Here is a 143,216-nt window from a genome sequence, read left to right as displayed (position 1 = left end):
CAGAAATCTATTTACCTTATCTCACTAAACGGTGTAACGGTTTAGACTTAAACCTAGAAAGGAATAAGGATGAGTAAGGATTGGTTGCTGGCAGAGCTTAAATGAAATAACACAAACCAGTTTGAGAATATTTTAAATGCGTACATTTTAATAAAAACTATACTCTGAAGTATATGTTAATGAAAGCTGTAGTGGCAGGATATTATTGCTATTATAACTATTAAGTCAACACCTGGTAGAAATTCCAGAAAGTGTCCTGCCTTTTGAGAAACAGTAGGCATATAAACTAAGGGGAGTAAAACCTATCTTGTGGAGCCCAGAGCGGATTTCTTTAAAAAGTGTTCTGGAAATCTCGGGGCACCCGGCACCAATACTCTTCTTCAATACCTCGGTCTTTTCTGAAAACCAGAATGAACCCCGTCCAGCCCGGGAGTCTGTGACAGAGTAGGTCAGGATGCATTTGGCCAAATTGCCTTCCCCTTTCCGTACTCCACTTGTAATGAACACTGCACTTCTTCTTCACGGCATTTCTGCTGTTTTAAATGGCTTCCTGATAGCTCAGTTGGTTAAGAATCCGCCTGCAATGCAGGAGACCCTGGCTCGAGTCCTGTGTCGGGAAGATCCATGGAGAAGGGATAGGCTATCCACTCCAGTATCCAGTACTCTTGGGCTTCCCTTGTGGCCTCGCTGGTAAAGAATCCGCCCGCAATGCGGGAGACGTGGGTTCAATCCCTGGGTTGGAAGATCCCCTGGGAACGGGAAAGGCTACCCACTCCAGTACTCTGGCCTGGAAAATTCCATGAACTCTACAGTCCATAGGATCGCAAAGAGTCGGATACGACTGAGCCACTTTCACATCAGCGTTAAGACCGCATCTTTCCGCCTGCAATCTACCTACCACCCTGCTTTTCTGTCGCCGAAGGGTGAGGAGGACGGCACCGGAAGTCAGGCTGCGCTGAGCGTGGCTCCTTGCCATACCTCATTTCCGGCGGGCTGGCCTGGCACAGTCCCGCCCCCAGCCGGAAGTGTGTTCGGCTCCGGTTCCGCCTTTGCGCCGTCCCGCAGCCTTTGCCCTCGTTGGGGAGGGACTTCCTGTCTCGTGTGTCCAAGTTCCTCCAAAGTTAGGCTTGGCACCGAGGGCCTATGTGTCAAGCGGTGTGTAGGCGGATATGGCCGCAAATTAACTCGGGGCTAGTGTAAAGATACTCGCCCATTCCTTCTTGCAGTTACCCTCGCTCATCCCCTACCGCACCTCCGTGAGGCCTTGGCCTCCTAAGCGCCCAAGCGAGTGTCTGTCGACAGGTTCGGAGAGGGTCATGGAAGCGCGGCCGCCGGCCCCACGGAGCTTCCTCTGCAGGACGCTGAGTCCTTTTCCTCGGGTCTTTGCTGCCGAAGCTGTGGCCGCCGATCCCAAGGCTCTTGTAGAGGACCAGGAACTGTCTTCCTTCGTCTCAGAACCCCAATACCCGGAATCCGGATGGGACCGCCTCCGGGAGCTGTTTGTCAAAGAGTAAAAGTGCCTACGGTCTGTGGGGAGGGGCTACGAAGGAGGTGACCTGCAGCCTGGGTCATCTGGGGCGAAGGACCCCAGGGTGGTGTGATTTATTTTTGTGGGATTTGGAGTTTAATGTAATGTACTCCAAGCTTTTATCCTAACATTGCTATTTGGTAGTTCTATTGATTGACAGGCCGGTTTTCAGATGGAGAGGGTGAGACTAACTGAAAGTAAAAACTTTTAGGAATGTTTAGGGACTCTAAACATAGTGTTTAATATAATCCCCTGACTTTACAAATTAAAAGAATTAGAGCAAGCTACTTAGTGACCCTAGAACCAACATCTGGAGGACTCCAGTATTCTTTCTCGTGTATCACTTGATCCCAGATTCTGATGCTTCTTGAACACTAGCCCTCCTCCCCGCCACAAAAATGGAGGTTGGAGAGAGAACACAGTTGTTAAAATTTTTATTCTGCCAAATAAGGAATGTATTAAAAAAAACAGTAGCAACGGTTGTTGCAAAGATATTAGCTGGATTCACAAGTAAAGCGGTGTCAGAATAAATGATAAATAACCCTTTAAATTGAATTAACTTTAATGGAAAACTCAGGATAATTAATTTCATCATTTTTATTCCTCACCGGTGAAAAGTTTTCCCTTTTTATGAAGTACTTTACCATATACTATACTGTAATATCAACTGGTTAAATTAACATTGAAGCTTTATTATGTTGCTGAAATAGAGCAGGGGAGCGAGTGGAATCGTATTTAATTACTTTCTTTAGATTTCATCATCTTATTTTAAAGATAATGAGGCCGCCTTTCCATTGGTCATTCCAGATTTATTGGAGATATTTGTGAACGATCCTATGTAGTACACAACAGAAAAGGTTTATTTTTGTTTATTTATTTATTTTTAATTGGAGATAGTTGCTTTACAATGTTGTGTTAGTTTCTGCCGTACAGCAACATGAAACAGCCATAGGTTCCCTTCCTCTTGAACCTCTCCTCCCAGCCTCACACCCCATCCCACACAAGTAAGTTGTCACAGAGCACCAGGTTGGGCTCCCTGTTGTTACACAGCAGCTTCCCATTAGCTGTCTGTTCACTTTACATATGGTAATGTATATATTTCAGTGGTACTGTCTCGATTCTTCCCGCCCTTGCCTGCCCCTGCTTTGTCTATAAGTCTGTTCTCTATGTCTGAATCTCTATTCCTGCCCTACAAATAGGTTCATCGGTACCATTTTTCTAGATTCCATGTATATGCATTAATATATGATACTCATTTTTCTGACTTAACTTCACTCTGTATAACAGGCTCTAAGTTCATCCACCTCACTAGAACTGACTCAAATTCATTTGAAAAAGGTTATTTTGATCAGCTTTATAAACCACAGAATGTTGGAGCTGAAGGAAATTTGAAAGATAATTTAATATAACTTTCATTGTCCCCTCCATGTCATGGGTGAGGAAACCAAGGTTCAGAATGATTGTGTCTACCTGTAGGTCACTTAGCAATGGATGACAGAACCAGAACTACAACCCCATTGTTGCTATTTATAGTCTAGGTCTTTTCCACCACTTTTCCCTGTTTGTTTACCATTCCTTAGTTCTTAGGCCCAAGCATGTAACTTCATAGAGTGTCTGCTGATAATATGGAGAAAAAATATCGCTATGTCATGGAATTTTTCAGAGGATGAAAAAGAGGATATCCTATGCATTTCCTGGCTTGTTAAATCTTCAGCTCTTTTTTCATTTTCTCTTTTCTGAGTTCTCCCACTTTTTATGTAAATGTTTTTGGTTTTATTCATTATACAGGATAAAAATATAAAGTTAAGATTATAGCAGTTTTTCCTATTGATATAAGAATTCGTTTGTCAAGAAATTTTATTTAGGTTTCTCTCTTGTATATGTGGGAACTATAAGAACTCACTGATTCTGATTTCAGAAATGTGGTTGTTAGAATTAGATAAATTAGATAGAATTAGAATGAGATACACACTTATACAGTCTCAGAAGAAAGCAAGTTAGTAGTTTGTAAAAAATTAATATTCAGTAGTTTACTTATGTAGGAAGGCCATTACTTCTAGTAACTAAACACTTACAAACTTAGCTGTTTGTTAGAGCAATTTCCAGAGGACATCTTGGAAGCTGCAATATAGCTTCTAGTTTCTAATGCTTTTGAGAGTAATAGATTGAATGAGATGGTAGCTTTCCCCGTTTATTTTAGGTTGGTCTGTGCTGCCCACTGCATCATGAGCTTTCTCATTCAGTGGTCTTTAATAGTACAGGCCCATCTGAGCATGACATAAAAATTAAATATTCAGAAAGATAAAATTTTGGGTTTTTTTTATGTATAGATATTCATTCTTGCATACATTGTCCTAAAATCCCATAAGTTTTTATAATTTCCAAAAGTTATCTAAAAATTCAAAAAGGGAATTGTTAATTTCTGCATCCAGTTTATAAATTCTTTCTGTTTCCAGGGATATAGTAGAGCTGTAATAGTCATCAAATAAAATAACCCTTTAAAAAACCTTTTTATTGCAGTATAAATAAAATATGCGCCTAGAAAAATGTACATAGGTATACCTGTCAGTGACTTTTCACTAAACCTAACTCTGTATCCAGCCCTAAGAGACTGTTAGTGTCCCAGAAGCTCCCCCTTGTGCCCCTTCTCTGTCACTACCTTCCCAAGAATGACTACTAACCTAACTTCTGAAAGCATAGATTAGTTTTGATTGAGATTTGAGCTACTTGTAATATAATTATTTAATTCATCAGAAGGTTTAATTGGTTCTGCCCATCATGAAAAATTTAAGTCCTGTTTAGCATTTGGGATAATTCTGATCATACTGTCTTTTGGAGAGCAGTATCCATAAACTAATCCCAAACAACATTGTCTTTTTGATGTTTTAGTGAACAGCAGAGAACTTCAAAAGAACTTCAGGATATTTACAAGGCAGCAGTTTCAGCAGGCATCATCGGCTGGGCATATGGGGGAATACCAGCATTTATTCATGCTAAACAGCGCTACATTGAGCAGAGCCAAGCAGAAGTTTACCGCAACCAGCTTGATGCTGTGGTATGTACTGGTGTTCTTATAGTATTTGCGGACATGCCAGTTTTAGCTGTTCACTTTATACTTAATCATCTAGTTAGATAGTAGGGTTGAGAAGATTTAGGAAACAAAGTCTGTACTCAGCAACAATGGAAGTGCTAATGCTATAGTGCATACTCAAACTTTGTCAGACCACTTTTCTTACTAGAATTGATCATGACCATGGCTCTACTTTCTGAAATATATTTCTAATCTCCTGCTGAATCATCAAGGCTCAGCTGTAGTGTATTTATGCTATTCAGAAAGCCTGTGTGCAGTCCACTAGCTCACACTAAAATAATCAGTAACATTTAGAGCTTTACAGTTTGTTGAGTGCTGACTCATTTGTTGTATCTTAAATCTGTACGTCAGTTCTATTGTCCTAGTGAGGAAGTTATGGCTCAGAATTTTTTGTTTTTTAAAATTTGTGGTGTTTTTTTTAATTGTGTCAAGTTTTAAAAGTTGCAAAAGTAGTGCCAGTGTCCTGTAATGTCCATGAGGGATTGATTCCAGGACTCCTGTGGATACCAAAATCCACAAATGCTCGAGTCTTTTATTTTAAAAAAACCATAGTACCATATGTCCCCCATATCCGTGGTTCCACTTCCTCAGGTTCCAAATCTGGGGATACTGAGGGCTGACTGTACAAAGAACTCCTGTACACCTTTCAGTCAGATTCTCCAAATGTTAACATTTTACCACGTTTGCTTTCTTATTCTCTCTGTATAAGGCATGCTGTTATTTTTTTGTGAACTGCTTGGGAGTATGTTTTAGACATGGTGAATGCTTCAGCATACATTTCCTAAAAAACAAAGACATTTTCTTACACAACTACAATATTATCATGCAGTTCAGGACATTAATACTGATAGTGTACTATTATCTTATCAATGGACTTTATGTAAATTTTGCTTATTGTCCCACTAACATTATTTTTAAAGTAAACAAGTTATTAAAATTTTTTTCTGGTCCAGGATCTAGTACTGGATCAGATGTTGAATTTGCCTGTTGTGCCTCTCTAGTCAGTCTCCTTTAATTTGGAACAGTTTTTCTATTGTTCTTTGACTTTCATGACCTCAATATTTTTTAAGACTTGGGCCTTTTATTTTGTATTGTAGAATGTCCCATGATTTGGACATTTGATGTTTTCTGGCAATTAAATTTCACTTAAGTGTTTTCACAGGAATACCCTACAATTGATACTGTATCCTTCCCAGTAAGTAATGATAAGGAGCATGAGATACCTATTTGTCCCTCTACCGGGGATACTTAACTTTAATCACTTAATTAAGATGGTCCTTGCCATGTTTATCCACTATAAAATTATTGAGTTTTTCCCTTTGTGGTCAATAAGTATCTTAGGAATACTTATTAGATACTTTGAGACTATGCAAATATCCTGTTTTTCATCAGTTTTTCACCCTCTGGTTTCAGTAGTCAATGCTGATTCTTTCCTAAAATAGTTATTACGGTGGTGGTAACCAAATGGCCATTTTCTAATTCCATCGTCCATGTATATTTATTGGTTAGTATTCTTCTATAAGGAAGAGCTTTCACTTTTCCTCTATTTGTCCATTTATCCATTTATAATTTATTCAGTGTGGACTTGTTGACTCATGTTATTCTGTGGTTTTCTAATCCATTATTATCATCATTTATTTTGATACCTGGCTTGGATTTAGACTGTTGGAACCCCTTCAGGATAGCTCCTGTGTCCTTTTAATGATGTCTTCATTAGTCTTTGAGCACATCTTTACTTTGGGGCACAGCATGGTGTTTCTGGTTCATCTTTCCAAGCACCAGCCTTGTTTCTTTTAAAATGGCGTTTAAATGACTCAGGGAACTCAAACAGGGGCTCTGTGACAATCTAGAGGAATGGGATGGGGAAGAACGTTTGGGAGGGAGGGGACATGGGTGTACCTATGGCTGATTCTTGTTGATATATGACGGAAAACCACAAAATTCTGTAAAGCAATTATCCTTCAATTAAAAAAAAAAATAAAGTGGCAAAAAGAAAATGGTATTTAGAAACCAAGATCTGGGGCTAGGCATGCTCATTGCTACTGAGGTATGATGGTGTCTAGGCAGATAGAGCTAGGAAATGTGTATGTATGTGTGTGATTTGTATACACTTTCATACATACATATCTCTGTTTCTGTATTTGTCTACCTGTTTACTAAAAACCATGAGTTTGCACTGATACCTTTCAGAGAGGTTTTGACTTGCGTAGTATCATACAGTAGTTAAGACTACACCTAGGGATTCTGTCAGATTCTTTAAAAATCTAGGCTTTACCCTCACAGTATTATGCCAGACTTGCTTCATGGTGGTTAATGAAAATGAGCAGTGGAAACAGACAACCTGACTTCCAATTCTGACTTTATTCTTTGTTGGCTGAGTGATCTTGGTTAGAAACTTCCTTTTTATGCCTTTTAACTCCTGCTTGAAGAAAATGTTGTAAAGATTAAATGAGGTAATATGTTAGCAACTTTTACATAGAAGGTGGTCAGTAAAGATTGGGGTTTTTTTCTTCCTTTCTTCCTCTCGTGCACATCTGTATTACTTTAATCCATACCATTTATAGTTTACTCAGTGTTCCTTCTTTATTTTCTGTTTTTTCTTTTCCCCACAATTTCTTGGAAAAAAGCGTGTCTAATACTGATTTTATGTCTGTCATAGTATTTGTCATATTGATTGTTAGTTGCTATTTAATTGATGAATTACTTGGTTCACACTGCATTTCTTAGTTCCTTTTATACCCTGTGATAGAATAGAGTGCACATGGTACATTTGTTTAAGTTTCAGTAATTGAAGAATGATATTCCTAGAGATTTTCTATTGTTTCTATCTATTTAGGTGTCCCTACCTATCCTACCTATTTCCTAGCTGACATTCCTCCACCACAGTTTTAGAACAGGGAAAGTATCAAGGTGTCTCGGAACCTCACAGCCTTTTTTATTAACTTTAGCAATCTGCCCATCGTGCTGCTACACGAGGCTTCATCCGGTATGGCTGGCGCTGGAGTTGGAGAACAGCCATGTTTGTGACTATATTCAAGTAAGTTCTCTGAATCGTCATGAAGGATTTTAGGTATTCTTTTAGGAACACATTGTTTTAACAAATGAAATTATAAAATCTGAACACCCATGTAAAAGTGATCTATGATACCTTTTTCTCAAGAACTGTTATCTATTTATGCAAAAGATTGGTCCAGCAGTAGTTTTGTGTCCATGGATGATGGTCTGCCAGGCTTCTCTGGTGGCACAGTGGTAAAGATTCCTCCTGCTGTTGCCAGAGATGTGGGTTAGATCCTTGGGTTGGGAAAATTCCCCTGGAGGAGGAGGAGGCAACCCATTCCAGTGTTCTTGCCTGGAAAATTCCATGGACAGAAGGAGCCTGGAGAGCTATAGTCTGTGGGGTCATCGCAAAGTGTTAGACATGACTGAGCACTTTGCACAACTGAGCACTCAAGCACATGAAGGCGTGCCAACTAGTATCAAAATAGATACAGGGCTGCTAAATCAGAGGAATTCTGCAGAACTTTTCTTTACTTTTCTGTTGCTTATTGGCATATTATAGCAATCTGAAACACACTCACTGAAGGAGCCTACAGGGACCAGGGATTGACATAGTAGGCTCTTCTAAACTAACACGTATCACTTTAGTGAAAGTTAAAGTCAAGAAGGTAATTGAGATACGCTTTAAATTTTGTTTTCTTCTTCCTTCCTAGTACAGTTAACACTGGTCTAAATGTTTACCGAAATAAAAATGCCTTAAGTCATTTTGTCATTGCAGGAGGTAAGACATTTTTGTTCATATTTCATATTTCAGTCTCAAATATGGTTTAGGGAACATGTAAGGTCTTATAAGTCATGGCTTCTGAATTCTTAGGTTGGCTTCTCATCACATCTCATTTAACATTCATGCAAGATATATGGAAAATGTGCTTGGTCTTTGGTATACTTAGTGAACAAAACATAAAAAAGTCTTTGCCTTCATTGAGTTTTATCATCTAATGTCTATGGGATAAAATAGGTTGCTATGATAAAAAGTAATAAATAGGTGAGGAGGTAGGATCTAATGTGGACAGGCTGATCAATTTCTAAGGAAATGACATTTAAGCTGATAGCTTAAGAATGGGAAAGAGCAGGCCTTGCAGAGAAGAGTCACCTAAGCAGGGGTAACGTCAAGGGTGAAGGCTCTAAGGCTCTAAGGTTTCTCAAATGTAGGATAATATGACTGCAACATAGTGAATGAGGGGAAGAGTGGCTTGAGAGAATTGTGAGGTGAAGTAGAGAGGAGCCAGATTTTTCATGATAAGAAATTAGATTTTGTTTTAAAGCACTCTGCCTCTGGTAGACATGCCCTCTTTAAAATGAACATTTAAAAAAGTGTTGAACATTTTCATTACATTTCTAGTACAAATCCAGCACATTTCCCGAAATGTAAATGAAGTTAACTGCCATTTAGATGCAAACATTCACTAATTCATGTATATTCCCTCACATAAAAAAAAATACATATGCTTCACATAACAGTTTTTTACTTTTTGTTTGGAAATAGCTTCAAGCTTATAGAAAGTTGCAAAAATAAAAGTAATACAAGGAATACCATGAGCAGTATCCTTTAGTACAAAGATTCTGTTATTGTTAAGAACTTTTTTAAGCTCCCCACCCCATGCCTATCCTGTTTCTATTTTTTTCCCCATCTATTTGCCGTGAAGTGATGGAACCAGATGCCATGATCTTAGTTTTTGAATGTTGAGTTTTAAGCCAGTTTTTTCACTCTTTCACCTTCATCAAAAGGCTCTTTAGTTCCTCTTCACTTTCTGCCATTAGGGTGAAGTGACAGACTTTATTTTCTTGGGCTCCCAAAATTACTGCAGATGGTGACTGTAGCCATGAAATTGAAAGACGCTTGCTCCTTGAAAGAAAAGCTATGACAAACCTAGACAGTGTATTGAAAAGCAGAGGCATCACTTTGCCAGCAAAGGTCTGTCTAGTCAAAGCTGTGGTTTTTGCAGTAATCAAGTATGGATGTGAGAGTTGGACAATAAAGAAGGCTGAGTGCTGAAGAATTGATGCTTTTGAACTGTGGTGCTGGAGAGGACTCTTCAGAGTCTCTTGGACCACAGGGAGATCAAACCAGTTAATCCTAAAGTTAATCAGTACTAAATATTCATTGGAAGGACTGATGCTGAAGCTGAAGCTCTAGTGTTTTGGCCACCTGATGTGAAGAACCAACTCATTGGAAAAGACCCTGATGCTGGGAAAGATTGAAGGCAGAAGAAGGGGACAACAGAGAATGAGTTGGTTGGATGGCATCACAATTCAATGGACATGAGTTTGAGCAAACTCCGGGAGATAGTGAAGAACATGGTGTGCTGCAGTCCATGGAGTTGCAAAGAGTTGGACATGACTGAGCGACTGAACAACAGCCACCACCCACCTCTGGCTGCAAAGCATGTGGAATCTTAGTTACCGGACTAGAGGTTGAACCCACGCTGTTGGCAGTGAAAGTGCAGAGCCCTAACGTCTGGGCCGCCAGGGAATTCCCAGTTGCTAACATTTTAGCCAATTTGCTTTATCACTTATGCTCTTTGTTTTAGGTGTACTCTCTCTTTTTCTGTGAATACACAGGCAAACACACATATACATAATTTGAGCTTAACATTTTAATGAAAACATTTAAAAACATGAAATGAGAGATCAGTATTAATAGCATTGGAGCAGCTAGAACTTGCCCTGTTTTAACTTGTGAAAAATTTTACATGGATATTCTATAGTGCCTATATCCAAAGAAAACTTGTGTTTCTGCCCTCACTTGCTCCTCATATTTACTCCTGCTATATGTTTTTTGTCATCTACCCTGTTAAATTCCAAAACTGAAAATCAGTTAATGATGTGGTTCTGCCCTTTATATCCCCTTTCCAAACTTCTAGTTCTGTCAGTCTTATTTCTTAAGTATTTGGACTCTCTCACCTCCTCTTTTCCCACTGCTACTGCAGGTTTTCCCTGTTTATCATCTTGGTTTGCTTCAAACCTCTACTGTCATCTGATTTTTTTTTTGAAATATGAGTATGATTTTAGCACTTTTCTGCTTCAGACTTCATCACACTAAGGTCAGTTCTTTTTTTTTTTTAAGGTCGGTTCTTGACCTGATCTCCATGTACCACTCTTACACGACCCTTATAATCTACTTTGATTTCTCAAACCCAGCATATTCTTGCTTTACAAGAATTCTTGCTTGAATCCAACTTTCCACTCCCATAACTAATTTTATTCAGCTCCATACTTAACACCTGTCTTTCAAGGTTGAGTACATCTGTCTGCCTCAGCTTCCTCAGAGGGTTCTCCTAGCTCCCATTTTCCTCTCTTGGGTGCCTTTCCCCTGTGTTCTCATAATTCACTGTAAACAGTTTTATCAAAGCATTTATAACACTGTGTTGTAGCAGTTTACTTGTTTTGCTTCCCTACTAGACAACTCGCTAAAATTCAGAGACAGTGTTTGCCTTTTATGTCACAATTGTTTGACATATAGCAGGGTAGAGTAAAGGTTTCTCAATTGGATGTAAATATTACTAAAATAAGAATAGAAAAATATATATGATAGAAAATATATTTTTATCTCAAACCAGCAACCAACATTAAAATAAATAACACTAAAATTTAAAAAAATTTATCCTGAAGTCAGAATCAGGTAAGGAGGTCTTCTCTTACCACTATTGTTTGAACACTTATAAAAGTATTTTCAGTATCCAGGGAGCTTGGCAAATCCTTTCCTCCAAAAGTAATAATAAAATTGGGCAAAGTTATCAAAAACAACCTCTTAAAGATCCTGGAACTGAGCAAGGGCACACAACAAGTTGAGAAGCATTTATTTAAGAATTTCTACTAAATCTTGGTAAGAACAATGGGAGTCTGTAGTGTTTCAGCCTGAGGCTGCTGCCACCTAATGCCGAACTCCATGATATAAAAGTTCCACAAGGGCAGGGCAGGCTGGGAAGACCAATACTAATGTTGGAGATGACTGACTTGATTTGGAGCAGAGCACAGAAAATTCTGTGCCTCAGGGTGTTGCTGAAAACAATAGCAAACACTTAGGAAAGAACAACATCACACAGCTAACTGGAGGTTTTGGTGTTTGGGGCAAGCAGTCGTTTAGTGGATGAGGTAGAATTTTACCAAAGACATCCAGAGAACAAGAAACCCAACGGAGACTTCATTAAGAACCTACTAATCCCCAGAACTCCAGAAGGTTACCTGTCTGTGTAAGCACACTCAGGAGAGACTGGTGAGGGCCCTAGCAAGCTGCTTATCTGCTTAATTGTGAGGCCTCATGAACACAGAAAGTAAAAGCCAGATTTATAAACTGCCTAAACCTTGACTGTGTTCTTCAAGCCACAGACAGATCCATTGACAAAAGGTGACAGCCTTACTGGCTTAAAATGTGTAATCACAGCCACTGACAAATCACTGGCTGTCTGCCAAGCTAGTGTGATTCCTAGGAAGCCAGACATAAAACAGAGACCTCTGTGGCTGCACTCTACTAAACAAGAAAACTAAGACTCCACAGAATTGGTTCAGGCAAATCACTATAGCAAAGGACCACAGCCATGCCCTAGGTAGGAAGATATTCCAACTCCAAGTTGTAGCAGACAGAAGACTTTAAGCGTTTAAAATAATTAAAATGTGATGATGGTTATCAAACAGAAAATATCACTAAAGATAGAAATTATTTTTAAGAGTCAAATGAATATTCTGGAGTTGATAAATACAGTAATGGAAATTAAAGATTCACTGGAGAGAAGGCCCTCAACAGCCAGTTTGAGAGAGTGTGGGAGAATCAATGAACTTGAAGATAGATCAATATAGGTTATCTTTTATGAAGGACAGAATTTTTAAAAATGAAGACAAATGAATAGAGCCTCAGAGATCTGTGGGACACAATCAAGAATATGGATAATGGAGAGGAAAGGAAAAAAAGGGAAGGAAAAGAATTTTAAGAAATTATGACCACAGACTTCCCAAATTTTATGAAAAATATCTACACATCCAAGAATCTCAACAAACTCCAGGAAGAATAAATGTGAAAAGATTCACACCTAGACACATAATAGTTACACTATTGAAAGATAGAGAAAAATCATGAAATAGAAAAGTTAAAAAATGAATATATTATACTTAAATAAGAAATATGAACCTCAAATGTTAATGTTTAAAAATGTTACCACCTGAAATGGCATTTGTGTTGTGCATAGTGAAAGAGGAAAATGAATGGACATCTTGGGTGTACAGTCTTAGCGGTAAGGAAAAAGGACCTATGCTCCAGCCACCAGGTGGCAATGTAGGCCAACTGCCCACTTGCAGGCATGCTGGAGAGGTGAAGCTTGGCAGTACAGAGCCGGTGAGGCTGGGGACGTCCCTGGTGGTATGGCCGTTCTACTGTAGGAGGCACGGGTTCTGTCCCTGCCTGGGGAACTAAGATCCCACATGCCATGCAGCGTGTCCAAAAAGAAAAAAGAAAGGGCGAAGCTGGGGAAAGACATGAACTGCAAGTGGCTAGTGAAGATTTTTATTGTTTATTTGGAGAAAACTTTCCTTAAAGCAGGAAGAAATAAAAGAGGTAGAAGTGAAGAAATAACAGATTTTTAAGGTGAGGTTAGCACAAAAGCAGAATGAGAAGAGGCTGGGTCCATAGAACCCACTGAGCAGTTCTGTTAAAGGGACGTTTCTTCTTTAAACTTGCAGAGTGGATGAGAACCTGGCCATATGAGAAGTCTAGGTTGTGATATATTAATGTTGGGTTCAAAAAGCTTACTTGGAGATTTATGTCCTTATAGAAGGAACATGTTTAAATGGAACTCTGGTGTTTAAAAATGATTTGATACTGCTTTTTGTTTCTTTTAAAATAGCTGTCACAGGAAGTCTTTTTAGAATAAACTTAGGCCTGCATGGCCTAGTAGCTGGTGGCATAATTGGAGCCTTGCTGGGGTAAGTGTTAACATACTTTGATTCTAAGTTAATATAACTTATTAATTAATTATTAATTAATTCATTATTGCCTTGCCTGTTAAAAATCTGAATCATTTCTAAAGAACAAATTTAATCCTTAGAGGATTTAATCCCATAAAAGGTCTCTAGTCTTGTATTGAGCTTCCCTAGTGGCTCAGTCAGTAAAAAATCTGCCTGCCGTGCAGGAGACCTGGGTTCAATCCCTGGGTTGGAAAGATCCCTTGGAGGAGGGCATGGCAACCCATTCCAGTATTCTTGCCTGGAGAATCCCCATGGACAGAGGAGCCTGGTGGGCTGCAGTCCTTGGAATCACAAAGAGTTGGACACAACTGAGCGACTAAGCATAGCACAGCACAGTCTTGTATTGGTAGTAGCTTTGATTGTCCAGTTCTGATTGTATCCCAGTTGTTGATTTTACTTCTGGTCTTTACTGGGTAAAAACTGTTTAAATATCATTAACACCTGAAACTAAGGTTTGAACACAGATACTTATAAAGAGTAGGAAAAAGGAATAAGAAACAGCTAACAAGCACATAAAAAAAAATATATGGGGGTTAGGTTTGTTTATTTAGTTTAATAAATTTTAAGACTTTTCTTCTCCAACTTTTTACTTTGAAACATTTCAAACCTGTAGAAAAGTTGAGGTAATTAGTATGTTGAACACCCATATAATCTTCACTTAGATTCACCATTTGTTCACATTTTTCCATATTTGTTTTCTCTCTCTCAGTATTTGTGTGAGACATGTGTATATTTCTTTTTGTTTGAACCATTTGAAGTACTTGAGACCTCATAATTCTTCAGCCCTAAATACATCAGCATGTATTTCCCAGGAGAAAGAATATTCTCCAATGATTTCACAGTACAATTATCACAATAAATGATTTACCATTGATTCAATACTATTTAAGATAAAGTCCATATTCAGAATTCCTGTTATTACAATAATGCTCTATGTGTGTGTGTATATAATACATGATTTTGTAGAATCCCGGATTAAATTGTATTTTGTTGTCATGTCTCTTTAGATTCCTTTAAGCTAGACTAGTTCCACGCCTGATTTTCCCCCAGAATATTTCTCAGTTTTGTTTGATTATCCCCTCATGATTAGATTTGGGTTTAACGTTTTCATCAAGATTACAACACAGGCAAAGTTGTGTCCTTCTCAGTGTATGTCAAGAGACATATTATGTCACCCCTTGTAAGTGATATAACTTTTCTGTTGCTGTGTAACAAATTAACCACACACTAAGAAGCTTCAAACACTACCCATTTATTATATCACTTTTCTGTAGGTCCGAAGTCTGGATGGGCTCAGATGGGTTCTCTTCTTAGTATTTCACGAGGCTAAAATCAAGGTGTTGGTCAGGCAGGCTCTTACCTGGAGGCTCTGTGGGAAGAATTTGTTTCCATAAAATTCAGGTTGTTGACAGAACCATTGTGACTGTAGGTCTGAATTCCCTGTTTCCTGGGTGGCTGTCAGGCACCATCTTGTTCCTAGAGGCATCCACATTCCTTCTCCATGCCCCCTCCATGTTCAAACCAGCAGCCAGCATGTTGAATCCTTCTCATACTTTGAATCTCTCTGACTTCCATTCTGCCACCAACTGGAAAAAACTCTGTATTCAGAGGGTTCACACACATAATCTCCTTTTTGATTAACTCATTCAAGTGATCAGCAACCTTAGTTACATCTGCAAAATCCACTTTGCTGCATAACATAATCATGGGCATAATTTCTCATCATATACTCATATTTGAGAAATTAGGGCAGGAAATTTTGGGGGACCATTTTAGAATTCTGCTTAGCACATTTGGTATTTACTAAATTTCCCCACTGCAAAGTTATCTTTTTCCATTGTGTTTAATAAGTAATCTGTGGGGTACGGTAGTGTGAATTATCTACTCTCCAGCTATTTTTTAGTGGTTTTAATGATCCATTGATGATCCCTAATGTAATCAGTTATTATTTAATATAAAACTGATTACAAAATGTTGATTTGCTAGTTTTGTCATTTCTTCTGTCTTTATTAGTTGGCATTCACCTGAATAGAAAGAAGAGCTCTCCCTCACCTTCCAAATTTGTTTTAAAATTCATCATTTGATGATCTGTTGACATTTTTGTTTTCCTGTTAATATACCAACTTGGTTTGAAGGGGAAAATTGTTGAAATTAGCTGCAAAAATTTTTTTTATTGTGGTTAAAAAACACACATAACATAAAAATTACCATCTTAACCACTTTTAAGTGTACAGTTCAGTAGTGTTAACTATATTCACATTGTTGTGCAACAGGTCTCTAGAACTTTTTCATCTTGCAGACCTGAAATTCTGTACCCATTAAACACCGTGCTCCCTTCCCCCATCCCCACACAGCCTTTGGCAACCACCTTTCTACTTTCTGTTTCTGTGATTTTTGCTACTATGAGTAATTCATATTAGTGAAATCATGTATTTTTCCTTTTGTAACTGGCATATTTCACTAAGCATAATGTCCTTGATTTTAATCCATGTGACAGGATCTTCCTTTTGGGGACTGTGTAATATTCCATTGTATATACAGTTCCATATTTTGTTATCCATTCATCATCAGCAAACATTTCCACCTAGCAAAAATAATTTTTAAAATGTGGTTACAATGTTAAGTAAGGAATTTAAGTTGTATCAGAGTAAAAAACTCCTTCTCTTTGGAAATATGAACAAAACCCTCATCATTACTGTGATAATTGTTATCTAAGTCATTTTCTCAGTGGGTAACTATTGGCATTCTGAGTGAGACAGTTGTGCCAGACTCTTGAATTTTAGGATATTTTGGCAGCTCCAACCCCCAAAGCCAGTAGCATCCTTCTCCCAACCAAAAGTACCCTTCACATTTCTTGCCCCTTACAGGGTCTGGTCCCATTTCTAGTATGAATTTCTTTTCTGAGAAACCTTCAGTATAAAGCTGCTAACTAGAACTTATAAATACATTTTTTACTAGTTTATTTATCTTTCATGATTTAAAAAAAAAAAAAGAGCCAGTTTATAGACCTGTTGTTTTTATACCAGTTAAATTTAGGATGTTGCAATGATTGTTTTTCCTGTTGTTCAAACCAGGAAGGAAATTATCTTACTCTTTTTTTAATTTGACAAGGATGCTTTAACTGTCAGATGTCCCGGCACCTGTCAGTGAGCCAGTGGTTTGGTTAGTGTTACTCGTGCCTTAGCAGAAATCCTCTCATTCTGCATGGTCTCATGGCTCTTTCTTCTAAACGTTCCTTCTGCCTCCTCCTCAGCACTCCTATAGGAAGCCTTTTGATGGCACTTCAGATGTACTGTGGTGAGACAGTTCAGGAGAGAAAACAGAAGGATCGAAAAGCATTCCAGGAGCTGAAACTGGAAGAACGGTAAGGAGTGTGTTAAGACTGGATTGTTTGGCTTTTGTGTCCGCAGACTGATGCTTTCTGAAACAGGTACTCTAAATTGCTGCTCAAGTCAGACTTTCTTTTTACTGAGTCTTTCACCCGGTACCCTGCTTGGTCTTTAATATTTTTAATTAAGGAGAATGGAAAAATGAAAGATACTAATTGAGAACCTTTCCTTAGATACATTTTTTTAAGTTAAATATTATAAATCTTATTTGGTTGCATATTTTTTCTTTTCCTATGTTTTTGACTGCATTGGAAATTACGTAAAGGAAATGAATAGCAGTGAGTGAGCTTCACTTGGCTTTACTTAAAAGATGATATCCTTGTTTACACATACGTCTATGAACATTACGTAGCATGTTAGGTCTCCACATTTAATTATTATACTTCTTGCTGTGGCTGCAATGGGTGTTAGGTACGTATAGTGGCTCTTCATAGACCAGATGTTACTGAGAAGGATGCAGACTGTCGCTTGTTCATATAGTCACTCCCTGGGATCCAGTGATGGCCAACTTCCTGCTAATTTTTGTAAGATCATCATAATAGTCTGCCGTCTAGTGCTTTGGTACAAATGATTCTCACGGTTCTGCTTCCTGCACACTAAGATGACATCTGCCGCTGCTTCTTTGGTAGTTTGGTAGATAAGAAGTCTTCTTTTTCCCTTGGTTTTATTTGAAACTTCATTTGTGCTACATGCACACACACACACGTACACACTCACATAGACATACATGGAAATTCTTAATATCTATAAACCTGTTGTCCAAGGACTTAGGTACTATAGGAGAAAAAGCATTGATTTGGAGCCAGTGAAACCTTGAAAACAAATCTTAAATACCAGCTAGACTATTAATTCTATGAACATAGATGTTTTCTTTCAAGCCATCAGTTTTCTCAGCTGTTGTAAGGGCAGAATCACACCACAGTGTCCAACATATGTTTGTTCCTTCTTCTTCTCCATAGTAAGAGGGTGAGTGAGATATGAAGCTATTATAAAGCACTTAAAATTCTGACTGCCAGCATAAAATTTGATATTATGGAGGGTTGAAAGCACAGAAGCATTAGCTTATTTCTAGTTCTCTAGGTGTCATGAGACTTCTTTTTTAAAAAAGAATCTTTGAGAAAGGAGTTGGAAAGTAAGGAAAATGCATGATTCTTTGACAGAGGAAGTGACGGAAGGATTAACGTATGGAAAAATATGCACAAGAATTGTATTCCAGTCAGGAAAAGGAAGCTAGAGAAGTGGATCAGTTATTTAGAGTTGAAAAACCTCAAGCATGGGTAAAAAACTGGATTTATAGAAATGAAAAGAGTATTTTGGCAGAAGGAAATAGTGTCACTGTGTCAGTGTCAGAAGTGTTTAGGTTATTTATATGTACAAATATATATGTGGTATTTCTGAGGACAGTTAATAAATAGTTAAGAACTTTTTAAATGTCTGCTTCTTTGCTTGAAAATAACTTCAGTATAGAGAAATCAACAAAGTGAAAATCTGAAAAATTGCCTTAGTAAGCAGAAAATCTAGAACACTGGCTATATTTTCCATAGAGACATAGAAGAAATGATCAAGTCTTCTTATGAAAGTCATGGGTGACCTTGATAATCACTTAAAGAAAGGAAGACACTAATACTTGACTTAGAAGAAGAACCGATCTCTTATTTGAAAATTAGATATTTTAACTCGTAGTAAATATACGTCTGTAGTGGTGTCCTATCTGACTTCTCTGTATCGAGATTACCAATGTTATAACCTTTGTGTGTGTCCTACAAGATCTGTCAACAGAGTTTAACAGAGTGGCAGGGGGTTTCACATCCCCCTCGGCCCTGAGGGCAAGAGCACAGACTGGTTCCAAGGCTCACATACAAGCTCAAGGTGTTTTAGCAACTGCAAGTCACTGCTGAGAGAGCTCTGGAATAGCTTAAGGATCAGAGCTACTGCCCTGGAAATGTCCATTTTGGTAATGTGAGGCTCCTACTTGGCTTGTAAGTGAAACAGGTTATGAGAGAGAAGAAAGTCTTGTACTTGAAGTGCAAGGAGAAGTATTTGCTCATAAGTTGTAGGAGAGAATATGATAAATACGATCTTTCTTAAGAAAGAAAAACTCTAAAATAGAAAAGCAAAAAAGCCAAAAAAATAGAACAGTACTTGCTATATCTTTCTTGTACTTTCATTACAGGAAAGCCAGACTACAATTTACTGACCTCCTCCCTGAAGAAATTGAAAGTAATTTACAGAAAGATCGATCCAAGGATGACGCTCAGAAAATTGAAGCACTGCTAAATCTTCCTAGAAACCCTTCATCAACAGATAAACAAGACAAAGACTAAACATGCTCTGGACTTGAAACTCGGTGGAGAGTTGAAGGGAGCTATGTCACCGTGTCTATAGCATGCCAGTTGCTTGGGCTGCTGACACATGTAAGCGCTGGCATCTGTAGTGGCACAGTGACTTGCTCTTGCTTTTTTTTAACCAAAAATTGGGCTCTTGTACTCTTACTTTACTCTTCCTTAGATTTAAGTACATACTTGTATCTGCATTGATTGATCAATATAGATTTCCTTTCTCTGGATTTTACAATAGTAAATTAAGAGTTCCCAAAAGATTAAAGTTGAATTCTACAGGTTGTAAATTTATTCTTGTAGCCCTTTAAAAGAGTACTGTAGTGATCACTAGGAGAAGGAGAAGAAAGAACCAGGTAAGGCAGATGATCTGTGAAACCCTTGTGCCCTTGGGTCCTAGAAACAGTAAGAACCTAAATGTGTAGTTGCATTTGGTTTTGTTTTAATACAAATCAGAGATGGTTCCTATGCCATTTGAAATAAAATAAAACTTAACAAAAAGGAGGTAGATGAGAATTATTAAAGAAACAGCCCGACCTTGTTCTCTCACTCAGTAATGCTGACAAGTATGTCTCCTGTGGTATACAAGAGCTGCTCAGGGTACACTGTCTCTATACTCCAGGAGCTTGCTGCCTGAGAAGGAAGCTGCCCTGCAGAGTATAACTTTTATTAAATGAGAGGGCAGAATGGCTGAACCAAGTGTACTGAAAGGAGAAAACTGCTAGTGCTTTGTTTTGGTGTTAGACCTCTTAGTTCCTACTCTGACAATACTGTTGTTCGCATGAGCAGTGTTTGTGAAGCAGCCTAGAGTAGTGGCTAAAGCTGTGGGCTCTGGAGGCAGACCACAGGCTTGGAATCTCAGCCCTGGGGCTTCGCAGTCATGTGACTTACAGCCAAGCCATTTTATTTTAGGTCTCAAGTTTTCACGTCTGTTAAACAGTATGTATCTCAGAATAGATACTAAATGAAATGATGTGTGTAAGACATAGCACAACACTGTGGCACACAGGACATTGTCTAACAACAGATATTAGCAGTTAAAAGGATATGAGAACCTCTGCACCAGCATAATCATCCCATTCACAAATTGCTGACAGATTGGCAGTTTATTGTTTTATTCATGCCCATGTATAGATTAAATCTTTCAACTGGAAATTATAAAATTAGATGGTTGGTTTTAAAATAATTTTATTAATAAAGTAAAATATAACTCCTTTAACACATTTATTAAATGTAATAAGCAATAATTTACTATAATTTATTTAAAGTACAAATAAGCTGTCTCTTAGGTTTGTACTGGCTATTACTTTTTTTTAATCATGTCCAAGGATTATGACTCTTAATGAAGCAATTCCTGGGCTTTTTTTTTTTTTTTTTGGTTATTGTTTTTTAATTCTTGTAAGTCTACTACCTTTATTTTCTTTTGAATTTTGTTCTGTAAGAAACCATTTAAAAGTGTACCCCTGTTCCTCAGACTGTATAGAATAATCTAATTTTTATAGCTACTGAAATGAAACATTTTAAATCCTGCCACATTTGAGAAACTTGGTCAAACTCTTGCTGTTCAACTCCAGATTTTCAAATGAGAATGTCTAACTGACCAGGTCCACTCCTGGTCCAGTGAGCATGGAAGGCAATTTCAGAGAAAGAGGAGTCTTGAGTTAAGTCATGTAAGAACAGCAGTTGGCCACTTCTTTCTTTTCACTTCCCTGACGTCAGGGGGATCCAGAAATACTGCAAAGCAAAAGCCACTTTAGGGATCTGAGGAAGCCCTTTGGAATGCTGTTTTCATTACTTCAATCAATTTCTGCTAAAGACAGCTTACTCTTTAGTACATACACAATGAAATGATATCATTTTAAATGAGAACCTTCTCATAAAGATTTTACAAATGAGATTAAACGAGCATAAAGCCATTTAAGGAGAGTATCAGTCCAATGTGAACCAAACATTACCACTCTCCAACCTTACTAGTGCTTTGGGGTGTACAGTAAGTCCCCTACGTATGAACGAATTCCGTTCTGAGAGCATGCTTGTAAGTCCAGCAAAATTAGCTTAGGGACCCAGCTAACACAATTGGCTGTATACTGCTGCTTTTACGCTTCTGGACATCCTGGGCTTGAAATAAAGATGCTGTACTACTGTACTCTATATAGTACTGTAAAGTACACAAAAGCACAGTCACTTATAGAGAATGCGTGAGACAGTGTACGCCAGACACGTGAACTGACTTACATGATTGGACATGTGAATGCACGTTCACAATTTTGAAAGTTTGCCACTTGTTAATAAGTGCAAACAGAATGACTTTATTTACAGATTTTGCTGAATTGTTTTTTTATAGGAGCAACTAAAAAATCAATACTATGAAAAGTCCAAATGAATGCTTTTTGATAATTGCTTGGGAAAAAGTTGGTAAGCTTTTATATACAATACAATATTTACTTTTCTACACAAAGTAAATATTGTATTAGAGAACAAGGGCATAACAATATATGTAATACACAGTGCCAATCTTTGTGGTTAAGACTGAGGCTATCAATAAACTGTTAAGGAGAAAAATGCAAATTTCCCTAAGAAAAGATTTAGAGAAAGTTGTGTAAGTGTGCAAAACACACACTTTTTTCTGTTTAAAATTTATGATCTAACCAATAACTTATTCTAGAAAGTAACTACAAATGAAATAGCTCATAAGTTCACTTTTGAATTAAAAATTGGCATAATACCTATTTTGTTACTTCAAAGACTTTTAAAGGAATTAAAATTTATTTTTAGTTAAAAGTTCACAACTTGGGGGTTCATATGTAGGGGACTTACTGTATAAGTCATTCATCCTACATGTCAGAGGAAATTAGTTTTAGATGGATCTACTTTCTCCTGAACCTAGTTGAGAAGTGGGAAAGCCAAAAAGGAGAACACAGTGAGAATAAAATCCTGGCTAAATACCAGTAATATTTCCATTGTCTTCTAGGTGTACTTAAAACAGACTTCCCATACATTAACATTAGATTGCTTTTGACAGCATGACATCCTCCATTCCTTCATCACACCAAGTCTTTTGAGATGGACCTAGATGATACTGAATAAATTCTGTTTCCAGAAGCACTTTGATGGATACATGTGTGTGTATACACACAAAACAGTCAGTAGCACAGAGCCCGATTCGTGAAGGAAAAGAACACCAGAGCCAGAGCACCAAATCTGGGTTCTGGCCCTGACCTTTGTAATTCAGGTCACCACGCAGGACTTCGAGATCCTTGTCATTAGTAAGTGGTTTTCACTAATGTCTCTTCCAGGCCTAAAGAATTCCATGTTTCCAAATCCTTGGGCAAGGTCACCAGAACTACTTCTGTCCCCATCATACTCCTCTAGTCACTTTCAGCAAAGCCACTGGAGTGAAGGGGCTCCTAGAGAACAGATACAGGAAGGTCGAGGTGGGATAACCCTGGCTGTTCGCGGAAGCACCAAGAAGAGGCCAATCTCAGAAAGAGGTAGGACCTGAAGAAAACATTTAAAAATTTTTTTATATTTTTTTATCGCAAGGGTATTCCCAGCTTGAGGTACCATTATAGATACTAATCTTGATGGCTAAACGACATAAAGGCAGGTCTAAAGTATGAGAGAATTTAGGACAGGTCTGACGAATTTTACTACAGAAAATATTGCATTATTATGTACCAGCAGTCACCAACCAATCAAACATTTATCGATAAAGGTGCTCACTCAGCTATGTGTGGGACAAAGGTGTATCAGGCATGCTTGCTCTTCTCAGTAAGCCTACAATTTGGTAAAGAATGAAAATAAACCCAGGGTGGAGAGTGATGTGCCTGAGAGAGTACAACTGTGGCGGTCAGAGGCAGAGCTGCTTGAACTGGACAGCATGGCCACAGAAGACTTGTGTAGGGGATTGCGTTCCAGGCTTCCTTCAGGTGACTGAGCAGAAAACTTTTAAGATGGAAGGAAAGTCAGGGAAATGCAAGGTAATTGCAGAACTGAGGGGAACATTCTGGGAAGGGCATCCTGGGGAATGAGTAAGTTGTAAGGAAAGCAGAATTGGAACCTGAGAGACTGCTGTGGGGGAATTACACATAGGCTGCTATGGAGCCATGAAAGGAATCTGAGCTTGATGTCCAGTTTGGGTTCTGGTTCTTTATCTGTCTGACTTAAGGCAGATCACTCAAGGTCTTGGAGGCTTGAGTTTCTCTCCATAAAACCGATCTTGCTCAGATCACCAGCCCAGGTTGGATGCATGAGATGGGTGCTCAGGGCTGGTGCACTGGGAAGACCCAGAGGGATGGGATGGAGAGGGAGGCGGGAGCGGGGATCGGGATGGGGAACACATGTAAATCCATGGCTGATTCATGTCAATGTATGGCAAAAACCACTACAATATTGTAAAGTAATTAGCCTCCAATGAATAAAAATAAATGGAAAAAGAAAAAAATAAAAATAAAAAGTAAAAAAAAACAACAAAAAAACCCCGATCTTGCTTATAGAGATTTTTTATAAGATGAAATAATGCTTTTGTAAAGAAAACTAAGATCATGGCATCAGGTCCCATCACTTCATGGCAAATAGATGGGGAAACTGGAAACAGAGACTTGGGCTCCAAAATCACTGCAGGTGGTGACTGCATCCATGAAATTAAAAGACACTTTCTCCATGGAAGAAAAGCTATGACCAACCTAGACAGCATATTAAAAAGCAGAGATATTACTTTGCCAACAGAGGCCCATCCAAAGCTATGGTTTTTCCAGTAGTCATGTATGGATGTGAGAGTTGGACTATAAAGAAAACTGAGTGCCGAAGAATTGATGCTTTTGAACTGTGGTGTTGGAGAAGACTCTTGAGAGTCCCGTGGACTGCAAGGAGTCCAACCAGTCCATCCTAAAGGAAATCAGTCCTGAATATTCATTGGAAGGACTGATGCTGAAGCTGAAGCTCCAACACTTTGGCCACCTGATTTGAAGAACTGGCTCATTGGAAAAGACCCTGATGTTGGGAAAGATTGAAGGTAGGAGGAGAAGGGGATAACAGAGGATGAGATGGTTGGATGGCATCACCGACTCAATGGACCTGAGTTTGAGTAAGCTCTAGGAGCTGGTGATGGACAGGGAAGCTTGGGGTGCTGCAGTCCACGGGGTCACAAAGAGTTGGACACGACTGAGTGACTGAGCTAAACTGAAAGCATAACCTGCTCTGTAAGTCTCAGGTGTTAGATCTCATTTTTTTTCTTTTTAAAAGTAACTGCAGAGTCTTGATTTTTGTATACAGCTGTTACCCTAACCTTCACAAGTCAAAACTGAACTGTTTATGGAGACTGTAAACCATCCTGGTCCTGATATCAGTCTCTTGGATTCTAATGTCCCAATGTTTCTCTTAAAAGACCTGGGGATTTTAGAATAGTGCAAATTGGGCTTCCTCAAAGCCCCAAATTGGAGCTTTCCTGGTGGCTCAGATGGTGAAAAATCTCCTTGCAGTGCAGGAGACCCAGACTCAATCCCTGGGTTGGGAAGATCCCCTGGAGAAGGAAATGGCAACCCATTCCAGTATTCTTGCCTGGAGAATCCCATGGACAGAGGAACCTGGCTGGCTACAGTCCATGGAGTCACAAAGAGTCGGACATGACTGAGGGATTAACACTTGTAATAGTGTTACTTACAAAAGCTGATTCTATGTTAGGCTCCCTTAACATCCTTGGATGAACAGTAATTACTCCATCATATATATTTAGAATCAGATCAAATCTAAAGTCTTGGATACCATTTATTGACATTTAAGGTGTGCAGTGTGCTCCTGGAAACTGCCATGTGAAGGACGATAGAAACAACTGAGGATGTTTACACTGAGGAGATAACTGGAATATGGAAAGTAAGCTCTGAAGCCTTTCCTGTAGACACTGGGGTCTCTTCTTTTTTTAAGTGAGAAAATGACCCAAAGAGGTAATTCTTTAAGAAAATGGCTCTATGCTTGGGTCAGTGGGATGACTCTGTTAGTAAGAGGCAGACAGACCAATGAGATGTTACTGAATTAGTACAGAGCTACCCCACTCTGTGTCCCAGTGCTGAGGGATACAGGGAAAAAGGAATGATGAGAATAAGGAGTTAGCTCAGAAATAGTACATGTGTTTGACAAATACTAAAAGACACTGAGTTGACTGAAAAGAGGGGAACATTTTAAGATGGCAGAATGGCATGACAAAGGAAAAGGTTACACTAAACAAATTTTATGTGAGGAGAAAGGAGAGATGTGCCAACCACCTGTTGAGAGTATCTGAATGAGGATTTTGAGAAGGTGGTACTTGGTAAAGGATCTTAAGTTTGGTCCTGAGAGGAAGAAACCCTGTGTTCACAAGCCACAAGATCTCACACATCCCACATTGGTAGAGAAGATACCTCCAGGTGTTCTGGTCAGCTTGATCCTTCCACAGATTTTATGTAGATAGAGGGTACCTTTCTATTACCACGTTCTCCTCATTCCTCCTTCTCTGTCTCCATCTTGCAGCATTTCCTTGAAGACAAGAGCAAGCAATAAAAATCTAGATAGGTAATCTTCCCTTAAATCATGCCCATGTATTTTGGCAAAACTTCAGCTGGCTTAGAGCTATAGCAGTGGTTCTCAACCCCAGGTTTCCACCACCACCCCCACTGGGGGACAGGTGTGACGCTTCGAGACATCTTTGGTTGTCACAACTGGGGCAAGAGGTGCTATTGTAATACATTGAGAGGAGGCCAGGGATGCTGCTAAGCATCGCAATGCGCAGAACAAAGAATTATCCAGCCCTCAAAGTCAATAGTACTAAGGATTAGAAAATGTAAACTAGAGAGGTAGGGCTGGACAGTCTGTATTAGAAACGTCCTTGAGCCCACCAGACCTCTTTATCCTGCCCATGGCGTAAGTTGTTCATAGCAAAGTCTCCAGTGACTTCCTCGAGCCTTGATTTTTTATGTGTGCCGGATGTTGGAAAAGTCAGCAGATGTTGATTTTCCAATTTGCTCAGTGTACAAAATTTCTTCTCCAAGAAAGCTTGGTGTTCCTTCACGGTGACTATAGCCTTAACACTGGCCTAGCAGTTCCTCTTCATTTGATTACAGAGATTGAGTATAGCATATGTGTAAGGCCAAAGATTTAGATTCATAGGAAAAGATGTCCTATCCTAAATATCTCTTCTTTCCTCAACCACTCCTGATCTTTCATCAAAAAATACATTCTGAAGAACTGAGAGTTGGTAAAATCACCTGTAGCGATGTAATTACTCTACATCTTGTTAGTGCATCTTACCCTCCTCCATGAAAATGATTCCTGCCCCTAAACCTTGTCATTCTTGCCTTTCCTCCAATTCTGAATCAAAGATTAGACTATTGCTTTGCATCAGATATGTTATCAATTTAGTTAGCAAGCCTCAGTATCTCCAAGAAAATACAGAGTTAGGGGGAAGATAAAGGGACTAAGCTAGAATGTGCCTTGAGGTCAGTGATTTCTTATCTGTGTAACTCCAGTGTCTAGTAGAGTGCCAGGCACATAGTAGGTGTCCAAGAAATATCTGTGCAGGGAATGAACAGAACTTGCTGAGACAAGTAAAGGAGACACTAAAGTTTCCATAGATTTGCTCCAAAAAGAATAAAATAGGCTTAAAAGTTCAGAGAGATGCTGACCTGTACTGATAAGAGGTTGGGTGTCCAGAATTGAGATCATTACCAGAGTACAATATTACTTACTGCAGGTCAGGCATGTTACTGTAACTGCAATGATCACAGCAATCCCGCATGCTGAGACTGTGATAGTAATGGTCCAGGGCAGGTGCTGATTAGCAGAAGGGGTTGGTTTGGCTGTTGAGGGAAAAGAACAGTGTCAGCTCTAATGTGTTTCCAGCTGCCTGATACCCTTCCATGCCCCTTATAATGACACAACTGTAAAGCATTTTTCACTTCTTTGCCTGGTCAGCTCTCCAAAATGCAGATTCTATCATTTTTCTTGCATAACTCTTTAATCAGACACATACTTATGGGCAACTAATATCAGATGTCAGATATTGAATATATTGAATGTGAAAAAGAAAATTTAAATGTTTGCATTTACTGAATCAAGTTGGCACAAAGAAAAGATTCTCAGGAGAGCCTTTAAAAGCTATTTTAGGGACTTCCCTGGATGCCCAGTGGTTAAGACTTTGCGCTTCCAGTGCTGGGGGTGTAGGTTCAACCCCTGGTCGGGGAACTAAGATCGTGCATTCTGTGTGTTGTGGCCAAATAAACAAATATCAGAGCTTAATAAGCAATTTTTAAAAATAAATAGAAGTATTTCTATAGCTGATATTACTATGTACTGCTACTAATAGTTGATGTTGTGTTCCAGATGTACCTTCTGTATTTTCCTTCTCCAGCTCTGTCATGCCTTCTCCCTTTTAGGGTATCCTCTTTAATGCACACACACATACACATACACACCTCACAATAGCTGCCTAAAACTACAGAAGTCACTTTGCATTCATTTTCAGATAACACCTTTTTCACCATTCAGCCTAGAGCTTCGGGAAGAATAGAAGAGACCTAGCAAAGAACCAAGCATGGCTGTCGCTTGGTGGTAGGTAGGATCATCCTGGAGGAGGGCTCTGCAAACTGGCTCTCATCTGTAGAACACAGGGAACAGAAAGAAGAGGGGGCACACGAGGAAGGATGTGGGTGGGAGTAGAAAGGTGTGTGTGGTACTCTGTCAGTCCTCCACTCAGGAGCAGCAGCTACACCATTTATTCTTCACCTCCTTTAAGGAATAGTTAGCACCAACAGCTGGAGAAAGGGCAGAAACACTAAAGGAATACTAGCAGCTCATCCTCCTCTGATTTCCCTGGAATGGCTCATCAATAAATATTGAACATTTATTAATACTAAAGTACTTGATTCCCATTTTTCTGATTACATGCCCTGGGGATAAATTTTGGTCTTTATCTTATTGGACTTCTCATCAGCATTCAGTCCCGTTGACACTTTTCCTCCTGGGACTTCTGTGACACCATATTTGTCTATTTCTGTTTGTGATTCAGTTTTGTTCATCAGCTCTTCTTCCTCTTTTTGTTCTTTAACTTGTCCCCATAGTTCCATCTGTGGTCCCGTTCTCTCACTAGCCCTGGTAATCATTGGTGATCTTAGCCACACCCAAGGTTGGAAACATCAGCTGATTTCTAAGTCTGTATATCATATTTCTGATCTCACTTCTGAGCCCCAAACTTGTATTTCCAACTGATAACTAGATGGTTGGATGCCAGCCTCTCCATTTGGTTAAAATTGAACTCAGCATATGTATTCTTTCTAAAGTGTATCTACCACCTGCATTCTCCCATTTCAGTTAATGGCAACACCATCAGTGACCAAGGGAAGGCTTGCCTTCATGCTTACTGCTCAGTAGCTCCCACTGACTTTCTATTCTGTATTGAGACTATCTCTGCAATCTTTTCTCCAAATCTCTTGCAGGAATTAGTTCAGGTTTTTCTGATCTCCAACCAAGTAGCCTTTATGGTCTCTTTGCCTCTGGTGTTCTAGGCTCTAATAATTCCTATACATCCTGCCACAGTGATAATTATAAAATGCACATTTGACCATAGAGCACCCACTACTTGAAAACTAGGGTAAGTTGTTTTTCTATTTTTCTCTAAAACACCCATTTGCATGGAGACATCCTGTGGTTACCAGGGTTGGCCTTTGCAAACCAAAATGACACCCAAAATAACAAAGAAGCTCTTGCTGTTATCCTGGGAGTCTAGATGTTTCACAGGCTTCCTCTCAGAGGTCACTCCTCATTCATTCTCAAGCCTCACTCAGCCTAGAAGAAGGTAAGTGTTTAAGAGTAAGGAGGAATCAGTAACAGCAATCCCACTCTCTCGTGATGCCTATTAGGAACCTGGCACTACTCCACAGGGAAGACCCAAAATCCCAAGTGCATAGTTGTGTGAGGACATTTGCACATATAGGTCATAAGACAGCCTGAGTAGGTCTCCCTGATTCACCCCTTATACACGCACACACCCCTATATGTTCCAGTACATCAAGGGTTAACAAATTGGGCGGGCCCAGGCTAAAAGAGCCACAGACCCAATCTGCTTAATTAATAAATTCGGGGTTAAGAGTAGGTATTTAAATAGTAGAGCTTTGCTCATATCCATTCAAAATGTCTGTCAACTATACACTAATTTACATTTGTTTATGCAGTCACCCCTTGACACCCCAAAGAGGACAGAGAGCTAGTGTTTTTAATTATTCTGAAAAGGGATACTGCTCATCTTTAGTGTGAAGGAAGAGTTCAGAAAAGGCAAATTAGAGAAATGATGATAAAGCTGGGTAGTCTAAATCATCTTTAAAGAATAGATCCATCCTTTTATTTAAAGGACTACATTCTATTTCCTTTAAGTTAATGAACTACTATGCACAGGCCAAACCTGGCTTACCACCTATTTTTTTAAATAAAATTTTGTTGGAATACAGCTATGTCCTTCATTTATGTCTTGTCTATGGCTGTTTTCATGTTATAACAACAGAACTGAGTTGTTGCTGGAGACTATGACCTGTGAAGAATATTTGCTATCTGGCCCTTTTCTGAAAATTTTTGTTAACCGTTGCCCCAGAATATCATACATACTCATATTCCAAATATAAATGATGTCCAAAATAAAATATAATTGAAGCTGTACTTATTAACTTCTACCTTAATCATGATGATCTAAAATTGATTAATTATATATCAATAAAATGACAAGAATGCTGAATTAATAAACTATGATTCAAACTTAATTTGAAATAGAGATGAGTTTGGGCTATTAATAAAATCATGTCAACAAAATTTGGTTTGTATCTGAACTAATTTTGTATCATGTTCCAACAAAATTTTGTTTGTATTTGAATTAATTTTTGCCCCAAATTTTATCTCATTACCTATTAAGGAAAACAAAGAATCCACCCAAGATGGAAAGACCTAATCTTACCTAAGATGAACTAGTAGACCATCTAAAATATCTCCTCTATACAAGAAAGATAAGCGGAAGATATAAGATATACTATACATAATATCAATATATTATACACAATGTATTGTTTTTTACTATGCAGCCACAAAACATATTGTTATAAGTGGGGTTAGGGGATGGGCAGAGGCCTGGTGATGCTGCATATAATCAGTCAAATACGCTAGAAATGTATTTCAAGTATATGAGTTCTTCTGTAATAACCCATTGTGGATTTAATATGCATACATTTATGTAAACCCTACTTTTTCCATTTTATATTTTCATATGACTTCACCTCTTGGGGAAAGAAAATTTTATAAGTTTACTACATGTAGGGTAAATATTTGGTCATGGTTTTGATAAAAAATGACCACTTTTTTTAAGCATTGTCCTCTAGTAGTTTGTCATTCACTTTCTTTGCCAGGCTTGGTTCTGAATGAACAAGTATTTCTTAAAAAGCACATTCACCTTCAAAGGACAATGATTTGACATCATGAGACCATCATAGGAAGGGGGCTCCCAAAATGAAAATGCCACAAAGACAGAAACATAAATCAATGGAAGAAAATGGAAAGCCCAGGGATAAATCCACGCACCTATATACATCTTATCTTTGACAAAGGAGGCAAGAATATACAATGGAAAAAAGACAACCTCTTTAACAAGTGGTGCTGAGAAAACTGGTGAACCACTTGTAAAAGAATGAAACTAGAACACTTTCTAACACCATACACAAAAATAAACTCAAAATGGATTAAAGATCTAAACGTAAGACCAGAAACAATAAAACTCCTAGAGGAAAACATAGGCAAAACACTCTCTGACGTAAATCATAGCAGGATCCTCTATGACCCACCTCCCAGAGTAATGGAAATAAAAGCAAAATTAAATAAATGGGACCTAATTAAACTTAAAATCTTTTGCACAATGAAGGAAACTATAAGCAAGGTGAAAAGACAGCCTTCAGAATGGGAGAAAATAATAGCAAATGAAGCAACTGACAAAGAATTAATCTCAAAAATATACAAGCAACTCCTGAAGCTCAATTCCAGAAAAATAAGCGGCCCAATCAAAAAATGGGCCAAAGAACTAAACAGACATTTCTCCAAAGAAGACATACAGATGGCTAACAAACACATGACGATGCTCAACATCACTCATTATCAGAGAAATGCAAATCAAAACCACAATGAGGTACCATCTCACGCCGGTCAGAATGGCTGCTATCAAAAAGTCTACAAACAATAAATGCTGGAGAGGATGTGTAGAAAAGGGAACCCTCTTACACTGTTGGTGGGAAAGCAAACTAGTACAGCCACTATGGAGAACAGTGTGAAGATTCCTTAAAAAAACTGGAAATAGAACTGCCATATGACCTAGCAATCCCACTCCTGGGCATACACACCAAGGAAACCAGAATTGAAAGAGACACGTGTACCCCAGTGTTCATCACAGCACTGTTCACAATAGCCAGAACATGGAAGCAACCTAAATGTCCATCAGCAGACGAATGGATAAGAAAGCTGTGGTACATATACACAATGGAATATTACTCGGCTATTAAAAAGAATGCATTTGAATCAGTTCTAATGAGGTGGATGAAACTGGAGCCTATTATACAGAGTGAAGTAAGTCAGAAAGAAAAACACCAATACAGTATATTAACATATATATATGGAATTTAGAAAGATGGTAACGATGACCCTATATGCGAGACAGCAAAAGAGACACAGATGTAAAGAACAGACTTTTGGACTCTGTGGGAGAAGGCGAGGGTGGGATGATTTGAAAGAATATCTTTGAAACATGTATATTATCATATGTGAACTAGATCACCAGTCCAGGCTCGACGCATGAAGGTCAGGATGGGGAACTCATGTACACCCATGGCTGATTCATCTGAATGTATGGCAAAAACCACCACAATACTGTAAAGTAATTAGCCTCCAATTAAAATAAATTAAAAAAAATGAAAGTGCCAAAGCCTAGAGAGCAATTTCAAAGAAGGGCAAATTTTAGTGCTTTCAATAACAACAATAATATTGTAATAACTTCCTAAGATATTGACTTGACAGATAGAACTTACTTGGATATCTAAATTTTAGAATGTTTATTAAAGAAAATAAAATTAGTACCATTATAGTCAAACCTTGTACAGTGACCTTAATAAGTCATAGTAACACTTTTATTATTATTTTATTTGCATGTCTACAAAATACTGTAAGTAATAGCATCAGAGTCAATATGCATAATTCTATAATGTATCTGGCTGAGTTATTTTCTTTTTAGATTCTACACAGCAGAAACTCCCCAGGACAATGTCACTTACGTGTTTTCCATTGGAAGGTCTGTGACACTGTTAAGTCTCCATACTTGATAAGACACAAGAAGCTGTGATTGCTTGTCATGTTGAAATCCAGTTCACTGCTAATTGTGAAGAGCTCAGTTTCAGGATCTTGGGACAGTGTTGTGTTGGTAGCATTTAATTCTTCTCCATTTTCCAACCAGGAGAGGTGAGGCTTTGGAAAACCTCCAGAGGTTGAGCAAATTACCCTTCTGATGTTAGGAAATGGATTTCCAAGATCATTTATAGTAGGGACAGGGAAGTCAGCTGAAGAAAGAAAAAGAATGTAAATACATATCATTACATATTTGTGTGTAATTATATTTTTAATACATCACTTTAATAAGAAAAATAAAATATAATTTTCAACTTCCCATAAGTATTAGTAGTTATGTATAACCCAAAGACTAACTTTAGTTTGAGTTGGTTATATCAGTTCATTACTTTTGATGGAGTGGAGGTAGGAGGGCACTTATTAAAGAACTAAATTCATGTGAATAAATATTGACATAGTGCTTGCATTTAAAAACAACGTTTATTGAGCTGTTAATATTTCTTAGGTCTGGACGTTATCTCATTTTGTCTTTAAAACAACTCTAGGAGGTAGGTTGTAGATCCAAAAAGGTCAAATATCAGTAAATTCGTATTATTTATCCTACTACAATGTTTCCATTTTATGAATAATCAAATTGAGGTCTAGAGAAATCACAACCAATAAGTGGGAGAACTGAATTCAAGTTTTTCTGATACCAGAGCCTTCCCTTCCCCTGATTTCTTTTTCTTTTTTTTTTTTTTTAGAGCTTTAAATTCTGCTGTCTTATTAAAATATTAAATAAGATTATATTGAAAAAAAAATGTAGCCTCAGAAAAATATCAATGGCATGGTATTAGAGATAGTTACAAACAAGCAGCTTTAAATTATGTCTGCCTTCTTTTCCTTTCCTTTCTTTCCTTTCTTTTACTTCTTTTTCTTCCCTTTCTACCTAATTTTTGAGGTATACAAACTGACCCTCTTTTATGTATCTATTTTTTAATCTGTACTATACTATACACCTGGGAGCCTACCACCCAACTTGAGAACCAGAGCATTGACAATAACTTATGTAAATCTACTTGTATGGTCTTAACTTTGCTGGACCCCTAGTTCCCACACCTGGAGTAACACTACTCTAACGTTTGTTTAGCATTACCTTTACATTTTCAAAAGTAGTCTTTAATCAGGTAGGCCTCTGTTCCACTTTTATACTGTTGAGCCTATAATCTCAACCACCATACTTTACTGATCCCCTTGCTGTTTTGATACACCTACAAGGACAGAGAATCCTTCCTAATATTCCTCCAAAATACTTGAGGCACTCTTTCATTTGTGTTTTTGACCCCTAATAACATATTAAAATATACACAAAGCAAAGCATAGTGAAATGACTGCAGAGGAAACAGGAAAAAACTCCACTCACCTCTTCCTCACTTATTGTGAGGCTTAAAGAATTTATACTTCTTTAGCATAAGTGTGGGGAACCAATCCAAATGTGGACTTCCCGAGTGGTGGGTGGTGCAGTGGTATATAATCTGCCCACCAATGCAGGAGACGCAAGAGACAGTGGGTTCTGTCCCTGGGTTGGGAAGATCCCCTGGAGAAGGAAATGGTAACCCACTCCAGTATTCTTGCCTGGAAAATTCCATGGATAAAAGAGCCTGATGGGCTACAGTCCATGGGGTCTCAAAGAGTCAGAGACAACTGAACACACACACAGGACTAATCCCCTCATACTTCATCTCATATGTTAGTTTTCTTTTCAGAATTCAGAACCTCACAGAGAGATGTAGTATAATGCACAGTGGTCATCAACGGCAGGTTTTAAAACCAGTTTTGCCTTTAATCCTGGGCCAGTTACTTAACCACTTTCTGTCTTAGTTTGCTCATTGTAAGAAGGGGATTGTAATACCTCCCTCCCAGTGTTGTAAGACTTAAATGGTATCATTAACATAAATCACGTAGACCAGAGACTGACATACAGGAAGTTAGTTAGACTAATTAATGTGAGTCTTAAATGTGTCCTCTCTTAGAGGAGTTCCTTCATGTAAATCAAGTTGCCAGGTAAAAGCTTCCAGGACTGCCTGGTGGTAATAAGGGAGAGAAGTTATGACAAGTGATTATAGTTGCCAAGGCAAGGAAAAACTTGGATCTAGATACAGATAGAGTCACCTTTCTTTTTTGAATCAGTCCTGTTCCTAAATTGTTTGACATTTTTTGAGCCATTTTTAGTTGACATTATTATTTTCTACTCCTTTAATTTATCCTATAAGATCAAATCATTGCAATGGTAGCTAACATTTTGTTTCTTATAATATCAGTATGTCATGTTATAACTTGGAATAACAAATCCAAGTAACTCATATCCAAATTATGATTCATGTTCATTTCTGGACTTTGCTTTTCTAAGAAATATTTAGCCACAGGAATGCCACTAACACCAAGGATCGTATTGAAAATTATCTTTTCAAGGTCTGCCTGGACTTAGAACAGCCTAAGCTCTGTCTGCTATTCCTTCTGTAAGATGATCTGTTCGGAGTAGCAGCTCCAGAGGTTTTGCAAGAATGAACCATCGAAGAATTACTCTTGTATCTCATTTCAATCAGTTAACCCAAGTTTTCACCACTCTTAATGGGTAGAGTAAGAATATCCTACTAGGAAAGGAAAAGGTGCATATGTTTTAGAAAGGTAAAAATTTGTTAACCTAGTTAATATGTTAACTAGTATAGCTAGTTCCTCAAATGTGCTGCTTAGTGCAGGTTTTCATCCATCGTGCAGCGCGTTTGAGGAACTAGCTATCCTACTTCATGATACTGTGCTGTTATTGTATCCTTTGGCAATGTAGAGAAATCATCCTGTCCCAGTTAGCCTGAGACTTTCTCAGTATTAACATCCAAAGTCTCATGTCCAGCGAAACCCCTCAGTCCTTGGCAGACTGGGACAGCTGGTCACCTTGGCCAAATGAGCGTTTACTTAATTTCTTGCTTCTCAGACTATAATCCTTAGCATCAGTACAGGCATCACCAGGGAGCTTGTCAGAAGTGCCAGACCTGCTGAACAAGGTCCCCAAGTCATAGGCACCTTATCATTTGAGAAGCACCATTCTAATTGATTCAACTGGGAATACCAGAATTGGTTCTGGGTCTAATTAAGCAGTATTTCCCCCTTTGTCTTCCCTTGTCTGATTTTGGAGCCGCATCCCCCTGTTTGAGGCCGTGTTAGCCTCAAACAGCACTCCCCCATTAGCCCTTTAGCTGCATTGGTCTCCAACTGTGACCTGCGACTAAGGCCCGCCCTCCCTGAAACTCTGCCTCTTCTCTCCTTGGATCTTCTTTATCTTTCTGTCAAAATGTACACATCCTGAGTCTGTTTCTCTCTGGATATTCTGTTAAAGGACTGACTATGTATCTAACGTAATTAACTGATACAGGCTAATATGTCTGTGATGACATCTCCACCTAGGTAACGCATTTTCATCTTTAACAGGGATCCTGGAGGGAGGGGGAGGGCTTCCCAGGTGGCTCAGTGGTAAAGAATCTGCCAGCAATGCAGGAGACGTGGATTCAGTCTCTGGGTCAGGAAGATCCCTGGAGAAGGAAATGGCAACCCACTCCAGTATTCTTGCCTGGGAAATGCCATGGACAGAGGAGCCTGGTGGGCTACAGTCCATGGGGTTGCAAAGAGTCAGACATGACTTACCAGCTGAGCATACATACATAAGAGGAGAACAGTGCTGAAACTAGTAGGAGAGGCTATAACAGTGGGAATTGCAGGAATCCAGGCAGATCTAAATTTTGGAAGAGATAGGCTTCTCAGAGCCCCTCACGTCCCACCATATGATCATGGATATTTGTTCTCTCCATGGGTAGGGAATACACAGAGTGAAGTTTAAGATAACCCTGTGTAAATTTGGCTTACTTCCTAAGCTTTAGGTATGATCTGGGTGTTACACAACTAAAGATTCAATATAGCTGAAGACCAAAAGCAGGGAAGAACAGTGAAGAATTCACTAAGGATCCTCTTAAGCTAACTGTTATCAAGGTTAATTCTTACTTTTGTTCAAAGGTTTTCTTTCCACTAAAGGCTCAAGTGCCCAGAAAGAAAAAGAAATGCGTTTGAATTTCAAGGATGAAGGAATGGCCCAGGGCTGACACTTCTCAGTGAGGGTTCAGGACATATTTGTGTCCTCTAGCAGGATTACCTGTGATTAAGTCAAGGCTGGTTCCTACCCTGCCCTTCACAGTTTTTTAACATCTAACTTTGTAGGAATGACATTAGATGAAAGTTTCAAATATACAATAAATATAATAGTAAAATAGCCATAGTAATAGACATTCAAATACTACTTGAAAAATATTTGTGCCTGTGCAGCTTTTATACCCTTCAATATACTTTACGAGAATGTATTACTGGATCAAGTGCAGTTAATAGTACAACTACATCAAATCAAATATGTCCCTTTATGATTCAGAAAGTGCTTCAGGTCACGATAGTGCTCCAGGGTGGCTGACATGAGCTTGGACTGTCAAAGTGCAAGAAATGCAACTAACAAATATTTCCAGGACATCCTGAGAAAACAAATTAGGATTTACTGTAAAACTAGAGACTCAACCCTAAGAAATGAAGTGAGATAGGCCCCTCTGGTAAAATTTCCACTTAAACCAATAGGACTGTGTCTCTAAGGACATCAAAGACATACTCCTATTGATGGCTTATTGAAAATCAGAAAATTCCACTGACCTCTGATCATTAACCTCACTTTAGTCAGGTGCTCCACTTTATAAGTCCCTGTCTCAGGCTTCTGAATAACACAGGTGTAGGTGCCACTGTCTGACAGGCGCAGAGCCAGGATCACAATGCAGGGGTTATTGGTGATGTCAGTGATGGTACGGTTCTCGTATTTGGGCCACACCTGCACTTTTCCAAGCAGGACAGCCAGCACCATTTCACTATCCTTTTGCCAATAGATCCGAAGGCTTGTCAGTTCTTCAGTGGATGTGTTGTAATCACAGGATAGCACTACTGCTTCTTTCACTCTTTTGGTCACACTCTTTGGGTTGATGCCTATGGAGAGGCAAACAAAACAAGATCTTGTGTCTATTAAATGTAAGATGCCTGCACAAGCAGGAATTCAGAGTTGGCAGTAACAGAATTCAGAGTGTTGTATTTAGTGTCTAAGCAGGGTTGGACAGAGTGTTCAGTTGATTTTTTTTTCTTTTGGTCTCCAGTGTATTTTTTTTCTCCATTTAAATAATCATGATTAAAACAATAACATAGATTTTACCATCTTAACCATTTTAAAATGTACAGCTCAGTAGCATCCAGTATCTTCACATTGTTGTGAAACAGATTTTCCATGCTGTATGCATTAAACTGTTCCCCCCTTTCTCTCCCTTCAGCCCCCTGGTAACCACCACTCAACTTTATGTTTCTATGAATTCTACTACTTTAGATTCCAAATCATACAGTATTTATTTGTCTTTTTGTGACTGGTTTTTCCACTTGGCATAATGCCCTCAAGGTTCCTCCGTGTTTTACATGTGTCAGAATTCCCTTCCTTTTTAAGGAGTGATAATGATGTTAATGACTAAATATTCCACTGTACGTATTAATATATGCCACACTTTCTTTATCCATTTGTCTGTCCATGGACAATGAGAGAGAAGTTACACTAGTCCCAAAAGAAGAAGGACTTTAGGAGACCCCAGCACATGAATGCCAACTACCGGTGAGACAGTGTTCTCAGTCCCATGGGGACAGAGAAGTCATAGTTAAGGAATGTGAGGTTTTGAAGGAATTTCCCTGGTCGTTCATTTTGGTGGTCTTATTTTATAGATGAGAAAACTAAGCACAGGAAAGAAAACTGCCCCAGTTTTGCAGAGAACTTTTTGGATCATTCTCCTTATTTATTTGTTTCCCTCATTTGAGACCCAGTTCTAGGATAGATAAGCCAGCACTGCCTGCTCCGAGCTGGGTCCCATCTTCCAGGCCCAGCTTGACCCGTGACTTCAGATTGAAATGACTGCCCTCATCTCCATGTGACAAGACCTCAGTTACACCTCCGGACCATTTCTGCCCTCTCTCTCTACTTAAACAGATGGCTATCCTGTCTTTATCTCCCTTGGCTATCTGCAATCCAAATAGCTGGTCCCCTACAACCTAACTTGGCAAGAAGATCCCCATTTGAAACATTTGCCCATTTCCCATCAGCATATCACAGAATTTCAGCACCAAACTTCATATTTTTGTTAGCTCCTAAACACTCATCAGTAGCACCAAAATCCCTGAAAGACTATATTTTCTGTTTTTTTTGCTTCGAAGGCATAGTAACTTTTCCCACGCTGTGCTTGACCTAAAAGCAGAGCCCCTCCAAAACCCCAGCACTTTCACAACTGGCCAGCCCCGAAGGCCCCCCAGTGCTGACATCTTCCCTTCCGTATCCTTCAGAGCCACACAGAACCCCCAGGGAGGCCCCCATCTCACTAAGATAGGGATCTCATTTCCAGGCCTGCTCTCCCTGGACAGCAGGATCATGGGACACTAGCCCGTCTCCACCTCCCCAGCCAACCTTCCAGCCTACATCAGACCGGATGTGGCCCCACCGCAGCATTTAGGAAGAGAGTTTTGTGATTGCGGGTATTTTCACAGCAGTGTGAGGTACCTTAGAATGATCCAGGGCACTTCTTTCAGCAGTTGTGCTGAACATTGCCAGCCCTAGATTTAGGGAATATAACTGAAAAAGGGAAATAAATGAAAAGTTATACTTTGTTGTTCAGTCGCCCAGTCGTTTCCGATTCTTAGCGACCCCATGGACTGCAACATGCCAGGCCTCCCTGTCCCTCACCATCTCCCAAAGTTTCCCCAAGTTCATGTCCATTGCATCAGTGATGCCATCCAGCCACCTCATGCTCTGACGGCTCTTCTCCCTCTTCTCATTCTGCTCTTAATCTTTCCCAGCATCAGGGACTTTTCCGGTGAGGGCTGTTCGCATCAGATGACCAAAATACTGGAGCTTCAGCTTTAGCATCAGTCCTTCCAAAGTGTTCTCAGGGTTGATCTCCCTTAAGATTGACTGGTTTGAACTCCTAGGGACTTTCAGGAGTCCCTTTATATTTTAGGAGAGCATGAAATAGCTAAATAATCAAAACTCTCTTTTAAAAAAAGATACGACTAAAACAAAATGGTATGTAGAAGGATTCCTATTGACTTGGGTTCTAGTCCCAGCTCAGCCACTTACTGACTAACCTGTTCCTCATCTGTAAAATGGTTTAATGCCAGCCTCTCAGGATGATTGAAAACTTAAATTCAAATTAAATTGTATATGTGGAAAAGTCCCTAGTACCTAGCAGGTCTTCCATAAAGGTTTCCTTTCCTCTTTCTCCTTCCTCTCGTACCCTCTGGTCTCTTTCACTCTGGGGTTATGACAGACACATGGAACACTGATCTTGCTGTGGGCCAGACAGACCCCATGACAGAACTAGCAGCTCAGTCATCTAGGGTCCTGAATAACTGAGTCTTTCCTGCGCTGTTTGTTCCCACCAAAAATAATCCAGGATTTCTAATTTTGACATGTGGTGACATTAGCAAAAAGAAATCTTAACTGAAACTGATCTGAAAATTTTCTTCACTGAAAAATTTCAATGATGGTTCTTAAGGAGTTTTTGTCCAGCCATCTGAGGAGAAGTGTGGGTGTTTGTGTAAAGGTCAACAGCAAACCATCAATGGGCTCTTCGATGTTCCTATGTGAGATCCCCTCACCAGACTCTGTTGCTGAGGAAGAACCAGACTGAAAAGAGGAACAAAAATCTTCTGGGCAATTCCCGCCAGGACCTGGCTTTCATATTCAGGGACTCTGCTACACATGGTTACAAGAAAACAGTTGAAAGACTTCTGAAGGGTTGTGTCTGCTTCAGTGGTTCTGGAGGGGAGAGGCGGGTCTCAGCATTACTGCCTGCATTGTTGGATTCTGAGCTTGCTTTGCCGTCTTACAAATGGCCTAGCAGCACCTACCTGATAATGTGGGTTGAGGTTTCTGTGAGGGAATGTAGGTAAAACCTGACCCAGTACCAGGCACACGATCAGGACCGTTGCCTTTCCAGACTTCCACACAGCTCTGTCCTTTGCTTCCTTCAGGGAAGATGTCCCCTTGTGGTGAGCCTTCTCTGACTCTCCCCAACCAGCACCATCCTCATGCTCCTTTTGAGTCACTTGCCCTGATTTGTTTCTCTCTTGAGCTTGTCTCTAGCTGCTACATATCAGCTGGAGTTACTTTGGGGACCATGAGAGCAGGGACTTTATCTGTTTTGCTTGTTGTCATATCTGTAGAACTAGGGCCTGGCCCAAAGCAGGTGCTCCCTAAGTACTTGCTGAATGCCTGGCTAGGCCTTAGGAGATGGGATCTGATTCCACCTGCTGTGTATTAGACTCATAACCTTTGATTAACCTCCTTAGGCCTCAGGTATAATTTCTACAAAATGGTCGTAATACTATCTCCCTAACTTACTTCCCATAATTACCACAGGGTCACATGACACCCAGATGTAAAGTGTTTTATGAACCGTAAAAGCTATACAGTTGTGTTTTTTCCCCATGGGGTTGCTTCTCATGCACAGCACCTCCTGGGCCTCCTGTGTTGAGTCACACCCAGGATGGGGCCAGAATCACTGTGGTAACTGGCTGACACGTGCACTGAGTACTGCTCCCAACTGGCACACAGTGCCCACCGTCACCAACTGTCTGCCCAACTGTGAGGGGGAGGAGGAGGGACGGCAGGGATGGAAGGCAACCTCGCTCATCTCTTGCAAGTCTGTGTGCAAACCGCCCCACCCGCAGGGCACCCTGGGTGCACTTCAGAACCCCTGCCCTTCCTGACCCCTCTGCCTGCTTCCTGTCCCGATCACAGCAGCTCCCCACTGATAACTCCCCAAGAGAGGGAGCTTTCTGTCAGCAAATGCAGAGTACACTAGTTCTAGACAAATAATGTACCTCTCAGAACTCAAAATACAATGGAATATTATTTAACCAGAACAGGTGTGAGGCACTGTCACTACAACATAGACGAACCTTAAAAACATTGTGCTAAATGAAAGAACCCAGACACAAAGGTCATATATTATATAGCTCCATTTAAAAGAAATGTCCAGAATAGGCAAATTCATGGAGACAAATTAGATTAATGTCTACCAAGAGGTGGGGTAGAGAGAATGGAGAGGGACAGCTAATGGGTTTGGCGTTTCATTTTTGAGTGATAGAAATGTTCCGAAATTATAGTGGTGATGGTTTCACTTCTTTGTGATTATACTAAAAACCACTGAATCACACACTTTAAAATGGTAAGAAAAATTTTTACCATTTTGCAGGAAAAACAGCAATAAACCCATGCAGGACAATTGGGAGATACTACAATAAAATTTAATGTTTAGCTTTAAAGAAATAAGAACCCAATATAGGAAGCCATGAGTCTCCCCTAGTCCCTCCAAAGAAGGGGGAGGCAGTGTGGACACAGTGGGCTGGCCACAGCATCCCTTCCTCATAGGTGAACCCCAGCAGTGGTCAGGAGAGCTGCACCAACACTTCTAAAGGAGAAAAAATCAGGTGCCCACAGCAGCTTAGATCACCGTGTGCTATTGTGTATCTCGCTGAGGACTGTGGTGTGCTTTTTAAATAAAGGTTTTCCCTGACTCTGAAAGAAACACACATTAAATTTGGAAAGAATGAAAAATAAAGAAAAACATAATAATCACCTATAGTCTCACCATCTGGAGATTTAATGGTCTGTGTGACCTTTAACACAGTGGAAGTGACCTTTTGGGACCCTTCCAAGTGCTTTTGATTAAGTGAGCCAGCATCCACAGGGCTGGTGTGGGCCCTGGGCTAGGTGCTGGGTACACAAGGGGGCTAAAGGTATCTGCTGTCCTGCAGCTGACAAATTTACAGGGGTGACCTGATCTATACACTGCTCCCAACTTTCCTCTACAGACCCAGACTACATGCTCTTTGTAAATCTGATCCTTACTTGTGTGTCTCTCTCCAGAAAGCTCAGGTACTTGAACGGCTGGTACCACCGTGGTCATAGCAAGAAGCGTGGCTTTGGGGACGCCTTGGCCAGAGGCATGCAGACAGAACATGGCGACAGGGGAGAGGCCCTGTTTACAGCGGCACCCTGGGGCCCTCTTTTCCTCTAGCTCAGTGTTCCTCATGCTATAGACTTCCAGGCCAACACCTTTCCTGAATTCCTGGCCTACTCCTACCTAAGGTCTCTCTCCTCTCCTTAGGGCTGTGTCTCCCTGAGAGGACCCTAGCTCTGAGAAAAAGGTGCCCATATTAGACGACCACCAGTTTCTGGAGCACACGAGTCCAGTGCTTCTCCCTCTGCAGACCAAACCAGAAGTGAAACAGGAGCCCTGCTGGTGCTGCCCTGTGCAGGAAAGAGGTCCCCCTGTCCCGGGTAGCAGCAGATGAGGACAGGTGCAAGTGTAGCTTTCCTGCACAGGGGAGGAGAGGAGGGGGCAAATCCCCCGCCCTGAACAAAGTCCTCCCTGATTGTACTGACTGCTCTAAAAGCCATTCTTCATGCTTTAGCAACACTGTCTTTTTCTTTTGTTGTATAATGTATCTTTTACTACTAAACCTAAAGGACTGTGGACCAGTAGCATCAATATCACCTGGCTGGTTGTTAGAAATACAGATTTGCTGGCCCCTCCCCAAAGCCCACCTAAGCAGAAACTGCATTTTTAAAAATACATATATGGCCTTTATTTTTTACAGCAGTTTTAGGTTCATAGCAAAATGAACATAAAGTTCAGACAGTACCCATGAACCCCAGCTCCCGTGGGTGCAGCCTCCCCCACTATCAACATCCCACGCCAGAGTGGTACATTTGTGACAATCAGTGAAGTTACATGGACACATCACTATCACCCAAAGTCCACAGTTTACATTAGACATCATTCTTGGTGCTGCTGTACATTCTATGGGTTTTGACAACTGTATAATGACACGCATCTACCACTACAGTATCATACCCAGTATTTTCACTGCTCTAAAAATCCCCTGTGCTACAGGGGACTCTGCTCAATATTCTGTAATAACCTAAATGGGGAAAGAATTTGAAAAAGAATAGACACATGTATACATATAATTGAATCACTCTGCTGTACACCTGAAACTAACACAATATTGTCAATCAACTCTACTCCAATATAAAATAAAATTTTTTAAAAAATCCCCTGTTCTAGAAGCTGCTTCTTAAAGAGTCCTCCAGGTGATTGGTATGTATAATTAAAGTGTGAGCAACCCTGGCAGAGACGGTCACTCCCCTGCTTAAAATCCTTCCGTGGCCTTCCAGTCCTCCAAATAACTTCCAGATCCCTGGCCTTGGAGCACATAGAGTCTAATCTCTGTCTCCCTACTGCCCCAACACTGCCCACCTTCACTTCCTTGCTCCTCCATGTCCCTCACATGCTGCTCCTTCCACCTTCACCCAGCTCACTCTCACCACCCTCCCCCCTGGCAGGGAAACATCATGTTTCTTGGTCATATATTCATTTGAATGATTGATTCATCTTCATCTTCATGCTAATGACTAAATTCCATGAAGGCAAAAGCCAAGTCAATTTTGCTAACAGCTTGTCCCCAGGACCAAGAAAAGTGTCTTGTACATAAGAGAGACTCAGTGTTTGTTGAATATACAAATGATTAAACCAGAAAATGAGTCCCCCACCTGCTGACTCATCCTCATCTTTGTGCATTTGTCTGTGCTACAGCTCTGCCCAAGTTCTGCTGCTGCGATCCCCATCGTCCCCCGTAAAGCCTGCCTGCCTTTCCCAGGTCAGGGGTGCTTACAGTCAGAGCCAGGCACTTCTCTGCTCTTCACTTGCTTGCAGATTAATTACTTTGGCCTTCTCCAGCTAACATACTCAAATCTCTCTTTGAGAGCAGGAATCTGAGGCTCAGTTTTTCAAGGTCCATCTTTTACACAGTAGGTGTTCAGACAAAAGAAGTTCATGGATTCCTTTGTTGACTCAGTATAGCAACAATAAAATCTGGGTGTGACTGTACATACAACAGGGTGCTTTCCAAAAACCTTTCTTTAGCTTTAGCTCAAAGTACCTCTAATTTTTCTGGTATAATTGCTAAAATCTTGGTTTTAATTTTCTTTTTATGCTTTCTCTCTTTTTTATTGTTTGTTTCTTTCTCCTCACCCCACCCCCACCTCTCTCTCTTTCTTACTCTCTCTCTCTCTCACACACACACATGCTTGCACACACACCACATTTCTAGGAAGCCTGTAAATTTACTTTTAAATCTTTTAAAGCTCATTTAGACTCCCCAGAAGACTCTAGATTGGGAATGCTGCCTTACTACCCAGAAAAAAAAATTGTAACTGTTGGAAATATTACTCTTAAATATCTGCAAAATCTGATGTATAAATTGTGAAACTTGAATCACGGTTCTCTTGCTTCAGCAACATTGTCAAATAGCAATTTCAGGACAGAAAATGTATAAATACCTGCATTGTAGTCATCTTTCGCTACTGTGCCCACCCCCCCTGTGCCCCGCCACCCGCCCTGCAACCCACAAAGTCATTCTGGGTGATGACTGCAGTTTAAGCAAGCAGAGCTTAAGACAAGATCCTTTGATATTTGGTTCTTTGAAGACTAGGAAACTGTGCAGGAGGCAAAACCTCCTCTTTATTTTGAGGAAACCAGGCAGGTATGCTGCTCAGCAGAAATGCAGATCTTTTATTTGTTCTGCCTTCTAAAAAAAAGTCAGAGCCACCCTGTCAGCAGAATCAGCACCACCCTTCCCAACAGCCCCCCAGATTCAGCACCTAAGCTGGAAAAAGGCTCCAGAAGTCAAAATACTCTTTGTAGGATGCACCTGAAATACCTATGTAGTAAGTTAAAAGTAACTCCAAATATGACTTCTGCTAAATCTGATACCTAATGTTAGATGCCGGCATTGACAAAGGGCATTGGCACCTACAGCATAAAAGTAAATATTAAGAGAAAATTTTAATATGAAAAAGATTGTATGTCACCACTACTTTCTTTTCCCCCTTCAACTTGGAAAGATCATCGCTGTTCAATTTTAGAAGCAGAGGATGTTAGCTGTGTTGTCTCATGGAAATGTAGCTTGGGAAGCAGAGCCCAAGGCCAGTGTGCCCCGAGTGTGTCGCAGAACGTAAATGAGCATCTAGTGGAGGAGATCACACCTCTAAGCTGTCCTTCTGAATTGGCTTTTGGTTTTGTTAAAATAACATGGTCCCACCTTTCCTTTAAGGTCTGTGTTCCTGAGCTAGCTTGGCCACTGGCTTGTTGTGTGATCGAGGACAGGTCCTTTAACCTTTCTGAACCTGTTTTCTCATCCCTAAAATGGACTGAAATGTCCCTTCCCTCTTGCAGGGCGACAGAAGGAGACAGCACAGAGAACGCCATGTCTTTTCCCTTCCAAACCCCGATGTGGTGGACTCAGTCAAGTTCTTGGAAGTTGCTTACCTGAACAGAAGTGAAAAAGACCAGCAAGCACCAAGAGCTGAGAGAGCCAGAGGTATGGGCGCTTGGGTCGTAGTGTTCCCCACTTCACTGTGTGACCCATGGCTTCTGCTGGTGAGGACGGAAAACAAAGGCAAACAGCTTCAAGCCACATGAGAGCTGGCACCTCACAGCTTACACCAGGCAGGGCAGAAGACAATTCAGTTGCCCCCACACAGAGGGTTTGCCCGTGATGTTTACAAAACACACCGAGGAAACGCTGGCTGGAGTATCTTGGTATCTAGATTCCTAAAATTAAAAGACAGGATTTATCTTCACAACCTGAAAAGGAAAAAAAAAAAAAAAGTCATCCGGGAAGGAAGATTGGCCCGCCGTGGGTTGTAAAACCTCTTAGTTTACTGCCTGAAATGAGTCAGGGATTGTAATCTGAGCAACCTCTAAATCACAGCACAATCTTGAGGGAAAAGCAAGACTTGACGGACATTTGAGGAAGTGACCCTGCCTTACGCATGTTCCAAGAACCAACCACCGCTTTCCCACTGCTGGGAGATGTTGAAGACTATTAGAAACAAAGAGAATTAAAGGGCCCTGGACACCAGCCAGCCAACCCATGAAAGCTTGGACCCTCTTTAGAACATATCGAGAAACACAGAGCACCAGGGAGGGCATATTTTGTCCACAGCAGTACTTAAGTTATGAAACTACTTCTTTCTTACTATATTAACACAGAAAAACAAATGTTTCTGTTTTTAAATGCTTCTACACAAAGACTGTTTAAAGCTCAACATTCAGAAAACTAAGATCATGGCATCTGGTCCCATCACTTCATGGCAAATAGATGGGGAAACAGTGGAAACAGTGGCTGACTTTATTTTTTTGGGCTCCAAAATCACTGCAGATGGTGACTGCAGCCATGAAATTAAAAGACGCTTACTCCTTGGAAGGAAAGTTATGACCAACCTAGAAAGCATATTAAAAAGCAGAGACATTACTTTGCCAACAAAAGTCCATCTAGTCAAGGCTATAGTTTTTCCAGTAGTCATGTATGGATGTGAGAGTTGGACTGTGAAGAAAGCTGAGCGCTGAAAAATTGATGCTTTTGAATTGTAGTGTTGGAGAAGACTCTTGAGAGTCCCTTGGACTGCAAGGAGATCCAACCAGTCCATCCTAAAGGAGCTCAGTCCTGGGTGTTCATTGGAAGGACTGATGCTGAAGCTGAAACTCCAATACTTTGGCCACCTCATGCGAAGAGGTGACTCATTGGAAAAGACCCTGATGCTGGGAGGGATTGGGGGCAGGAGGAGAAGGGGACGACAGAGGATGAGATGGCTGGATGGCATCACCGACTCGATGGTCATGAGTTTGAATAAACTCCGGGAGTTGGTGATGGACAGGGAGGCCTGGCGTGCTGCGATTCATGGGGTCGCAAAGAGTCGGACACAACTGAGCAACTAAACTGAACTGAACTCAAAGACTGTGTCTTAAAGGGGTAGAGGATTTCAGTCAGTGGAAGAGTGTCAGTAAAAGGAGAAGAGAAAAGACATACGGAAATCATTACTTGGCTATATTATCTACTATAATGTGAGCAAGCTGATTTTTTTTTTTTTTTTTTTTTTTAGCGACTATATTAAACATCAGGAATAAAAATGAAAGCTGTGCTTTGATATGATCCTCTCCGATTCCAACAGAGACCTAGTCTGGGTGCTACCCAGATGTTTGGGACCCCTCTTGGGGAACCACCCCAGGGTTAGTCTGTCAGTCACACCAGATTGTCTTATTAGCCACACTGTATTTTACTCAGAATTAGCCTGGATTCACTTATTCACCAGAATTTTACTGGCTTTGGAAAACTCAAATTCAGCCTGAAAAATTAATATTTTCTACCATCTAGGGCCATAACTGATGCCCAGGCTTTGCTGGTGGCTCAGGCAGTAAAGAATCTGCCTACAGTGTAGCAGACCCAGATTCAATCCCTGAGTTGGAAAGATCCCGTGGAGAAGGAAATGGCAACCCACTCCAGTATTCTCGCCTAGAGAATCCCTTGGACAGAGGAACTGGCGGGTTACAGTCCATGGGGTCACAAAGAGTCAGACACGACTAAGCGACTAACAGTTTCCACTTTCCTTTCCACCATCTAGAGTCATAACTCTGATAATGATTCTCCAATATGTTGAAATAAGAGACCCCCAGAAGGCCCTCTGGGGGGAAAGGATGCATCTTGGAGGTATGTTTGTTTAAAAAGCAGTCAGGTTGTTGGTAACTAGATCCACCAAGCTATCCCCATATTAAGCTAATATTAAATGTACTTACTTGCCAAAGAATAATTCCTCTTGTGTTAAAAATCGAAGGATGAGGCTCCACTTCTGAGATGTTCCTTTCTTGCCGTCTTCAAACTAATGGCAAGTCACTCGGTTTTTCTTCGGGTGATATTTCACAGAGGTGGCATTTCCCCTCCCAACTTCCTTTTACTTGATAGAGAACTCTGATGTTCAGAAATATTTAAGTCCAACCAGGGGAAGAGCATAGTGTTCTTTATGTGCAGTTTGAGGAAGCTCCCTCTGCTGTCGTGTTTTGTCAGTTCCCTTCAGATGGTATTGCAGACCACACAGCCACTCTCCCTCACCTGCCCCTGCAAAGCCTCAGTGTCAAGGGGAGAGCAAACTGCATTGGGCCACCTGGGGGAAAGGTTAGGATGGTGCCCCATAGTGAGGGGGGCTGACCCATCAACTTTGGGGGTAGACAGTATTTGAGCCATAAGGCTGGCTGTTTCTGTGCCTTTTCAAGTTTTGTTTCAGCACTCAGAATTACCCCTCCCTAGTCACAGTCATGCCATTGCAGGAGTGGGCCATCCATCTCATGGGTAGTGGAAACTTTGGGAGAGTGCCTAGCTTACAAGACCACTCTTACTTACACTCCCCCCTACCCCCACCATCTTTACAGAGTGGTTGGACAGGGTATCCTACTAGCCAAGTTGGACAGTGAATCCCAGTCACCCTAGCCTGGTACAATAACCCTCAGGTAAACAGTGACAGAACCAAAAGGTGAGTTGAGGAAGATTTTAGTCCTCCCCTGCCAATTTCCAACCAGCCTACTACTCCTGTGAAGAGTTCTAGAACATTTCATGGGTAAGCAGCCAACCCACACTGGTCCAGTGGATCTCTTTTGCACTCGTGGAACCTGACAGCACTTTATCTGGCCCATACCTTTCTCAGTTTGCTTCTGGCACTTGAGGCTTCTCTGTTGCCTTCACATCAGATTCCCTTGGAAAGTCTGCACTCAAGCATGTGCAACTTGGAAATATGAGGGATTTAGAACCAATGGGGCTACTCTTGATCCAAGGGGGCTCCTGGAAGATGATGGATAACTGCTTTCCACTTTCATCACCCAGATGGGGAGTTGAGAGAAACATTTCATGACGCTTTCCAGAAGGTCCCAGTGAGATGGAGTACCAGTTGCCTGAAGCAGAGGCCAGCATGGTGAGGCACCCTTGTATTGGCCTTTCTTCCTTCCCTGTGTCAAATCCCCCTGTCCTATACCACCAGACTCACATCCCCAGTCATCTAGGGCTTTGTAAGTAGATTTGCTTTCTGGAGAAACTAGCCTTAGGCAGGAGGGACTTCATGTGGTAGACACACAGTGGCTTCCCGTCTAAAATAACTGGGTAGAAGTAGAAAGGTGACTCCATTTAGAGGAAAAGAAAACGATAGGAAATGTGATATGTGAATGTGATAAATGCACTTGGCTTTGCCCCTCAACAAAGTGATCTCTCTAAAATGGTGATTGAGTCTATCTTCTCTCAACCTTAGAACTGTTTCACTCTCTTCATGCAGATAAAAGCCAGGCTGAGCTAAAACTGTACCCCAGGGCAGGGTTGGGCTGGGCCAACTAGGGCTACTGCAAAGTCTTTGCATATTGAGTACTCGGGGTCCAAGGTGCTAGGACAGCTTTTGTTGTTACTTAGGACAGCTTAGGTGCTGAGAAAACCTCTTTCCCACGGTGGACTCTTCTGTTGCCAAAGAAACAAACCCATTTTTGCATTAACGAAAATTTTCAGGAAGTTGTGTCTTTGGTTTTTCTAACAAGACTGGTTGCAATCTCAGCAATGAAGTCACAAGAAGCTCTCTGACCTCTGTTTCAGGTCAGTTCCCCTGGTTACCTACCTGGCAACCAGCACCCTGATTTCTGCCCTGGACTGAATTTCAGTTGCAGTGAATTTCAGCCTCTCTGTGGAGCCTTTCTGACTCCCGTTCTCAGCTTCATTTATATCCATCTGTATAGCCTGCACCCAGAATGGGGTGGCCAGACCTGGGCTTTAAGACTATGGTGCTCCCGAGTGGTGCCATACTCTGCTAAAGCTGGTGGTAAAAGCCATCAGTGTGAGAGTGGTAATCTCTTCTTTGTACGCTGTCACATTCTTTCTGATTAACGGAGATGGAAATCACCAGAGTTCTTTAAATGAAAAGAGAAGTGGACATTCAGCACTAACCCTGATCTAAACTGAGGGCTCTTTCCCTGTTGCCCACTACCCCTCTCCCTTCTGCATTTGGGGCTCTACTCTCTGGCTGAAAATCTTGACTTCACCATAACTTCCTGCACCGCTTTTCCCATCCTCTCTGCCCATCCAAACATCTTTCTTCCCTAAAGGAGTATTCCAAAAATCACTTCCTCAAGAATCTCTCTTTGACTCTTCTAATCCCCATCTGCTCTTTCCCTCCTCTGAGCTCCTAGTGTCTGTACCACTCCTTAGCCACATCAAGCCAGTTCCCCCACATTTACTGAGTGCCTACTGTATGCCCAGAACTGTATCACCTGCTGTGGATGCCAAGGTGAACAGACTGGGAGAGAGATAAGAACAAGATGGACAGACCCTCAGAAAAAGAAACAAACAATCACAGAAGAAGACCCGGGGCAACCAGCCAGATCTGAGGCTGCAAGATGGTGAAAATGCCAGCAAAATATTAGGGAGGTATGAGTGGACAAATGACATGCCACGGCCAGGAATTATCTTCATTATCTTTGCACATGAACCCAGACCTTTATTGAAATATTACATTCCATTTCAAAATAAATGTAGAAATGGATCCAGAAAAAAGTAACAAACAATAATAATAAGGATGTTAAACTGTGTAATTCAGAGAAAAGAGCAAACAGAGGAGAGCTGGGATATTTTTAAGATGGGCCAAGGGGATTGGGGTTCTTGATAATGATCTTTCACTGCCTTGAGGCGTTTCTGTTTATTTGCCTTGAGCTTTTAATGGATGTAAATGCACTTCACTTCTGTGGATGACCAAACTAGAGAAAATAATCTTAAATTAAAGCCGGGGATATTTTGGTTGTGTTTAAGGAAGACTCGGGGTGTGTGTGTGTGTGTGTGTGTGATGAAACTGGAAAGGGCAACTTTCAAAGGCACTGGGAGTGTCGTATTGTACTGCCTTTTCAGTCACTTCAGTCTGTGTCCAACTCTTTGCCATCCTATGGACTGTAGCCCGCCAGCCTCCTCTGTCCATGGGATTCTCCAGGCTGGAGTGGGCTGCCATGCTTATTACTTGGTCCTTTAAGAGAAGAGACAGACCCTGCAGCCATGTGAGTTCTCTGCCTGAGGGTAGGGACCTGCTCTTGATTCCTGGCCAGTCTGTGATGATAGGACTCTGGGAATTAAGAGTCACCACAGACACTGGCTGCAATCCTCCTGCCCACACTGTCCATTAGAGCTGCTGGCAAAGTCATAAAAGTTGCCCTTTTTTCAGTTTGTGTTTCACTTTCCTTATTCCCAGAGAAACATAGAAAGGAGCCACCCAAAGGTTGTAGAAGGAGAGGACAGAGATGATTTTGGTGCTTTCATAATGGGATAGTGTAGCTGTCATGATATCAAGCTTGGATAAGTGAAAGCTGAAGAGTCAAGTCAGCCCATTAAAGATTTTTTTTTAATTGGTAGAAAATAGCTTTACAATTTGTGTTGGTTTCTGTTGTATGACAACTAGATTCAATCATAATTTACATATATATATATGTACACACATATATATATTTAATTTAATTTAATATATAATTTAACATATATCCCTTCTCTCCTGAGCCTCCCTCTCCTCCCCCTATCCCACCCCTCTAGGTCATCACTGAGTGCCAGGCTGAGCCCATTAAAGATTGAACAATAGTGCATTTACTTCTTAAACAGACTAAACTATTTAACCACCCCAAGAGGCACAAGGAGTTGGACAGGGCTTAGCAGCTAAGCCACATTAACAGGAGAAAGCAACCACCTTCCTTTACCCTCCCCTTCTTCTCCTTCCTCCTCAGCCTCTTCTCTTTCCTCCTCTTTCTTCTTTCTGGCGTACTTTCTTGAAAAGTGAAATAGATAGCTGCCCTCTGTTTCTTAGTGACACAGTAATCTAGGGGAAAAACAATCTGTAACCAACAGTCATGGTCTCCTATTTCAAAAGAAGGGGGAGGGGTTGCGGGGAGGGGAGTCGTCTAATTCTATGCATAAAATTATTTTTTTTCCATTTATTTTTATTAGTTGGAGGCTAATTACTTTACAATATTGTAGTGGTTTTTGCCATACATTCACATGAATCAGCCATGGATTTACATGTGTTCCCCATTCCAATCCCCCCTCCTGCCTCCCTCTCCATCCCATCCCTCTGGGTCTTCCCAGTGCACCAGCCCTGAGCACTTGTCTCATGTCTATGCATAAAATTAAAGAGAAATTGCATGGCTTGAGTGGAAAGAGGGGATTTATCTCTCATCAACTCTCCCCAGAAAGGGCAACATTTAAAGTACGCCTTGCACGGACACATTTAGCTACTATTTGAATAGGAGAGGAAATCTGGCCACTTGTGGCCCCATTTACACAAGGACACCAGAGAAGAGCTGAATTTATTTGATGGCATGAAGAGCCATAGCACACCCTCACATTGACTCCCTCCTGATTCTGGAGCTGATTTCACTGGCATCCACAGGGGGTGGCTGAGGGACTCTCCAGCGCTGTCACCACTAGGAAACCTGCCTAAACCAGCTTCCTTTGTTTAGTCTTGGTTTCACTCTCACTCTTTTTAGATTCCCCACCCCAAACTTGAGCTCTCTCCAAAGAGCAGTTTTAGGAATGAATGTCAGAGACAAAGGGTGAGGGAACTGACACCTCATCAGAGGATAGGAGGAGAGGGCTGAAAGATGTCCCCTGATGAGGTTTTCATTTACCTATAGTCCTGCAGATTCTTCTCAAAGCAAAATGAGCAGACTCAGGTAGGTTAGCCTAGTCTGACGCTGATGGAGGGATGGTGGAGCAGAGGATGGGAGGGTGGGGAGGGAACTTAAGCAAGGCTCACCAGGTGTTTGGCTTCAGTAGTTACTTTCCATTTCCTGGAAGCTATATTTTCACCCACTGAGAGCCAGACTTGTGGGCAGTAAAGTGCTTAGGATGAGCCTGTGGTCAGGAGCACCAAAAGTCCATTGCAAACTTGGGAAGGGGAGCTTGGGGACTCAGCTGACTGGCTGTGGGAAATCCCCACAGGACTGGGAGAGGCAGAGTGGTGGGGGCCATCTGGTAGAAAATGTACCAAAGAAGGTTTCAAAATCTACACGGATCTCCAGATCAAAGGTTGGGAAAAAACAACTTACAGAAGCAAACGAGAGCACTCCAGAGACATGGGGGAAGAGGGGTGGGTAGGAATGTGGACTTCCCCCATGTCTCTTTCTGTTCTGCTTAGAAGGAGAGAAGCCATTGCCTGCTTTTAAAACACCAATTTGTATCCACTTATCTCTCCATTCAGTGTCCCCATCCCCACCTTCTGCCATATTTGATTACTGCCTGCTTATTAGAATTATAGCACATATCTTGGATCTTTCTTTAAATACGACTTTCACACTGTCATCAAATGGAGGGCTCTTGTGAAAGGAGTATGAAATATTTTTTAAAAAATCAGGCTCAGGAGGTTCGGAGCCATTAATGAACTCAATGTTTAGTCTATCATATCATTTCAAAGTTTGTGTAAATGGCAGTACAGGGAATGGAAGAAACCCTGGCCTGAGAGTTCCAAGACCATGGCCTGCTTCAGAGAAGAGTTCAGAGGAGGCTACTTCTCTCTGCTGTGTGACTCAAAGGCACTCTCTTCACTTAGTTGGGCCTCACTTCCCTCACTATAAAGTTACAGGTATGCAAATATCCCTTCTGACACTGACATGTTGTGATGTACACTTTGCTCTTATGTACATATGGATTCTATTTTTAAAAAAGTACTTTGGGACCAGTGGCCAGAGAGTCTGTTTTCTTTGATAAACTGATCTTCGAATTCTTTTCCAGCCTTCTTTAAAATCCTCCAGAAGGATACGTGATTTCCATTGTGCAAATCTAGTATTCAGTCTTATGATGAAGTGTTTGGAAATGATTCAGTAAGACAGAAAAGGAGAAAGCTTAAGACCATGACCAGTCTTCTAACCCAGTGACAGGCCGAATTGGAAACCAACTCACGCCTCAAAACTGAGGTCGGGCTGAGCAACCGTGCATCACTGGGGAGGAAATATCAACTTAAGTCTGCATCTTTGTTTTTACTTTTACTTTTTTAAATCTTTGCTTTTACTTTTTTAAAACCTCTGAACTAGCTGTTTGGGTTATTTCTGGGCTTGAAATTTTAGTTTATCTTCTTAGTTATTTTTTAAAAAAATAAGCCCAGATGTAATTCTCTCTAGATGCCTTCTGTGAACCCTCTAAATTGATAATGTCTCCCTCCTATTTGCCGAGCTGGTACCTTGAACATTCTCCTTGGTCACAGTGCTTGTGCCTCATGTCGTTACACTATACGAAGTCTCCTCTATCCCTGTGATTCTTGCTCTACCTCAGTAACTGCAGTAAGCACCCAGCAAGGTATCTAGCATACTTTATATGCTATAATAGGGTTCTACAGAGAAACAAAACCAATACACACATGGAGAGAGAGATTTATTTTAAGGAACTGGTTCATGTGATTGTGGAGGTTACCAAGTCCAAAATCTGCACAATAGGCTAGCAGGCTGAAGACCCAGGTTGAGGTGATGTAGCAACTCCATGTGAAGATAGTCTGCTGGCAGAATTTCTTCTTCCTTGGGTGAGATCAGTCTTTTTTCTATTAAGGCCTTCAACTGAATGGGTAAGGCCCACTTACCATGGAAGAAAATTAGCTGCTGGTTTCCATGTTAATCTCATCTTAAAAATACCTTCACAGAAACATCTAGAAAAATGTTTGACCAAATATCTGGGTACTTTTTCCTAGCCAAGTGAATACCTAAAATTAACCATCACAGATGCTCACTGAATCTTCTGAAGTGAGTTGATGCTGCAGGATATGTGAACAGCCGTTTTTGGCTTCCTATTTCTCCTGGGCTAGCTTTCTTCTGTTTTCTTCTAAAAAGCCTCTACTTCATTTTTTACCCACTTTAAATCACTTTAACAAATTGTGTTAAATTGTGTCCTATTCTGTGGTAAATTTTTCTCTGAAACTTTTTGTTATTTTACATTTGCTGCAGAGGTCGGGGGCCCTGTCTATTAGCCATTTCCTGTTAGCTCTATCTTTCTCTCTCTCATTAAAAAAAATTTGTTTTTAGCTCTCAAGATTTCATGAGGCATGGTGGCACAGTATAACACATTCAGGCCCCTGAAGATGCAGATTTGTTTAACCCCCTGCTTTTCAACTATCTATACTTCTGTTTCCTTTCTGTTGAACCAGCCCTGGCCATGGTGTGGCTGGAGAGGAACTGAACATCAGGGCCTCATATTGCTGTGTATCAACATGAAAGGGGGTTTATTTTAGAGGCATTACCTTATTTGAACATTTGGATCCAATTGTAGTAACGACACTATTACAAATGACACAAATGCTTACAATGTAAAGCTTAGTGATTAAAAATAGGATATAATATATTATATCTATAAAATGACCCCATTTTTAAAAAATGTGCATAAAGACTATAAGTATCAGTCTTTACAGTCTGAGTGGTAGAATGTGGGCTTTTTTTTCCTATGCTTTCTAAAATTTCTTTCTACATGTAATATGTAAAAATTCTTAATATGAAAGATTAAAAGTTTCCCCTTCTCTCTCTCCCTACTCCCTGCAAACTCTCCCCTTAGCCACCTGAGAGATAATTATATAATCATTAATAACAATTTAACATGTATCCTTTCAGTCATTTTATACACAGGCATGCACACACACACACATACAGAGTTCTTTTTTCTTATATAAATAAGACCATTTATATCCCTCACTTTAAAAGCTGATTTTTTAGTTAACAAAATGTCTCCAGTTTCTTCCCTTGTGAACCTAATTATTTACCCCAAATCTGCTGACTTAAATGTCTACCTTTTTGGAAAAGTTTCATAATTATGCCCTAATTTAGGAGAAGGAAACTCATTCTCCTATCTAAATAGAGGTTGAGATTATTTCCAATTTTCTGCTGAGAAACAATTCTGCAAAGAAATCCAGAAACATTTATCTTTGTGAACACATGAGAGATGTGTTTTTAAAGAGAGATTTCTAAAAGATTTCTCAGTTTTTCTACTGGAAGTATGCATTATTTTTTTAATCGTAAAAATAACATTTTATTTAAAAATAAACAATGTAAATCAACAGCCTAAGATGGAATCCCTTGCGTGGGTCCACTTTATGAGAGCAGGGTTGGGTTAGGGCCTAGCATCCGCCTGGTAAACAGTACGTGTTTAATGTCTGTAGCAAGAAAGATAAGCATCCAGAAAAGTCTGCAGAATACTGCATATAGTGTTTAGAATATCTGCATAGAATACCTGCAGATAGTGTTTCTAATTCTTTTCAAGAATTTATTCAGGCAAAAAGAATCTTGGTTTTCCTTTGCTTTTATTTATCATCAGCATGAAAATATTCTATTCTGCGACCAAATAAATGACAAGAGTTAAAATTAATCCTATCAACCACCCTAAAGAGGTCGGTACTATTATTGTCCCATTTTATGGGTGAGGGGCCCAGAACCGTGACAAAGGCCACTGACGCAATCAGCACCGTTTTCCGAGATCGGGGCCACACACTATTCACTGTCCAGGGGAGCTGGACTGGAGGAAAGGCCGAGGCTTCAAGCCGGGGCCACTCCTGAGTCCTCGACAGTCTCGCGGGGGTGGGGGTGGGGGTGAGACGTTGGTGGCGGAGGGGCGCCATTTCCCGTCGTGCGTGCTCCGCGGCGCCCTCCCGAGCCGAGGGGGCGGCAGACGCAGGCGGCAGCTGACGCTCGAGCAACTGCAAGCGCCGGGCCCGGCCCGGGTCTGTGGAACCTGAGCGCGATCCGCGGACGCGGCGCTCCACCCGGCTGGGTGCTCAGCTCTCGGCTCGCGCCGGGGTCCGCGCTGGGCCTCCGCGCACCCTGACTTCCCGGCCCCGCGCTGGGCTCACGGGCGTGACACCCCTCCCGGCCACCAGGTACCCCTCCCCGCGCTAGGCCCCCACACCCGCGCTCCTCTCCCGCGTCGACCGGTCCCGCCCGCCCTTCCTTCCCCGCCCTCCCCGCCCGCATCCCGTCCCGTCCCTCGCACGCCTCTCCCGCGGTGACCTAGGGGCCACCCCCACCCCAGTCGGGGCTGAACCTGTTCCCCACTCGCCTGTACCCTGCCCCCCTCAGAAAAAAAAAAAAAACCGCAGAAGACTGCCGTGAATCGGCTGCCCACATCTCCGTTTCGAATAAAGTTCGGGGGCGAGACTGTCAACTGTAAAAGTTAAGCGTATAAAGAATAACAGCGTTCTGGAAAGCTGGAGGCCAGAGCACAGTGTGAAAACTCAAAAGAAAATTTCTTACAGAGTGAGGTGGTCATCGCCCACCACCCCCAGCCTCACTCGAAACCCACAGAAACACATTTGGGTGGAGTCAGGAGGAATTACAGACAGGAAGCTGAGGACTTCAGAAGAGGGCGGTGGTGGTTTAGTCGCTAAGGCGTGTCCGACTCATGCGATTCCATGGACAGAGGAGCCTGGCAGGCTACAGTCCATGAGATTCTCCAGGCAACAATACTGGAGTGGGTTGCCATCTCCTTCTCCAGAGGATCTTCCCGACCCAGGGATCTAACCTGGGTCTCCTGCATTGTAGGCGGATTCTTTACCAACTGAGCTACAAGGGAAGCCCCTTTAGAAGAGGGTACAGGGATTAAAGATCTGTCCTCAGAATTCTAGAACTAAGCTTGGTCTCTGAAGCTCTCAGAGCTGGACGGGAGCCCAGGTTGCATCTATAGCTCCTCACTACCGCCTCCTGCCAGTACAATTTACCATGGGAAAATTGAGGTCCTGGAAGGAGGTAGCTTGTCCACCATCACACACCTGATTCTGGGCAGAGCCAGGACTGTTAACCCAGAACTCCAGTTCCTGAGCATCATTTATAAACATTAAAATATGTAAGTCAATTTTTTACAAATACCGTTTTTGTGCCAGGAAATTCAACATGGTAAGTAAATCAGTAACTCCCAGCGCCTCCATCTGTTGCTTGCGTGAAGTTACCCTCTCTGGCCCCCAGTTTTCTTATCTCTGACGTGCAGACTATAATCCAGGCCCTGTGATGAGACTGAAGATGCAGGTGCTTTGCAAACATTGCTACCAGTGGAAAGTTAACATTTACGGAAAGGACGGGTGCATTCCAAGGCCAGATTCAACCAAAAAGAGAAAATGGTTGATTTGCAGAATTTAATGGGCTTGCCACTCACAGAGAGGCAAAGATAGGGTCCTAGTTAGTCTTGCCTAACTTGACAAGACAAGACAAAGTTCTAATCTTGCCTGGGAAGTCCCACAGACAGAGGAGCCTGGCGGGCTAGTCCAGGCTGAAAAAGACTTGGACACGACTTAGCTTAGTGACTGAACAACAACAACACAACAAAATGGCTTATTCCATTCCCCATAGAGCTGTTGTGATGATTAAGTGATATGCCCTTAATACTGTGCCTGCAAGGAGTGAGTAATCAGTGAAATGTGATGTGTGCTCAGTCTCTCAGTCGTGTCTTACTCTGTGTGACACTTTGGAGTGTAGCCCACCCGGCTCCTCTGTCCGTGGGATTTCCCAGGCAAGAATACCAGAGTGGGTTACTACTTCCTCCTCCAGGTGATCTTCTGGACCCGAGGATTGAACCTGTCTCCTCCATTGATAGGTGGATTTCCTTACCACTAGGCCACCAGGGAAGCCCCAGTAAAATGCTGATAGGGCTATTATTTTTTCTGATTTTTTTTCTCCCCATCCTCTGTGTGTCTTTTTATTCCCCCAGAGACAGCTTCACCATGGACGGGGCACTGATGGAGAGGTATGTGGCAGCCATGGTGCTGAGTGCAGCTGGAGATGCCTTGGGGTACTTCAACGGAAAGTGGGAGTTCCTCCAGAATGGGGAGAAAATTCACAGGCAGCTGGCCCAGCTTGGCGGCTTGGATGCCATAGATGTGGAGAGGTGGAGCGTCAGCGATGACACCGTGATGCACCTGGCTACAGCAGAAGCACTCCTGGAAGCGGGCAAAGTCTCAGACTTGACTGACTTGTATTCCCTCCTTGCTAAGCATTACCAGGACTGCATGGGAGACATGGATGGCCGGGCACCAGGTGAGAGCAGCCGGTGGAGGTCCTGGGCAGGTGGAGAATTAAAACAGACCCAAGGAAGTCATTTAAAATGTTGATTGGGATTTAAATATCAAAGATACTAGTTTTTTATTTTTTAATTAATCAATTTTTTTGCCACACCCTGAGGCATGTGGGATCTTAGTTCGCTGACCAGGGATCAAATGCGTGCCCCCTGCATTGCAAAGCAGTCATAACCTCTGGACCACAGGGGAAGTCCCAGGACATTAGTTTTCTTAGTTATGATAAAAATAGAAACAAGCTAAATGTTCTGTCATTTATTTCATTATGGTGACACATCTGCACCCATTTAAAATTACACAAATAAGTATTTACTGATATGGAAAGACGTTGTATACGAAGCAGAGTAGATTATGAAACACTATATATCTTATGAACCCATTTTCATTAAGAGTATGTATGTATATCTGTTGGGAGAGATTTGGGTGGTAAGAGTATTTATATATATTTATTTATATATATATATTTATTTATTTATATATATTAAATATATTTATAATATATATTATATTCCTTTCACTTATTTGTAGTTTCTAAGTTTTCTTTAATATCTATGAAGAAAATTTTTTTCTTTTTAAAGAAGACTGGGAAAGGTCTTGTAGAGACTCTTTTTCTGGTTCCAGGTCTGCTCACAAGTGGTTCTTGCTCACTTTTTTATAGTCACTTGGCCAACAGCTGATGTGAACCACCTTTTCCCTGGTTCTTGTATTAGTTAGCTTGACCTGCCATAACAAAATACCACAGATTGGCTGGGCTTAAACAACAGATATCATTTTCTCACTGTTTGGGAAGCTGGAAGCCTGAGATCAGGGTGTTGGTTTCATTTCTTCTGAAGGAGTCGTTTCTCTTTGGCTTGCAGATGATGCTGTGCCCTCTCAGAGCATACATTCCTGGTGTCTTTTTTGTGTGTTCCCGTTTCCTCCTCTTGTTAGGACACTGATTAGACTGATTCAGGGCCCGTCCTAACATTCTTATTTTAAAGTCATCACCTCTGTAAAAGGCCCATCTCCAAATACAGTCACATTCCGAAGTTCTAGGGATTAGCTCTTCATCATATGAATTTTGGGGAATACAATTCAGCTCATCATCAATACAGTTCAGCTCATAACATTTCCTGATTAAAAGCCCCTCTCACAAACGCAGCAGCGTCTAAGTACGCTAGTCTAAGTAAGGCACAGTGCTGACTCGGGGTTTGGAGTTGGGGGCCTTCATCACCACACACTTTGGCTTTCCCTTTCCATCCAGGAAAGTTGGAGGCAGGGCTTGGTTCTCTCCTCCTGCTGGGCCTTTGCTTTGGTTACCCTGACCCCATTCTCTACCTGACTCTTCCCAGGGGGCGCCTCATTGCAGAACGCCATGCTGCTGGAGCCAGACAAAGCTGAGGGCTGGAGGATTCCCTTTAACATTCACGAGGGTGGCTGCGGGGCTGCCATGAGGGCCATGTGCATTGGTCTCCGGTTCCCTCACAGCAGTCAGCTGGACACACTGATCCAGGTGAGCATCGAGAGCGGCCGGATGACCCACCACCATCCCACAGGCTACCTGGGAGCCCTTGTGTCTGCTCTTTTTACAGCCTATGCTGTGAATGGCAAGCCTCCCCAGCAGTGGGGAAGAGGACTGATAGAGATACTTCCGGAAGCTAAAAAGTACATTGTCCAATCAGGCTACTTTGTGGAGCAGAATCTTCAACACTGGTGAGTTTGCAGGTGCACACTTGTGCTAGAAAATGGTTGAGTCTGTGTGCACACATGCTTGCATGTGTATGCCTAAAACTCAGATTTTTAGCAACCATCATGGGTCTCCCATCAAATTTCATCATCCACTGCATCCAGCCCCCTCCCCACCCTCCTGCTAAGGATTCTAAATACAGTCCCAGCAGTGATGGCCACCAAGGAGCCAACTGAAGACTTCAGTGAGTAGGGCGGCTGCCCTGCTTCCCTGATGTGTAGGGATCCTGTTCTCCAGAGTTTTGTGGCTCTTCCTTTTCTCTTTTTTTTTTCCTGGCCCGCCACACAGCATGTGGGATCTTCATTCCCCACCCAGGGATTGAACCCGTGCCCTCTGCAGTGAAAGAGCAGTGTCTTAACCACTGGACCGCCAGGGAAAAGTCCCTGTGGCTATTCTTTACTGAGATGAACTTTCCTGATTATTTCCTGGAACTTGTTTTTTCAGTGTTGTCTTGACAAACAAATAATATTGTGAAAGCCTTGGTTAAAATGACCTAAAGATAGGTTTTTCCACCAGCTAATTAATAAGTGGTAAGACCACATCTTCCCCTTTTTTGAATTCACATCACATTGCCTTTCTTAGAATAAAAATGTCCAGAGGCTTTCTACTGAAATCATCCACGGTCATGATGTTCTGAAGTTCCCTCTTAAAAAAAAAAAAGTAGCTATATAAGGAGCTGATGCGTTAATTAGGTTGATGGTAGTGATCATTTCATTATGCATATGTATATCAAATCATCATGTCGTACACCTTAAATATGTACAATTTTGTTAAGAAAGTAATATAAAACAATAAAATATATGATGACAGGCCAAATAAATAAAGTTCACCCTGAAAGTTGACACTTGACCTAATTCTCAACTCAGGGAAAGCAAACCTACATTTCTCACCTTTAACTTGCTGTATATCTTTTTTATGCATTAATAGCAACAGATATCGATACCTTATTTATATCACTCCTTAGCAAAAATGTATTGAATGAAGGTCACTTAACATTCAATTTGATTTTTTGTATCATATCATATTAGTACTAGAGGTTGAAGTCATGTTGGAACTCTCCCTGTTCACATTTCTATCTGGTACCTTTCCTGATGGCTTTTGACTTCAATTTTTCAATTGACTGTATCTTTTTTTCTCCCTACAGGTCTTACTTCCAAGACCAATGGGAAAAGTACCTAAAACTCAGAGGAATTTGGGATGGCAAATCAGCCCCTACCTTCCCCAAGCCCTTTGATGTGAAGGAAAGGGATCAGTTCTACACTTCTGTGAGCTACTCTGGCTGGGGCGGCAGCAGTGGACACGATGCCCCCATGATTGCCTACGATGCCATCCTGGCTGCAGGAGACTCCTGGAAGGAGCTTGCCCACCGAGCATTTTTCCACGGTGGAGACAGTGATTCTACCGCTGCCATTGCTGGCTGTTGGTGGGGAGTGATGTATGGTTTTAAAGGAGTGAGTCCCTCCAACTACGAGAAGCTAGAATACAGAAACCGGTTGGAAGAGACAGCTAGGGCTTTGTATTCTCTTAGGTAATTACCCTAGGGAGAAGTGACATTCATTTCTGGTGGTTTCTCCTCTTGTGTAGTCCCTTTTCTACTGTTTCACTTTTTTCAAAGTCAAGAGTCTTAACCTTATACTCAGGGAATTTTGAGGTAACAGTCCCTTGGGCACCTGAAGCTCAATGTTTCCAAACTTATCCTGTCTTCACCAGCCCCTGCCCCAAATGTACCCCTCTTCCTATCCTGAAGAGTCTATTTCTCAGTTAATGGGATCAGCAGCTCCCAAATTAGAAATCTTACGGCCTCATATTTGGGTTTCCATTTTTACCATCTAATCTTTCACTAAGTTTTTTTTCTGTTTGTTTCAGGTTGGGTTCCCAAAAGTGGATTCTAAGACAAAGATCTTAGTGCAAGTAGTTTACTTGGGAGGTGATTCCAGGAAGGACTGTTAGGAGAATGGGGAAGTGAGACAGGGAAGGGAGAGGAGCCAGGACAAAGTGTGTTGATGAGCAGGTTCCCACTGTAGGCACTTGAGATGCAGTACATCTGAGTCCGTTGCGTAAGGCATTCAGAGTTGTCTCACCATCTTCCATCTGATGTTGGTGGAGGACCACTCCCAGGGGTGCTAACTCTCTGGTGCTTCCTGGCCTGCCTCTTGTAAAGCCAAACATGAGTGTCCTCAGGTCAAGACTCAGAGATGTTTGCAGTGGCAGGCTGTAGGGTGCATGAACAGTGAGGTGTGTATGTGGGGGTCCCCCCAGCATCTGCTAGGTGGTTCTTCATCCTGAATATCCTTCAGATCTGTCATTCTTTTACCTTATGGCACCACATGTTTTTCAGCTGGATTTCTGCATTACAAACTATTTGTCTGAAGAGATTCTGCTCCTATTAATAGCTGCACCCCCTAATTTCCTAGGTATGGCACTTGACGTGGTGCCAGCTCATTGTCACCTATTTGACAGTCTTTATTCTCCTCTAGACAGAATCTAGCATGGTGCCAGGCACACAAGAGATGCTTCATCAATATATGTTAAATGAATGTTGTTTATTAGCCTCCTGTCTGGTGCCTCTAGTTCCAGTACTGCCTTCCGTGTTTCCCTCCAGAGAGATCTTTACAAATACATAACAAGTTGATCATACTGCACGTCTAATCATGTACAATGAATACTTACCCCCTGCTTCTTCATTTCTGGGTGCTCCTCCTTCTCTTTCACCTTCAAGTTCCAGCTCAGGTGGCATCTCCTTGATGAAAGCCCACTCTGACTGTTGAGGCTCTTGGCCGTCTCTCTTCAGAACACCCACAGCCTTCTGTCTCCAGCTCTGTCACCACACTGAGCATGTTGTGTGGTGACTGTGGGTCTTCAGGGGGCCCTCTGAGGCTCCTTATGAGGGCTTGTGTCTTGCCTTCTTTATGGTCTTCCTGTCTAGACTGTTGGAGACATTCAGTGTTTACTGTGGAGGTTCATCGGTTGGTTTTGATGTGAATGTTTTGAGCATGCACTGACTCTTGTGTTTCAGATGCCCTCTACTTCATGACTGTCAGGAGTGACCTGTGCTGGCCTGAGAGAGATGGAGGCTTTGAGGCTTTAACCAGGCCTATGTGCTGACTTCAGTGAGACAGAATCTCAACTCTGTATCTGGAGCAGGACTGCAGCAAAGGCGTCAGATTGATCATTCTTTTGTATGTAAAGGGATAAGAAAATGCCAAAGCTCTTTCTGGTTCCAAAAGCTCTTGTATGTATTTATATATTTCAGAAAACATGTGTGTTTTAAATAACCAAGCTAGTACATAGATTCTTCAGCAGGACAATCAGAAATTGCAGACTTTTAGGGGTGGGGATTTACCATTCACAGAACATGGTAATAACCTCTTAAATGCAGGTGCACAAGAAGACTCCTCTGTAGAAATATTTTGAAGACAGTTTTAGAATAATAGAAAACAGTTAGTAAATACGTATTTACAGAGGATTCTTGAACAGAAGATTAAGATGGAGACTTTTATGACTGTTTTTCAATTTCCCACTTGATAAAAAGTGACAGTATAGTACAGAATAGTGTGTACTTTTCTGCAGCTGTAGGAAAAAAGGAAACATTTTTTCGTGTCTTTCTGGGGTTTCTTTTACCAGTAGTCAGGAGAGCTTGCAGCATTTATTTATTTATTCAGCTGCACCAGGTCTTGCAGCCTGTGGTATCTTTAGCTGTGGCATGCAAACTCTTAGTTGTGGCATATGGGAGCTGTTCCCTGACCAAGGATCAAACCTAGGCCCCCTGCATTGGGAGCAGAGTCTTAGCCACTGGACCACCAGGGAAGTCCCCTGCCTGCAGTTTTAAGGTGGAGCACTAGAGTTCAGTTAGCACTGACCAAGTGGCAAAACTGAGATGCGTAAGCCTTGTGATATAGAAAAGGGAAGAAGAGCATTTTAGCCAGTGGATTCTGAGGCGTGATCTGTTTTACCTCTATAACTGGTTTGATGAATGGTCTGAATTTAGTGGAAGCAAACATGGAATGATTTTCTTTTTCTCCAGCCGCTGCCTTCGTATAAGCTGCTTTTCCTGCTCCTTAGTGTCATCTTTTTAGTTTTGTGTGAAGAGGAGGGTAGTGAAGGGTATTAAAAATCCAATCCAGTCCCCATCCCAGTCCAGATTTTTTTTTAATTTAAGCTTTACCAAGATATGAATGAATGTAAAATTGTAAGATATTTAAAGTGTACATTGTGGTGATTTAATATACATATACGTGGTGAAAGGTTTCCCTTCATCTCGTTAATGAGCATATCCATCACATTACATGTTTACCTTTTTTTGGTGAGAACATTTAAGTTCTACTCTCCTAGTAAATTTCAATTTAACAGTATAGTGTTATCAACCATGGTCACCATGTTTTACATCAGATCTTCAGACCTGATTCATCTCATAGCTGAAAGTTTATACCCTTTGACCAACCTCCCCTTATTTCCCTCACCACCACTGCCCCCTAACCCGCCCCTGGCAGCCACTTTTCTACTCTCTGTTTCTATTAATATGGATTTGACTTTTTTTTAAGATTCCACATATATGTGATATCATGTAATATTTATCATCCTCTCTCTGATTTATTTTAGTTAGCATAATGCCCTAAGGTCCATTGATACTGTCGCAAACATCAGGATTTCCTTCTTTCTCATAGCCGAATAGTATTCTATTGTATATATGTACTATGTCTTCTTTATCCATTCATCAATTGACAGATACTTGTTTCCATATCTTGACTATTATGAATAAAGCTGCGGTGAACATGGGGCACAGATACCTCTTTGATACCCTGTTTTCATTTCCTTTGGATGTATACCCAGAAGTAGGAAGCCTCACCCAGTTTGATCAATTCTAAAACTTTAAAGTCATGTCCTCCTTCCTCCCCACCACAGTCAGTCCCAAGCCCAAAGGGCTTAGAGAAGAAAAGGGGACATGGATGCCTCTCTCTTTCCTCGCCTTCCTCTGCCGGGGTTCCCTGTCTGTCTCCAGTGTTGCCCTAGACCACCCTTACCAGGGGAACCCTGAGGGAGAAGAGTCAGCTTCTCTCCTGAAGGTTCTCCTCATCCTTCCTGGTCACACCAGAGGGGTGCAGGCTGTGTCGCGCCCCCCCCCCCAACCCCCTGCTGCTCTCTACACTCCACCTATCACTCCCCAATAGGACAGATCTGAAGGCCAGGGAGGTTGCCCAGCACACTGCCGACTCAGAAGCAGCTGCCGCTGACACCTTCATGTGGTCCCCCTCACTCTCAGCCAGTAGACCACCTCACTCAGCTTGTTGTGAAGCAGAGCACCGCCTTCCTCCCCTTTCAGGAAGGAAGGGGAAACCCGTAGAACTTAGGATTCTCGTGATTTCTCCTTCAAACTGCTGATTTCCTGCAGAGGGAAGTGGGGAAGGGCAGTCTCCTAGAGCAGTTCAGCTGCCTCCCATTAAGTCCTCAGGGATTTGTCCTTCCAGTCTCCTTAGAATGTGGTAGTGGAAGTATGTGCATGTGGGGAAGGGGGTCACGGCAGAGGAAGAGGGTGGTGACTTAGCATTTTTTGTTTTCTAGTCGCACTTCAGCTGCAATTGGAGACAAGAGCGAGCATCTCTTTAAGAGCCTGTTCTATTTGCTCTGCAAATTCTCACTCTTCACAGCAGGCACAATTCAGAATGAGATCAGACTTTCATATTCCTTTTTCTCAAAACCTCCTCTCCAAACTTGACTCTCAGTTGACAGCTTTGCTTCCTATTTCTCTGAGAAAATAGAAGCAGTTGGAAGAGAACAACTGTCACACCCATCACCTCTGCCTCCGCCCACCCACACCTGGGTTCTGCCTTCTCTCCCGACCTGTGAATGTTGGTGTGTGTGTTTGTGTGTGTGTGTGTGTGAGAGAGGGAGAGAGAGAGAGAGGAGGAAGAGCCAGAATGAACAGAGGAAAGAGATAACAGACTTAATTATATGCATAATGTTAGAATAAATTGAGAAGATGACCTGAACCACAGTATGAACTTCTCATTCTAATCAAGTTAATATATGTGTCCTGGAAAACAGAAAAGATCATGAGTAACGTTACAGGGATTAATAGTATTTTTTGACCTGCTAAATGATGGCACTTCACTTGCTTTTTTACCTGATGGCTAGATGTTATCTAGAAGTCTTGGCAATATGTACTTTTTAATCTGCAAAATTAGCATTGGTCTCCATCTCTGGGCTTCTTCAACCACCATTCTCCATTCTCAATGGAGAATGAAATATTCTCCATTTCCTCTTCTGTCTCCACCCCTGCAGGGCAAGTTAATGTGTATCTTTGTAAAACAGCCAGAGCTCCTGGGAGTGTGATTTCAGTCAGTCATCTCCATGGATCACCTCCTCAAGGAATGGGGTCAAATTAAGGACCAGGGGTCATCCAGACACCATAGAGGGGGCAGTCTTGCCATCATTTTCTCATCCTTGGGGTTTGGGTTTGAGGAAACTGACACCTATGGAGTTGGTGCGAGCTTCCTTTGGGGAAGGAAAGACAAGAGCAGGAAGAAAGTTGCTAAGCGATGAGATGGAGCTGGGGCTTAAACCCAGGTCTGCTTGTCTTCAGTCCTACTACACCCTAATTGTTTGCTATAATTAGAAAGTGTTTCACTAATCAAAGCCAGAATGAAACCCAGGAGTGAGATGTTGGTGGCAGCATCTGATGCCCTGTCTTCACCTTCTTCCAGCTGTGAGGTGACGTCAAAAGGGAAGTGAGTAGTGGGTTTGAGATGCGCATTGTGCTTTTGTACTTCTTAATTTAAAAAAAAATTCATACGCATGTAGAACTATTAAAAACCACACTTGAAAAAATTGTGACCTCGTTTTGTAGTCATAATCAGGTGAGGCCCAGAATTAATTAAATTTATTAATTAAAATAATAAAATGTATTTTATATTAGTATGTTAGTTTATATTCCCCCCACTTCCAACCCCACCCCTAAACTGAAGGCCTGGGATCCTGAAGGAAGATGAGGAAGCTGGGAGTTTGAGTTGGGAACAGGCAGGCAGAAAAGGCTGGAAGGGATTTCGTGGATTCCAGGGGTTGAAGCCTATAATTTCCTCTCTTTCTCTCTTCCCTTCCACCCCCCATCTCTTCCTCCCCTCTCTTTCTCTCAAAACAAGTGTTTAATGAGCACCTTCTATGTGCCCAGCAATGTCTAGGTAGCAAGCACACAGCAGGGAGCCTGAGCAATGAGCACTGGATATTGAACCCCGGCATCCTCCATCTCTCATTTGCCTCCCCATGTTCCCAGATCCTAGGCAAGTAAAACCATCCAATTCCATTCTAGGATGGGGGCCTCCATGTGGTCTCAAGATCAGGCCCCTTCCCACTGCCCTTCTCTAAATGAGCAACCCCTGCAGAGTACCATCCCTCCCCACCCCCTCCCCTTAGCAAATACTGAGCACTGGCTGAGTGGCAGGCGCTGTGCCAGGTGCTTGGGGACACCTCAATGAACAAAAGAGACCATAATTTTGCCCTCTGAAGGCTGATATTCTCCCTGGGGGAGACAGACCATATACACTGATTATAAGCTGGTCCCCACCTGTGTCTCCTGTAGAAAAATCTCTGTCCTCACCTTCTAAAACATGTCACTTCACTTTCCAGGGGTACCCCGCTTTCTTGGCGCCCTGAAACTACTTCCTTGGCCACTGGTCTCTGAGCATGTGTTTCCTCACTGGTCACATGGAGACGGCCTTGGTAAGAACTCACAGAAGATTGGCATGAGAACTGCAGAGTCCTGGGCACAGCCCCAGAGATTCTCAGTCAGCGTGTCTGGGTTGGGCCCAGCAGTCTGCCCTCGGTCCCCTGGGTGATTCTGAGCAACTGCACATGGAGAGCACTGGACCAGATGATGAGTGTGAAGGGAGGGTGCTCTCTGCATGTCAGCTGTGCTGATGCTGCACGGGGAGCACTGTGCTGGAGTCATTGGAACCTCTGACCTGGTGAGCCAGCTCTGATCATGCTGGGGTGTCCACGAGAGTGCCGTCCTCCGTCTCCTGCTCTGGGGAACCGGACTGATTCATGGTCCCAGTTGCTGCCCTTCTGAATCTCCTCTCGTCTTTGTGCAGAGACCGTCCCCAGCTAGTGACTGAGCCAGGTGGGGCTGCTAACACAGCTCCTTCTCGTAAGAGACGGGCTGCTATTTAGCCTGAGACTTCAGCTGAGGCTTCCCCATGGCTTTGGCCAGGACATTCTAGGAACCGGTGGTATTCCGGGACTTCCTGTGCAGCCCTCTTTCTTCACAGATGCCAGCCCTCCATCACCTGCAGGGTCTCAGGGTCCTCGCTGCCATCTTCTAGTCTTCACAAGTGTTAGCCCCGATAAATCTCTCACACAGCTAGTCCCACCCTGGCTTCTTTTCTCTGAGGACCTGGAGCTCTACACCTGGCTGGGTCTCTGACACCAGTAGTGCCCTGTCTGCTGCCGCTCTCCTTCCTGATGGTTGCAGCGCCCGAGCAGTGGGATCACACACACGAGGGGAGGCGAAGGCTGGCCCCTCCAAAATAATTTTATCCCCGTCTTGGGTGGCCCTGGCACAGACTGTTGGTGCAGAGGTTCAGGGCATGGCCTCTGGTGCTAGCTTGTCCTGCTTCAAACCCCAACTCTGCATGAGCTCGTGCAGGGTATAAGCGCTCTGTGCCCTGAAGCTGTAGATAGTAGTCCCTTCACAGAACTGTGGTCCAGAACGTTCCATGCTGCCCTGTTGGCGGGTTCTCAGCCTCACAGCAGCGTGCTGCAATTCCACGAGTGCTGGGCAAGTACCGTGCCTCCCCCTTTCCCTGAGCTGTCCGGAGCGAGCACTCTGTGGTTTCTGCTGCTCCTTTGAATGAAGAGGCCAAGTGGTACACTGGAAACACCCTGGTTGCAGGCCAGCTCTGCCACTTCCAGCAGCACCGTCTCCTCTCCATAGGTCGTTTTCGTTCTCTATTTCTTGGTTCCTTTATCTGTGAATTCAAGAAGCTGAACATCCCTTCTTAGAGGCTGGACTTATTTGTAGCCTCAAGATTCTATTAAGGATAGTACTCTCAAGAGGCCAGTTTCATCTTCTTTCATTTTTCCTGGTAAATGTACACTAAACACATATTGTTGACTCAGCTCTATGCTGGGCACTGGGGACTGAAAAATGAAAACAGAAGGTCTTTGCCCTCAAGCTGTTCAGAGTCCTTCTAGGGGAATAAACATATCCACAGATGACTCCAGGACAATGAGGGTTTGTGATTGCTTAGAGATGAAAGACTTCTGCCTTGGGTTTTACTAACATTTTATAATGGGAAGTGGGAGAGGTGCAGGAAATTGTTTCCTGATGATGTTTGGTTCAGAGAGGAAGGACAATGTGTTTCAATGTCCCTTGCCTTAAAAAAAAAACAAAACTATTTTCACTGAGAAGAAACAGAAAAACTGGGTAAGTTAAACAAAGAGGGAGAGTTTTCTTTTACAGGTCATGAGGCCAGTTAATGATCAGTGAGACCCAAGTGGGTGTTTGGTGAGAGGCTGGGTTATGCAATCTCTTCGTCATTAGGGATCAGTTCTACCCCAGCTCTGAGACTTCCAGCTCAGTGATGCCCCCAGACTTCTGGGAGAGATGCTTCTGGTTGTGGGGTCTCCTTTTGTGGCTCAGTGTTGGAAGTACAGGTAAGTTGGGGGCCGTTTCTTGGGTGAAACTTCTTTCAGTCAATAATTCTGTTTTTTTCACACCATCTATTTATGCAGCACTAACCTTTGGAAGGTCCCCTGTAAGTCCTCTCCTGAGATGAATTTAAAAGAGGGAGAAAAAACCTTTAATCATAAGGGGAATGATGGCACTTCCTTAAGTCATAAAAACTAAACTTCTAGCTGTTTTACTCATTTTTCTAAAATCTACATTATTTCTTTTCACCTTGCACAAGACAAGAAGAGTTTAAGGAAATAAATGCAAAATTAACTCCAAAATATGATTCATTTTCACACTATACATAGTCACTGTTCCAAGATATATTTAATTTTAAAATCAAAATTTTCCAAACTAACAACGGTTTTGTCATTGAGATTATTAGAGGTTTTTTCTAATCTTGCTGACCCAACTCAAGTTCAGGTTTGTCATCCCTCCTGGTATGACTATAATAATTAATCTGTTAAGTCACAGATGACCTGCGACCTTTAGCACAATTTCCCTCCGATGTGAAAACCCCACCCACCACTCTCTCTTGCTTAATATAGCAAATCTAAACTCTCCTATGGCGTAGACAGTCCGGGAAGAGTGAAGATCCCCTTCTCTGACCAGCAGTGGCATCACCCTTAGAAAGCTCCCTTTCCCCTGCCCCCAACAGCCGACTGCTTTTCTGTCACCTCCACAAGACATTTATTTAATTCTCATTCCCCGCTTTACAACTTGTCTGTCTGCCTTCTGCCTGCAGTTGCTCATACTACCTTCTCTGCTCTTCACATCTTCCAGGAAAGCGTCCATGATTGATACCACCCTTGCAGTACTGCTTACCCCTTCCCTGACTCAATGGGTGATGTTGAAAAGGTCTACTTAGTTTTATGTGTGTGTATGTGTATGTGTGTTAATCACTCAGTCGTGTCTGACTCTTTGCAACCCTGTGGACTGTAGCCTGCCAGGGCTGTCTATGGGATTCTCCAAGCAAGAATACAGTTCCTTCTCCAGGGGATCTTCCCGACCCAGAGATAGAACCCAGATCCCCTGCATTGCAGGCGCGTTCTTCACCATCTGAGCCACCAGGGAAGCCAGTTTTATGTGTGCTTTTTTCCTAACTCAGTCATGTATTTGTGTGTGTGAGTGTGTGTGTGTGTGTGTATAAAGTGATCATATATATTGTATTGTGAAGTGACTGTTTACATACTATACACTAGATCTAAAAGGATATATGTCTTATACATTTTTGATGAATGTGAGAAAAACTGCCTTGTAAGGAAGTTATAACTGTTGATTAGTATGTGGGCATGTTTGTTTCCCCCTCTCTCCACCAACACTTTGTATTAATGTTATCAAATTTTTTCATATTGTCAATCTCATAGGAAAAGAGTATTACATTATTGTCTTAATTTTTATTTTTATTTTTTTTCTTAATTTTTATTTCTTATTATAATTTGTGTCTCTGGTGTCTTGTTTAAGCAATCTTCTTATAATCTTTCATATTTTCTTCTAAACTCTATGGATTTAAATGAAGATCACCAGGGGCAAATCTTTTGGTCATGGGGTATTTTTTTCCTATTCCCATGGGGTATTTTTTAATATGATGTTGAATTTTATTTGCCAACATTTATTTTAATTTTTGCATATATTTATTATTTTGTATAATTGTTCATAAAGGAAAATTATCTATCATTTTCTTTTCTTTTATTGCCCTTCTTTGGTCTTGATGGTGCTGCTACTAAGTTGCTTCAGTCATGTCTGACTCTTTGCAACCCTATAGACTGTAACCCACCAGGCTCCTCTCTCCATGGGATTTTCCAGGCAAGAATACTGGAGTGGGTTGCCATTTCCTTTTCCAAGATGATTATAACTGCAGGAAATAAGTTTGTTCTATGAAACAGTTTTATATTGGGTTGGCCAAAAAGTTCTTTCAGGTTTTTCTATTCTAGACTACAGAAAAATCCAAATGAACTTTTGGCAAACCAAATATAAGATAAAGGTTATTTATGATTTATAGGTTTGATGGAGTTTTCAAATAAAACCATCCGGCTCGAGCACATTTTATGGTGAGAGAAGACTCTTGATTACCAATTCAATTTTTTTGTTGTTCTAATAGGTTTGTTAAGATTTTTATTTCTTTCTGGTTCAGTTTCAGGAAATTATATTTTTCATTGCTGTTAAGTTTTCCAATGCATTTGTCTGAGAATTTTTAAGAATATCTGTTATACATAATGTTCTGCAGTTTCACTATCACCTGTCTAGTATAGATGCATTTATTTTTTATCTTGCTCATTACCCTGAGTATAACTTTTGACTAGAGAAATCATATCTTTTTTTAGTTACAGAAAATTATTTGCAACACAGCTTCTTTTCCCATCCTCTTCACTTAGAGAACAGCCACTAGATAAATGTTGGAGCTTCTCCATGTGTTGCCTGTACTTTTTAACTGCACTTTCCTATTAAAAAGCTTCTTTTACTTCTTCTGTACTAGACAGTAGTGTACTGATTATATTTTTATTTCAATGACCTTTTCACTTCAAATTTCTAATTAGTTTTTTTTTACTGTATATTTTATCACTTATGCCTGTTTTATTTAATAATTTCTTATGCTCTGTCTTTATGTTTATCCTTGTATATAATCTCAGCTTACTAACTTTAAACCTTTGTCAACAATTTTTTAAACTTTATTTCACCTGGAATGAATCAATGATTCACTCATTGACAATCTTTGTAAATGTTTGATTTCTTTATACATTTGTTTGCAAGCTTTTTTAAAAATAAATTTGTTATTGAAGTACAACATATATACAGAAAAGTACACAGAATTAATACACATATTAATGAGTTTTTAGAGTGATCATCCAGATCAAGAAAGAAAACATCACCAGTTTCTTAAAACCCATTCCCCATATCCCATCTTAATCACAACTGCACCAAAAGTAACTATTACCTTGACTTCTAACACAATAGATTAGTTTCATTTTAATTTTCAGTCTCTCTTCGTCTCTGTGTCTTCCTTCTTGAGCTCTCATCTTTGCCCTCTCTCCTTCAGAGAGTCGGGGTTGTTTCAGCTTCTGTTAGTGAGGCTTTGTCTTTCCATCACATCTTCCTCAATAAAGCCGTTGCCCCAGTAGAAAGTTTCTGTGTGTGTTGTTTTTAGTTTCCTTTCTCGAGCTGGGGAGTCCTTCTCTCCATTGCTGGCTACAGATGGGTCTTCCCGACACCTGACAGAGCACTTTGGACCCCTCAAACCCCACAAACCTGAATTCTAACAAACATTGCCTTCTCCCAGACCTGAAACCCAAAGCCATTTTGCAGTTCTGTTCTTGTTCATGGAGGTATTATTTTTACATTTGAGATTGTTGATGTCTGTTTCTCTCTGTCCTTTTGGGTATTCATCTGTGGCTACACTTTGGTTGAAGTGGTGCATGCAGCAAGTGGGTATCTGAGCATGATTCACGGGGCCACGCTCCATAGTCTTGAATGATGGACAGCTTCATTCTTCAAAACAAAATTATTTTTATTTATTTATTTCACCGTGCTGAGTCTCAGTTGTGGCATGTGAACTCTTAATTGTGACATGTGGGATATAGTTCCCACACCAGGGATTGAACCCAGCCCCCTGCATTGGGAGTGTGGAGTCTTAGCCACTGGACCACCAGGGAAGTCCCTGGACAGTTTCATTCTATCACCTGCAAATATTGGCAACTTTTCACCCCTTTTTCAAACATCATAACTTTTATCCTATTTTATTATCTTGTTTTACTAGCTAGGACTAGAACTCCCAGTCCAATATTAAATAGAAGCACTGATAGCTTACATTTTCATGTTCCCAGTTCCAAATGGAATGTTTCCAATATCTCACCAGTGAGTATAATCGTTGCTATAGGCTTTTGGTAGATAGCCTTTCTTTCTTATGTTAAGGAGTATTGGGTACTGAATTTTATCATTTTCCCCCCTACATCTATTGAGTTGAGCATATGTTTTTTTTTCTTTAATGTGTTTACATGTGAATTACATTAATATATTTTCTAATGTTAAGCCATCTTTTCATTTCTTAGACTAAACCCTGCTTGGCCATGATGTATTTTTAGTTCTTGTTACCCTTGAAGGATTTGATATTTTATCTAGGGTTTTTATGTCTATGTATAATAGTGAAACTGGCCTTTAGTTTTCCTTTCTCCTTCTTTATTTGTCCAGTTTTGACATTTTGGCTATTTTCATAGAATGATGGATTCTATGGAATGAATTCTTTCTCTCCTTTTCTATTCTCTAAAATAGTAAGATAGGAATTGACCTGTTGGTAGAATTTCTATGTGAAATCTGTCCTGATATAGTTTTTTGAGGAATAGATTTAAAACTACTGTTTCAGTTCCTTTATGCTACAGCTTTAGATTTGATTTTCTGTTTTTTTCTTTCTTGACTAAGTTTTAGTAAGCTATTTTTCTAGGAAATTATCAATTTAGGAAAACATCTGTATTTTTAAACTGTTGGATGGGTATAAATATGCTTCTTTGTGGTTTAAAAAATTTTATTGTGTTTACATCCCCTTTTAATTCTCTGTATTGTTTATTTGTGACTTCCCTCTTTTTACTCTCTCTTACAGAGAGTCCTATGGATGGAGGAGCCTGGTGGGCTGCTGTCTATGGGGTCGCACAGAGTCGGACATGACTGAAGCAACTTAGCATGCATGCATACTTTGGAGAAGGAAATGGCAACCCACTCCAATATTCTTGCCTGGAGAATCCCAGGGGCAGAGGAGCCTGGTGGGCTGCTGTCTATGGGGTCGCACGGAGTAGGACACGACTGAAGCGACTTAGCAGCAGCAGCATCAAAAGTACATCTTATATTTTTTAAGTACATCTAGCTTATTATCCTGTTCAAAGAGCTACTTTTTGGTATTTATTGTGTGTGGCAAGTACTATTCTAGGCAGTAGAGTGAACAAAATGGATAAAATCCCTTCCTTCTTTGAACATATCTTCTAATGTGGGAAAATTAATAAGCAATACATTTAATAATAAACTGGTAAATAAAAACTTGATTAGGTGATAATTGCTATAAAAATAAATCAGGATAAAGAAGATTCAGAGAATGGAGGTGAGGCACTTAGTTTGTGTGTTGTATTCAGTCATGTCTGACTCTTTGTGACCCCATGGACTGCAGCCCACCAAGCTCCTCTGTACGTGGGATTTTTCAGTCAAGAATACTGGAGTGGGTTGCAATTTCCTCCTCCAAGGGATCTTTCTGACCCAGGGCTTGAACTTGCATCTCCTGTGTCTCCTGTATGTAGACAGATTCTCTACCAGCTGAGCCATTGGTTTCAGGCACACAGGCAGATGGCAATTTAAATGGGGGTTAGAGGAAAGGAGATGACATTTGACAAAGACTTAAAGCAGAAGTGGAAATTAGCCATGTGGATGTCTGGAGAAAGACATGCCAAGCAGAAGGAATGCCCAGCATACAGAACCTCCAACAGGAACCTATCTAGAATGAGGAAGAGATAGGAGGACAGTGGCTGGAACAGAGGAAGCAATAGTGGGGCAGGAGAAGGCTCCTCAGGAGGATGGTCTAGATATTTAGGGCTTTCTTCTACTGTTAGGACTTTGGATTTTATTCTGAGTGAAATGCCTTGGTGGCTTTTGCACAGAGATGTGACATGATTTGATTTACTTTTCTAGCTACTATGCTATAAATAGGCTGAAGAGGATAAAGGCAGAAAAAGCATTGCAGGCCACATAATTCTGAGATATGATGGTGGTTTAGACCAAAGTGGTACCAGTATAGGTAGTGAGAATGGTTTAATTCTGAATATTTTGTTCTGAGGATTTACTTACCATTTGTCTGGGGGTGGGAGAAAGCAAAGTGTCAAAGGTCTCTCCAGGAAGGTGGACCTGAGCAACTGCATGGGCTGAATTGCTCCTGATGACATTCATATTCATTGTTTTCTTTAATTTTAATTACTTCCTTTGTATTTATTTCCCTACATTTTATTTGGAATTGCTGTAGTATTCTTCCTCAAGTTTCTGACTTACAAGATTAACTTACATGATTTGTATCTTTCCCCATTTCCCCCTCATATTTGCATTTAAGGTTATATTAATAGCTATCAGCCTAGTACTGTTTTAGCTACTTTAACTCAAGTTTTGATATTGTATTGGTTTTATTGTCATTTGTTTTTAATATTCTCTAATTTCTACTGTGATTATTCAACTCATTCATTACTTAAAAGGGAATTAAACTTAAAAAATCTCTAAGTGTATCTTTAAATAATTTTGTTATTGATTTCTAATTTTTATTGTTGCTTATTTAGATAACATTGTCTGGAATATATTGATTCTATGATGCTTGTTGGGCCTTGCTCTGTGACAAACTATGTTTACTACATGACCAATAGAGCAATGTAGTCATGTATGTGGTTCAGGTCTCCTGTTCAGGTAGAGGCTTTTCATCTTTTCTTCCAAAAGCTGGGGGAGGCAGATGAGGTGGTCAAGTCATGACAAGTCTATCTTGGGTCATGGGAGCACGCACAAGTTGCCACAGGCTGAGGAGCCTGGGGGCCTGCACTGTCAGAGTGGGCTTCATTGCAGGAGTGTCTGAGATCTGGCTGGTGAGAAGGGAGATGCAAGGGGACTCGGGAACCAGGCCTGGGGCTCAGATGCAGAGGTGAGGAAACCACTGTTGGCGTGCTATAAGGGTGGGGCGCCCACATTCTGCCCACAGTACTATGGCCCAGTGCACTGCAGAGCCACAGGCCTTCTGTACATGCTCCCCAGTTACCTCTGAAGGCAGAGAACTATTCCAGAAACCTGAGAGAGCTGTATTCCTTGTGAAGAGGGCTGTGCAAATCAGTTTGCAGTCTAGACCTGTCTTCTGATGCTGCAAATGGCTTTGTCCTGTGGTAGGAATGCGAGGTCGCTGCTAACAGCACCAGGATTGGGGCCCTGTGGGCACTCAGTGTATGCACTGCAGATCCTGCCAGTCTCTTTCTGTAAGACAGCTGGGTGTTAGAGGCCCCCATCTTTATCACAAGCATGACAGGGGGCTGTTGGGTCTTAAAGATAGGCCAGATTTTCAGCTCCCTGGGATGCAGGAGTTACAGTATGCTGCCATTTCAGTTCAGTACTGTAGAAGTCCCTTCAGTGACCTTGACTATAAAATATCCTATTTAAAGGTATCTGTTGGAAGGCACTATCGAATACATATAGCTCGTTAAGTGCCTTCTCTATCATCGGGGCAGCCATGTGCTGGGCACTGCAGGCTCTGGAGTGTCTCTGGACCGCTCCTAAGGACAAAATGTGATTAGTGAGAAGTGATCACTCTGGGATGGGATGAACAGACCAGAATGAGCCTAGTCCCCAGGGCAACTGCTTATTTTATAGCCCAGGGTTCTTTTCAGAAAACTGTATTATTTAGCCAGGACTGTTGTAAGAAAGGGCTTCCCCGGTGGCTCAGAGGGAAAAAAGTAAGTGCCCAAGACCGGTGGCTTAAACAACAGAAGTTTATCCTCTCACACTTCTGGAGGCTGCAAGTATGAGATTAAGGTGGTGATAGGGTTTGTTCCTCCTGAGGGTTCTGAGTGAAGGATCCATTCCAGGCCTCTCTCATTGGCTTAGAGATGGCTATCTACTCCACATGTCTTCACGTCATCTTTCTTCTTTGTGACCAAATTGCCTCTTCATCTAAGGACATCAGTTGTATCAGATAAGGGTCCACCCTATTGGTTTCATGGCCTTCTCAGGTGGCTCAGTGGTAAAGAATCTGCCTGGCAGGAGACGCCAGTTCCACCTCTGGGTCAGGAAGATTCCTTGGAGAAGGAAATGGCAGCCCACTCCAGTATTCTTGTCCTGGAAAATTCCATGGACAGAGGAGCCTGGTGAGCTACAGTCCATGGGGTTGCAAAAGAGTTGGACATGACTGAGCACACACGCAATGGCTTCATTTCAGTGTAATTAACTCTGTAGGGACTCTGTCTCCAAATACAGTCACAATTCTGAGGTTTTAAGGATTAGTTAGTTAATTCAGCACATGAATTTATGGGGGAAAGGGGACTCAATTTAACCCATGACAATATCCGTTTCACCATGGCCTTTAATCTTCTCTAATTGAGCAATATTTTATTCTTCTCTGGTATCTTATCTTTATAAATGAAAAATAGTCACAGATTTTGGTTATAGAAGTGATGCCTTTAATAAATGAGCCATTATTACACTTGCTGATTTATGATCAATCCCTATAAACCTGTTTCTTTCTTTCTTCCTTTCAAAAGCACTTTTCTTCTTTTTAAGAACAGATGACCTCACCTTTGAAGTTTCTTGGGTTTTATTTGTTTTTTCTTCTAGGGGATGCACCTCCTACCCCACAGACGAATTGTGCTGACTTCCAGAATGCCAATCTCCTCCGAGGCACCAATCTCAAAGTCCAGTTTCTCCTCTTCACTCCTTCAGATCCCAGCTGTGGGCAGCTAGTGGAAGAAAGTAGTGACATCCAAAACTCTGGGTTCAATGCCACTCTAGGAACCAAGCTAGTTATCCATGGATTCAGGTGGGAGCCAACCAACCAATAGGATCACCTCCACTAGGAACTAGAAAATGACCCTCATACCACAGGAAGTTAGTGGGGAGCAAGAGGAGAAATGGATTTACTGCCTGTCACAGGTCCCCTTGCTCACCTTCTGCTGGTCTTGAAGAGGTCTCATAGCAACATGAACACACGCTGTGTTGCTCTTTCTTATTGGTCACATATGTTACTCCTCTGCTAAGTCTCATCTTTATACTCTCAAACAGTAAATATGAATGACCCTGGATAAGTAGCACATGGAGCCTCGATTTCCATGCCTGAGTAAAAGGGAGGTTGTAAAAATGGTCTCAGTGATCCTTTCCTCCCTCAAGTGTGGGTTGCATGATTCATTTCAGCCAGCGAGGTCACAGGCTTTGTGCAATTGCTCAGGGGTAGCATCAGGGTGTTTTTATCCAGGGTTTTATTTCCTCTTCTTCACTTCTACCTGGGTTTCACAACCTAAGAAACTTCCACTTCCATCATTCCCAGAGATTAGTGTTCCTCAGGCACTACACACTTCTTCAATTTCTTTGATGATCCACAGTCCAACTTTTTTTGTAGTATGTAGTCTCTGAGTCCCAAATCAATCACCACCCTTCCTTCCAACATCTCTCCAAAATTCACTGACAATGCCAAAAACAGTAAAAAGTTGCTGGGAAGAGAAAGGCAGAGAATATGGTGAAACAGTAGCTAGAACAACTGAAACTGGGGGGGACCCAATGAAGAGGTGGACAGTCAGGCACTGCACAAAGGATAATTGCTTCCTCATCTCTGGCTGGGTTCTCCCTGCCTCTCAAACCCCTGACTCCAGGGTCCCAGTCACATCCTCCCTTAGGCATTCCTTCCCACTCTTGGGCCAAAGTCTCTCCTCTGGCAAATCCTGCATTCAGCCACCATCCGAGGCTCAACCAGAGACACCTGCGACCCGGAGATAGCTGATGGAGTGGAGAGCTCTGAAGCCTTGCTATGCTGTCATTCCAGATGCCCCCCAGGCCACATTCCCTGGCATACACCCAGGCTGGGCTCCTCTGTCCACATGAGCCAGCTCTGTGCCATGGAGAAGACTTCTTTCCCATTCCTAACCTCTTAGAAAAGCTTTCTGAAATTTTTCCTCTTCTTCTTTTCCTAGAAAAGTGCTATTATATTCTAAGTTCTAGAATAATAAAGAATATATTTCATTTTTCTTTATTTCTCAGAAAGCACCTATCACATTGCCTGGACCATTTGTTGCATGAAGGGTGAATGCATGAGCAAGTAAATGGAAACACCCCCAAGGGAGGTGTCTGTGTTATAGAGTGAGAATTAAGATTGCAAATCTTGAACTCTGATACACAAAGCTATCTTTTCTTTCACGTGAGTAACATAAGCAGGGTCAGCACATGTGGTCTGTGTGATTTATGCATTGCACAAAGGTACCTGACTGAGGGCCAGTGGGGCTGAACTCTGACCTGAGCTCTGAGCCCTGGCCCAAGGCTACATCCACCTGGAACAAAGGTACCTCTTTACAATTTACCCACAGGCTCCACATGTGCAAGCAGGAACCCTGCTAACTTCAGGATTATGTCCTCCTTATGCTCAAAGCACTGTAGGATTTAGTGCTCATACTCCCCTCCACCCCCCACCACACACACACACACACACACACACACACACACACACACACACACACACACACACACACACACACACACACACACACACACACACACACACACACTTGTGACTGTTTTCCTCTAGATTTGTTCTGTTTATAGAAATGTCATTGTAATTTCCATGACAATGAATACTGACTGGGAAGATAATTTTCCTATCCTTTCTTGGCCCCACATCTAGGGCTTTAGGAACAAAGCCTTCCTGGATTGATAGATTCATCGGTGCCCTTCTGCGGGCAGCAGATGCTAACGTAATTGCTGTGGACTGGGTGTATGGCTCCACAGCGGCCTATTTCTCAGCTGTGGAAAATGTGATTAAGCTGGGACTTGAGATCTCCCGTTTCCTCCGTAAACTCCTGGTAGGTGTAGAAGAGCTTAGGGTGAGCTCTGGCTGCTTGTGGGGAAGTGAGCACTCAGAAAGAAAGAAAGAACACGTGAGGAGAAGCTTTAGGGAGGAAGCAGAGCCACTGGTAGTCTGTGGGTCTTTGATTCAGGTCTCACCTTTACCACTTACTGTGCTGACCTCAGGCGGAGTTTTGAACCTCTGTGAGCCTCTTGCTGCTCCTCTGTAAGACGCACCACTACATGTTACATCGGGGGTGCCGATAGCTGGCCCTGCTATGCTTTCAAGAGGAAATGGCTGTGGTCATGCCTCACACACCTTGGGCACCAAAAGGAAAGTGAATGGGTTGTCCAGGTGGGGAGCCCAGGGAGAGGGCAAGTGATTAACAGGGTGAGATTCTGCACTTTCTCCCCAAAGCATGTGTGGCTGGTATGTCGTGCCCAAGACCCTCTGCGTCTGATGCCTCAGAGAAAATCGTTACGCTTGTAAGGTCAGGGGCTGGGGTGGCCCAAATGTAACTCACTGTAAATGACTGTTCTAGGCGCTGGGTGTGTCAGAGTCCTCAATCCACATCATTGGCATCAGCCTGGGGGCCCATGTAGGGGGCATGGTAGGACATTTCTACAATGGCCAGCTGGGACGGATCACAGGTAACATTCTTCCCTGCCCATTCGCTCAGGTTTAGAGAGAGAGAGAACATGCCTGGAAGAGCGTTTGCTAAGGCAGGCAGAGGGAAGTGTGTTAGGCCTTTGTTCTTATGATCAAGTCATTGATCACCACTAAAACTTACCTATTGTGGCCCTTTTGGATAAGATGGTATTGTGTTGTTATTGCATGATCTCTAGTGTCAGTGTTAGAGGCCATCTATTTCTTTCTGAGCCTCAATTTCTACAACTCTAAAATGGGTTGTAACAGCTCCTATCTCCTTGGCCCACTGTGGAAATCACCTTGACACAGTTTTTCTAAATACTTGCACAGTGCTGGGAATTTTATGCTTCAGGAACTACCCTCAATCAGTAAGGAGCCAGAGCTGTGTGGTAAATACTCTGGCTGCCTGGCACTTCAGTGGGACAGTTCTGAGTTGTGTTTTGCAGAGTCCTGCAGGGGGTCCCCAGTGGGATGAGACCCAAAGTGATAGTCTAGTCATTAAAATTGTCTTTCATTCTCTGACTTTTTTCCACTCCCTCATGATGCTTTCTGTGCGTGCATGCTAAGTGGCTTCAGTCATGTCCGACTCTTTGCGACCCCATGGACTGTAGCCCGCCAGACTCCTCTGTCCATGGGATTATCCCAGCAAGAATACTGGAGTGGGTTGCCTTTCCCTTCTCCATGAGACCTCCCTATCCAGGGCTCGAACCTGTGACTTTTATTTCTCCTGCATTTACAGGCAGGTTCTTGACCACTAGCACCAGCTGGGAAGTCCATGCTTTCGGTGATTTTCTCCCAAATAAGCTATTGCACTTTACATACTTGTCTCATAGTCTGTTTTTTGGGTGGAATAGGGAGGGATCCAAGGTAAGGCTGGGAGAGAGTAATATTTACTTCACTCTATCATTGTAAAGGGGCTTCCCAGGCAGCATTAGAGGTAAAGAACCCTCTTGCCAATGCAGGAGACATAAGAGATGTGGGTTAGATTCCTGGATCAGGAAGATGACTTTGGAGGAGGGCATGGCAACTCACTCTAGTATCCTTGCCTAGAGAATCCCATGGACAGAGGAGCCTGGTGGGCTACAGTCCATGGGATCACAATAAGTTGGACACAACAGAAGCATCTTAGCATGCATGCACACACGTTGTTGTAAGGACTAGAATGTGTGAAGTTGCCCAGCACAAGGCCTGGCACATAGAAACTACTCAAAACATTATAGCCATTGTTATTACTACACGAGGATGAATATTACTGACATTAACCCTTACCAAATGGTCGGGGTTAGCAAGTTCATTTCAGAGTCAGAGGAACTGGGTCATGAAGAAGTTAGAGTTCTCTCTACTCAACTGAGTAGGGTTTCCTGGGAAAGGTGGTCCTGAGCTAGTTCTCTCACTCTTGGGTCCTTGTTGGGGGATTCTGATCTGAACTATAAGGGTTGCCCATGTAGGTGTGCAGTGGATCCATGAGAGTTCTTGTGTCTGAGATGACAGGGCCCCTGACATGTCTGTCCTTGCAGGCCTGGACCCTGCTGGACCGGAGTACACCAGAGCCAGCCTGGAGGAGCGTCTGGACCCTGGGGATGCCCTCTTCGTGGAAGCCATCCACACAGACACGGACAGTGAGCTGGGTCGGGGGGTGGCAGGGCAATGAGCACAAGGCAGAGGCTAGGAGTGGCCCTAGGAGGAGACCCTTCCTCTCTGAGCTTCTGTTGCAGTGAGGAGTTTACCAGCATGATCTCAAAAGTCTCTTCTAGCCCTATCTTGCTCTGGGACTGAGATGAATGATTTTATTTTTAGCCAGCATGAGGCAGAAGGATTCTCATTTGTGGACCAAAACTGTTTGGTCATGAGTCTCACTCTGATTCAACACTAAGCCTCATCTGAGGTAGTGTTTGGAGGGCACTTCTGCCTGGCAGGCACACGGGAAAGTCAGGCTGTTTTTTCAGGGTGAACGTGCCTCGCCCCGGGACACTGGGGCATTCCACTTCTGGGGCAGATGCTCAAGCCTGTCAGAACTTCTCTCCTTCCCAAGAGATGAGGCCAGCCCTCAGTTGGGTGAAGAATGAGAACTGCTGCCTCCAATAATGATAGGCACAGGCAAGAACCCCCAATTCTGAATCCATCATAACCAGCAGACACTTTTCCTCATTCCTACTCAATGTCAGATGCTCAGAGTCTAGTGCCAGGGCCTGTGCTCAGTGTGTTGACCAGAAGAAATTACATCTGTCTCTGACCACGAGAGTTTGCAATTCAACTGAGAGACAGCCATGTCTCATTCCATTTGGCTAGAAGCCTTTTTAGCATCCAAAACTCACAGATTCATGATTCTGGAAGAAGTTCATGTAGTCATATAACTCAATCCTCTTTTCCACCTCCATTTCACAGGTAAGAAAACAAAGTCCATAGCCCTCTGCTTAGTTATTAAGTTAATTAACCATGTTAATTAACAATGTTAACCTTTTATGTTCCTAGATTTGCTAAATAGGTGACCTATTGGTCCCTATTTATTTGTCCTAGGCCTCTCAGTCCCCTTCAAAGTTGTAGCCACTACCTAATATGATAAAAGAAAAAGTTTTTCTTTTTATGATAAAAAAATAACTTCCATTTATTCAATTAATCTTGACTGATCTATGTAGCAGGCACTAAGAATACTGCAGTGCACAGGGCACCACGTGGGACTTGCAGGCTAACAGGGAAAGCATTTGTCCCTGATGTGTCAATAAATAAGTATTTGGTACTAACATAAGCTAGGTACCATAGAGCAGGGAGAAGACGGGTAAAGGCCCTGCCTTAGTGGAGCTTACATACAAGTCAACAGACAAGATAATTCTACCTCGTGATTATGATAATAAGGGATATGGGAGGATTGATTTGGCAGGGGGTGCGGGGTCTACCTCAGATAGGATTATTGAGGAAAATCTGTCCAAGGAGGTGATGTCTGAGGTGAGATTTCATGGATGAGAATGAGCCAGCACTGGAAAGAGCTGGGAGAAGACCATTATAGATGGGGAGGGCAGCCAGAATGAAAGCGTTATGGTGGGTGAGGGCAGGAAGGAGAACCATGTAATTAGCACGCAGTGAGTGATGCGATGAGAAAGTGGAGCAGGACCAGACTGAACATGGCAGGGGGTTTACATCTTATTCTATGATCAATGAGAATAGGGCAGCGATTTGGATTCCTTTAAAAGATGACTCTACTGGGCAGAGCATGGACTTTAGGTGGCCAGTAAAGGAAGGCCCTTTGGACGGTGTTTGCAGTGGTGGCCTGGATGAGGGGGCAATAGTGGCTGAAGCAAAGGTGGTGGGAGTAGAGATGGAGAGAAGCAGAAGGATTCAAAATATATTATGGAGGTAGAACTGACCTGACAGATGATGGGCAAGGAGGCATTCTAGGTCATCACTTAAACCCTGGATAGATGACGTTAAACTGGTAACACACACTCCACTGCTTACAATTGTGACAGATAATATGAAGGAGAAAGTCATGATATTTGGCAGCTAAATTGGACTGATCTTGAGGAGTCAGATATCGTCACACTGATGGGATAAAGGCTACTACCTCACAAACTCATCTCTTTGTAGTCAGATTATATTTCTTCTTAGTCATAGAAGCTCAAAAGCATGTAAGAGACTGGAAATGTGGTCTCACACATATATATCTGAACTGTTACTTAGAGTAAAATAGAAACTCTTCAACAAGGAAATTTACCAAGCTTATTATAACATTTACTGATTCATAAAAACTTAAGGGATATTTTTCTTGATTTTATTAGGCAAATATGAGTATCTTCTTATGAATTTATTCTTAGCTTCCTTTCAGCATGACAAAACCTCTTAGAAAACCATCTAATGGCTAGTTAGTTCTGTCATCTTCTAGCATTTAGGAATAAGCGGGTCCCCGTTCAGCCCAGAGAAGGGGTGGGTGCCCAAGGTCAGACTTCAGGCTCTGTGGCCAGTAGACCCTGCTATGGGGACCTGGAAAATGGCCCCTGAAGGAAGAGGGTAACAAGGTTCTGCCTTCTTGCAGATTTGGGCATTCGGATTCCTGTCGGACACGTGGACTACTTCATCAATGGAGGCCAAGACCAGCCTGGCTGTCCCACTTCCATTTATGCAGGTCAGAAAGCCAGAAACACTCAGTGTTTGCCTGCTCCAGAGACTGGATTTTATCAACAGGTTTCATGTTGAGTCAGCCAGTGTGAGCCACAGGAGTCTTCCTGACAGTGTCATTTGCTATGTCCCATTGAGCTTACTCAGCACTTATTGAGTGGATGTCTGTGGAGACAAGGAATTCTAGGGGAGGACTGCCTGAAATTAAGATTGCTCCATATTTAGGTTCCCTCCCTACGTCTTAGGCCCTACCGTTATCCACCATCACTCAAGCCAATAACCTGTCTTCTTCCTAGGCCCCACATTGTGGCAGGGTCCACACTAGTTACATCCTTTGCAGTGCTGCGTTGTGTCAGAACCAGGCTGGTGTACCCAAAGCTAGCTAGCTGAGGGTTCAATTCACTGCACAACCATTTCCCCAAACTAATTAAATTTAAGTTTTCCAAAATTGCTTTCAAGATAATCTTCTTGAATACAGTCAATGAATATACCTATCTTCTCTTCTAAATTTACTCTTCTGGATACTCTTTTTGGATATATTGTTTATGTTCTTAGCATAATTTTAAACAGTTTTAAATTTATCAAAAGCTAAGCATTAAGGGTTGTTTAGTCTTCTTATATTCTTATGAATGCAGCTAACCTATCAACATTTCAAATGGGAGTTTTGATTTCTGAATACTGTGTTTTTAACCTTTTCCTTCTTTACCAAAATTTTATCATTTTAAAGATTCTTTTGACAATTGTGTTGAGTAACCACTAATCCAACTTATCAAATTTACCGATTTTCCAAATCATGTTTCTTTTAATAATTCATAATTTTTTCAGCAATTCTGATCAGATTGGTTTGGTTTTAATGGCTTTTGAAATTTTCTTTGGCATTTTATTTGGTCACTTTCCATTTTTTTCTTCATAACACAACTTGAGAAGGGTTTAGTTTGTGTCTTCCATCTCCTTGTTGTAGCTAGAAGGGGGTTGGCCATAGACAGTGTTCCAACTATGGGGGAAAGGAAAATCCACACTCAGCTCATACTTGGTTCTGGTCCCAGTGAGGGGGTCCCAAGGTGAAGGGAGAGTATGAAGACCTTAAATGCTGGAGTTATGGCTCACTATAGACCTCTTAGCCCCAGCAAATTCATTCAGTGTCAATTATCACAAATTTTAAAATAGTCAACAACAATAATAACAAGAAACCAAATGTTTGTTGTGTTGGGACATTTGGCAGATTCAGTGTCAGTCACTGGGTGAGGTGAACCTCAGTACATTGGCTTTCATAGATGGACCATGAGCTGCTGCTGACTCCCTTGATTGTCTCTTTGTTGGATTGGGTTTAATGAGGTTGAATACAATTGGTTGTGTGGGTGATGCTGAAGAAGGCAAAAATGTGCAGACCAATATCCATTTTGAGAAGTAGGGTCAGGATCGCCAACTCTTCACATGCTCCCATTTTCCAAAAGAGAATCTGCATGATCATGGAAGAATGGGTCTCTAAGTAAGCAATTTTATTGGTAAATTAAGCTTAGTTAAAAGAAAAATTAAAAACAAAAAAGGAATCACTTCAAAAAAAATTAAAAAGAAAAACGAGAGTATAGTAACCATGTTCATCAATATTTCAAAAATGTGGCTCAGGGGGATATCCCATGTATTTATAGCCTGTTGGACTATAACGTTCAATAGAGTGACAGTAAGTAGCATGGAGGGAGTTTCCATGTGTCTTGAACTGAAACTTGGTTGTGTCTTTTGGCCTTGTTCAGGCTACAGTTATCTGATCTGTGATCACATGAGGGCTGTACACCTCTACATCAGCGCTCTGGAGAACTCCTGTCCACTGATGGCCTTCCCTTGCACAAACTACAAGGACTTCCTTGCTGGACAGTGTCTGGATTGTTTCAACCCTTTTCTTCTTTCCTGTCCAAGAATCGGTAAATGCTCCTTCTTTGACTCCCTCTGACAACCTGGGGAGAGTTCAAGCCTTGTCACCTCTTCAAGTCCTGATCTCCTATGGTCAAAAAGTCTATTCAAGTTGGGTAAAGAAAATTTAAGTAATGTTCAAAATTCAGCTAGAAGGTGTTCTCACCTAGAAGGTGGCCTTTAGCTTTCTGTGTCCCACCCACCCCCAATACTGCTTCCTGATGCCGTATGCACTCTGTGCACGCCCTTCACACACACAGAGACCCTGACCTGCAAGTCTACCTCAGGATGCTCTCCAGAAGCATCAGTGTGGTCCAGATCCCCTGCACCCACTCTTGGACCTGATGCACACCATAGTCTTTGTGCACCATGGTCTTCCGTGCTAGGCCAGCTGTTCTCCAGTTCCTGATAGGCTTGACATCAAAGTGCTGTGGGGAAATCCCTAAGACTGGCACACATTGCCTGCCTTAGAGGTGTGAGGCCACATGCCAGCTGGAGGGGTTCCTAATTGCTGATTGACCTGGACACATCCCTGGAGGATCCAGGCTAGTCTGGAGAGAATGGCTCAGGAAGGCTGAGGGATCCAGCCTCAGCTCACCCTGTGCAGACCATTGTTGTGAATATCCTGGGGTTATCCAGCCTGAAGAGTTCCAGGAAAAACTCCTGGGTAATGTGTGATTCCTCCCCCTCCTTCACTCTCCCACTTCCCACCCCCCAGCTGCCACTCAGAACTGCAGCAGCCTGCCGTTGCTTATATGAATGAAATGAATATCAGCTTGACAAAATGTTAAAGTAGGTGTGGTTTCCCATAATAAAGCAAAACAACATTACTTTCTGCTCATCAGGCATATGTCATGGTTTCCCACACATGTGATGGACCAGATGGTTAACAACCACTTTACACTCTCTGCTCAGCCTCATCTCCCACGGGATTTTCCCTTTTTTCTAAACACCTCAGGGATGCTAATTACTCATACTTCCAAGAATATTTTTCATGTTTCCTCACCCAATATCCCTTTGCCCAGACTTTACTTTCTGCTTGGAAAGCCCTTCTCCAACTTGTCAACCATTATTCTTCAGCTCAAACACTTTCTGTGCTCCAATGCACAGGATACAAATGCCACTAAAAGAACTGTCATATAGATTGTTTGGCAAGTTGGAGACATCATTTCATAATTTCATATAAATACCCCCTGGGAGTGGACCAGATAATCTGAAGAATGTATTTGCTGTCTACTTGTGTGTTTATCCTTGTCTGGATGGAGTTGCTGTATCCCAGGACTCACACAGTTGTTTGTAGAATGAACAGGTGCATGAATTAATCACTGAAAGGCTGGGTGCCACTGAACCCTGAAATGGCCTCCTCAGGGCCCTGCTGTCTTTTCTTCTTTATCTCCAGGGCTGGTAGAACAAGGTGGTGTCAAGATAGAGCCACTTCCCAAGGAGGTGAAGGTCTACCTGATGACCACTTCCATGGCTCCGTATTGTGGTGAGTGGGGAGGAACGCCCTGCTCAGCTCTGCCAGTGTGCTGACCTGCTGAGTCCAGGGCTCCAACTTGGGCTGTGTCCAGCCCAGTGTGGTAGCCAAAGTGGGAGGTGAAGAACTGGGGCAAAAAGGTCATGGAAAGTGAGAGGTGGAGGGCAGCATCTCCTGGGTTTAGATAGAACCCAAACTTATCAGAGCCAGCCTAAACCATTGCTCTATGGATAAGAACCTGGGGGCATCTTATCTTTCGGTCAGTATACTGACCTTCATTCCTCCCACCCCACCATGGAATCCTGCCCTCCAGTGTGGGCTCTCTCTCTAGGGTGGTATTTGGGAGAACCTTTTGGGTTTCTTCTTCCTGCATACATTTCCCCCTCCTCGTTGCCCACCCTGTGTGTTTCCACTCTCGCAGTCCTCCTATGTCAGAGTTCATGAGGAATACTGAACCTTCACATATATATTTCAGCTGTTTACTGTGACTCCTAACCACTGCATTTCATTGAAGCTAAGATGCCGGTGATCGTGAATGATGATTAATGTGAGAGAGAAAAGGGTATCTTAGAATCTATAATATTAAATTAAGAGCTGAACCATCCTCCTTCCTATGGCATTTGCATCTTATCTAGGTTGACTATACTTTCTAATTTTTTTTTTTTTTATCCTGGGGTCTTGTCTGCTTTATTGTGTGTTCAGAATAGAAGTATGCTGGTTTGGATGGGAAAGTATATGACCACCCTAATTCTAAATTATTTTTTGATCACTGGTGTCTGGCTGGTTGTTGGAGGGATCTTTGTGCCCATACCTTCCCAGTAGTAGAGGGCCTGAAGTTCAGGCTCAGTGGTCACCCAAACCTGAATTGCTCTAGGATTCTCTGTTCACCTGCTGTGTGATCAGGAGCAAGTTCCTTAACCTTTCTGAACTTTTACACACTTGTGTGGAAAATAGTACTTATTTCAAAGAATTAATTGTGAGGATCAAATAAAATACATAGTACACAGGCAATCACTGCACGGTGACTGGATTCAGTAAGTAATAATTCCCTTCCCTCTGACAACAGGAGAATTTGGGAGCCAAGATGGGGGTGTTTGTAACTTCATTAGAGAGAACTCATGGCTACTTCTTAAGAATTAAGTGGGTCAGCTGTGGGCTTTTCACATCCATCCTCTCATCTGACAATCCAGCCCTGAGCGGTGATGTGCCCAAGGCTCCATGGGAGGGTGAAGAAGTCAGGATTCAACTCCAGTCTTCTGACTTCAAAATCTTTACCCTTTCCACGCCATCATCACTTGCCTCCACACTCGTATCTCTGCCCCCTCTTCCGAGAACCTACTGTTATCAGTTGTCTTTCTCAGTTACTCTTGGGTCCTTGCCACCGCTCAGAGGTCAGCCTGAGGCAGGATGCTTTGTCTGGGTCAGGGGCAGGGCTTCGGGGATGACTTCCCATTTCTACTTCCAGCTCCAGGGCAGCTTTGTGGTGTCTCCTCCCTGTCTGGACAGCCAGGGAGCCTGAGGCACACCTGAAGGTTGAAGGCATTTTTGGATCCCTGCTGAGGGGAATTCACTGAACCACACCTTTTCTGTTTCGTCTTTGTTGTGAGATCCCCTCCCCATCCCCTCAGAAGTATGGTTACGTCTGTTCACAGACCTCAGAGGGGCCTGCATCCTGAGCCTGCCATTCTGAGCATCAGAGTTGGGCCCCTCCTCTCCTGGTGGTGGGGTATGGGTCACCCACCTGGTACCCCACCTGAACATCTCCGGCTCTCATCCGCTCCCAGGCCACTGTGGCACTGAGCTCCCACTCCCCAGCACTCTTGACCTGCCTCAGCCTCAGCACTGCTCACCAGGACAGCTGTCACCCTTGGCTTCTGCCAGGCAGGTGCCAGCATGGACAGAGAATCTGCTCCCCAAAAATCGTTTTTCCAAAAATACTATTTTTCTCTTATAGAGCAACATTTCACCCAAAGTGTTTTCTCTCCATCACCTTGTTCCTCACAGTGTACTGTGAGGTGATGTTGGGGGTTATTGGTTCTACGTGAAGGAAGTGAGGCACAGAGAGTTTCGGTGGCTTAGGCAGGACATCACAACTGGTAAGCAGCAGGGCCTCACCTTGGATCCAGTTCCCCTGACAAACCATCAAGGGCTCAAGTGCTGTTACCCTTGTCAGGCCCAGAGCAGGTAGGAATTTCACTACTAGTTCCCATCCACCAATGTTAGCAGACCTGGCCCTTCTAGGGCTTCCAGAATAATCAGAGACAAGATCAGTAGAACCTCAGGAAACTGTTTTGATCGGTGATACCTGCTGGTAAAGTGATATATCCAACTCAGCACAGAGAATTAGATTCCTAAAGCTATGTAAGGTAGACATTTTTTTCCACGTTGTGATTATACACTCTTGTTCAGCCCTTGCCTGTCAACATAACACTCTGCATCCACAGTAAACAACCAAGAAAGAGAGACAGGAGGGACGTGGCATCTGATGTTCCCCTCTGTGAAGGGGTAGAGTACAGTGCTCTCCTGTCTTCTTGTGGGTTCTTGGCAGGAGTCCGGTTGCTAACCTCGTGAGCCCATATGGATCACATAATTACTTCAACTTTGGCTGTCTCCCTAAATCCACTTAGTCCCTCCACCCAATATTCACCCATAAAACATAACAAATCAAAAAGTACAGGTAGGGCAGAGGTGAAGGACTACCTCTCTAGCTATGTCCCAACCACCAAAGGAGTCTGTGAAAATGCTCAGAGACCAAAGTGACAGCCAGGTGCCACCAGATGGGCTTACCCCTTATTGAGGAAAGGCTAGGGTGTTGGGGAAGCTGTAATCCTTCTTAACCTCTCTTGACAGAGGGACCACAGACCCAGGGGTATCATCATGAACCAGGCTGCTCACCCAGTCTGTGCGGACAATACCAGCTTTGAGAGCCTCAGTTTCACTGCTGCCCAAGAGGGCGGAGATGCCACACAGACCCCCAGCCACCCCAGGGAGGGCCACAGTCTCCTGCACACATGGTGGATTCCCTGACACTGTGTGCATGCTAGCGGGGAGGGGCGGTGCTGTATTTTATGAGTTAATTATTTAGTATAAGATAGACACTGTTTGGTTTTCATAATCACACCATCAGGATAATGTTGCCAAACAGAGAGGAGAGGCACATTCTTGGATTACAAGTAATAATAAAACTATCATGTATTGAATGATTTCTAGGCACAGACACTAAGGACTTTATATGAATTCATTCATTTAATTCACATTCAGAACTGTGAGGTATATAATTTTGTTATCCCAATTTACACTTGGCAATAGAGGATGATATAGTTAAGATAGCATCACCGACTCAAAGGACAAGAATTTGAGCAAACTCCAGGAGATTGAAGGACAGGGAAGCCTGGTGTGCTGCAGTCCATGGGGGTCTCAAAGAGGAGGACACAGCTGAGCTGCTGAACACAATTTAGACTTGAGGAAGCGGAGAACCTATGATAAGAGGTAACTGCGCCCAGTCACACAGCTGCTAAGTGTTAGAGTGAGACTTCTAACTGCTGTGCTGCCCTCTGGGGTTTTTCACGCATTGCTCCCACTGACCTCTGGCCCCGTTGTCTGCTCTGCTCTGGTTTCCCAGTGCATCACAGCGTTGTGGAGTTTCACTTGCAGGAGCCAAGAAACAAGGACACCGGCATCACAGTCACTTTCCTTAGCAGCAGTGGCACCTCCCTGGTCAAGGTTACCATGTACGTAAGTGTCCCACACGGCTGGTTTCACTCCTTCTGTTTACATACATGCACGGACATCCCAGGACATGCTCTGTGTGGTCACTGATGGGGGGGTGGAGCCAACTGGGCCGGGGGTGGGGGTGAGGGTGGCACCTACCACAGATGGATCCACAAACACATGCCAGGCAACTGTTCCAGGTTCAGGATGAGTATCGGGCCCAAGCAGAGTGTATTCAGGCAATAGCAGGCAGGCAGCAGTAAGGGAACATCCCAACAGGGGGTGAGAATGTGGGAACTAGGTCCCTGACAGGACACAGTGTCAGGAATCCAGGCAGGGGCATCAGAGATGCCAGCAAGTAGGAGGACCTCGGCCATTGGCCCAGGCAGGGCTGATGAGAACCCGGGAAGCCCCTACCCCTGGGCGGAGGGATGGGGGGAGGGGGGCTATCAGAGTGGGTTACCAGAGCAGACTTCCAAGCAGAGGGTAACTTAGCCAGTGAGTGCCAGGTGAGGGCCAGCGGGGTTGATGCTCAGTGGTGTCAGTCCCTGGAACTGGGGCTGATTTCCTTCCTTTGTGGAGTCATACTTGAGCCAAGCAGCTGTGGGACCAGGCTTGAGACGAGCAGGTAGAGAGCCTCAACTGTAGGGAGCTGCAAGCCTGGCAGGGGACAGCAACTCAGCAGCTGTGGTGCATGTTTCTTTAAAAAGCCATTGGTTAGTTACTCACAAGCAGCAGGAGGTAGACTAACCAGATAAATCCCTGCCTCAGTCAGGGTTCAGTCTAGAAACTAGAGCCCAAGCCAGGCAGTCCAACAGAAGGGATTTAACACAAGGAGCTAATTACAGATATATTGAGAGAACTGAAGATCCAACAGAGGCTGGGGAAGCAATGCAGAGCTCAGCAATAGCAGTCACTCCCCCAGGGCTACAGGGACAAAGCCAAGTGGTGGTGGTAGAACCGGGTAGGGCTGGGGGGTGGGAAGGGTAAGTGATTGGCAGGAGCTCAGAATCTCTGCCTGAAGCAGCCTCCCACTCATGCCTGGGAGCCTGAGGAATGTAGCTTCCAGCAGGAGGGGTGCAGTGCAACCGAGGTGAGCAGTGCCCATACGTGCAAATGCACAATTGTCTGCAGTGACAGGGGCTGTGAAAACAAAGAAGACGGAGCCTGGCTAAGTGTGGAGAAGCAGTGTTTGAGTAGAGTTCTGAAGGGTTTGGAGGATCCTTCCCCCCAGACCACGGGTTCTTGAGAAGTGACCCTGGGAGCAGTGATATCAGGCATGGGGACAAGAGGCTGGGGGTGCTAATCAGGGCCAGACTGTGCCACCCCTGGAAGACAGGGGAGGGATTTGGGGTTTTATCCTGAGAGCAGTTTGGAGAGCTGCTGGAAATTTTAAACAGGAGAGTGACAGGATCATATCTGGGTTTAGAAACACTTCTCGGGCTTCAGGGATGGACATTAACTGTGCTGTCAGGGAAGATGAGTTTCCTCTTGGAGGAGTGCATGTCTGGACTACCAAACACTCTGCCACCAGGCAGGGTTCCAACTCTCCCAGTCCACACAGCACGAGACAGCAGATAGTCAGGACCCCCACACAGACCTGGGGTGCCCACGTAAGCCTTGCAGATTATAGCTGAGTAATTTTCATTAGATCAGTTCAAGGTCATGTTAACTTCTACAAGGGTGTTTCTATCACCTCTCCAGCCCACCTCTCTGTTGGGTAAATGAGCCAACACTTGCAGGAATCATGATAATGACACGTGACTCTGGCTGATTGTTAGAATCACCGGGAGAGCTTTAGAGACTGCTGGCAGCAAGCCCTGCCCCAGACCAGTCACAGTAGAATCTCCAGGCATGGCCTCACCCCCTACACTTTGAGAAGCTTCCTGAGTAATTGGAATGGATATCCAAAGATTTCTTCTTCTCCCCAAAGAGACTTGCATTACTGTTTTGAAGAACATGATTACTTCAATTCCTTGGGTTTTGTTTCCTCTTGCAGAACAGAAATTGAAAAGAAGGGAAGGGGGTTTATGTGTGGTCTTTCCCCTACTTTTTATAAATTTGTGAAACCCCAAGATTTCCTTCCATTAGAAAACGGACCCAGGTCAAGTCCGCAGGCCCCCCACTCACAGTGTCCTTTATAGTCCTTCTAGTTTCCAAGCTTTCCATTCAAGCAGCCTCTTAAAGTGAACAGTTTTGTTATTTTTTCCTCTGAAATAAACACTTTTAAAATCGAAAGAAAGAAAGAAAGAAAATGGAATAGCTTTTACACAAAGTTTTATGGGATCTTCCTCAAAAGGACAAAACAAACTATATGACTAACCCTGGGTTAGAAAGTACACACAGAAGACATTTCCTCAGTACGCAGAGGCCAGAAAGGAAAGGGAAACCATGCTCCGCTTAGACAGCACCCGATGGCATTCAGAGGGAAAAGCAGCGCCCTTGGGAGCTCCCTCTTTCTAACAGTCCCTCTTTCTGAGCCCAGAGGAGCCTGCCCCTGAGGGGCAGCTCAGGGCAGGGCGCAGGGGAGCAGGGGCTGAGGCTCAGACCTAGGGCTGGGTTACACCAAAGCCGGAAGGAGACCACACCTGGACTCCACCCCAGCTCTGATTGGCCTCAAGGCCTATTGTTTGTTTGTTCATTTGATTCCATCCACACATTCACACTCAGTCTGAATAGAGTAGTCTTCAGGCAAAATTCTTGGAATTTGACATCCTAGAAGAGGCCTCTGCTTCCAGCTAGATGGAACCTGAGAGTAAATATCTTCACTAATCTGAATTCAGAACATCACTAACTAGGACACTTTCCCTGATGTGTAAATCCAGGAGCTACTGTTTTACTGCAGGGTCCACCTGTTTACTTTCAAAAATCAACACCTATTTTTCACTTCATGTTCAAAGCTGTGGGGTGTGGGCGAGGTTCTGGTAAGGATGATGCAGAGGACTGTGTGCCCACCTCCCAGGAACTAACTGACTGGACTACTCACAGAGCCCCTGGGAGCCAAAGGGAAGTGAAGGCCAAACATGTGACAGTAAGTTACTTTCCCTTTCCCTTTCCCTTCCAGACCTAGTCAGCAGCGTGTCGGAAAAGGAGTCCTAGCTCACCCCAGCCCTCAGTGCCAGATAAACCAGGTGAAACTCAAGCTTCAGGCTTCCCACCGGGTTTGGAAAAAAGACCAGACGACCATCATCGGGAGGTTCTGCACTGCTCCTCTGCCTGTCAATGACAAGTAAGCCCCAGATCCACCCCACCTCAAACACACCCACCAGGACCAAGGCTGACCTCAGATGTGACCCTTGTTGAGAGATGCAGTCTCATCATGGGGATAAGCTTCCTTGAAGGAGAGATGACAGAGACCCAGGGTGTCCTGAACCTCCTGCAGAGCCATCTTGGGTTGGGATGCTAAGAAGCCAAAGAGGGTGGACTTTAATTCCCCATTCCCACTTTAATATAGGAAACTCCATTTTATCTGATAGATATATATGTTTTATGTATCTGTTCTATTTAGTTTCTCTGTAGAATTTTATTGGGACAAAGATTGTTCATTGCATATTTCCTCTTCTTCAGCCTCTGCTGGTCACAGTCATGGGTGTGAATCTGGAATTCCTATCCCCTTTGTACCACCTCTAGCAGGCTTTTAGAGTATGTCTTACCACACCTGACCCTTGGAGGGCAGGAGTGGACTCCTGTAGTAATCATCCCATAGATGATTGTAGACCTGACATCATGGAAACACAAGGGCAAACAATTCTGAGCCCTCTCTCCCGACCAGCCAGGAACCTGCCCTGAGTGCACACCCTCTTGTTTCTCTTCTCTTGCAGCAAAAATATGGTCTGCTTACCTGAGCCAGTGAACTTAAAAGCAAGTGAGACTGTTTCTTATGACCTGAAAATAACCTGTATATAGTATATGGGCAGGATACATCCCCCCTGGATTGGGGGTGGGGGATGATGGGCATTCAACTTATTCTAAGCCATTATGACTAAGAAAGAATGCAGAAGTCTTGTTTACTTTCTCCATAATTAGCCACCTTAGAGGGGAGAGAGAGTGCTCATTTTACAGAGCTTTATCTCCATTGTCTGTTGAAAGAGTTTTACAAAGATACCATTTCAACCTTCCTATTCATACTTAACTGCAATTGCCCCATGTGCTTGGACAACTGTACCTAGGATTCAATGGAAACATATACAGGAGAAATCCTTTTTTTGCAAATAAAACTATGGAATATCTGAATCATTCAGTTGTTTTATTGGAATGAAATTCTGTTACGTACAAAAAATGTGATTTACAATCTGCAGAATTGGAGAAAACAGTAGATGCTGAATACTCTGCATTAAAATAGCAACTGAAAACAAGTGCTTGGTATAAGAGAGGGAATGGAGGATGGGGAGGAAGATAATACCATTCACCATCCCTTACCATTGCCTTCTCTGGGTATCTGGGAAGTTTAGGTGCTCAGAGCAATCTTTGGAGAATATAGGTGGATTTTCTTTGGGTCAGTGTTTCTCAAATTTTGATCTTTATAAATAACCTCATGTCAAGCCATAGGCCAACAAGAAATAGATGGTACACTCAAATTGGGTAATTTGAGAATTTATTAAGAGGACTGTTTACAAAGGTGTTGGCAGGAAGTGAGAAAATCACGAGGGACAGTGCAAGTTCCCTGGGGCTGGGGGCAGTGGGAGCTGCTGTGTTCTATGTCTGAAGAGGCCAGAGGAGGAAGCACCAGAGTCTGGAGACAGAGAGATCTGCGGGACCTCTGGTCAAGGGACAGTGAGGGGGCAGCAATCCTGCAGAGAGGGAACCAAGTAAACAGATTCTCCATCCTCAGTTTTCTTTCTTCCCTCATTCTCCTGCTGGTGTTCCCACTGAGTGACTCCAGCCAGAAGCTGGAAGGCAAGAGGCACGTTGATGTGGCCCCAGGGCATAAAGCAGAACAGAGAAGATGGGAATGGCTGGGATGGCCATGGGAACAGAGAGACATGGCGTACACTTTCACTGCCTTCTCCATAGCCAGGTACTCCTGGGTTCCTCTGCACTGAATAGTTTTGCCTGTGTTGTGTGTGTGCTCAGTCGCTCCAGTCATGTCCAACTCTTTGAGAGCCCCTGGACTGTAGCCCTCCAGGCTCCTCTGTCCATGGGATTCTCCAGGCAAGAATACTGGAGTGGGTTGCCATTTCCTCCTCCAGGGGATCTTCCCGACTCAGGGATCAAAACTGCACCTCCTGTGACTCTTGCACTGGCAGGCGGATTCTGAACCACTGAGCCACCTGGGTTTGGCTTAAGTCTTAAAAATCATTTTAACCATTTTTAAGTGTATAATTTAAGTAGTATTAAGCACATTCACATTGTTGTGCAGCCATTACCACTATCCATCTCCAGAAATTTTTCATCATCTAGGACTGAAACTCTGTCCCCATTAACCAATAACTCCCCATTTGCTGCTCCCCTCAAATGCTGGTAACCACCATTCTAATGTCTGTCTCTATGAATTCTACTCTTCTAGAATAGCTGATGCAATCATACAATATTTATACTTTTGTATCTGGCCTGTTTTACTTATAATGTCTCCATGGTTCATCCATATTGCAGCAGATGTCAGAATTTCCTTCCTTCTCAAGGGTGAATAATATTTTATTGTGTGTATAAACCACATTTTGTTTATTGTTTCATCCGTCAGTGGACACTTGGATCACTTCCACCTTTTGGCTGTTGTGAATAATGCTGCTAAGAACGTGGGTATACATACAGAGTTTGAGTCAAAAAAAAAAAAAAAAACTAAATAAATGGGCTTTGAAAGGAAACTGCTGACTTGCCAATTCACTCTCCACAATAGAGGCTGGGCAAATGATGCAAGCAACAGGCTGCAGCTGCATCCGGGCTAAGTCACCTAGGTCATAAGGAGAGAGAGCTTCAGCCCTTGTCCAAAGGCCAGGTGATGGAATGTGAATGCTCACAGACACACTTTGTTTTCTGCACTGTACACCCCAGTCAGTAGAACAACATATCTGAAGAATCTTCTTTAATATATGGACTTAAGAGGTTTTTTTCCCCTTCAAAACCCAAACCTTTCTTTCCTTTTATCCTTCCCTTTTTTACTCCACCCAGGTTCCCAGCAAGAACCTCCCTAGAGGAAAGGGTGGAGGCAGAAAGCAGAGCAAATGCCAGTGTGGCTGAATGGAAAGCTGAATTTAGGGACCGTCCCAAATGCCCTGTGCTGAACCTAGAAATGTAAAGGCCAAAAGTGATCACAGGGAACTTAATTTCTAATTTTAAAAAGGTTTTACAAGACTATCCTTTTTTGCATGTGTATTAAATAAGGTTTTAGGAAGGGAAAAAAAACCTCCCTAGAGACAGACCTACCCTGAACTGAATGAGACTTCATTTCCTGTTCTCTTACTTTAAAGCACTGTTAGACTCTCACATTTTATTTTGCTCCCCATCAGAAACTAGATCATTACCTTACATGGAAAGCCAGTTTCCCTTATAAAAATAAATACGAGAACATAACAGTGTTTAAAAACTCCAACTAGCTCCTGTGGCTTGTTGAAGGCTCTTATGCCCCAGGCCTGCTTTATCCTTATGAAAAAGAAAAAATCAGCAAGTGTGAGAGAAATGTCAAAAACTTATCAACACCTAACAGAGACTTTCTTCTGTATATGCAATCAGTGGACTGAAAGAAATTTAGAGCATGACTAGAAAATTCACCATGAGATCTGATGTTATTTATTGCTGGGTCTATGTGCTACATTAAACTACACTGCTTATGCTCTAGGAAACCTGGCTTTACATATGTGGGATGTGTGTGGAGTTAAGAAAAGGGGAGCGGTAACAGAACTTGCTTGATGGCAGGGCAAGTGTGGGTCTCCCATTCACACCCATGTCACTCCCAACTCCCGATGAGACATGGTTTCATAAACAGAGACTGTTGTTGTTCAGTTGCTAAGTTGGACACCATGAACTACAGCATGCCAGGCTTCCCTGTCCTTCACTATCTCCTGGAGTTTGCTCAAATTCATGTCCATTGAGTCAGTGATGCTATCTAACCATTTTATCCTCTGTCGCCCCCTTCTCCTTTTGCCTTGAATCTTTCCCAGCATCGGGGTCTTTTCCAATGAATTGGCTATTTGAATCAGATGCCCAAAGTGTTGGAGTTCCAACTTCAGCATCAGTCCTTCCAATGGATATTCAGGGTTGATTTCCTTTAGGATTGACTGGTTTGATCTCCTTGCAGTCCAAGGGACTCGCAAGCATCTTCTCCAACACCACAGTTCAAAAGCATCAATTCTTGGCACTCAGACTTCTTTATGGTACAACTCTCACATCCATACTTGACCACTGGAAAAACCATGATTTTGACTATACAGACCTTTATAGGCAAAGTGATGTCTCCTTAATTCAGGAACTGGCCCCTGTACTTATGTGATACTAAAAACATTAATTCTGGAGGCTTCTTCTCTCTGGCCACTATTCTGAGTATGTTCAGTTTGTACTGCAGTCCCCAGAGTGGGCTCCATTTACTAGGCTTTCTCCCCACAGGGTAGACCAGAGGCACATGGTTCATTTGTTCTTTGTCAATCCTCCATTGCTTCACCTAAGAGTTGTTTTATGGTTACCTTCAGTTCTTCAGAGTTTAAAAATCTGTATTGATCCAGCTTGCCTGCTTTCTTGTGGAGTTAATTTTTTGAATCTGAATGAACTTTCCATGTAATGCAATTCCTTCATATATTATTATTGTAGTCTCTCCAACCTGTCAGAAAGTTTTCACGTCCTAATCTTATCTTAAAGAATACTTAGTGCTCCCTCTAGGCTTTATGTCATTTATATCTATATCTATATGTATATATATATGATATTTTTTGTAGACTCCTTTTCTATATCTATAGCTAAGAACTTGAAAGGAGGCCAAGGGTAGAGACCTACTTCTGTGTTAGTTGCTCAGTTGTCTCTGATTCTCTGTGACCCCATGGACTGTAGCTCCCCAGGCTCACCTGTCCATGGAATTCTCCAGGCAAGGATACTGGAGTGGGTTGCCATTCCTTTCTCCAGGAGATCTTCCCAACCCAGGGATCAAACTCAGGTCTCCTGCATTGCAGGCAGATCCTTTACCAACTGAACCACCAGGGAAGCGGAGATAACAAATTGAAATCAACAAATTGATTGATCTTAATCAAGAACACATTATGAGGAAAGTTTCAATTTTTTATATGTACAATACCCTGACTAAAATATGATTTTATAAATAAAATAAAATAACTTTAGCATGACTTAATTCCTGGAAATGCAGGCTCCTAATAATTGCTACTTTATTATCTAAATACATGTCAGCAAACTTTTTAGTGAATTATTCTTTGCTGGGAATCAACATCAAACTTCCTGATCTCTAATTTTAAGAGTCTCTGCTTTCTGGTTACTGGAGAGAATATATATACCCACCATCTTCTAACCTTCTCTTTGGGATTATCTAGTGATTACTGAATAAAGACCCCAGTTACCCAGCAAAGTCTTTCTAAAACAAGATTATAATTCAAGGTCTGAATACTGGGGTTGATTTAAAGCAATTGAGTGATTTCTTTTCAACCTTGGTGTTCCTGTTACTTTCACCCCAAAGCAATACATGTTCATTTTGACAAGTCAGATTGTAGACACACTTTATGGTTTCCATGACCCCAAGGTAATGAATGTTAATAGCTTGATGTATGTCCTATACATCTTTCACATCAATACAAATATACACACACACTTGTTGGACTTTTTTTGTTTGGGTTTTTTTTTTTTTAAACAAAGATGAAATCATAACACACACATCATTCTGTAATTTTCCTTTGTTATTCACAATATATCTTGAATATTCCTCCTGGGCCATACATAGACTTAATTTATTCCCTGGATATATATATTTCAGAGCATGATCATACCATAATTTAACCAGGCACTTTCTTGTGATGAATATTAAGGCTGTTTCCAGTTTTCTTCAATTACAAATGGTGCTGCAATAAGTATTTTTATAAATTTACTTCTATATGATATATTTCTTTAGTGAGAATAGCTGGGTCAACAGATACAGCAAAAGTTTAGTAGTGCTGTATTACTTTCCAAAAATGTCATATCAATTCACATACATTCTGACAATGGTTGAAAGAAATAGTTTCTTTGCAACTACTTATTCAAATAATTGCTTCACCTAAGATCAGTAACCCAAATCACCAAATTTCTCCTCTGGAGTTACCATGTGGTATTCAACACTTTCCAAGTTGGCTGACCAGTTGGACATACATGAAATTGGAGTAATGCTTTTTCCTTCAGAAGAATAGGGGCCTGAAATTTTATTACCTTTTAAAAATGACATTCATTTAGACATAGCAGTCCTCAGAGCAGTGAAATTTCCTATAGGTGAGCTGTGATGAACTTTTAAAAATAAAGGCTATGTTTTTATGATTATAAAATTCAACTAATTTTTAAAAATATTTATTTTGCTGTGCTAGGTCTTAGGTACATGGGATCTTTGATCTTCAATGCAGCATGTGGCATCTACTTCTATGACCAAGCCCTGTGCATTGGGAACATGGAGTCTTAGTCACTGGACCACCAGGGAAGTCCCAAAATTCAACTAATATTAAAAGTTATGAAAGAGAAAGTGAAAAGCTAAAACTTCCTGAGGATTTAGCATTCTAATCCCTTTATATATATAAATTATCATATAATCCTCCAACAATTGTATGTACTTCATTTTACATATAAGAAAACTGAGGGACAGGAAAATTTAACAATTTGCCCATGGTTAGACAACTAGGTTCAGGGTTCACACCAAGCTGTCTGACTCTGTCATCTGGGCTCTAACCACCACATTATACAGTTGTACATATAAACTTGCCCAATTGGTTTCTAGTACTTAGATGTCTTAACCAATGTCTCTAAAGAAAGATCTCCTCAGTCCGGCCCCATCCTATCTAACTAAAATTACCTGCCATTTCCCCCAGTGTGCTTAAGCCAGTATCCCCTAAAAGATACTGTGGACAATGCCTTCTCCAAGCCTTTGCAGCTGCTGCTACCTCCATTCAGGTTCTGCCAGTCGTTCTGGGTCCACTTCCAGCTCTCTCCTCTGGGAAGCCCGGCCACTCACAGGTCATTGCAGTTGGTATCTGTGCAGCCTTGCAGTGATGGTGAATAGCTTATTCCAAGTTGATCAGGCTATATTTTCTCTTTCTCTGTGTCTTCCATATCATAAGCATGCAATAAAAGCTCTTTTAATTAAAGATAGTGCTCTAAGGATATAGACAAAGGCAAACAGAGAAGATAAGGCACAGAGAGACTTGACTCTAAAGGTTGGTGTCTTTTCATAAGTTTTAGGAATGGCCTTCATTTATTCAACTTGTCTTAAAATTTCACCTGCCATTGTTACACTTTAACCTTTAAAAACCTCTGCAGAGGGAGCTCTGGTTGTGCATATAAAGGAAACTACATTGAAACATAACTCTTCCCAGATTGCTGCATTCTCATCCAGTCCTTCATCTCCTTGTTGAGTGCTCCTAAGTGACATTCTGAAAGTGACATACTGCTTTCCCTAGCCTTAAACACACCTCTGACCTCACTTTCGAGCACGCCCAGGCCCAGTGGTGACCATCTCAGTCCTGCCTCTTCTCCAGAAGAGATGGCTTCCTCCTTCTAGAGGAGAGTTTAGAGGTGATGGGAACATTGCTGTTCCTGAGTCCTTCCATGCCCGTTTGAAGGCCTTGAAATCCTCCCTGATCCTCAGTATTTGCCCTCTTATTTATGAAACCATACTGTTTAATTTTTGTGGCCATTCAGTATCTTGACAGTAACCCAAACTCAATTCATGCAAAATCAAATCAACATCTCCCCCAAAGTTATTCTTCCTCTCCTTACTGTAAGAGCCACCACCATCATCCAATCTCCAGGCTTGAGGCCTGAGTCATCTTTGACGCAGAATGCGCTTGCTATAAAAAACAAAACCTGTTTCTTAAAAAATTGTTTGTTATCTGTCCCCTCCTGTCTGTTCCCTCGGATATGTGGTAAGACCCTGGATCTGACACCAAACTCAAACTAGTCTCTTTTCCCCCAGCTTCTTTCTCCTCTAGTCCATTGTATTTACCTAGGCCAGATAACCCTTCTACAAACTCTTTTTAAACTTACCGTTCTCCTGCTCCATAATTTTCATTGATGTCCTTAGAATAAAGGCTTCATTAACTTCTTAATGTAGACTTCCAGAACTTTGTGGCTAAATTCTTTTTTCCTTGATTTCTTTCTTACTGTTTAGCAAAAGAAATCCTTAGCCCCCGATGAGTTGATTCACTATAATTATTATTATTATGTTCTTTAAATAACCTTTCACATTAGTCATCAAGCCACAGGAGAGTCAGAGAAGGAAACCAAGACCCAAAAAGATTAAGGGAATTTCCCAAAGCTGTTAGCCACTAGAGGAAAGCATACCTATTCTCCCATTTATATTGTACTGCCAAACTTGGGCACTTCTACTGGGTTTTGATAAATCTAAATGGCTCTTCATTACATGTGAATGGGAGCTTTAATAACATTTTGAAGATAAACAAGGGACAGTGTTTATCTGGAAGTAAACCCTTGCTGCTGCCTTGAAGCTGTGGATCTCTAATATCTATCCAGGCCTAAACCAGTACAGATTCTTAGTTTAGACAGAGCTGGAAGGTGGAGAGGTGGGAAGAAATCTAGGCAAATACCCTATGAAGAGCAGCCTCATATACGGGTACCCCTCTTAAAGGCACTGGGGTCAGACTGACTTAACTAGAAACATCTCATCTCTCTTGCAATCACCAGGCCTCTCAACTTTAAAACTCCCACAGTGTTCACTCAGCCCTCCTGGTTTGGGCTTGAAACTGAATCTACAGAACCTCAGGATTACTTCGACTCTCAACCCAACCTTCAATTCAGAAGTTACCCTCTGCTGTATTTTGTATCTGGAGAGTACAGTGAGATGGGTAAAGCTGGAGACAAATAATCACAAAACCAGAATATTCACTCATTCAGCAAATGCTTACTATAAGCCAGCAATGTACCATGTACCAGGCACCATTCTGAGGGCAATCTTCTTCTTAACAAGACCTACAACATAACTGAATGTTTACTATGTCCCAGGCATGTTTAAGTATATATACTTAAATTCTTACAACAAACATATGAGATAGGTTCTTTTTTTTTTCTATTTAACATATGAACAAGGTGGGGGCTGAGCAGTAAAGTTACTAGACAGAGAATGACATGAGGTTAAATGGCAGAGCTGAAATTCGAACCCAGGCAACCCAGCCCCAGAGCTTCATATTCTTGACCTGACATTAAATTAACAGCTAGTCTTAACCCAGTGTCTACTTATGTCATCTCATCTCCTTAAAAAAATATTAACAAACATTTACTTATAATGACAAAATGTCTGGCCACGTGCTAGATGCTGAGAATGCAAACACAAATAAGATGGAAAGGACTATTCTCTTCAGAAACTCACTCATTAGTTCACAAGTGAGCCATCATGTGCCAGTGTTGGTGGTCTATAATTTACTTTAAAATACTTCAGCTAGGGCTTCCCTGGCAGCTCATTGGTAAAGAATCCACCTACCAGTGCAGGACACACAAGTTTAATCCTGATCTGGAAGGATCCAACATACTGCAGAGCAACTAAGCCCATGCACCACAACTATTGGGCCTATGCTCTGGAGCCCATGAGCTACAACTACTGAAGCCCACGTGCCCTAGAGCCCATGTTCCTCATCAAGAGATGCCACTGCAATGAGAAACCCGGGCACCACAGCTAGAGAGTAGTCCCCACTCGCCACAACTAGAGAAAAGCCTGTGAAGCAATGAAGACCCACAACAGCCAAAAATAAAAATAAGTAAAAATAATTAAAAAAAAAATAGTTTAAAAAAATACTTCAGGTAAACCGTGTGATACATGAGTTACCTTTAGTCACCATTCTAGGAATGTTTGATCAGTTATCTAAATCAGGAATAAATACTTTAGGGAAAGTCATCTGACATTTCACCTAATCTCACAGTCCAGAGGCAGCTACTATAATCCCTTCAATCCTCTTCCTGTCCCCATGGCCCCATCTCAACCCTCAGAACCCCTGGGAAGCATTTAGAACTACAGATTCTAAGCCCAGGGGCCCTCAAAATTCAACTGTAACTGGTTTGCTATAGGCCCAGTTTTATATTGTTTTATATATTTATATAATACATATATACTTAGTTTTGAACATTTTTGTTATAGGACATTTCAAACTCATAAAAAATTAGAAATATAGAGTAATGAATTTCCATATACCTGCTATCCAGCTTCAACAATTAACAACTCTTGGGACTGTCTTGTTTTGTCTGTAGCATTGGTGTTTTTTAAAAACTTCCCAGTTTATTTTAATATGCAGTCAGATTTGGGAATCATTGATCTAAACAAACAAATAAGTGGGATCACTACAAACAAAGAAGAATGCATTAGACACAGTGGAAGCGGGATGATCAACTCTGACCACTGAAGGAAAAGGGATAGGGTTTCCATAACTCCTCACTGGATCTTAGTGTTTCCAGGGCTAAACCATCCCTTGGCAACCCTGACGTCTGAGACTCTGCCAGGGGTGCTTCTTTAGCTTGGCCTGAGGATCCCAGGCTGGAAGCTGGAATCACATGCTCACACACCCACAGAATGAAGGCCTTCTCAAATATATATCCATATTTAGTTGCATTAAAGTGGAGTTTACTAGGTTAGATAAAATAACAGTATAAACAGGGTGGTTTTTTTTTTTTTTTTTAATGTTTATGTTTGTGACTAAGGAAACAGACGTTAAAGTCAATTAAGAAGGGGGAAAAGGAAAGAAACAGGAGGGGAGCCGAGAATAGTGAGGAATCAAGTTACCTAATACAGTGGGGCAGTGCACAGGCCCTAGCGCGCAGCTGTTGCGGCAGGCCGTTACCCAGCAACCTGTTACTAGGCAACGGTTGCTGTAAGACCACTAAGCCAGAAGATTAGAGCGATGTTTAGTGGTCCTGCTTAGCCATTGGTCGGCACACGCAGTAGACTTCACCCCCAACCTGCAACTGTCAATGAGCGACCCCTTTAGCGGTGCCGCTTGGCCGTTGGTCTGAGTCACAGTAGGTCCCTCCCTAACGCGAGCAACCGTTAGTAGCGCTGCTCTGGCGGTAGTCAGAGGGGTGGTGGTTGTCCAAAGGAGAGTGAGGTAAGAGCTGGGTCCTGGCCTCCCTGGGGCCCTCCAGCTTACCCGGCCTTAGGCCATCCGGTGAACTGAGGGGTCCGCGGAGCAGGCTTGGAGCTGTGTCCCGCAGGGCTCTAGAGCCCTCCACAGGCCGCACACACAAGCCTGCTACCAGGCTTTGAGGTAGCAGTGAACCTCGCCCCCATTCCTTCCTCTGTGATCTAATAGCAGCGGCCATCTGCATGGGCTGCAGTCTGCAGGATCTGGCCCCCTAACTGCTATTTGGATGGCCTGAGGAGGCTGAGGGCTATTTGGGTCCTGGACGCCTGGCTCCCTCAGTGATGATGGCTGGGCAGGGCCTGGGGTGGCCCTGAGGGAGCCACCAGTTGAGATCTGCTTCTTCAGCACTGGCCGGAGGACCCAGACTGGGTGCTGGACTAGTGCTCCTGGGCAGGGGAACCAGTGCAGGGACTCTCCCTCCTCTTAGCCAGGGCCTGGACCTTGAAAGTGAACTTTATGTCGGGACCTTGCCCTTCCTTGTCAGAACAGACTAATGTTTGTTTGGTGGAGTTTTACAACAACATCGTTACCTGACTGTGACTGACCTCCAGAATAAAGGATCTGACACAAAGAAAGTGAAAAGTGAAAGTGAAGTTGCTCAGTCGTGTCCAACTCTTTGCGACCCCATGGACTGTAGCCCACCAGGCTCCTCCATCCGTGGAATTTTCCAGGTACTGGAATGGGTTGCCATTTCCTTCTCCAGGGGATCTTCCTGACCCAGGGTACAAAGACACAAAGAAGTCTGCAACTAACCATATCCCTCCCTCTCCTTTCCTAGAAAAAGGGCTTTGCTGAAAGCCTTGGGGGAGTTTGGGGGTTTTAAGATATAAGCCACCCATCTCCTCACAGGGCCCTGCAATAAACCTTTATTTGCTCCAAATTCTGACATTTTGCTATATTTGGCCTCACTGTGCAGCAGGCACACAGATCTTGTGCTCGGTAACAACTACAAGAAACAAGGAAGAGAAGAAACCAAACTGGAGAAGGGAGGAGTCGCCAATGTTTTCCTCTCAGACACTTCAGGGAGGAGGATGCATGAAGGCCAAGCTGTCCAGGGCAGGAGATGGGGGCACCAGGCCTGAGCCCCAAGACCCCAAACAGAAAGGACCTCCTTCCTCAGCCATGCACGAGTCAAAGAGAAAGTGTTCTGGCTTGAATAGTGGACAGAAGCAAAAGAAAACTGGAAAGCAGAACTAGAAGCGCTAAAATCCCAAGAGTTTTGTCTGACCCAAGCTGAAATGAGCTTAACAAAGCTCCAATCGGTGCCACTTAAACACCAGTGCACCGCGAGACCATGGCCATAGGTCAGAGTCCGCATGGCCCTTTGGTGCCTCCAGAGGAAGTCTAGGGGGAGAGGAGGGCTGAGCAAGGCAGCCCCACAGAATCTCCAAGTCCTTTGGGGACTGATACTGACAGAGCTGGAGGGAAATGGTGCGAGAGTGGGCAGGGAGGGGATGTTTGTACCAGCCTTGTGGGATGCATAGGGTTCAGGGCTGACAGAGGGCAATTCCAGGCCATTGAGCATCTGTCTGTTGACAGCGGCAATCATGTGCTGTGCAGAGGAGGGCTCGTGGGAAGGCTCACGTCAGAGAAGTGAACCAAAAGTGAAATAAAATCCCATGATCTCCAGGGAAATTTCTGAGTAGAAGACATGTGTAAGTGTATAAATTCAATGACAATTAGAAATGAAACTACTGAGGGCATTGCTCACACTTCTTCAGTCATCAGGATTTGTGAGGGCACCTACAGGAAACCAGAGTGTCCAGAATATTCAGGGAAGAAGGCCCAGAATCTCTAAGGTGGACTCGACTCCCCTCCCAGGAAGTTCTCCCCAGGGTCTCACAGGTGTCTCTTCCCATGGCCATCACATTCTCTGGCCCCTGGTACTGTAATAGGGGCGGAGCAGGTGTGCGGCTAATAGCTCGAGACTATTATTATCAGGAGACCCTTAGTGCCACAGTTAGAGGTCCCACTCCAACAGTCAGCCTTGCAGTGGTTCTCTCCATGCAAAGAGTGTGGTGGGAGGTAGATCTCAGCCTTTTCTCTGGGGCCCTCCAGGCCTTAGGTGGGTGGGTTTAGCTGGGGGACCCAGGAATAGGCTGAGCAGACTTAGCTCTGTTACCTAATGGTGACAACAGTCTCCATGGGTCACAGTCCATGGAGGGCTCAGTACCTGGAGTATATGGCTACTGCTATTAAGGTAACAGCTTCAACCAATTTCAGTCTCTCCAAGTTTCAAAAATTGGTATAGCTGAGATCAGCTGTCTACCCCTAGGAGTTGGCCAGAGGCCAGGGTTAAGTTGCAAGGACACTGCACCTCATTACTTCAGTTCCACCTCTATGGTTACCCTTCTCAAAGAAGGGCAATTGTTAGAGCTAGGAATTAACCTGATTGGTATTTGCTACAATATATATTCCTAGTGATCCTATGCAAGTAATTCTCTCCAGTTTAAATGAAAAGCCTGAGGGCTGGCTGGGTCCTGGGTGCCGTGCTTCCTCAGTGATGATGGCTGGGCAGGGTCTGGGGACCTGGCCCTGAGGGTGCTGCCAGCTGAGATCTGCCTCATCAGCCAGGGCTGGGCACAGGCAAGAGGACCTAGACTGGTGCTGGGACCAATGCTCCCAGCAGGGTAACTAGCCCCGCAGAGACCTGCTATTTTTAGCCAGGGCCTGGACCTCAGAGGGTGAAAGCTAAACCTTGGGATTTTGTTCTTTCTAGTCAAAACAGAAAGTAAAGTTTGTTTGGTGGAGATTTGCAGAAACATCATTACCTGACTGTGACCTGACCTCAAGAACAAATGATCAGACACCAAGAAGTCTGCAACAACTACCCACATCCCTCCCTCACCTTTCCTAGAAAAGGGCTTTGCTGAAAGCTTTCTGGGAGTTTAGGGGTTTTAAGGCATGAGCCACCCATTGTCTCCTTGTATGGCCCTTCAGTAAACCTTTGTCTACTCCAAACTCCAACTTTTTTTTTAATTGTTTGGTCTCCCTGTGTATGAAGCACGCAGACATGCATTTAATAACAGTACCTCACAACCCAGTGACCATTTCAGCAGCCTTGACTATTCTCCTGGCTTTGTTTACTCAAGTCCCTCAGAACATGAATATTTGAGAAACAGCTACACTCTGCCAGACCCCATGGTGTGCACTGAACACAATCTCCCTCCATGCTGCTCTGAAAATACCATTTCAAGGTTCACGTCCCACTGCCTTGTGATCTGTGGAGTTCGGATTCCACAGCCAGTCACTGAGAGCTATTGCTTCTCTTCTGCAAGCATGCCTTCCTTGTACCTCCAGCCCACAGACTTTGACTCACATGTATCTTTTACCTGAATTGCTTCTGTTTTGCCTACCTTTCTCTATCTTTCAAGCCACAGCTTAAAATCAACTTTGCTGTGACCCTTCCTCATCCCAGAAATGGGAAGTGACACCTGCTGAACTGTTATAGCTCTTGTAGTTGTTTCAACCACTGATGTTAAGGCTTTCCACAAAGGACTGGCATAGTGTTTATTTGTATATGTATCAGGGCTCTAGCTTCACCTTAAACTAGTTATGAGTCACAGGAAGCCTATTTATACAAGCGACTGGGAAATCTTCTGGGAAGATTAATCCTCAAAGGAGTCAGGCCCAGGGAGCTTGACTTAGTAAGGCTATGGTAGAGATGGGGGAGGGTGCCTAAAGCCTATGTATCTTCTTTTCTAGATCTGGAGCTCCTTCAGGGCAGAGACTATGAGTGATTCATCCAGCAAAGCAGGTGGTATCAAGAATAGTGTTTGATAGCAGTGGATATTTAGTAAGTATTAATGGGATAAAAGAATACTTACTATCCTCTCCTTAGAGCAAATCTGAGTATATGTCAGGCTTTATTCCTGAGTATATGAAGTTGTAATCCAGAGATTTTTTTTTAACACATGTGTGGATCTCTAGCATAGGAGTATTGTAAGAGGTTCACAAATCCATATCATGTCAATAATTTTATGGAGACTGAATAAATACAATACTTTGTACATACGTGTATGCAACACTGTTTCAAACAGATAAAGGTACTATTTTGGTTAATTTTTTCAATCTATAAATTTATCTATAACCCTTATTGGAATCCAAATGTCTTTTGCCATTACATATGACATTAGATAATAAAAACACAACTTCTATGACATTAAAGTCTGATCCTTTCAAAAACAAACACACATTAAAAGAGGTCCCCAGGACTTCCCTGGTAGCACAGTGGCTATGAACCTGCCTGGCAATGCAGGAGACATAGGTTCAATCCCCGGTTTGGGAAGATTCCACATGCCACAATTTCTGAAGCCTGTGCACCTAAAGCCTGTGCTCTGCAACAAGAGAAGTCAACGCAATGAGAAGCCTGCACATAGGAATGAAGAGTAGCCTCCATTTGCCACAGTTAGAGAAAGCCATGCAGAAGCACAGTCACAAATTTTTTTTTAAAGAGGTCTCCATCCCAAGGAACCTCTGTTATGTACAACGTGTAACAACATCCCTGCCTGGGCTGGCCACCAGCTTGCGGGGGGGGGGGGGGGGTGGGGGGGGGGGGGGCTACCCTCCAGGTAATGTTTTTTAGTCTCAATTTACAATGTACAATGAGCTTTTCTGTTGTTTGTGTATTGCTTCATCCACTCCCTACAACAACCCTCAAGGACTGGCAAGAGAGCGGTTGGATTTCTAAGACTGACAAGAAGCTTCTATTGTGAAATTTACATGGAAGAGACAGAAATCCAACAAGAAAGAAAATAAATGCACAGTATAATTTTAGAAAAAAAATGAGAAAAGAACAGAAGAGCTCTATAGAACACACTGAGGTGTTCTACAAAGCACATAACTGGAATCCTAAAAGGTGAGGAAAGAGGAAATGGGGCTCTGAAGATGACAAGAAGGCAACAGGACAGAAGGTTATGGTGAGGTGAGGCAGGTGTCTTAGCTGGGATGGTGACATTGAGCTGAGAACTGGATGACCAGAAGTAGTAGCCAGGAGAAACTATGATTGAAAGCATTGCAGAGAGAAAGAAAAATGGCAAAGATCCTCATGTAGAAAGGAGCTGGGTGTGAGTGAGGAGCACCCAAAAGTCTACTGTGGCTGAAACATGAATGAGAAAGAGAGCGGAACGAAGCATGGCTGGAGAGACAGGCAGGCAGGTGGGGCCTTAGGGGTCATAAGTGGCTAAAAGAGTAGCATTCATCAGGTATTTTTTTTACTTTCCCATGTTTCACAGTTACTTTAATCAGCAAAGCACAGAGTTGATTATTAAGTAGGTCCATGTGACTAGCTCTAGTCAATGGACTGAGGGCAGAGGGACTTGTGTCATTTTGGGGCCAAAGCATCAAAGAGCCAGTACAGAAACATCAAGCCATTTCTTTCTTCAGTGGACAGAGCCAGAAGATCTAAGTAGGTTGAATCACTGAGTTGCAATATGAAGACAGTTGCCCTGATGAGTCATACAGATTCTCAGTAGACTTTAAGAGCAATAAATCTGTATGATATTAAGTCATATTAGGCTGATTCTGACTAATAACACATGGTAAGAAGTTTAGATTTTATTCTAAATGTAATAGGAAGTAATTTGAAATTTTTAGCAAGAGAGTGAATACATCATACATACGTTAAAATGATCACTTTTTGTAGAATTGATTATGGGGAGGACAGACAGAAATCAGGAGCCAGTTATAAAACTATTAAAGTTCATCTAGCCATGAAATAATGTTAGCTTGAATTTCGTGGGAGCAGTGGACATGGTGAGTTGAATTGGGGATATATTTTGAAGAAAGAACTAACAAGACAGGAGAATTTCCTGAGTAGTTAGACTCAGTGCATTCACTGCCAGGGGCCAGGATTCGATCTCTGGTTGGGGAACTAAGATCCGGCAAGCTGTGTGGCACAGTCAAAACAAACTAACAAAACTGATGGAAAGACTCCAAGGTTTGGGGCCTGGGCAACTGAATAGGGAGAGAACAAAGAGTTATAAAACTTGTTTTGGTTTAAAGATCTCTTTCAAAAGGACAAGGGAAAAGAGAGAGAGAAAATGTTTCCCAACTCCTTTCACAGAGTCAGCATAACCTTGATATTAAAACCTGACAAGGTACATAGATGCAAAACTCCTAAACAAAGTATTTATAAAACAAGTTCTATATACATAGGAGGAAAATATATCATAATAAAATTGGATTTGTTCCAGGGATGCAAGTTTGTTTTAACATTCACTTATCTGGAGTTTGTTAACAGAGTAGAGAAAAATAAACTTGACTAATGCAGAAAAATCATTTGACAAAATTCCATACTCATTCATGATTTTAAAAATTAGGACTAGAACTTCTTTAATCTGACAGGATACTATAAAAACCTACCTATAGCATATGTCATACTTAATGGTGAAATACTGAAAGTATTTTCCTTACAGTCAGGTATGAGAGAAGAATGTCCTCATCATCCTTGCTGTTCACCCCTGCACTTGAGGTCCTACCCAGTGCGGCAAGGCACCAAAAGAAAGAGGAGGAAGAAGAGCAGGAAGAGGGTGGAGGAGGAAAGTACAGGCCAAGAAGGAAGAAATAAAACTATCATTATTTGCAAATGACACAACTGTATCTTGGAAAATCTGGAAGACTCCATGGATTAGTAATTAGAATTGATAAGTGGATTCATCAGGATCTCTGGATGGAGGTTGAAGATACAAAAATCCATTATTTTTCTGTATACCAGTGATAAAAGAAAGTAAAAATATTAAATGATATTTACAAAAGCACCAAATTCAACAATTACCTAGAAATAAATCTAACAAAATTTGTGCAAGAATATTTGTATGGAAAACTACAGAACACTATTAAGAAAAAAGTTTTTAAATGAAACATACTATGCTCATAGATTAAAAAATCAGTATTATAAAGATATTAACTCTTTACCAACCTAAGCCACAGTGTGAATATAATTCTAATAAAATTCCAGCAGAGCTATATTTTTATGGAAATTATTAATAGCAAGCTGGTTCTAAATTTTATATGGAAATGCAAAGGGAATAAGCAAGACTTGAATAAGAATGAAGATCACCAGATATCAAAACATAAAGCTGCAATAATTAACCAGATGGTATTGTCAACAGGTAGAAAAATAGACTAATGGAACAGAATAGAAGATCCAGATAGAGACCTACAAATACTTGATTTATGGATCAAATACTTGATTTATGGATACTTGATTTATGACAAAGAGGACACTGAACACTAGTACAGATAGGATAATCCATTCAGTGTAAGTGCTGCTGTCTATTGGATATCCACAAGGCAATAACAAATTTGATCCTTATTTTATACCCTACACAAAAATCAAATCCAGGTTGCTTGTAGATCTAACTGTGAAATGTAAAACAAAACATTTAGAAGGTAACAAAGAAGAATAAATCCAAGGCAGGAAAAGTTTTCTTAAACATGACACAGAAAGCATTAATGATGGAGGAAAAGATTGATAAATTACTACATTGAAATTAAGAACTTATTTTCATCAAAAGATATTATTTAGAGAAAAAAATTGGGAGAATGCATTTGAATATCTAAGCAACAAAGGGCTTTTAACTTGAATATTTAAAGAATTCCTTACAGTCGATGAGAAAAGCATACAAACAGAGAAATGGACAAGAACTGGAGTAGACACTTCACAAGAGAGGATATCCGCATGGCTAAGAAAAACATAAAAAGATACTCTTATCATTCACCAGGAAAATAAAAATTAAAACCAAAATGATATGCTGCTACATACACCCAAGTGGCTAAAATGAAGACAAGAAAAGAAAAGATGATGCCAACTATTGGGGAGGATGTGAAACAACCAGAACACTCATACACTGTTAGTGGGAATATTAATCAGTACAATCACCTAGGAAGTGTCTGGCAGTATCTACTATAGTTGAAAATATGCCTCAGTAATTCCAGCATATACCCCCCAAAAGTGTATGTATGTGCACTGGAAGATAAGGCCAAGAATGTTCATAGTAGTTCATAATTGCCCCAAGCTAGAAACTATCCAAACACCCATCAATAGTGGAATGGATAAATAGATTGTGGTATATTCACATAACAGACTGAAGTGAAGTGAAAGTTGCTAAGTCGTGTCCAACTCTTTGTGACCCCATGGACTATACAGTCCATGGATTTCTCCAGGCCAGAATACTGGAGTGGGTAGCCTATCCCTTCTCCAGGGGTTCTTCCCAACCCAGGAATCAAACCCAGGTCTCCCACATAGCAGACGGATTCTTTACCAACTGAACCACAAGAGAAGCCCAAGAACACTGGAGTGGGTAGCCTATCTCTTCTCCAGCAGATCTTTGCGACGCAGGAATGGAACCAGGGTCTCCTGCATTGTAGGCAGATTCTTTACCAACTGAGCTATCAGGAAAGCCCTACAACAGAGTATTATATAGCAACAAAATAAACTTTTGAAAGAGCAAGGATTGCCCGAGGATCCCCAGCTGTCCCAGCCCTCAACTGTTTGAGTCTTCCCAGCCTGGGCCCCAGACACGTGGGTCAAGAAGCCTTTGAGGTGATCCTGGCTGTAGCTACTGTCTCAATGTAACAGCACAAGAAACTCTGAGTGAGGACAGCCCAGTTGAGCCCAGTCAAGCCCCACTTTTGTGAGCAAAATAATTATGATGATTTTAACTCACTGCTTTAGGGATGGATGTTGCATAGCAATAGGTAACCAGAATAGACATGGAAGTATTTAGAAGAAAAAATAAAACAGAATATGTTAAATTTGTAAGTCTACTTTAAAATGTTTAAGGAAATTTATTTAAATAGATTTGTAAAACTCCTTCTAAAAACTACTGTTTAATATTAGGGTCATAAATAAAGGGAAAGACTTGTAAGTTGAATGTAAAAGATTAAGGGCAAATAGATTCTAAAATTTCTACCTACCTAAGTTGAACCTTAATTGAGAAAAATATTTTAAGTAAAACAAGATAAAAACAGTGAAAACTTCTTATATAGCTAACTTCATTGATGCTTTCAGAAAGTTGAAGGAAACAACATAAGGAAATGAAATGAGTGATTTATTGAGTGCTTACTAGGTGCCACAGCATGTCCTAGGTGATTTATTGAAATCAACTCATGGAATCCTTACAACCCTGTGAAGTGGGTTTTATAATCACCCCTTTACAGATGATGCTCAGAGAGGCTATGTGACTTGCCTGAAATTCTACAGTTAGTAAAGGATAGAATCTGTGCTTTGGCCCTTTGGGATGCCTTCTCTTGGAAGGAAGGCTGATGAAGGCAAATTTCTAAAAGTCACTTGGGGGCCTTGGTGTGGTTGCAGTGCTGGCATCCTCTGTGTCTGCTCCAACCTTGCCTGTGAGCCTTCCAGTGGCTAAGAAGAGGGGTGTGCACACAAGTGACCATCCTGTGAGGATTAACGTGGCCAGAGTAAAGGACAGTCCATTGACCCTTACAGTTCAGGAGTCTGGGTTGGAGCCAAGGGGGCCTGTCCCCTGGACATAACTTCAGAGTAGCTCCGGAGAGGAATTCTGGAAGCTGTGGAAAAACAGAGGAAGGATTTCAGCACTGTGGCTTGGGATAGCTCACATAACTTCAGAGGGTTCTGTTCAGGTCTTTTTTTCCTCTACAATTTCCCAATATTTTAACTGTATGCAATGTCTAACACAATAGGAGCAGTTGAATTGTTGAATCATTTTCTTCTATAACATTAGGGTGAGTCAGTTTTGAAGTTATATAGTTCAATTCTCTCATTTTATAGGAGAAGAGACCAAGAGGTCAATTTTGGTTGCTTCCTATGAAGAATCTATAGAACTATACTTCCTATCTAACACTATGGAATGAGTTTTTAAAAATCTGCAAAGAAAACCAGTGAGTTTTATAAAACCCTTGTGTTTTATTTTTACAAAGCAAGGAGTAGGTAAATGAGACCTGTAAAACAGAAATAGAAGAAAAACCTGGGGCTGAGCCCCAAATACAGGCTGTTGTGGTCCTGAGGGGGGAGGGAACTGCTGACTCTAACTTCACTACTTGAACATGGAACCTTGGCAGGTTAAGCAGAGCTACCATCCAGAGACCCAGACCTGGAGACCCCAGGCAGCTCCTGCCAGGCCACCTTCAAGGGCAAGTCTTCTGCCCCAGGCGGCTTTCCAGTGGTTCTGGGGAAAATGTGCTATTTAACAACACTGACAGCTAACAAAGCATCAGAGGGACTTCTGAGGGAAGGAAACTGAATATAGTGTGATGGTGATCTGTCTTCCCTGGGCAAATAAAACAGGTGAAGGTCTGACCATCCCTTAGTTATTCAGGGGCCAAGGAACTAGTGTGTGTTTTCTCTGGACCTCCAACTTTTTGCTGTTCCTTTTGTTGTCAGGGGATCCTGTCGGTTATTACCTCCCTTGGGAAACCAGACTAGAGGAAATAAGGGGAAATCATGTGTCTCAGAAGGAGTAGGGGGAGGGACTGGGGAGGGAAGTGAGAGTGAGAGAGAAGGGGAGGAATTTGCAAATAACTATACACAGAACCACCCTACTCCAGTACTCTTGCCTGGAGGATCCCATGGACGGAGGAGCCTGATGGGCTGCAGTCCATGGGGTTGCTAGGAGTCAGACACGACTGAGCAACTTCACTTTCACTTTCACTTTCATGCATTGTAGAAGGAAATGGCGGCCCACTCCAGTGTTCTTGCCTGGAGAATCCCAGGGACCGGGGAGCCTGGTGGGCTGCCATCTATGGGGTCACACAGAGTCAAACACGACTGAAGCGACTTAGCAGTAGCAGCAGCATACACAGAACAGAATTTTAAAATACGTTATACATTAAACTAGGGCTTTACAGCTTAACAAATTGCCTTTGTGTACTTTATCTCAATTACTCTTCAAGCAACCTAATAACATCGACTGAGGCTACCTATTTATTTACTTCTGAATAGTGCTGGATAGTGAAAGTTGCTCATTCGTGTCTGACTCTTTGTGACCCCATGGACTATATAGTCCATGGAATTCTCCAGGCCAGAATACTGGAGTGGGTAGCCTTTCCCTTCTCCAGGAGATCTTCCCAACTCAGGGATTGAACCCAGGTCTCTTGCATTGCAGGCAGATTCTTTACCAGCTGAGACACCTTCTCCAGAGGATCTTCCTGACCCAGGAATCGAACTGGGGTCTCCTGCATTGCAGTCAGATTCTTTACCAGCTGAGCTATCAAGGAATCCCATTTACTTACTAGTAGGTATTAATTATCTATGAGACTATTAGCCCTGTTCTGCAGTTAGGGAACTGCTCTTAAAGATAATTATGTGGCAGGACAAGATTCACATCTTAGAATCATTGAATCATAGCATCACAAAATTAGAAGGCACCTTGATAGCAATAAGGCATCCTTCTCTTGGAGCATGAATCACCTTAAAAAAATCTCTAAGAAGATTTCTTCTAATCATTATTTGAATTCTTCCAGTGATGAGTAACTTACTACTCCTTGAGGCAATCTATTCCCCTTATAGCTTTCAGCCCTTAATTCATCTTTGACCTCAAGAACTTCACCAGATTAAGGTGAAGATATCTTTTTAAAATTTGAAGATATTACTCTTGTCAATCTCTTGCAGATTAAGCATCTTCCAGTCTTTCAGTTGTTACTCATGATTACTCATAATATGATTACCTGGCACAGTGCCTGAAATACATAGTGGATACACAGTGAATGTTTGTCGAATTGGTTCTCTGGCCTTTGGTAATATGTTCTGGTCCTGGCCTTTTTCCTTGACCACAATTAGCCTTCATGTTGTAATGTGTTTCTCATTTCTTTGTTTATTTAAATAATAAAAAGGAAGCAATATATAGTCTTTACTTTCAAACTATAGAGTCTTCAGAACAATTTGAAAACATAAGCTAACCTGGCCAAATTTTAAACAGCTTTCAGTTAACTTGTGATAATAGACTCAGTAGCTTGACTTAACTGACCACTTCAGAGATGTGATTTAGTGTCTCCTATAAGACATCAAATGAAACACTGTGGAATGTGTTCATAGAATTAACTGGAAAGATTCTAGTGAAGGCAGGGTTAATGTGAGGTCTAACTGTGAGACCCTGCATGAATACATTATCATACAGTACTGCTTTGCATGTTAAAAAAGTAACAACCAGTTTTGGCTCAGTTCTGGGTCCTACCAGGCTGAAAACTGTGCTCTTCAAGAAAAAAACAATGCTCCAGTAGAAACACCATTTTTAGTTGGTTTCAAACTGTCTTGGTGTGAGGCACAAGCACCGGTGTCAGTGTGATGAAGCTATGTCATTCCCAACAATGCAGAATCCAGTCAGCTTCATGACTCTTTTAAGTTCTGGACCAGGATGAATAGCACTGAGTTTACAGGTTTGGTCACTGAAGAGCCAGGGACTGGATGGCAAATTGTGCCCAGCTTTGGAAAGGAAACAAGTTAAGTTGCTACCAGTCTCAAGGCACTCTGCTTATTCATTACAGTAATAACCATAAAAAGAGTTTGATGACAAATAAGTCAAACCAAATGTCCCAAAATACAATTTGGGAAAAATGTCTCTGGGCTAAATTATCCCATTATCACAGACTAAAGCTATCTGAAATTTGGTCAATTTGATCACATTTTCAAGTTGTTCTGAAAACTCTATGGAAGTTCAGTTCAGTTCAGTTGCTCAGTCATGTCCAACTCTTTGCAACCCCATGAACCACAGCATGCCAGGCCTTCCTGTCCATCACCAACTCCTGGAGTCTACCCAAACTCATGTCCATCGAGTTGGTGATGCCATCCAGCCATCTCATCTTCTTAGTCATCCCCTTCTCCTCTTGCCCCAATCCCTCCTAGCATCAGGGTCTTTTCCAATGAGTCAACTCTTCGCATGAGGTGGCCAAAGTATTGGAGTTTCAGTTTCAGCATCAGTCCTTCCAATGAACACGCAGGACTGATCTCCTTTAGGATGGACTGGTTGGATCTCCTTGCAGTCCAAGGAACTCAAGAGAGTCTTCTCCAACACCACAGTTCAAAAGCATCAATTCTTTGGCATTCAGTTAACACAGAGTTTTTTACTTTCTATTACTTAAACCAAAGACGATTCTAATACCTTCTCTCTTTATACTCCAAATACTAGTAAGTATAAATAAAGTGAGTTATATTAGCAGTTTTCTCATTGTGAACCTCAGAAAAGGCTGAATTTGGGAAAAAGCCTTTTTTTCAATAGTATTAAGGGTAGAGGACCTGAGAGACAGAGGTGGGACCACCTTGCATGTGAACATCTCACCTACCATGCCTTTCACATGGTAGGTGAGATTCTTCACAGGTGCAGAATGGAGAGAACTCCTAGTCAAGCAGGACCCTGCCCCCAGCAGACAGGAGGACAGCCAAGTCACAAGAGAAATCATAGTGAAATACGGCAGCGAGTTCTTGCTGGAAGACACACTGATGTCTGGGGGCTTGTGTCCATTATAACGTTGCCTGACTGCTTCTTTTTCCTCCTCTGAACAACTCATCCTTTTCCTTCTCACATAAACCCAGGAGGGCCTTGGAGGGGCCAGCTGGGTCAACACATTCATGTGAAGAAAGTAAGGTTCAGTGAGATTATGTGCTTTGCAAACAGTAGTAGAGCCAGACATAGCAACCAGGACTTTGGGCTCCCCGTGCAGGTCACTTGTCTAAAACACTGCCTGCCTGTTAATGTTTGGGAAAACTCATGCATGAAATGTGTAGCCCTCAAAGAAGAGAATTTTCACATCTTCACTTGAATGGTTTTCTTTATAGGCAGAGGGAGAGGTACTGATCTTGGAAGAGCCAGGGTTAAAAATTAAGTTGGGCATATAGGGCAGTTTAGGAAGAAGAGATAGAGCAAGACAGGAAGTGGAGGAAACAGGAAGAAGGCAACAGAGAGATAAATACATAAATAGTCAAATGGGGTCAACGTGGAGGAAAAGTATAGAGAGGGGAAATTAACGGAGAAGAAGAAGAAATGGGCCTTTTTCTTCTTAAAAGCAGCACACTGAGGAAACCAAGGACTGAGCAGAAATCAGAAGGAGGGGAGAAAGAGGAGAACAAATAGAGCCAGGAAAAGAGAAGCAGGCAGAAGAGGAGAACACAGGGAGCTGTATGAGTTCAGAGTGTGTGCAGGCGGGCAGGTATGTGGACAAAGGGGCCCACAGGACAGAATTCATGCACACTGGTGGGGGTAGGCTAGTCGGGAGGTGACTGTCAGCACAGTAGGGGACGGACAGCGGGAGAGGACAACACAAGTGGAGGCGGTCAAGAAAGGGATCTGCTAGATGCTATTAATTTCATATCCATGAAACCAAATAGCTAATCTTTTATTACTCACCTCTCTTGACTCTTTCATCATTTATATGATTTGCTTTTCAAACTGTACAAACATACACTCACTCAACCTCAAAGTACCCTAGACGCCTTCCTACCTGAAATAGTTTCTTGGGAAAACAGTGTTTCCTAAAGAATGATTAATCTCTTAACCATCCCTCCCCGACCTGGAAATGTCTTCCAAATTGAGAACAGTGGTATTTTCCTCAGGAAAAGCCAGGCCTGCACCATGGTTGGGTGGAGTCCTAGAGGAAAATGTCACAGCATTGTGAGAGCAGTCAGGGGGAACACGAAACATTTCCTAGAACTGCTCAGCACAGCCTTTTATGTACACTCTCCTGAGCTGTACACACACTCCCCTACGTGTTAGGCCCACCAGATTCACGCCCACTCTACTCTCACAGTTATGATTTTCTAGGAGAGTCATCCTATCATAGTAACATTCACTCAGCAGTGTCCAGTCCTGTGCCTGAGCAACACACTCTCCACTGGGTCAGAGGACAGCAAGGTGGACACATTTTCCTCCCAGTGTCATTAGCCTCCAATCACAAGCCTCTTTGAAATAGGGGTGATTTTAACAGAAGTGCCTGTCCAGGCTAAATAATGACTGCTTTCTGGAGCTGACTATGTGCCAAGAAGAATCATTAGGAATTTGAGACATGCCAGCTTTTTAAAGTATTCTTTAAAATGCACGCCATAATAAAATACCCTTTAGCTTTAAATGAGACCTTGGTTATTAGCACAACTTTGAAAAAAAAAAATAGTTAGCAACCTATCTGCTTGATCAAATGTCAACCAGCCAGACTGCTTTTGAAAGCAATCACAATAAGGGATGAGATAAAAAAAAAAAAAAAAAACCCTCATGCCTTTCATGCACCAGGGGTGAGTTGCTATCTGCAAGGCTGGGTTAATGCCACTTTCTGGGAGTCCTCTGAGAGGACAGGCTCCATGAAATTATTTTTTGCCCTTATAAACCAAGTTAAGGCCGGCCATTGGCAAGACTGCAACAACTGCCTTCTGAGTACTTACACAGGGTCCTGAGCCGGGTGGCTGTGCCCATGTTAGCTCTCCCCTCACCTCATGTACTCCCCATCACTCTTATAATCCATGAATGATTCTGATCCCGACACCTCCTCAAAATCCTCCAGAACCAGACTGGTGGAGTCCTCACCCAGGACGCCGCTGTCGGGCCTGGACATTCTGACCCAGGGAGGAGGTGCAGGAGAGCTGGTGACCAGTGGAGGTGGGGAGCTAGGGGGTGTTTGCTGGACAGACGTGTGCAGGGCCTGAGGAGGGGATGCGGCTGGCCCACGGACTTCCTCGTCATCCTTCTCAGACTCTGGTCCTGCATCTGGGGCAGCAGGACCCAGGACGTGGTAGAGGCTGGGGAGACGGATGTCAAAGCGTAGCCCGAACTTAGCAAAGAGCTTGTCATTGAGAGCGTAGAGCTTCTCTGAGATGTCATAGCCCAGCAGGACCGAGAAGAGGCGAGAGATGTATCGCTCTTTGGTCAAAAGGAGGTGGAGATTTTTCCGGGGCCAGGAAATGTAGCTACATTCAGTCTCAGCTGTCAGAGTGACCTGAGAGGGGTCAGGGGCAGAAAGTGAAGGTTGAAACTTAAAAATGTGTCCAAGCTTAGTACAGAGATATATATACAGTTTACTTGGCAAACGGCTGCACTTTGCACTTCTCCTGAAGAAGCTGTGGAAGTACCTCTCCAGGGACTTGCCTTGCAGAGGTCCAATGAATGACTTTCATTGTGTGCACTGATATGGTAGGAGGGATGGAATAGGGGGGGTGGTCTTGTGAAGAGCCCTGAGATCACCTTCTGGAACCTCACTGTCCACCTCCAATCTCCTCAGCTCTCATACACTGTGTTCCATGGCTGATCCCACTAATGGCTGCAGAAGGTTCTGAGCCTGTTGTGATTACAGGAGAGAAGAGGGGCCTCCTGGTGCTCAGAAGAAACGTCAGGATGCTGATGACAGTTTTTAAGGATAAAAGATAATATACTGGAGTTGGGACACAAAGAAGAATTGGGAAGAATTTCAGTGAGAAGAGAGCCTCTGATCAGGCATGCCAGGCTGCATCAAGTGGACAGAACGCTGGTCTTCAGGCCTATGAGCTGCTCTTGACTTGGGCCCTACAAGTAACCAAATGGATCTGATGACTAAATTCAGAAAAGGGGCACAGAGGAAAAGGAACTCTTTTTTGGGGGGGGGTGAGGTGCCTTGCAGCTTACAGGATCTTAGTTTCCTAACCAAAGATAGAACCTGTGCCCTCTGCATCAAGAGCACAGAGTCTTAACCCCTGGACCACCAGGGAAGTCTCAAGAGGCACTCTTAAGAACACGAAGTGGAAGGATACCTCACTCTTCATTTATATAGACATCTAGTAATTTCTGTGTACTCGGCTATGTGCCCGTGGTGTACAGCTAAGTCACACTTGCAGGGTCAGTAATGTGTGCACAGCACAGAGCAGGTGCTTGATAAATCTTGTTAATAATGAGTGGTAAAGATAGGTTTCAAATGCAAACATTCTTAGGATAGTAAAGCAAAAGTGCGTAGAATCACACAATGCTTTATACCCTGTCCTAAGTACTTTAAAAGTGAGCAGGTTGGCAGAGCTTAAGATGATTCATGAATAGAGACAGTGGAAATGAGAAGGAGGACAGCAGCTAACATTTACTGAGAGTTACCATGTTGCAATGTTAAGTGCTTTAGGTGGGTTGTCTCATTAAAGGTGGGGTTGGCTTTCCAAACATTCTTTATCAGAGAGCGTATATATAATCCTTTTATTTCATTGCTCCCAGAACACCCCCTCTGCTCCCCTCCTCCCCTTCCCATCTGCAGTACCCCTTTTCTGTTCCCTTCATTCATTTCCTCCTCTCCCTCCCCCACCCCTCAGTCATCAGCACTCAAGTCAGGGCCTAAATTGCCTCATCAAGACCAGAAACGAGTTTCAAGTTCCAGCTTTACCAGCTGTGTGACATCAGATAAATTGCTTAATCTCTCCAGACTTGTTGCCTCAGGAGAATACTGGTCCTCACAATCCATCTGTTACTAATTTGACTCAGCAAGTAGTTGTCGCATCTACCATAACCTGTACTTTCAGTGTACTTACTAACAATTCCCAAACAAGAAATCAGGGTGCTACACATGAAGTGGGTACACATGAGAGCTAATAAGGATGCAAGCAGTGTTCTCAAAGCTGAACACAAAAGACTGTGGGCATTCTTGCAAATACACTGCTACTTCTTCCATCTTAAATCAAAATTTTAAAATCAAAATCTTTTTTTCTTCACTTTAGTTCCTTAGTTAGCTATCACTCCATTGATTTGCTCTCCTTTTCAGCAAAATTCCATGAAAAAGTTGTCTAGTTGTCTATACTTGGCTGTTACCAATTCCTCTCCTCGCATTCTCTCTCTTCAGTCAGCAAGGCTTTGCCCCAGTGGTCTACAAACTGTTCCTGGCAAGGTCACCTATGACTTCTACATTGCTGAGTCTGATGATCAGTTTTCACGGCATTCAGTCCCTCCTCTTTGATATTCTTTATTTGCTCCCAGGATGCCACACTCTCCTGGTATAACCTCCAGATTAGTCCCTTTCAGCTTCTTTTGCTGCTTTTTACCCCCTTCAACTTCTAAACACTAGAGTACCCCAGGGTTAATGGATTCTTGAATCCCTTTTCTGTCTACACTCACTCACTGGTGATCTTGTCCAGTGTAACAGCTTTAAATATCATCTGTAGGCTAATGACTCCCTAACTTAGTCTCAAGCTCAGACCTTGTTCCTTACCTCCAGACTCAAGTATGCAACTGCCTACGCAGTGTCTGTATTTAAATGTCCATAGATGACGTAAATCTAATACCTCCCAAACTGGACTTCCCTCTCTTCTCCCAAAGCCAATACTATCTGCAGCCTTCCATATCGCATTTGATAGCAACTCCATTCTTCCAGTTTCTCAGGTCAGAAGTCTTAGAAGTTTTCTTGATCCTCTTTCTCTCACATACTACATCCAATGTGTTAGGAAATCCTTTTGGCTGTATTTAGCAAATATACACTCTGGCCCTAGATGACATGTCTCCTTATCACCTCTCTGACTTCCTCTCCTGTTCTTCATTCCCCTTCCTCTCCCTGTTCCAGACTCATTGACCTTCTTTCTGGACCTCACACATGCTAGTCTCTCTCACACCCAGCTTTTGCACTGGCTCTCCCCTCTGTCTAATATGCTATTCCCCCAGATATTTTCAGAGCTCACACTGCCAATCACCTCAGATCTTTGCTCAAATGTCACAGGTTCAACAAAGACTTCCATGAAATCCTCAATTACAATTGCAACTACAGTTGACCCTTGAGCAACAGAGGTTTGAACTGTGTGGATCCATTTAAATGGGGATTTTTTTTTCAATAGTAAATACCTGAAGTACTATACAATTGGCCGATTGGTTAAGTCTGAGGATGTGGAAGCCTAGATCTGGGGGAACTGTATATTTGGAGGTTGGACTATAAATTATGGGCTTCCCTAGTAGCTCAGCTGGTAAAAGAATCCGCCTGCAATGCAGGAGACCCCAGTTCAATTCCTGGAGAAGGGAAAGGCTACCCACTACAGTATTCTGGCCTGGAGAATTCCATGGACTGTATAGTCCATGTGGTCTCAAAGAGTCAGACACTATTGAGCAACTTTCACTATAAATTATACGTGGATTTTCTACTGTGTGAAAGGTTGGTACCCCTACCTCCTGTGTTGTTGAGGAGTCAATTGCATCTCTCCCTTATACTATTCTATTTTTTTACTATAATTTATTATTTTTAACATATTACATAATTTACTTATTCATAATTTCTATGGCTAATTTTTTGTCTAACCTACTAGAATGTGAATTGCATGAAGGCAGGGACCTTCATCTGTTCTGTTGACCGATACACTCTGAGCACCTTTAATAGTGCCCAGGTGGGAATTCCTTAGCAATCCAGAGGTTAAGACTCCATACTTCACTGCAGGGGGCAGGGGTTCATGAATCATGGGTTCAGTCCCTGGTCAGGGAACTAAGATCCCACATTGCTTGTGATGTGGCCAAAAATAAAACCAAACAAAAACAAACCATATAGTGCCCAGGTTACTGTAACAGCTCAACAAATGTTACTGAAATGAGTGAATGAATCAGGTAAAAACTACTAATCTTGTATGTTGCAAAATAACTTGATGTTGTTTTCTCATTGCCCAGTATAAAATCCTTCCTAAATATCTTCAGAAACCAATGGATTGACTGGTTTGACCAGGTTTTTCTTTAACCATCACCTTTGAAGCTAGTTGAATGGATTAAATGATAAGATGTACATAAAGAGACCTTGAGTCCAGTAAAACATGATTCTAATTAGAGAAATAATGCTGATTTCCATGTGATGGCTCTCATGCTATGTTCTTGGTGACTTATGAGAGGGTCGCAGTGTTTAACAGTCAATAAATTCTTCATTGAATTCTTGAGAGGGGTGATGGAATGTTGATTCTCTTGTGGCAAACTCAATAAGAATTATGATTCAGTCACTGTGGATTCCCTATTAGTCAACAAAGACTATGCAAATGCAAAGGCAAGGACAAGATGAACTACAACCTGAGACAACACTTGACATTTGCAAAGAGGAAATGGGACTTCACAGAGCCAAGAGCAAGTGTGTGGATCTCAAGGCTCCCAGTGGAGGTGCATACTAAAAATACAAATGGAAGAAATGTGACGGTCCCTACATCCCTCTCAGATGCTGAGAGGCCATCTGGGGTCATAGCCCTTCCTTTCAAGCATAACTAAGGGGAGGACACCCGGCTTATCCACCACCTGTTTCTCAGTTTCAGTGTCAGAAACAGAGCCTGGTCTGGCTGGCTCAGGACCTGACTCAGCCCTCCTGAAGGTTCTTGTGGCTCTGAGGGGGTTCTCAAAGGTGACTGCTGAGCCGCTTGGAGAGGATGTGAGTGTGTGGTGGGGGAGGCACATGTTCAGAGAGGGGTCTGTGACTGATGGTCCAGGCAGTGGGATTAGGACTGCCCCTCAGGCCCTGTCCTCACAGAGCCAAGAGTCAGGGTGGGGCGGAAGCAGGCCCAGCCGGGTGGCCCCGCCTGGCATGTGTCTATTTCGGGGCTGGCATAAACGCTCGCCTGAAGAACTTCCTGACAGAACTGACGGGAGACAGAGGGAACCCAGTACTGGCGAACTGTCTGGACAGGGGAGTCCCTATAATGGTGTATGTGTGTAAACTCCACTCTCCTGGTAACCCCCCATTTTAAAAAAGAATAGAATAGTGGTGTCAGGCAACTTGGTTTTGCCACTTTCTAGATGAAGAGTTTGGGCAAATTACTTGAGGTTTCTGAGCCTTAGTTTCCTCATCTGTTAAACAGATTAATAACAATATAATATTGTTTATAATAATTATTTTATTATAAACAGGTTAATAACAATCCAGAGGACTGTGGTGAGAGTCAATAAGGCAATAAAATAGGTAGTGCCTGTCACATGCTAGCCATACAGTAAGTGAGAACTACAAAGAAGGTAACTGAAATCTGAAGGATTGACAGAGCAGAGAGGAGGGCCCGAGCAGACAGGCCCTGACCTTAGACTGTGTATGTGATGCCCTCTGGAGCATTCTGAGACACCAATGGCCTACTGCCAAGGCAGCTCAGTGAAACTTTACTGAACACCTACTACTGTGTACAAAGTATTGCCCTTTGGAGCCTGGAGATGGAGAGGAAAAGCCCAGATTTCTACGTCAAGGAATTTACTATGCAAAAGACAGAAAACCAAATTGTACACTTGTGCAGTCAGCATAGTAAAAGGAATAGAAGAGGCATGCAGGCAATGTGTGGGGGTGGAAGCTGGTGAGGTCAGTCTGGGCAGGCTTCAGAGGAAGTGAGATGCCATAGCCTCCTCTTGATGAGGGAAGTGCCTTTTGGATAGAGGCGACATTAGGGGCCAAGGCACGGCCGTGTAAAACAATGTGGTATGTTTAGGGAAGTACTAGTAATTCAGCATGGCTGGTGTGAGCAGGAAGTGTAGGAAAGGGCTGGAGATGTGGCTCCAGGATGTCACTAAAGGTCTTAAGTTACTCTCTAAGGAGTGAGGGCTTTTATCCTGTGGTCACTGGGGTCTTCTAGAAGAGTTTTAGGCGTAGGAGTGACATGGCCCCCCTTCCAGGGATCAGCACCTCCCTACCCTACCCCTCCTCTGCCAGGCACTTTTTCCACTGGAGGAGAGTGCTCCCACCTCAAGCATCATATTGGCAGTAGTTCAAAGGTCTGACAAAAGAGAGGAAAGATGGAAGCACGGATAATGCTGGGTTGCAGTGGGATGGGCTGCGGCAGTGCTGCCATGGGGCTCCCTATTACCTGGAACACCCCCTCCTCAGAGGGACGCAGCGATTCCCACTCGGGAGAGTCCATGAACTGGTAAGGAAAGATGTAGTGCAGAAACTGCCCGTCCTGGCTCACACGAACCCTGGCAAAGGGAGAGAAGAGACTGTGTGGGAAAAGAGAAGTGGTTACCCAAAGCTTCTCCAGAGTTTAAATTACATGTTAAAAGAGTGGAAAATGACTAGGATCCAGAATGGGCTTTTTCCTATTTTACCTAGAAAACTCAGAGTCTCAGTTTCAACCTCTCTTCTAAAATCAGTTGAACTGGGAAAGAAAGTGTTTATTGAACAAAGGGGGCAGATCAACAAGCTCTCTAAGGTACATCCTGTTCAATTGGGAGGAGCTATTGTTCCACTTTTTCTGGAGCTTAATTGTTAAAAAAAAATATGCATGGAGAACCTTCTGTGTTCCTGGAAGTCTGGGAACCTGGAGATGATCTGGTCCTTTTTTGTTTTTCCTTTTTCACTCTTCAGCTGCTCTGCGTGGCAACTGCTGGACCACCAGGGAAGACCCAATAATCTGATTCTTACCTTTCAGGATTTCACTTCCAATTTAGTGGAAGTCACAGGCACATAAATAACTAGCTGTAAGTCAACATGTGCTATTGTGAGACAGGAGACTAGAGGAGGGAGAGAGCTTAGTTCTCTCCAAGTGGCAGACTTCTCAAAAATAACATTTGAGCTGATTTCTGAAGGATGTATAGGATATTGAGAAGCAGATCAGAATGCAGATGAGGATCTGAGAAATCCAGTGTGGAATTCTGTTTTCCAATATCAGCTTTTCCCCTTCCTCTATAGTACAGGAACTTTTTTAGCAGGGCTCATGACTGCCCAGCCAGACTATGTTTCTCTACTTCCCTTGCAGCTGAGTAGAGCCATGTGATTAAGTTCTGGCCAAGGGGATATTAGCACTCCATATCTTGCTCCCAGTGAATGCCTAGATATATATGTATATGTGCAAATTACCAAAGACCACTATCAATTAAAAAACTTTATGTATTACCTGAGAACTTAAAGATGGAAAACAGAAAGGGATGTAGGTCTTAAACCAAGCCAAGAATGTGGTGTCAGCCTACACTCTCTGATGGCAGAAACATACTTGCTTCTACAAGACCTATCAATATGTGCAGATAGCCATCAGAACTTACCTGAGTAATGAAAGGATGCAAGAGAAAATGAAGTGCCGTGTGCTCCTACCTCATGGTCTTCACATATTCTGTTCCCTCCAGATGCCTCTCTTCCCAATCTGCACCTTCTCCTCAGGCCTCAGCTTACACATTCCTTCCTCTAGGAAGTCTCATCTGGCCCCCCAGAAAATTTAGGTCCACTGCTTATATGCTCTCATTGCACTTTGCCTTGCTCCTTGGAATTAGTGGCTAGAGTCATGAATTAGTGACTCTCTTGATAGACTGTAAATTCCATGAGTACAAGGAAAATATTTTTCATTTTTTAACAAGAGATCCCTAGTCTCTAGCTCACTCAATAAATATTTTTGGAAATGGGGAGGGAGGAAGGAAGGGAGAAAGGAAAGAAAGAGGGATGGAAAGATCAAACAAATGAACTCACTGTGTCACCATAAAGGGGGCCAAAACCTCAAGGAAAAGCTTCTCAAACAAACGAAGAAAGACAACAGGAGAGAATGAAGTTGCTGCGATACACATCAGATCCTCCCATCCTTCATCCTCTTCCCATGCAAGGAATCTGGCCACCCAAGCAAGCCACTGAGGAGGGACAAGACTTTGCAGTGTGAGTAACACCTAATGAGGGGCTTTCCAGGTGGCTCAGTGGTAAAGAATCCACCTGCCAATGCAGGAGATGTGGGTTCAGTCCCTGGATATTTTGTTTTGTTTTCCTTTGATTTTGCAGTTTCAATCCCTGGATTGGGAAGGTCTCCTGGAGAAGAAAATGGTAATCCATTTAATCCAGTATTCTTGCCTGGGAAATCCCATGGACAGAGGAACCTACAATCCATGGTGTTGCAAAGGAGATGGACATGACTTAGCGGCTAAAACAACATCTAATGAGCCTGCATGACTCCCTGAAGCCATTCACATTGTATACTATATCCTTTATCATTTGAGTCTCTTCTTCCTCTTTGATCTCCTGACAACAGGTTATTTCCTCCTCCGTGAACAGCTTGGAGACCTGGCTGCCTCTTCAGGAGGCTGTGCACATGGGAGTTCATACTCGGGGTTGTATATGAGAGAAACTCTCCAACAGTAAGCACAGCTTAACAGGGTGATGGACTTTGAAGAAGTACTTTGCCTTTCTGAGTCTTGAAAGGGACTGATTGCATTATGAAAATAAAACAAAAAGGATGTCTGAGGTTTTAGCAAAGGGCTCCAGATGAGGTATGCAGGTGAGCTGGGGAGGTCTCCATCAGAAGCCCCCACTTCTCAGCATGGAGTTCTATTCTGCTGCTTCAAGGTGTTTGGTACCTCACCAGCCAAAAATAATGATGATTCTCCTTTAAAGTCAGAGGCTGGTTATAGACTAGAAGTCCTTTCCTCAGCTCCAACTTAGCAAAGTTGAGGATGATATTGAAAGATATCAAAACAAAATTCTTACTTCAAATTTTGAAAAGCAAGAAAAATATTGAAATTTCTAACTTTTAACTTGAGTTTTTGATGCTAAGTATTCTAGGAAATGGAGAAGGAAATGGCAACCCACTCCAGTACTCTTGCCTGGAAAATTCCATGGATGGAGGAGCCTGGTAGGCTACGTCCATGGGGTCGCAGAGTTGGACACAATTGAGCAACTTCACTTTCTTTCTATAGTTCCTTTTGGAGAAGGAAATGGCAACCCACTCCAGTGTTCTTGCCTGGAGAATCCCATGGATGGAGGGGCCTGGTGGGCTACAGTCTATGGGGTTGCAAAGAGTCGAACACAACTAAGCAACTAACACACACACACACACACACACATACTAGGAAAAGGGCTTCACAGGTTGCTCAGCTGGTAAAGAATTCACCTGCAATGCAGGAGACCTAGGTCTGATCCCTGGTTGGGAATATTCCCTGAAGGAGGGCATGCAACCCACTCCAGTATTCTTGCCTGGAGAATCCCCATAGATAGAGGAGCCTGGCAAGCTACAGTCCAGGGGGTCACAAAGAGTTGTACACAACTGAGTGACTAGCACAACACATACTAAGAAAAACCACACTGAGGGGCCAGGCCCCTCTCTCCTCTTCACAGGAACCCGGTCTTCTACAAGTTCATGATAAATCTATCATATAAAAGATAACTGAACCATATAATAATTATTATGCCCTTCTACAAATGAGCACCATACAGTGCAGTGGGTGTTTCTCCTATCTGTCTTAATCCCCTCCTTTGAACAGAGATGCTAGGAGATGCAAACAATATCATGGGTCTCATGAAAGAGCATGTGTCCTAAACTGTCCTTATTTTAAGCATGGAATTGTAGGTGGCAAACATTTTGGCAATAGTCATAATATATTTGTATCTACATGTGTGTTTGTTTACAAATATTTCATTTATTTATACTTCAACCATAAATGAAACATCACAAAACCTCATAGCTCATTCAACCCAGGACCTCAGAGTCCAAACAAAATTAAAACATGTATACATTATACTTTGATTCTATACATTAATACATAAATGCATGGTATCAACATTACTAGTAGTAGTAGTTGTGGTAGTACCATCATCATCAATGTCAAAGTCTTTTTCCCCACTGGCAATCTTATCTAGTTTCTTTCTTTCTTTTTTTCTTTCCCCCTTTTCTTTCTCTCCTTTTCTTTCCTTTGAATCACCGCATTCTTCTAGTCTCAAAAAAGAGGAAATTAAGGACAAAGTTTTTAAATACTCATTTTCCACAGAGCCAGTCCAAGTATATACCAGGTTAAGATGCTTACTGTCAGATGCTCAGCTGCACATACAAGTCCCACTAGGGCAATATTTCAAAGAATTCACAATTTCCTACCAAATGTACAGCACAAAGCTACATAGTATTTGTTCAGAAGAGATCAGTCAATGGCCAACATTCACATGCAGGCTAATCCTGACAAAGCCCATTTTGCTGAGGTCTGACTGTCAGCCTCCTTACAACGTGTCAGCCAGGTGTCTCCACCATATCCTCAAAGAGACACACATGGGCATCACTGCTCTCCCCTCACTGTCTGGCCCTCAGATTTATAGCACTTTACTTCTTGGTCTGTAGGAATCTCAATAGAACAATTTGGAATGGAAATGTGGACAAGGGTAACCTGCTTCATTGTCATTGTTGTTGTCACTAAGGTGTGTCTGACTCTTTTACAGCTGCATGAACTGTAGCCTGCCAGGCTCCTCTGTCCATGGAATTCCCCAGGCAATAACACTGGAGTGGGTAGCCATTTCCTTCTCCAGGGGATCTTCCCGACCCAAGGATCAGATCTACATCTACTTCACTGGCAGGCAGGTTCGTTACCACTGAGCCATCAGGGAAGCCCATTCCTGCTTCATACCTGGGTATATACAGAATGCTTTACCACAGAATCTGTATAGATATCCCCAGATATCTCTGATGTCCTGGAGGGAACAGGGGTTACTAAAAATCTCCTATTTTGGCACTGTTCCTTACACATAGTTGGCACTTAGCAAAGGTTGAATGCATATGGAAGAAACTAATTAATCTTATTGAAATGTTCAGTTTTCCAAAGCTTACAGAGATATTGCTGCAGTTTAGGCATGACATGCTGGCATGGTGTAGCCATTTTAGAGCCAGGGTCAAGAAACATTCACCCCACACCTCCCAGCAGCAAGTATATTCACAATTTTTCCTGCCAACCACGAGCTAGTTTCCTCATGAAAAATATTAAGAAAGGGGAAGCAAGTACATGCTTAGAAAAATCTATTTTGGTTTGTTTGACTCGCCACATCCTTCCTCAATGGAAGAGATACGAAATGGAAAGGGAGGCACTGGGAAACGAGAAGTGTGGGCGTGGGGAAGAAATGCTGGTCACTGACAGAGTGGCTTACCGGCCAGAGAGCAGCAGGGACAGGCGGTCAATGGGCGTCTCGCCCTCCACGGCATAGGTCTGCTCGGTGGCCAGAGCCAAGACCTGCCGCTCGCAGCAGTGCACGATCTCCTTGTACGCTGGCAGGGGCACCTGCAGGGGCAGGCACAGCGTCTTGTAGAGCAGCTCCAGCTCCTCGGGGAGGGTGTCCTCACGCAGGCGGTACACCAGGTGTGCCAGCTGGAGCACGCAGGCCGTTGCCAGCAGGACGCTCCAGAGAACAATGTCCAGGCCGCAGGCACCGAACCAGCCCCATAGCACACAGCACAGGTAGCCTGTGCCCAGGAAGCCAAGCAGGTAGAAGCACCCGTACACCCCGCTGCCACCCATGAAGCCCAGGAGCAGGAAGCAGTTGGCCAGGTGGAAGACAGCCCCTTCCAGGTCCTGCCTCCAGGAAATGCACAGTGGCCCGTGCCAGAGGAGCTGACCCTCCATGCTGCCGTTGCTGCTCATCTTCGGGTCTCAAAGCCTGTCGGGCTCTAAGACTGTCCCCACATGGGAAATTCAGGAAATGGGTTAGCCTGTCCTCCCAACTGTCGTCTCACCTCCGGCTTCTCCCCGCCAACTCCACCTTGCTTGGGAGGAATGCTTCCAGAAGCTTTGGGAATGAATAGCAAAACATCATACACTTCATGGAGAACTGAAAACTTTTCTTTCTCTTTCCCTCAGTAAGGCTCTGGCCCTCCTGGCAAAGCTCGGGTGAGTGTGCTCAGCTCCAGGTTTCTTAGAACAGTCTTCACATTTGACTCTTGGCAGGAAATCTAACTCGTCCTGAGAAAAAGATAGGACTATGGGGCTGAAAGCTTCAGCAGTGAGGGTTAATAAAGCAGCCACATCCTGCTCTCTGTTGTTCCCAAACAGAATGAAGAGCGCCCAGCACGGGAGGCACATTTGTGCTCCATTTGGAATGCGTCTCTCTTGGCACCGGAAGAAAGGGTGACCCCAGACGGATACCATGTTTGGAATTGGAATCCAAGAGGTACTGGCAGTGAGAAGAAACAGGCCAGGCATACAGGCAGCCTGGCAGAGCACTTAACATACCTCCCCAGAGGACAAGATAAGGCCTGGGCGAGAGAGGCAAATCAGGGGAGGGGGGCAAAGAGGGTGGACAAAGGGAAAGCGAGCACAGAATTTACTGTCACACCTCAGGTAGGACACTGTCCAGAGCCCCCTCTGGGGAGGGCTCGGGGCTCTCCTGAGGTAGGAGGACACATCAAGGTTGGAAAGTAGGGGACTATTATCAGAAAAAATCCTAACAGTGAGAAGTGGAAAACCCCTCGAAGGCCTTTATGAAGTCATATTGGAAATATCAGTAGGCATTTATTTGACATTCATTAAACAAAAATAGCTATATAAAGCAACTTTTGAATTCTGACTTTCTTCTGCATGTATCTGGATCTAGTAATAGTTTATACAATGGTGATACATTGCTCAGACCATCATCCCACCCACTCCAATACTGACAAATGATAATAACCATCACCTATTAAACACCTACAAAGTGCCAGATCTAGATTGTTATTCTATACGCACATGATTTAGTCATCACACAATTGCACTCCAAATAAATATTGTCCTTCTCCTAGATCTGAAAGAAACTGAGGTTTAAAGAGGTAACAAATTCCCACAGGTAGTGACAGGGACAGGATTTGATCTCGTCTATCAGACTTACAGCTGTGTCCCAAGTAGTTTGCCCAATAAGTGGAAATTCAAGACTAGATCCATGACTCCCAACTCTACTACCCCCAGGAAGTCTGAGGATGTCCAGGAACTTCTGAATGACCCTGCGGTCTGCTTTGGGTCACCAACTTAAAATCTGGTAATATGCAAACACTAAACTAAGAAATGTCCCTCTGGCCTCCAAATGACTCCTTGATTCTGTTTCCTTGCTACCATTACTCCTATAGCCCCTGAGGTCTGCGGGCAAGGATGAGGGAAGAGGAAGGGCACCTGGTAACCTTCTAGAATTATTCAAGCATTCCATCCATAGAGGCCTTTATTATACTGCTGGTAACTTAACTAAAATTAGTGAGAAGTTGGGAATTGTCAGATATGCTGAGGAGTAGAAATTTTCAGCTCAACGCATATTGAGTGCCTGCTATGAACCAAGCATTTAAGAGAATCAAAGTTTCTCAAGAGCTCTCACTCTTATCAAGCGAGAGCTGCCTTAGAAAACAATGGTGATTCAGTGTGGGAAGTACAGTAACCGAGTTGAGTTTAGGAGCGTTGGCAGCCTAAGAGGAAGATGGCATCAAGAAAGAAAGACACAAGGGCTAACAAGGAATCTTGGGGCTAAGACTGAGTTAGCCAGATAGACGGAGAAGAGGATTTCCACTGGTAAGAACAGCAGACTCACAGGCAGAGAGGTGTGAAAACCTACAGCATGTCGAAAGCTGTTTTTTCCTTATTTAATTACAATTGCCTGACAAACAAATTTGCATCTTATTCCCTTTTTTCTAAAGTTGAGGCGGGAAATCAGCAGTAAAGGAAAAAAAGAGGGTGCCTGGAGAAGGACTCCCCCTCCAATGCCCTGCCCCCCACACCCCCACCCCAGCCTTTCCCACACAGTGATTTGGATCTGTGATATCATTTGAGTAGTGGAGTTGGGGATTTCCATATGCTGCTTTTCTGTCACCTGCCTGCCTCCAGGCCAAGCCACCCCCTTTAACAAGCAACAGTTGCTCATCCCTCCACCTTAGTCATGCACCCCCTGAGCTGTCAAAGTGGCTGTCTCTGCCGGCTGTGAGCAAGGAAATCAGAAGCAACCAAGGCTCTGCCCAAGATAGAATTTCAAAGCAGGTCATCTTTCTCAGCCAGCCTGACCAGTGGCTGGCCCTGACCCCTTAAAGAGACAGCAGACCCACTGACTTGCTCTCAGCCTACCTTCTTTGTCAATTCACAAATGTGTTTGTTCATCTGAGCAGAAGGTACTAACATATAGCAAGCAAGTATTATTTCCTCATGTCTCCCCATGATACTTTTTTTTTTTTAATGGAAGAAATGAACTCATAAGGTTAAGGAACATTCCCAAGGTGATAGAGATATTATATGAAAAGAGGCTAAAGCTTGGGTCGTTGTGACTCTAAATTGTATGTTCTCTGTGCTGTACCACCTTGCCAGCTACTTTTGGAAGTTTATATATGTCCATGTGTAGGCTCTTTCATTGTTACAGGGGTTTGAATATGCCACCGGAGCGGCATAAACCCCACATGCCGCCTCCTGCAGTGATAGTGACAGTGATGTCTATGGGAAGGGACCTATGATGGGAATACAATGGAAAGCTGTACCTTGTTTATTTTGAAAACTAGGCTTGATAGAAGAGGAGAGAAAAAAGTGTGTGTCAAAATGGTATGTTCTTACATGGAAAGCCACAAATACACTGTAGAAAATATTTGGGGAGAATAAAAGGAAAGACAGAAGTTCGAGTCAATTCTATTCAATAGGCATTTACTTAGAACAAAGTATGTGTGCCAGGAACTGGGGATAGAAGATGAGTAAGACAATGATCACCTTCAAGGAATTTTTGGTCTAGTGAGGGAGACTGACCCAGAAAAAAGTACAACCCCCAAAATACACTTATTGGGTATGTGGCCAATGAGACATAAGAGGACATGTGTTGTGGAGCTTCTGGGGAAAGTATCCTTCTTTGTGGAGACAGTAAGGAGGGCTGCTACCTTTTATCCAGCTTGAGTAGTGTGATACATAATGCTTGATGCAACCATAGCCATGAGATAGGATGGGGTTCAAGGAAGCACTCACTGATGGGTGGAGCAAAGAATTCAGGAAAAACATCACAGGGAAGGTGACATTTAAGTTGGTCTAAAAAAAAGCTCAGTAGGTGTTCCCCCAGCTAGGGAAGGGCCTGCCAGGAAGGGAGAACAGAATGTGAAGTCAAATCCAGAAGTAAAATGAAAATACATGGCGTATTCTGGTAATGGAGAACAGTTTGTTACAGGTGAATCAAAGGGAGCACAGGACGTGAGGCAGGAGAAGCAAGCTGGGGCCAGATGATGAAGTGAGTCAGCTGGACCACCTCTCCAAGAGTGGTCGTAGGCCATGGCTGGTCTGAGAGCTGTTGCTGTTCCATGATGAGACATGGTCAGAAAGTGAGAGAACTTAGACATTTTCATACAATTTGACAGGAAACTTATTAGCCTATGAATTGGAAAAAATTGAAGTAGTCCTTCACCTCACATAGTTTGAGAAACACTGGGTTAGAGATGAATGCTTTGCTAATATAGTTATTAAAATAGGACACAGGCATGATTTTAGGCATTGGACACATACTGCTGAGCTACACTACTGCTTTCTTATCCCATTTCCCCTTTCCCCCCAATCTGTGAAACTCTGATTTTCTTGGACAATATATGAAGAAGGGTGGGCTTCTCTCTGGGTTGCCAGGGCCTGAAGTAAGACTGGCCAAAGCCAAGCACACTATCCCATTCCTCTCTACTGCAACTGGTTTCAGAGTAGGCATGTGACCAATGAGACACGAGGTTGTGTACATGGGAGCATCCGAGAAAAAGTATTTTCCCTGATAGAGCCAGTAAGGACACCTGCTACCTTTAAATCTGGCTTGAATACAGATGTATGATGGTGTAATGCTTGAAGCTACCATAGCCATGAGATAGGATAGGCCTAAGGATAAGAAGGCTAGAGAGGAGAAAAATAGAACAAGCCTTGGTTCTTCAAAGTATCACTGAGCATCGTATCAAATCTGAAACTTTCAACCACCAGACTTTATGACAGGAAATAAATTACATTTATTACTTAAGCCATTCTAGTTGGGTATTCTAGTACTTGCAGTTGAATACATTCAGATGCAGATCTCCCTAAAGATCTCCATGGGCTTTCCAGGTGGCACTAGTGGTAAAGAACCCATCTGCCAGTGCAGGAGACATAAGAGACGCGGGTTCGAACTCTGGGTCAGGAAGATACCCGGGAGGAGGGCATGGCAACCCACTCCAGTAGTCTGGCCTGGAGAATCCCATGGAGAGGAGCCTGGTGGGCTACAGTCCATAGGGTTGCAAAGAGTTGGACACGACTGAAGTGACTTAGCATGCACACACACAAGGATCTCCATAAGGACTGCTTTTCAGCCAGTAGTTGTTAAATCTCCTGTATTATTCTATGAAAACTGAGTATCAGATGACTTGTTATGTGCTACCAATAACTTTCTCTTAAAAGTTTGAGTAAACTGAGAAGAAATGCTCCTCTAAACTTAATTTGACCATTAGAATAATTTGGTGGTTAATAAACAAGATGATTTGGTGCAAAGTTGGTCATCTGTTCAACGTCTATTTACCATTTACCTCTTCCTCCTTATAACAGAATTCCAGTTTTGTCCTGATATCTAAACTACACATGGATCCAAGGAGGGGATCCTGGTTTAAGCCAATCAGCATAAGGCATTCTGTTGAGAATTATCATTATACTCTTTCCAGGTGGCACAGATGGTAAAGAATCCCCTTGCCAGAAGATGCAAGAGACTCGGGTTTGATCCCTGGGTCAGGAAGATCCCCTGGAGTAGGAAATGGCAACCCACTCCAGTATTCTTGCCTGGGAAATCCCATGGACAGGGACGCCTGGCAGGCTACAGTCCATGGACTCTTACACACAACCTAATTTGGCTCAATCAGATCATAAAGATAGGGGGCGCAGGGTACTTCATGCCTTAGGAATAGTTTCTCTCTCCTCTGCTGGACTTGAACGAGAAATCATATGATTAACTTCATCAATCCTGGAAGAGAGTGCTAAGATTAAAAATATTGATAACTTGATTTTTGGATGGCATCACTGAGCCTCTGATATCACTGCATCTAGAGTTTGCCCTAACCCTGGACTTCCAGTTATGTATCTTCCTTGATGAAGATTTTGTATAACTTAGCTGTCAAAAGCACCATCATCAACACAGAACTACCATCTAGCAATTTATCACAGCTAAAGAAACACTGGGTATATTTACACATGTACTTTTTTTAGGAAAACATCTTGGAATATTTATCATAGCACTGAATATTCAACTTTTAGTTTTTATAGCTTATATACACACATCCACCAGAATATAAGCTTTTTGAGAGCAGGGTCCATGTCTTACTAATCTTTGTTACTTAGCACACAGTTGACATTTAGTATGTCCTCAGTAAATGTTGAGTCAAGCATCCTCTCATTTTGAGAACAGGGGATACGTAATGATTCACATATGAATACTCAACATTTAGGGAGTTCCTTGCACATAACAGGCCTTCACTAAACATGTGCTAAATGAATAAATGAATTTATGACTATGAATAACATAATCTTTGTATTAGTTAACTGGTATAAGAAAGAACATTGGGTTTTGGGGCTTGAACTCTAATGACAAAGACTCACATCCCAGGTCACCAAATATTTGACCAGAACAATTTCTTTAACCTGACTGCCTGTATTCATCTGTGAAGGGGGGATTATAGTTTCTCCTCACATCAGACCTGTATAGTTATCCTAAAGCAGACCTTGCACAGGTAAATGGTCCTGTTCTCATCAACCTTCAAGTCAAAGGTTTCAAGGTTAGACAAAGGGAACTAATTTTAGAGAACAGCATGAATGTATCTGTATTGAGAATTTGGGAAGTATCATGAATAGCAGGAGCTTAGCCAACAGGTATGTCAGAACTGGTGACAACCTATTAGGAAGCTAAGTTCTTCATTTTTTCAAATTACTGTGGTAACATCTGTTACTATTATTAGTAACAAAATGCTACACATAATCTTTGGGAAGACTTAAGCACTAGGGAATGATGGCCAAAGTCTTGTGAGATGTACTTTTAAGTATGGCAGATGTCAAGAAGAGTGGTTTAATTCCTTTACCAATCAGGTAAGCATATCAAATTGACAAAGGTTGAAAAAATTAATCTTGCTAAGAGGTCAGGGGACTAGACACCCTCAGTACTAAGGTACAAATGGGCACCCCCTTTCTAGAGATCAGTCAGGCAGGACTCATCCAAAGCCTCTGGCCCATCCTTGGTTAAATGACACTTATATGTTCCTTTGGAAACATCCATTGTAGTGTTATAATGGAGTAGCCAACGAGAAAAAAGCATACATGCAAAAAGAGATAAATGGCAAGGTCACCAAAAAGTGGTCTATTGTACACTGGTGGAATTTCAGCTGATTTCTTTCTTCCTTATGTTTCCACAAAACCAACAAAACAAAACATTTTTAAAATCAGAAATAATTTAGATATCTGGTATGTATCCTGTTCAATACTGAGACCCAGTTCCTAGAATGGTATCTAACATATAACAGGCATTCTATAAACATTTGTTTAATGAAATGAATGTACAGACAGAGAATTGTTTAAATTATGGTAAGCCATGGAGCAGATTTGTACATAGCTAATAGAAACCATATTGTAGAACTATACTCACAAGTGATAAAATATATTATGGAGAAAAGTTAATACTATGACTGCATTAAAAATATGTAGCATAAGGACCTCCCTGGTGGTCCAGTGGTGAAGACTCTATGCTTCCAATGCAGGGGACAAGGGTTTGATCTCTTGTCAGCAAACTAGATCCTGTGTGCTGCGACAAGACCTGGCGCAGTCAAAAAAAAAAAAAAAGGCATAGAAAAATGAACTAAATTTTTTGTTTTAAAAAAATATATTAAAAGCATAAGAAAAATTTGGAACAGCAAAGATTAATATTGGGAGATAAGGTTAGGAATTTTCTTTTCTTTTTGTAGTTCCAGGACATATTCGAGCAGAATATGGATAACCATCTGCCAGGTATCTATATTGGCGGGAAGTTAATTCACATCATCTCCCTTAGGAGTCCAAGATTCTATTCTTCACCCTAGAAGAATGCTCTGAAATCTACACAATGTCCACTTAAATAAAACTCTATATCCAAGCGCGTATTAAAGTGAAAATATGAATACAGAATCAGAGAATGTCAGTAACATTAAATGCTAGATACTGTGCCAAATGCTTTATGTACCCCCACTTTAATGAGTATTCACAATCTTGTATTACTACTATCCCCATTTTTTTCTTTCAGATGAGAAAAACAGACCCAAAGAAGTTGACTTGTTTGAGGTCACGTGGCCATCTGTTGAACTTGAGCCTGTCACACTTCAAAGCTATGCTTTTTTCTTCCCCCAGCTGTACAGCATGTGGGATCCTGGTTACCCCACCAGAGATTGAACCCGCACCCCCTGCATTGAAGTGTGGGGTCTTAGCCACTGGACCGCCAGGGAAGTCCCCAGAGCCATGTCTTAATTAGGAAAGAATCCTTAGAACAATTTAGTTCAGCTCCTTTTTAAGAAGCAATCTTCCAATCATATGACACATGAACCCTACATATTCTCATTAGTTTTCACAGTATCTTTTGTTGTTGAGATTTAAAATCCAAAGACAGAATATGACCAACTGCCTCATTTGCTTAAAAGCAGCTAATAGGACCACAGGGTTGCTATAGTAAGTTATCCACACTTTATGTTCTATTCACTATGTTCTATATGTTAGAACTATAGAACATAGTGAATAGAATATATATTCTATATCACTACAGTATAGGACTATTTCATTAGTGACTTATTTGTAAAAATCCAGCCTCTGACCTGAGCCAGCTTCTAATGAATAAGAGA

The 143,216-nt window shown here is 42.5% G+C and overlaps 5 protein-coding genes across 14 annotated transcripts; 3 read left to right on the top strand and 2 right to left on the bottom strand.

Moving 5' to 3' along the window:
• The first annotated feature begins 1,074 nt into the window (after positions 1–1,074).
• TIMMDC1 (translocase of inner mitochondrial membrane domain containing 1) lies at positions 1,075–19,863 on the top strand. Its single transcript, XM_043874348.1, has 7 exons — positions 1,075–1,510; positions 4,418–4,583; positions 7,568–7,656; positions 8,330–8,397; positions 13,514–13,592; positions 16,888–16,998; positions 19,197–19,863. The coding sequence occupies exons 1-7, from the start codon at positions 1,317–1,319 to the stop codon at positions 19,345–19,347; spliced, it is 858 nt and encodes a 285-aa protein (XP_043730283.1). The 5' UTR covers positions 1,075–1,316; the 3' UTR covers positions 19,348–19,863.
• Positions 15,092–48,667, bottom strand: CD80 (CD80 molecule). Of its 5 annotated transcripts, none has more exons than XM_043874345.1 (7): positions 48,534–48,667; positions 46,227–46,544; positions 37,468–37,791; positions 32,679–32,960; positions 27,078–27,188; positions 25,755–25,869; positions 21,960–22,857 (listed from the first exon to the last, which is right to left on the bottom strand). In XM_043874345.1, the coding sequence occupies exons 2-6, from the start codon at positions 46,375–46,377 to the stop codon at positions 25,793–25,795; spliced, it is 945 nt and encodes a 314-aa protein (XP_043730280.1). In that variant the 5' UTR covers positions 46,378–46,544; positions 48,534–48,667; the 3' UTR covers positions 21,960–22,857; positions 25,755–25,792. The 5 variants fall into 5 exon arrangements, 4 of the variants coding, with proteins under 4 accessions (XP_043730282.1, XP_043730280.1, XP_043730281.1 ...); XM_043874346.1 differs by having other exon boundaries at positions 46,227–46,511; positions 48,534–48,628; XM_043874347.1 differs by lacking the exons at positions 21,960–22,857; positions 48,534–48,667 and adding an exon at positions 15,092–15,220 and having other exon boundaries at positions 46,227–47,038.
• Positions 48,668–57,262: 8,595 nt separating this feature from the next.
• ADPRH (ADP-ribosylarginine hydrolase) lies at positions 57,263–66,333 on the top strand. The gene is made up of 5 exons (XM_043874315.1): positions 57,263–57,637; positions 59,458–59,783; positions 61,153–61,513; positions 62,692–63,075; positions 64,564–66,333. The coding sequence occupies exons 2-5, from the start codon at positions 59,471–59,473 to the stop codon at positions 64,592–64,594; spliced, it is 1,089 nt and encodes a 362-aa protein (XP_043730250.1). The 5' UTR covers positions 57,263–57,637; positions 59,458–59,470; the 3' UTR covers positions 64,595–66,333.
• Positions 66,334–68,884: 2,551 nt separating this feature from the next.
• Positions 68,885–115,256, top strand: PLA1A (phospholipase A1 member A). 4 transcript variants are annotated; one of them, XR_006335283.1, is made up of 13 exons: positions 68,885–71,195; positions 79,537–79,738; positions 81,587–81,764; positions 82,290–82,398; positions 83,914–84,015; positions 86,424–86,513; positions 88,258–88,425; positions 89,814–89,903; positions 93,514–93,622; positions 96,667–96,831; positions 111,560–111,650; positions 112,516–112,712; positions 114,271–115,256. XR_006335283.1 is itself a non-coding variant. In XM_043874313.1 (11 exons), the coding sequence occupies exons 1-11, from the start codon at positions 71,123–71,125 to the stop codon at positions 111,588–111,590; spliced, it is 1,317 nt and encodes a 438-aa protein (XP_043730248.1). In that variant the 5' UTR covers positions 68,885–71,122; the 3' UTR covers positions 111,591–113,878. The 4 variants fall into 4 exon arrangements, 3 of the variants coding, with proteins under 3 accessions (XP_043730248.1, XP_043730247.1, XP_043730249.1); XM_043874313.1 differs by lacking the exon at positions 114,271–115,256 and having other exon boundaries at positions 111,560–113,878; XM_043874312.1 differs by lacking the exons at positions 111,560–111,650; positions 112,516–112,712; positions 114,271–115,256 and adding an exon at positions 97,424–97,839.
• A 1,902-nt stretch (positions 115,257–117,158) lies between these two features.
• POPDC2 (popeye domain containing 2) lies at positions 117,159–135,451 on the bottom strand. Of its 3 annotated transcripts, none has more exons than XM_043875254.1 (4): positions 134,552–135,451; positions 129,546–129,654; positions 123,343–123,751; positions 117,159–117,385 (listed from the first exon to the last, which is right to left on the bottom strand). In XM_043875254.1, exons 1-4 carry the CDS (start codon positions 135,040–135,042, stop codon positions 117,300–117,302), a joined length of 1,095 nt encoding a protein of 364 aa, XP_043731189.1. In that variant the 5' UTR covers positions 135,043–135,451; the 3' UTR covers positions 117,159–117,299. The 3 variants fall into 3 exon arrangements, with proteins under 3 accessions (XP_043731189.1, XP_043731188.1, XP_043731187.1); XM_043875253.1 differs by having other exon boundaries at positions 117,247–117,385; positions 123,201–123,751; XM_043875252.1 differs by lacking the exon at positions 117,159–117,385 and having other exon boundaries at positions 122,986–123,751.
• Positions 135,452–143,216: the final 7,765 nt, after the last annotated feature.

Source organism: Cervus elaphus, chromosome 19, assembly GCF_910594005.1.
Source record: "Cervus elaphus chromosome 19, mCerEla1.1, whole genome shotgun sequence".
Classification (NCBI taxonomy): Eukaryota; Metazoa; Chordata; class Mammalia; order Artiodactyla; family Cervidae; genus Cervus; species Cervus elaphus.
This window is presented reverse-complemented; position numbering and strand designations above follow the sequence as displayed.

Bases quoted from the DNA above. Each gene is read 5' to 3' on its own strand.
- TIMMDC1 (XM_043874348.1), top strand. From the start codon at position 1,317: ATGGAAGCGCGGCCGCCGGCCCCACGGAGCTTCCTCTGCAGGACGCTG. The intron at 1,511-4,417 runs GTAAAAGTGCCT...TTGATGTTTTAG, and splicing joins CGGGAGCTGTTTGTCAAAGA to TGAACAGCAGAGAACTTCAA. The intron at 8,398-13,513 runs GTAAGACATTTT...CTTTTAAAATAG, and splicing joins TCATTTTGTCATTGCAGGAG to CTGTCACAGGAAGTCTTTTT.
- CD80 (XM_043874345.1), bottom strand. From the start codon at position 46,377: ATGTGGCTTGAAGCTGTTTGCCTTTGTTTTCCGTCCTCACCAGCAGAA. The intron at 27,189-32,678 runs GTAAGTGACATT...TTCCCTCAACAG, and splicing joins GACCTTCCAATGGAAAACAC to CCAAACCAACCCCTTCTGCT. The intron at 25,870-27,077 runs GTAAGTAATATT...CTTGTCTTCAAG, and splicing joins AGTAACATGCCTGACCTGCA to GAAATGCTGCAAGATGGAGA.
- ADPRH (XM_043874315.1), top strand. From the start codon at position 59,471: ATGGACGGGGCACTGATGGAGAGGTATGTGGCAGCCATGGTGCTGAGT. The intron at 61,514-62,691 runs GTGAGTTTGCAG...TTCTCCCTACAG, and splicing joins GAGCAGAATCTTCAACACTG to GTCTTACTTCCAAGACCAAT. The intron at 63,076-64,563 runs GTAATTACCCTA...CTTGTGTTTCAG, and splicing joins AGGGCTTTGTATTCTCTTAG to ATGCCCTCTACTTCATGACT.
- PLA1A (XM_043874312.1), top strand. From the start codon at position 71,123: ATGCCCCCAGACTTCTGGGAGAGATGCTTCTGGTTGTGGGGTCTCCTT. The intron at 71,196-79,536 runs GTAAGTTGGGGG...TTTTTCTTCTAG, and splicing joins GCTCAGTGTTGGAAGTACAG to GGGATGCACCTCCTACCCCA. The intron at 82,399-83,913 runs GTAACATTCTTC...CTGTCCTTGCAG, and splicing joins CCAGCTGGGACGGATCACAG to GCCTGGACCCTGCTGGACCG.
- POPDC2 (XM_043875253.1), bottom strand. From the start codon at position 135,042: ATGAGCAGCAACGGCAGCATGGAGGGTCAGCTCCTCTGGCACGGGCCA. The intron at 129,655-134,551 runs GTAAGCCACTCT...TCCCTTTGCCAG, and splicing joins TCCCTGCTGCTCTCTGGCCG to GGTTCGTGTGAGCCAGGACG. The intron at 123,752-129,545 runs GTAATAGGGAGC...GACCCCTCTCAG, and splicing joins CTGAGGAGGGGGTGTTCCAG to GTCACTCTGACAGCTGAGAC.